This window comes from Buteo buteo, chromosome 13 (assembly GCF_964188355.1).
Source record: "Buteo buteo chromosome 13, bButBut1.hap1.1, whole genome shotgun sequence".
In the NCBI taxonomy this organism is placed as follows: Eukaryota; Metazoa; Chordata; class Aves; order Accipitriformes; family Accipitridae; genus Buteo; species Buteo buteo.
In genome coordinates, this window is record NC_134183.1 from 30,364,376 (window position 1) to 30,502,088 (window position 137,713).

The window sequence follows — 137,713 nt, forward strand, 5'->3', positions numbered from 1 at the left end:
TCTAAAATAGCCTTTTATATCTCCTACATTATATTCCATTTCATTCCTTGGGAATTTTTAATTTGCATTTTTTGACTGTGGAACATGGAGAAAGCATGTCTGTGAGTTGTTCATTTAGAACTCTTCTTAAAGCATGTTAATTTAGAATCCAGTGAGATATATTAATAGCATACTCTCCAATGTCATGTTAAAATTAATGTGTCTTTCTGATGCTCTTTCATCCATGTTGTCTCATTTATGTTTCCCTGATGATTCTTTTCCTTTATTGATGAACCTAAGTGATTTTGTGCCACCATCAAATCTGCCACTGGCCAGCTCATCTCAGCACCTCTGTAGTCTGGGATGGAGTCTGTTAACCAGTGCTGTCTTTTTGACATGAAAACCCGAGTATCCTCACCCTCATTTTCTCGTAGCCAGTTTCTGCCTTGTGGCAATACTCTTCCATTGTGTTCACATAGGCCGTGCTGGGAGCACTGCTGGGTTTACATACAATTTTACAACCCAATGAAGGACTCCATAGATCAAAACAGTGCATTTTCCCCTTTATGGCAGCAAGCCAACCTGCACTGTAATACTACCTTTTAAGAGTGCTTTACTAGCGTCAAAAAGCAAAACCAGCCAGGCACCGCCACCGTGGATGGCTATACCAGCAACAGGATGTTGTATGCCACAACAGCAAGAGCCACCACCCAGACACGTAAGGAACACTTTGACCAGCACCCACACTGGGATGAATGCGGCACAGGAGCCGCACATGACGACAGCTCTAACCAGCACGCCTATCACCACCACGTTCTGAAGTGCAGCCTCAGCCAAAATGTTATTATAATGTTTGATGGCAAATTTGAACTGTCAGGTTCAACTGCAAGCTGCAGCTGTGTTTATCCCCCAAACGTAATAGTATCACCACACAAGTACTTTCCACTTAAAAGGGATACGTACAGAAATGGAATATAAAGTGAATGGTCAGAAGCCTATTACCACTAACTTCTCTCAGGAGATTACTCTGAGAGCACAGACTGATCAAGGCATTCCAGCTAGGAAGATTCACCTTCATGCTCAGCTTTAAGTATATAACTGGGCTCAGCAACTACAGCAAGCTGGCACAGCTGGGCAGCTGTGATCTATCTTCACACAAACTAGAAAGCTCTGTATTTTAGGTCAATCTTAACGCACATTTTCCACATTAAAAAAAAAAACAGAAGTAATTTTAATATAAAATGTTTTTATTGTTTCTGAAAACATTTAAAAAACAATTTTTGAGCACTTTCAATAAAAAAAATAACTGAAATGCTACTGCAATATTCAACTACTGTAGTTTCAGCAGTACAACAGACAACAAAACACTGGGGGAAAGGGGAGAAACTGGATTTCCTGCACTAAATGAAAACGTGGAACAGGGATTTTTCTTTCCTTATGGTGCAGTAAATAAAGCACAGTATAGTACAAGACTATTATATGAACCTCAGATGCACTGCACAAGAAACGCTTTCCTTCTTTTCAGTTCAGAAGTCAGTGCTTATTGCAATTATTTGCAAATTATTTACTTCATGAATTCTTATCATGATAAAATGATGCAAAAATGTTTTTCAACACCAGAACAATAAAAAATAATCCAAGAAAGGAACATATTCAACAATAACTAAGCTGAATTAGTTAACATAAAAAAGTAAATAACTTGTGAATAACTATGCTCACCTGGTTAACACTGAACCAGTTTCAATACAGCAAAAGAATAAAAAAAAATAAAAGTGGTTACAGGAATATATCTAGTACTGTACAAGATTAAGTCATTAACACTCATGCACGTTTTGTGATCATGTATTAACATGGTGAAGCAAACTAAACTTAATTTTTCCTGCTGTAATATTCTCATGTAAGAGAATAAGAAATAGAAATATCTCATTGAGATCAATGCACATTGCTACATAAGACAATTTCACCTGTCACTTTTAATGACATTTTGCCTTTTAATAATGAAACACATTAAAAAGGGTTTTTTTTTGTTTTGCCCTTTTTTTTTTTTAAAATCTGTGGGCCGTATTTGTTGCATTTATCCTAAGGAATGTGCCTGCCACAGGTTCAACAGAATTTTAGTGCAATATATGAACCCAGAAAGTTTGCTGGACTAACCAACCAAATTTAAAGTGTTTGCTGCAATACTGTACACAGGGTACAAATTCACTAGTTTGTATAGTTTAGCAAAAACTGCTATCAAAATAATTTCTCATGTTAGTAGGAAGCCAATAATGTAAACAAGGGGTCAGAACTGTCTCAAATTCTCAGTTTTGGAGTATCTGACACAGACAGGCTTCCATTTGTTAGAATCACAGAATTTTCCTTTGGGTATTTTGCATACTTTGGTGTGCAGTAGTGCTCTGTCTCAATGTATAGTAAAGAACTAATTAGCACTAAGTACAGGGACCTAACATTATTAATTATAAACACCAACACACAAACACTTCTAAAATAATACATACCAATGTACAAAGCTGTGCCTGTGCCTTGGATTTTACTTGAAACAATCCTTATCGAATTTAACACTTCTTAAATTAAACATATATTTGCGTTAAATCCACTGATTATAGAATATTTCCGCTAATTAAGTTACGTGTTAGGCCCAATTTAATGCTTGTATTTAAAAATAATTTTAAACGCACTTTTAAAAACCTTTGGTGACGGCTGCATAATTTAGAACACATCAGCTTTAAATCTACTCTTGCTTTTCTGAGAAATGTTCTTAAAAAGCTAGTGGAGTTAGGCAAAAACTTACTTCCCCCAAGCCCACCTCAGTCTCAGTGTTAGCGACCTGGAGGTGAGACCAGCATGTCATGCAAACACACGGGCTGCTGCAGCGCGTGTGCAGCTTCTCCCTGCAGCACCAGTGCTCGCGTCCTCCCCATCACTCTCCATCAGAAAGTAGGTTTCACCTATTCACAGTAGTGCTGGCACTTCACACAGGGTCGGGGCAGGGGGGGAAAAGAGGTGCTGAGCGTCACTCAGACCCAGCGAAGTCAACAAGGTAACAGGATGTTCAGCACATCTCCGGCAAAAGGCCATGGGCAGGTAGAGATCTCGAGCCCTGCCTTCAGCAACTTTCGTCTACAAGAAAAATGGTTCAAGCCTTACTGACGGACACCCGGCAAGATAACAAGCAGAAGGCTACCATGCAGTTTTTAGTCTCCTCTCCATTTCCTTAACAAAACTTAAGAGAGTCACTTGGTCTTAAACGAAGCAAACCACACTATCACACGTATACGTGCTTCAAGGAGGGATCTGAACTCCAAGTTTATTCCTGACGAAGCGGCAAAACTTCTGACGCAAACACAGTGAAATCAGGCCCCCATTAAGGTGCTATAGCTTGGCACAACTGTTTGTCCCTGCAGAAGAGGCCATAGACTGGTGATAAACTGGGGCAAGAGCAAGAGAAGCTGTGATACACCAGCATCTCAAGTGCCAATGCAGCAGCACAAGTTGAATCAGCACCACCAAAAAAATTGACCAGTACTGGCATCTCAAGTCATTAGCAAAAACTGAAGAAACAGAAGATCACCAAGACACTGAAATAAAAAAACCCAAACCACTAATCACCCCAAAAATCTAGGGGGGCTTATCGTGCCTCCCCCTTCATAAATTCATGACCACTCATTCAAAGAAGTAATGCAAGAGAGGCAAATGTTTTCTGCTCTGTTTCCTGTTTTGTAAGTGTTGTTTCACAGGAGAAATAATCAATTTCATATTAAGCTTAAGGGAAGGTATTGTAGCACCCCCAGCGCACCACTTCTTTTGTAAAAGCTTGCCTCTTTCTAGCATCAGGGCCGTGGCCAGTTAAGTACCCCTCTCTTTTGACCATTAGAGAGATGCATGCCATGCTAATAAAATAAAAGGTCTTTTTTTGGTTCAAGTGAACTAGTGAGACCGAAGTCTAAATCTCATTTTCCAGAGGGGCAGCTAAGGACTTCTAAAAAAATGATTCACCAGTCTTGTCAAATCATGTATGAAAATGGAATTCAGGCTTCTAAAACAGTAAGTACTTCTTTTAAAATAAATTTTTCCTAAAGAAAGTTCACGTCTTACTGTGTATCTGTAAAGTGCCTGGCAGTATTATGGCTCTATTTGAAATATTTTTAGATCAACCACATTTTCTAATATTTTAATCATCTTTTGTTTGAGAGAAAGTGAGCAAGCAAGACAGACAGAAAGGCTCAACCTACTGAAATACAGAGAAAAGAGCATCTTCCTACACTCTCCATTAGGCTAGGAAAGAGCAAACTTAAAAAATGACTGTTTAAAAATAGTATTTTAATGAGCTCCAGCAGCTCTTTTATTTAAAAAAAAAAAAAAAAAAAAAATCACGTTCCTTCTCTAGCGTTGATAAATAATTAAACAGTACCTATCACTTTAAAATAGGGTGTTATGCCTAGATTAAATCTCAGTGCTCAAAATCTTTTTGCATGAATTTTACCTAATATAAAAACATTGAAGTGAGAACTAAAATATCAAGTATGTCATGAATATTAATGGATAAAATAACTACATAGATTTATTTATCTTAAATAAAAAATTTAGTGCATCTTTTTTCCTTGATCATTCCTGTTAGTTTTTCCTATCTCTGCATTTACTAGAGATGTCAATGGCACCAGCGCTACAGAGATTTCCCACAGTTCACCACTGAGCAGTGCTCAAGACAGCTACACAATGATCGGGCACCTGCATGTCACCTGGTTCACTTGTACCCACTCCCCACCACCTACCTATCTGCAGGCACTCTGCATTTCAGACTTGAACGACAAAGGTCAGTAAGGATCATCTGCTAAGAAGTAACAAGCAACACAAAGTATGGAAAGCCTACTAACGAGCTAGACTGAAAACCCTCCCCAAAGCCTCAACCATAGCTGTCACTGCTGACTGGCTATCAACCACATCTTTATTTGCTACAATAAGAGAAGTTGAATGGGAAACACTATAAAATTCAAATTTTAATACTGGCTCTTTGACAGCCCATCACCTTCAGAGATTTGTTTAAAATTGGTAAGACTACCTTTTCCCTGCTGAAGAATGAGCAACAGGTACAGCAAACTTTTTTGAAAATGCCACAATACATAGCAAGTGTTTCTGCTGCGGGAGGCACTTCCATTAAGACAAATACAATACGTCTGTCTCTTAGATACAGTGTGCTACATACATATTATAAAACAAGATTAACCCAACATTTCAACAGCAGGATGATCCTTACTCTCCATCCACTCAAAACCTGATGGAGTCATTGAGTTAATGGATTCATTGCAGATTTGTTGAAACAAGGGGTCATTTTTTAATTCCTCCAGTGTAGCATCATCGTCTTGTCCCTGCTGACGACCTGGATCAAACAGTAGATTTGTGTCTAAAGTGTTCAGATCGTTAATGCTGCCTGAGAGCTCGGAAGACAACCTGATGTCGCTGGAAAAGACAGATGCAACATTATTGAGATCTGATGCCACCTGATTCACCAGCTGCTGGTTTGTTGGCAGACTGTCCTCCCCTAAAAGGTCTTTTACAGTGCTGCTAAAATCTAACTGCTGCTCTCCAATGTCTGATTGTGCTTGGTTATCTCCAGAAGAAAAACTGATCTGATCCGTGCTGCTGTTTTTTGTGAGGTAATTTGGTGTTTGGAATTCATAAACTGAAGTGCTGGAATTGATCATATTTTGTGGGTTGGCACTAGGAAAAGCGGCGGATGTCTCTAAAATCTGAGTGAGATTCATCCTGGCTGTGTAATTTGAGGGCATGTTGTTCATTCCCAAACCTCTCACTGCATCATCGCTATCAGAATCAAGTTTGTTTAACAACACATTGGTTATTTTTTTAGTGTTTGTTTGTTTCTGAAGAGACGGGAAGGCCGTCTGCATCATCACAGTCAACGGGACTGACTGGCTTCTTTGCGCTATGTTATTGGCACTGGTGTCCGCATGGATATTAGCAAATGCGTTGTGAACTTCAGGAGTCACTGGACTTCCAAAAGGTGTCAGGTTAGAGCGTGGTATATTTGAAACTGGGTAAACAGTGCTTCCACTGAGATTACGCTGGCGATGGACAGCAGGGCTCACGCTCCGGCATCTCAGACTGTTGTTGAGAGAGGAACTGGTTCCTTTGTTGTCCAAAGGAGCAGGAACAGCAAAGCCCTCTTGCTTGGTGGTGCTACTGACAGGGGCTGCCTGGTGCTGCACGGGTGAAACGGGAGTCACGCGACCAAAGTGGGTATCGTGGTGGCGTGGCTGAGACTGGTACGACTGGCCAGGAACGGCAAAAGCGTGAGGTTTCCTGAAGCGGTCTTCCACCAGCTCCTGATAGCTCGTAAGGATGCCATGGTTTGCAACGGACGAATTGCTAACGCCACTGTAGCCGTTATTCATCCACTCGAGCTTGGTTTTGTCGGGATGGGTAGCCATAGGCCGCTGCATCGGCTTCACGGGGCTACTTGATATAATGCTGGCGTCATGATAAGCCATACTGGAGCTGATGGGAGTAAACGCAAACGGGTTTCGGCACTCCACAGGACTTGGAGGGACGCTGCTACTGCAGTTCGAATGCGGTGTGCCGATGGGCGTATGCCGACTGCTTCCTAGAGCACTGTCTACGGGAGTCGTCTGAGCCAGCCTCGAACACGGGCTCTCTCGGGACATGTTCTGAGATCCGGCGATCATTTCGGAGGTGGGTGTTGGAGTCGGGGTGGGGGTGGGAGTCGGGGTGGGGGTGGGGGTGGGAGTGTGAATCGGAGTGCTGTTGTTATGGATCGAATGGTAAAAGTGCACGCTGCTTGGATGAGATGACACGGGAGCTCCTTGAGCTGCGGTCTGACTCTGAAGTGCCATTCCTAGGCAACCACCATAAGGATGAGAATTATTCATGGACATTTGCTCCTCCATGAGCACCAGCTCCTCCACAATGCTGTCCTGGGTAAGGTCATCATCAAATGAAAAGAAGTTTTCATTTGACTGAGGGACCGTATGTTCAAACTCTTTCAGCTCAGGCTGCAGAGGTAACTGATTTGAAGTCTGTGCTTGTATTTGACCCAGGGAGGAGTCCTGGATCTGGCTCTGTAACTGCTGGTTGTATGCATCCTGCTGCATACCTTCACAGTGCACTGGCTCCCATGCCGGTTCCTGTAAGTCACTAGAGCCAGAGTGCCCTGCAATAGTCATAACACTGATATCTTGCTGCTGTTCACAATTCACAGATGCAAAGTCAGAGGTTTTGGTGATATGGTGCCATGTATTTGGGTTAAAGCTGCCATCTGATTTTGAATCATTTTCTACGATAAACAGGTTTCCTTCCAATTTTACTTTTATATCTGGAGATGATGCTGATGCAAGCTGCTGTCCTAAAGTAGAATCACTGGTATTTAAATCGGTGCTCAAAGAAAGCTCTGTTGCTAAGTTTGCTGCAGCTGCAGAAGGTACAGGTACCACCTTCACAGGTACCTTGCTGGGAACTTGAGCAAGTGCTGCCGTATTGTCACTGTTAGGTAACGATCCAACCTTTGGAGACTTCTTAACACTGTTTGCTTTTTGACCCTCCACAGCATTACCAACTGAAAGCTGCTCCACCAGTGGTTTCTTTACAGGTGGTACCTGGGAATCCTGAAGTGTAGAAGGTTGTCGCTTTCTTGGACTTTTAGTGCATGTTTTGTCTTTAATCGTAGACTCACCAGTAGGAGGTGAACCAATGCTGGTGCTGGACAAGTTTTGACTGGCAACTGAGAGCTTTAGAGTGTTTTGATTATTGCCTGCTGAAGAAACTGGTGTGATTTCATTAGATTGTGTTTTATATTTGGTCCCTGTTTCTTCAGCTCCCTGATCACAGCCCTTAACTGGTTTTGCCTCCATGACATCATCAGCTGAAACCTTCAAGGTTGCAACCTCAAAATTAATTAGTTGAGCAGGAGGCAGGTCAGGGGTTGCCTTTATGGATTTAGACATGTCAGAGCTCTCTTGGCCCTGTACTGAGTTGTCATCCAGTAATGCTTCTGGTTCCATTTTGATCTTGACTGCAGGCGCAGCTACAACAGTGCTAGGCTTGGATCCTGGAGACTGAAGCGAAACGACAGATCCATTTTTGATCTGTGGACCAGTCCTCCCTTCTTCCACTGCTCCTGCACTACTGCTGACTGAAGGTGTCTGTTTGACAGGCACACTACTGCTGCTTGGGGCAAGAGATATTGCTGTCATTTTTACCACATTTAAAGAATTCACATGTGGAGCTGGCACAACAGTCTTGATTGGGCTACTGGTAAAGAGCACCGTCGTGGGAGAGCGGATGGTGAGAGCACTGGTATTTGCTGGCTTGGGTAAGATCTGCGGGTAGCGATGCCGGGCAGAGCGGTCACCAACTGGGCTGGCGGGAACATTCTGGGGAGTCTTTGGTGACTGCTTGACTGATTGCATGTGCTGAGTGACCACCTGAACATTGAGCGGCAGGACCTTGCTATCAGATGATCCCATAGGACTTGGAGATGTCACCAACTGCCTGGTCCTTGGCACCTGTAGAGAGAGAAAAAGCAAAGGTGTGGTGAGGAAGCAAGGAAGCCCCCAAAGCCCACAGATCACCTTATCCCCAAGCATTTCAAAGGTAAAGGACAGCACAGCTCAATACACCAAAGCTAGTGAATGTCAGTTTGAAACAAAACAAGCTCTCCAACTATATACAAGACAATTTCCATTTGTCTGCCTAAGGACTGGTAGACAGATATATGGCCTCAATTTTTAAGGCACAAGGCACTGGTCTACACACTAGCCCGCTCTTCTGCTAATGAAAGGGTCATTCTCATAAAATCCTTCACCACATGGAACAAAAAGACAGACATACAAAGGTTAAAAAGCAGAGGATGTGTTCAAAACACTGCTCATTATTAAGGTTTCAAAAGCAAGTTAAATACAAACTCACTATCAGGCAGAAAAATTGACTTACCTATTGAAATTGACAACAAATCTAACATCTTAAAAACAAACAACATTCCCTCCCAGCCCAGTTTTGTATGGCTGAAAGACAAGTGTGTTCCAGACTACAGACATTCATGCAAAAATAAAATTGCTGCTGTCACTAAACACACCAGGCCTATGAAAGGCTATTTAGATTCCACATTAGGGGCTCAGCGACCCACACAACTGGTGTCAGCTCTCTCTTCTGGTTAAACTTCATCTCAAGGGCAATTATTTGACATACAACCTTAATTATTGCTAGCTGAAATCCCACTGCCAATGACTTCAAAGACAAACTTGGCCTATGCTACGTGATCAGAATTCTGCTGCTTCTGTATCAATCCTGTAATTCATGTGGTATAACACAGTCATTGGGACAGAAAAGCATCAAGGGACCCAAGCCTTTGAGCGGAAACCATTTTTCTCTCCCACTGACACCACTGCTTAGTTCCTGGCAATTTACAACCCTTTCATAAGGTGGTTTCTCTGGAGAATTGCTGGAGAACTTTACCGGTATCGGGCTGGGGACAGCTGCCACAACAATGCCAATAGGTGGAGGAGACAGAATTGCAGGACTTCCATTAGATATACTGGTCACACCGTTGGTTGCAGCGCCTTCTGTTTTCTTTGCTGGAGACTCTCCTGGCAAAGGAGACTGCAGTTTCTGTTCTTGTTGCTTCTTCTGGATCTTACGCTGCAGCTGCTGCTTGGCATCAACAGGAGATGGCAGAGTTTTCACTTGCGGTTGAAAGGAATTACTTTCAGCAGTAGGTATAAAAGCCGAGGGCTGGGGGATCCCTTTTATTCCTGAATACAAAAGAAGAATGAATTATAACCACACATACCCTGTCTGCTGTAGTGCCACTTCCGTACCTAACCACACAGAATACATGGCAGGCATCTCCACAACCATTGTGGGAACACCTCCTCCATGAGGTGCTCCCATCCACTTCATAGGCAAATCTATTCAGTGTTTCAGTTTATTTCCAGATTTGTGGCAAAACCTCCATCTGTTAGACAAGCTGGGCATTAGCTGCTAAAATACTATATAGCGGCATCTTGTTTCTAGGAATCCCAAATTGCAACTTTTGTGTCAGCAAAATCTAAAAAACAATGCATTTCACTTAACTGACAGTAGAGGGCAGCAGATATGTTTTAGATGAACTTTCAAAATTCATCATCTACTGTGTGTGTTTTGTTATCAATGTCTAATTTAAATGAAATGTCTAATTTAATGTCAGATTTTAAAATGAAAAAATCTTTCCAGAAAGCTGTGGGTCTGTGTCACAGAAGAGCAGCTCTGAGCAGATGATACTACCTAATGACCAAGGCATTAAACACAATGCATCTAATATATCAGAATGGATCACAACCTGTGTGTGATCAGGGCTAGTGGTAAAAGAAGAGCAAGAGAAGTGTCCAGGGAAAAGAAGGAAAAGGTGAAAAAACTATGGAAATTAGAATGGGAGAACGTTTTTTCTGGAGACAATGCCTTTGCTGATCACAAGCCAGCAAGTGGTGCTTCCAGGGAGAACAACAGGGAGATAGTCTCATCTGTGCAGCTGGTACCAATCCTCACAAAATCATATCACGTTTATGATCTTTTGTTTATTAACAGTCAAGAGGATTAGGTCTCTCAGTGACCAACTAACCCTGTCGAACTGCCCCTCTAAAAACACCTTAACATCGTTTCATTTACACTTCGCAGGTTTCACAGTTTTTAAAATAACTCTTAATTATAACTTAATCTATACCATTTTTAGGACAAGTATTTGGTTTTAGATATGCAGTACATGCTTAGGAACTGTGGTATGGGAGCCCATCCTCTCAGCAGCAGTCTGCATGTACCATCAGAGCTTGAACACCACAACATGTCTTCATTTTCACAATTCCTTCTTCATAGAGCATTGAAATGCCCAAATATATTGAAATTGCTGGAAAACAATTCATATGTGTGGGCTGAATACTGAAGGCAAGTAACATTTACAAGAAAAAAAACTCAAGAGATTTTTCTTTGAAGGTAAAAGTTTGCTTTTTCCTCAGTTACAGGCACATACGCACTGTAATTCCTTGAGATAAAGAGGAATGGGAATATTTTATTTGCCACTCTAGAAAGAGCCTCTCCTGAAATGACTATCCAAGCCACAGCGGCATGCACTGGAAATAACTGCCCTTTTCCTTGAAGGACACCATCTTCTCTTGAAGGAAGTAAGGGGGAGAAACTACGTAAGTTGAAGAGCTGTACATACACCTAGCATTCCTTCTAGCAGTGCGGCAAGCAGAACCAATGAAGCCAAGCAACAACAGGTAAAAAAAGGAGCAAACAGGCAGCAAATCCTGCCACTGCCAACCGTCAGTTGCAAGTTGCAATAAAGGAAAGAGAGCTGGAAGGACAAGGAACATGATCCAGAAGGGGATCACTCCAGCCTACAGCCCTGACCACCAGTTTCCATTTGGAATTGCCTGTCTTAAGGCAAGAGATTTGCCTTGATCCAAACACATTTTGCTTGACAGGCCTGGGCAGAACTTCAGAGGGAAGTCTGGGACATGTTGTGCACCTCCACTTTCCTCCTCATCCTTCATTTTTGTAATTAGCTTCATCCACAGCCACAAAAAAACACTTTAAATCATTAAGTGACTGATTTTGAGCATGAAGAAGGAAACAAAGAACACAAAAGTAGATGTACAAACCACCAAATCGAATGTGAGCTTTCCCAGAGACTGAATAGAACAGGAATTCATCTGATGTAGCAAAATACAAGGTAACTCTTCTCTTCACCTCAATCCTTAACAAAGATTTGAAATTGAGTGCTGGAATCTCAGTCACACAACTGCCTCCAGAGAAGGCTAGGCTGTCCTGTACCTCTCAATACCCCTCAAGCCCTTATTTGTGTTGTAATCAATAAGAGCAGCAGCTGGCATGCTTGTACTACCTGACACTGATCAAACATCTTAGGAAAATCTGCACCTGACATATCAGAAATTCCTATCAGAAAATCTGTTCTTGAAAGAAAATTAAGACAGACAATTGTTTCCAAATTAGGGCAAGTTATCAGACAGAAACACAGCTACACCCCCAGTTTGTCTACAGACCAGCACTGTACCGGCACCAAACTCCTGATCTAGCGAAGTACATAAATTCAGCACAATTATTCACATGCCCTGTAGTGTTTTAAAAGACCAGGGTCCTCATTGGAGTAATGGGAGAATCACAAACTAAACCTGAGACCACTGCTTGTTTTCAGATCTCTTTACCTAGACTACCAGTAAGAAAAGCAATTTGCAGCAATGTGGGCTAGAATCACATAAATGCATGCTCAATGCTCAGAGTCAGTGTTTAGAGTTTGCCCTGAAAAGAACTGCTTCCTCAAGCCAAGATGTTACTACTCTTTAAAAGAAAGATCCCCTATTTCATCAATTCAGAATTAAGTTATCTCATTACCTGCTGGTGCCCCTGCCATTACTGTTAAAGCTGCCATTGACTTGGTACCAATATAGTGACTTTTTACAAGGAAACGAGCCAATTCCAAGACTGTATCAAAAGGCTGGCTCAGCACTTTCTGGGCCCATTCACAAACAAGCCGGCAGGCCGCAGAGACGACTTCCTCATCAGGACTTTGCAGCTGCCCAGACTGCTCCGCTCCATCCAACTAAAACAAAGAAACAAAGGAGGACAGGTTACTTTAATTTTTAAGGGTCATTAAGACATGAAAACAAAAATAGAGAGCAAATGATGATCGAAAACACAGAAAAAGTTGAGTATGTATGTTCACAGTTTTTCATGAAATTGGGAAAATGAGATCACATCATCAATATCATCCAAAATTAAATGTCTTAACATTAATCTACTGGTTGTTTCCAAAGGCATTATATGGAGCTGACATTTCTGGAAGAAAATCACAGAGAGAATTCTAATATCTGGACCATCAACAATTGATGCTCCCTGCATCCAGAGTCTTTTCAACTAAGCAGCCACTGTTACCCAGGAAATGCTTCTTTCACTGGGGTTCCTCTTTCCTAGCATTGACTTAAAAAAAAAAAAACAACAACACAAAAACCAGTAAAACCAAAACAGAATCAGAGTTAAAAAGATATAGCTTGTGAGTAGCAACACCTCCTGAATTAGTTCTTTTAATAGCACCGCTGTACATTCTGAACTTTACAGAAAAACATCAAACAATGATTCAGAATGGAAGTATCATAAAGAAAAATCTTAAAAACTACACAGCTCTTCACTTTGTTTTAAAAACTTCAGACAGAAAAACAACATAATAAATGTTAATTTGCAGAAATACATATAAATAGGCAAGTATATATACATCATACCCCATCTCCAGTTTTATGAAAGTCAAGGTTGGGCAGTGTTGGCATATGCACAAAAGCCTTCTTCCTCAGTCCACTGTAGCAATATGTGAACAAGAATTAAGGTCTAAATCGTCTCTGCTTATTACTTGGGGGATATGAGGAAAGGGCAGTAATTCCTTTAATACCCCTCATAAGCTTTATAAGCGAACTCAACAACAGATCTCAGAATTACTGTCATTAATATAGTCTCATTGCTAGCCAGAATCAAGAGCCTATAAATGGCTGCGTTCTTGGGCAGGTCATTGGGCTTCTCCATCTCTGCAGAGGAGCAAGTAATGCTGGGCATTATGAATTTAGTTTGATGACTTAGAAGAACCACTAAACCACACCAAGTAGTTTCAATTAGCTACTCAATATTTAAATCACTAACAGAAATTTGGACTGAACACCCTTCCTAAACCAGGCCTAAAACAAGATAGAGAAGGCATTTCCAAAAGTTAATCACTGTTAAAAAACATGTTCCCAAATCTAGGTTTTACTTTATTATGAGTTCTTTTTTGCCTCTTTTTGCTAAATTTCCTGACATTTCCTTCTCCTAAGGGACTTCCACAAACTGAAGAAGTTCCCCATGACAAAATAATGTGACTGATGAGGACATTTCTTCCTAAGAATTCACACAATTTTTGTGCCTCTCTCCCCACCTGTGGTAATTCTGTAAAAATATGGACACAAATACCCAGATTTGTTCTTACACTGATCTCATCAAATCAGTACACAAAAATATACTCCCTCCATTACTCTTACTTGTTTATAGGTCTAAATCAAATCAGCCTTTTTTCCGCTCCACAGCATTACTCTGGGAGTTCACATACAGTGTCTCTTCTCTGTGACACACAAATCTTTTTCAGGATCACTAATTTTTCACACTCTGTAAATACGTCTGTATTTCGCTTTTCTAGACCATGGAGTTTGCATTTGTTTGCATTAACCTGGATGGAGGATAATTAGAGTAAAATAAATGTAAGGAGGCTAGGTACTAAAGTAAGTGTGAGATAACATCACATTTTAATCATTCTGAATTCGGAACTTCAGAAACAGAACTGAAAGAGAACCCCTGGGTCAAGCTACAATTACTGTATATGGTTTCTTCCTTAAAACTTCTCTAGCTCTAGGCAGAACATCCCTACTAAGTTTTGGACTCCACTGCTAGATAATCCAACACTGTATTTTATGAAACAATTTAACTGACACATAACTTCATTTACTACCACATGGAAGGTTTTTTTCCTCTATGGAAGAAAAAGAATTCTGGGCTGCTCACTAGCATTTAATTCTCTCTGTAAGTGCATGTTTCAAGTGAGATCTTGGCAAAGGCCAGTATTACAGTGCGTCCATATCATTACTGCTAGTTCTTTTGAGTGGGTTTTAATTAGAGCCTACAAGCACCTTGATGCCTTTTGGCCTTCTAATGCTCTCTCTCCCTTGCTTACTGCAGTGGCTTAGCCTACCCAGCATGTCAGAACAGAGCAAGAGTCGACCCTGGAGGTTGCAGCAGGTATTACATTACTTCATAATGGTTTCTAAGGATTCTCAAGGGGAGGTGTAATTCTCAACTTGGAAAGGACAAAATTCTTGCTGATGAAAAAACTTACTTCGAAAATCATTAACAGTTTTTGGTTTTTAACGGAACACCACAAAGCGTGCTGAAGACTAGACAAACTGCAGCTCAGACTCAGAAAAGCCTGAGAAAAATTCACATCCTTGTAGCCTTTAGACTTAATTATTGCATTTCTTTCCTAGCAGAGCTTCTTGCCCCTACACTGAAGCAGCAGAACCACCAATGGTATGAGCAGACTTTTGCACAGCATTTCCCCCAAATTCTTCACAGTGGCTGCCTACTAATTGATAAACTAATCTGTCCCAAGATCTGTGTATAGGTCTGCCTGTAACAATTATGTCTAGTTACACTATGACAACATCAGGTTTTAAAGTACTTTAAGGTTTGTATTAAGTTACAATTAATGGGGTAGGTTTTGCACACCCTATGGGATGGACTATTTCTCTAACACAGGGAAGGAGATGGATTCCAACTCTGGGCACAGGGAACAAGACTGCAGTGAAGAGAGAGAGACAGTGCTCCCCACCCTAGAAGCTCTTGCTCTGAATTGTCTTTCCTGTCTCAGGAGGTCTGCACCGTGCAGTGAAGGAAGCCGTCTCCCCCCTCTGACGGCAGGACAAGGCTCGGATCGTGCCTTCCAAGTCTGAAGCCGGCTTTTGTGACAACTTCCCAGTTCCCTCCTCTTTCAAGCAATACTAATGGTTGAGGAAAGGCAGTTTTATGAAATACCTGTAGCACAGCTTAAAAAGGATATTTGGCTTTACAACTAACTTTTGAATTACTGGTGTGCACAAGTATAATATAAAAGCAAGAAATGTTCTGATAATACTGAGCTGTACTACCAATAAAATACCAGTTTCTGCACATAAGGCGAATTCCTTTATTCCAATATCTCCCTTTGCACTAAATGATAAAGCTTCTTTGATTCCTTGCTGCTGCGACAACTAAGCGTCAGAACCTAAATTCAAGTACTTGTTTCCAAAGTTATATTTTGCAACCTAACATTACCACAATTAATAATTTTTCAAGAAAGTTGGGAAAGCGTCTGCATTTTTTATTTAACATTACTTCTACATTTAGCTAGTAGTTAAGCCATAATGACAGATGTTCTCCAGACAAGTGCAGAAGAAGTTACGGAGAAGCGTTCTAGCAAAGGATATTTTGATTTGCCTCTTGTGCCTAGACGACGGGCCTTCATATTTGGAAAGACATTTTTCATGATCTTTCCAAAGTCAGCAGCACTTAACGGGTGGTAGCCAAGATTGTCACAATAGCTCCTGCAACAAAGAGAAAGAAAGCGTGAATGGAATCAAAGTTAATACAAGAGGCCAGCCTGCATGCTAGACTACATCAAAGGTTTTCAAAAGAAAACACTTATACCCATCCATATTTAGAACCACATTTAACATTAATGAAGTTATCCACAACGAATTGTATGCATTAAAAATGTATAAACAGAGCTATTAATACCACAGTTTTTGCCTTGTTCTCTACTGAGTTCAAAGACAAGTCATGTAGAGACATAACAAGTAGTGGCATTATTGAGAGCACAGTTAAGATTTACTCCACAACTTAGTTTGAAGCATATGTTTCAATTCACTTATTTTAGGACATAATAAAAGCAGCGACATTGTTCTAGCCAGAAGTACAGCTTGTGTGTGGCAAGGCCTGAAGTCCTGCAGGAATATTTGAAAAGCAGTAGGTAAGAGATTTGTCAGTGTCCAGAGAAAGATTCTGCCTACACAACCTCAATTTAATAGAGCTTAACAGAACTGAATTTAATAAAACATACCTTCCCAAGAAACCAGCTTCACCTTTATAGGTGTAACATAAACATGTACTGAGGACCTAGTCCGCTTACCACCATACCACTACTGAACTGTGAGAGCTGCTTAATTATAGACATCCTTATATTCATTAACAGTCCTAAATTAACAGAGATTTCAACTGCCTCCGCAAATGTAGATCTTCATGCGACTGAGTATACAACCTGATGATATAGGGGAATAAAGCAACAAAAGGTAATTATTTTGCTAAGTTTACTTATTCTAGTAAAATGGGCATTGTTATCTGTCTTCAGTTCTCAAAAACAGCAGAAGGAAATTTGTTTCAACATCTATTCAGTCAACATTTGAGATATTTAAAAAATATCTTGAGGCAGAGAACAAGAATCATTGATTTTGCTGCAAAATGTGAATGTTCTGGACAATCGCAAATGTGTGAAAGCAGAGGAGAAAACCAGAAAACGCTCTGGAAGGTTTACCTACATAGCAAGTGCTTAAGGCTGCACAAAGACATGAATGCCATACTGCTTTTTGCTCAAGAGCCTTGTGGTATTTCACAGATGTTAACGTGCTAAGGCCCAAAACATACCATTAAAGCATTCTCATTCAGATTTCCTACAGTCACAAGGTCAGCACCAGATAGCAATGACCTCCTTTCCCATGAAGAAGAGATGACTGTACACGATCATGTGTGGGCATCAGCAGGAGAGCACAAAAACAGTAACTTCATACACCACATTGCCTGCTACTCTAATTGGGTACGTACATGCAAACAAATCTCTGCTCATAAAGGAAGAAAGAAAGAAAGAAAAAGCAGGACTCCTGAAACAGGTGTTTCATTCCCAGCATCACCTAGTAAAAACAGTAACAATTAGCAATGGCATTTGCATCCAAGTCAGCCAGTCAAAATGCTCTGAAAACTGTAGTTCTGTAGAAAGCAGTATGTATTTTTTCAGATACTTCCACTGCATTTACTTTCTCTGTAAAAATATTAGTTATTACAGAGCAAGTATCTGCTGCTTTTATGTAGGTATCCTCCACTTGGAAAGCACCACCACAAATGTAATGATTTTGATGGTGATAAACAGCAGGATTTATGCTGTTTGGTTCTGACATTTCCCTACAGAGCTTGTGTACATCTGCTTTCCCCAGCTACCAGGTCACTCCGTCCAAACCAGGAGATGTTGCCTACAACCTGGTATACAGTCAGCTATTAGTCTAGTTTCTGTATGGGACATCAAGAAGGTTTTTATCCAATTTATATACCAACATATTTCATTTCTACGCATGTCAGTCACACAATCTGGACTCTGGATACTTCCCTTTGAAGTTAATACAAAGGAATACTTCTGCCTCGCTGCACCCTCTTAGGAATCAGACATTGCTTTATGTGTAATAGACAGATCTCTGCGTGCTTTTTTTTTTCCTTTGCATCTTGCCAGGCTCCAATGGATTTTAACTTTATTCTGAGAATTCCTAAAAGGTGGGTCTTTGTCACTTACTGATGCTGATTACAGGACTTTAAGTCTCAACTAGCACGCACAGGAGGGCGCTCTGAATTTCTCTGCCACAGTCAGCAGTATCTTTGAAACTCAACAATGTCAGCAAAACAAAATAAAAAAAATAACCCAGCAAAACAACAGGATTAGGGACCTACCAATCAATCAACTTTTAAGTTAAAATTATTCCCTCCCTAGGAGGAGAAAAATAAATAAATAAATCTGTTCCTCAGGTCTAGCACATCTGTTTCAAAACAGTTTCTTGCTAGCAGCAAAGCGTACACTTACGTGGTCCCCTCGTATCCTTACTGGCAGCTCCTGCAAGCTTGTGATTTTTGAGCTATTATTATTATCATCATGTAATTTCAGTTTTCAGACAGATCATCACATATGGCCCCTCCTCCTCCTGGCTCGGCCGAGAACCCTCCATGTCCATCTGTGGTCTCTCATTGACTTGACAACACACACCAGGATTCTCTTCCCTGAAGCTCTTCTCTCTGCTACTTGCACTCTTGGCACATTGCTGAGCCCAGGAGCTGTTTTGCTTATTTGAAGGATGGGTGGGAAACAGATGGGGGGAGGGTAGGTCTATGCAGAGACAAGAATGACAATGGACACGTGGCTGCTTATGTTCCTTTGTACAGAGCTCCCCTAGGTGATAAGGAGAAAAGGATTTTTTTTTTTTTTTGTAAGATCTTAAAATTAAATGTACTCAGGACATAAAATACACTGGGAGTGCACCTGAATTAAACCACAAAAAAAGATCAACCAAAAAGCCAATGAAGAAGTCAAGCTATGCAGCTTAGCTTACATAGCTTCCTGGGCAGAAAAAACATTATGAATAGCAAACGATGAAGAACCTATTGCATGAAACTAAACAAAGATCTTGGCTTATCCAATCAAGCAAAACAACTGGTCTCTAAAAATGGGTTAGAGTGAAGAACCTGAGGAAGAGCTAGGCTCTTATTAAGCTGATGAACAACACTGGCATAGAAATCAAAAAAAAATCAGGTAGGATGGAAACCCGGTGTCTGAAAACCATTAGAGAAATGAAATTGCAGGTCAGACTCGCAAAACCAGCAGCAGAGGTGGGAAACAACTGCTTTAGATTGAGTTTAATCAGCTTTTAAAAGGAATATATAGGTAGTTGTTTACAGCAGAGGACTGAACTTCACAACACAATAGGTCCTATCCTGTTCCTATCAGGAAGTTTTATATAAAAACACTGGTTAAGTGCTATCAAACAAGATTAGCATGTATCTTGTGTCTTTTATTTAACAGACATGGTACTCCTATACCTACTGCCCTCTTCTGTGCTACCTTCTGAATATTCTTCTTTTAACTTGTTAGTTAACACTCTCAACACTTAGCGCACATAATAGATGCATCAGGTGGCATCAAGTGGCCCAGCAGCCAGTAAAGCAAGGATTAATGACTTACAGACTAAAGGAAAGAGATACAGGATGACTGAAAGACCTCCTAATCCGTATTAAGCATAACAAGTGAATCTTCAGGGCACCAAACTTAAATATGAATGAACGACTTTCCTTGTGTCACTGCAGCAGAAGCAAGATAAGAGGACCCAAGTGTTTACTGAAGGCTCAACAAATCATTTTGTGGGCAAACAGGGATTTTTGCCTGCCTAAATACTGCAGGACTGCACTTAGAGTCAAAATCCTAATTCTCTAAACTCAGCTAAATCTACACCTGGCTGCCTCCAGAAGGGGGTTTACTAATAGGGAGAAGATACCCAAGTAAAACTGACTTACAAGAAAACATTGAAAGGATTTGATGGGAAGCAGCATCCATTCCCTGCAGGCTAGGTAACTTGTTAGGCAGCTCCCCATGAGTTCCCATAATATTTTCCAGACTCTATTCCCCCATAACTCCCAGAGGAAGCTGGCAGATGAACCGTGTGTGCCCAACAGAAACACAGCTTCTTACAGCCCAACATATTCTGTCAGTGCAGGCGGCATCACAGCACCAACAAGAGAGGTGAACTAGCTCTCACCTACCTCCCTTCTGAAATTCAGCTGCAAGCTCTCAACCTTCCCAAGTGCTACTGCCTTATATTATGATGCATTTTTCATTTATTTTACCCCTTTCAAAAAGGAGATGAATCTATTTACTTTTATCCAGTTAGAGACATGAATTCACAATTAAATAGAAGAGTAAGAAAACAGAAGAGTCACTGTGTTGAATAAGCTCAACGAGAAGAAGCTACTGAAACATGGAGGAGCTGGAAACACTATCAACACTTGCCAATGGTGAACTTGCGTGGAGTGCAAGCTTCTGTCTTTCCCTCTTCATAGAAAAAAATAGGTGACACAGATGCCCAGTAGTTTTGCAAGATTTATTTTGACCAAAATTTGCAGCAGGAATTGTGATGCTGGTATGATGCGGCACTCTTCTGAAGCCTTGTGACTCTGATTTATATGTGCAGAGTGCATAAGCTTGCTCACTGTGAGCACATGCAACATCTATCTTTGCACATAGAGGAGAGAAATGGTAACTTGTTAATATGACAGAAGTGAGTTTTGAGAGGTCTTAACACCCTTAGGTAAAAAAAATAACTTATCAAAACTAACTCTCTTATCTATTTATATGCCTGTTTCCCCACCTCCCACTCCAAGACTTCTTTTCCTTTGGTGTGCAAGAATAATTCATGAAAATATAAGAAACTGAATGTTTTAAAAACAGATGCTTTCAAAGGAGAACAGATTCCAAACATTCGATATTTTCCTGAATATTTGCTTACCACCCTTATTTTGTTAGGGAAAAAAAATACAATACACAAATACTTGATGCAGCTACATACAAAAGCCATCCAAATTTCACACTCCACAATCTGTAGATGATGATTTTTCCGGGCATCTGCAGCTTGGCACAGCATGGAAGCCAAGCAGATTTGTTGCTGAAGCAGGCCATAAATTATTTAATAAGAAATATATTTAAGAATAACGCTTCCATCTCTCTCCCGCACAGCAGCTGCCGCTGTTGCTGTGTCTGCGCAAGCGGCTGCTGCTTGGGGATTGGCCACCCCAGCACGTCTGTGCCATTGGCTGTATTTCCAGGCTGCGTCACCACTCCAGTCGATGGCAAGACTTCAGAAATAGGTGTGTGCATGTTTATCAACCCCAGGCAAGCGAATGCCATCATATTTCAGCTCAGTCAGAGTAAAAAACTTGACCAGAGAGAGTTAATTAAAAGGAGGTATTTGCAGAAGGCAACCCTGCCATAACAATTACTAAGGGCTGAATCTTGTAGGCACTTAGGAGAAGGGATTCAGCTTGCTGCAAATTACTGTAATCGTTCAGATTATGGAAATATTCATACTAGATCATAAATCTGTTATTCATCTTCAAGCAACTGGGCTGAGGATGATTATTTTTTTTCCTCCCTGTAGGGAATGTTCTGTAAATGAATTCAGATCCAACTTCCATCAGACAGCTCCCTCTCCCTTGCTACTAATCACTTTCTCTTTACATGGTAGCTTTGAGACTTGACAACACAGACTCACAGTGGCCTTGGTTACTGGTTTCATACATATTCAGATATATCGTGCCTCTGTAGAAATCAGGTTTGCTGCAGGAAGGTCCAATATTTATGCATTATCCTGGAAAGAAAGGTGTGGTGGGCTAGATCATATGTGCAACATCGCTGCATTTCCAGGAGGAACAATTCAACCCCTCATCCTTGTTAAGGCAGTCATATATGTATGTATATACAAGTAGACCAAAACGTACTGTAAGATAGTAACTGGTGCTTTTTACCTGTGCCGCTCTATCCACAAAACAAAAACAATATTCATACAGTTATTTACTTGTTAAGAAATACTTGTACCTTTCCTTCAGCATATATAATGCACAATTTAAACATCACAGTCTTATCTTCAGTGGCAGAAATAATGAATACAGTTTGCCTCACTGTAGCTAGTACATTCTCAGGTACATTAGTATCTAAGGCCTTGTTCTCCTATATGCACTTGTACATGTGTATCAGTGGAGTACCTGTACAGCCAGCGTCACAGAACTACCTATGCTTGCTACAGCCATATGTACGGATCCAGTCTGGGAGCACTCACTTGTATTCATCGTAAACCTCCTGCTTGGGAAGAGAAGTCTCAGGGTGCTCTTCCAAGGTGTTCCGTATCCACGAGAAGGCGTGCATCTGCTGGGCACGGCTGGACGACATGGCGATCTGATCGCTAGTGAAAGAAGAAGCAGTGCCAATGAAGACTTCGCTCCATAGCTCCTCCTCAGTTACAAGACTTAATCATTTTCTGCCTACACAGGTGGAGAGACACCAGAGACAACGAGGGCCAGAACCTCACACAGTTAGGCATTCCTTGAGGCGTGGGCAGCAGTTATCACCCTCTTTCATCCACAGTTTAACGAAGAGACTCCACACTCCAGTTCTTGACTGATACACAGCCGCGACTAGACAGTGATGCGTGAGAGTTCATCTACTTCCCCTCTTAAATCTATTGTTCCTTGCTGACTACCTCTAAGCTTTTGCCCACTCAGTTTACCAGCTGCCCTTTGGAAACTCCCAACTTTCCCAGCAGATGCTCAGAGTGCTTCCTGCAGGCACCTGCCTGCCTATAACCATCCTACTGGGAACATATACTAATTTTGTGATGTTGTGATCTGCAGGTTGGTTTTCTAGACCCTCCTTTAGTCAAACAAATGTCACCAGAAATACCATTAGTTCCTTCTTTCCCCCACCATCACATTTGTGGTGCTATATTATCACTTCCTACATAAAAAGCAAAGGAAAGATTACACTTAGGCTGCAAAACACTTCCTCTGTTGACTCTTGCGTTTTAGGAGGTTTATATTTACAAGCTATTCATGCACTAAAGATTCCAAAGTTAAAAAACCCCCAATCTTGAGGAAGAGAAGAGTCCTTAATGTTTAATAAAGGCTGCTTCTGCTACCAAACATGTCATGTGAATGATTCCTCAGCAGATAAGTGCCACAGGAAGTAAAGTATGTTTTCAGTATTAGCTGCTCACATTCACACACTCACACACATACCTTTTGTCTCCATTGTTGGGACCCGAAGGCAGCTGAAGGTAGAGGTAGAGTTTCTCTAGGTCTGTAAACTTCTCAACTTCTTGCTAGATAACAAAGGTGTTTTGGTTAAAACAAAACAAAACAAAAAAAGGGGGTGAGGGGAGGCAGGGGGAGAAAAAGCAAACAATAGAGTTGAGCTTGACAGCTGAAAACTGTCATCTGACAGTGCATTCCTAAATAATATAATTTTAAACAAGAAAATATTTACTTATGTGAAAGAATGTGACTGTGAACACTCTGGGACTAGAATATGATTTTCTTTTTTTTTTTTTGCACACCATCACACACCAGAAAGCACTTGTCACCATTACAAAATTCACACGCAACAAAAGCAAAATCTGTAAAAATGTCAATAACAGATCACTTCTGTAACCAGACATGTAACATGAAAACCTGTCTTCTCAGAGCACACATGAAGCACCTCTGAGAATGCAGCATCAAAAAGCAGCTATGCTATAACAACGTGGGATGTCAGACCTGATCCTGTGATCCACTATATATTAATAGTTATGCGTCACAGAGTTCAATGAAGACTATGAAAATCTATCTATATACATATGTATTTTTTTTTTCCTTTAGAAGTCAGAGTTATTGAACAGGTACTGAAGACAAGCCATTCAGTTAGCATGAATCTCAGTGATGCCAGACTCTCCCTCCAGAGGATTCCAGATGGGGATCAGACACAAGGGGGAGTTTTATCTGGTGCATGCGAACAGCAATTGCTACATACAAACTAGCTTTTGGTCATCTGAAACCAGCTAGGTGGACCTCGAAATACCAGGAAAATCAGTTGTGGTAATGTGCTCAGGTCTGCTCAGCAGCAGTGTGAGTAAAGCCATGCATCAAGGACCAAATGGGTTCTCCTTCGGGAAGACACTGCAGAAGCAATGCATGAGGTGGTACACCATCAGCACAGAGTCAAAGACTCACATGATCCCATTTTAAGTCAGAATACAGCTTTTGGGTTACAGTTAATTCTCTTTTCCTATACTCGTGTCTTACTGCCAATGTAAGCTTTTCCAAAAGCAAGGGAAAAGAAGAGAGCGGGATCAACAGCTAGTGATACCTGGCTGTTGACTTCAGCAATGAGCAGAATAGAGAGTGGACAAACTAAAAAAGAGCAGAATAGAGAGTGGACAAACTAAAAACCTAAACTTCACTTCAAACCGGGACTCCCTACCTGCCCCAGTCCTGTCCAGATACACTTTGCTTCAGCTGGCCCAAAATTAACAGCAGTACTAGAGGGGCGAGCTCCCACTCCCCCTCCGCCGGCTTTGCACCCAACGCACAGGTCCCCTCCCTGACCCCAGACTCTGGGCAAGGACCGGCAGGACATGCCGTCCAGGGAAGGGTGCTGGCAGAGCACGGGGACTTGCTAATCCCTGCTGTCTAAACCCACCACAAAACTGCTCCACAGAACTGGGCCACCAGCGATGCGACAGATGTTCTCAGAGCCAAGAGAAACACTTCCAGCAGCAGCCAGGTAGCAGACACTGGATTTGCTGCTTTTATAAACTGCAGCAAACCACAACATTTGGGGTTTTTTTTCCCCTCTGACAAACTCCTAAAATTTGCTGACACTGATTTCTGCACGGCTCTACAGCAGCTTATGCAGCAGTGGTGCTCAGACCACCAAATACCCAGAGAGGTATTTCTTAACGGGTGCATTTTGTCAAATTCTCTGTTATTCCTTTCCTGCATAAATCACAGCATTTAGACTGGTGGGTTTTCCTTTAACAAACCCTTTACTGAAAAGATCAGCATTCTGCAAAGAAAGAATTTACAGAAAATTAATAATTTATTTATGAAAAGATAGAAATTTAACAATTGCAAAAAAATTCGCACTTCTTTATTAGACCTCCTCTTCTTTGAGGAACTTAGCTGCTTTTTGTTTTAAACAGCAAATGCCAAAGCAGGACACCAAAGGACGCAGTTCGGGTGAGATTACCTTGCATGGTAAGTGCTAATCCATGCAGCAAAAACATTCCAAGCAAAACAAAAAACCCTTGATGACTCTGACACTGAGGTGGAAGACAACCTCTCACTTCCAAATCTAATGTGCCAGAGTGCAACATAAAGAGCAAGGTTTTAGAAGAAATATTAAACCTTTCACCAAAAAATACTGAAGTAGTCTCAGTGGCCACTGCAGTTGAAGCAACTTCTGCTGTGTCCTAGCAGAAGGAAGGGGCTGCACGGAAGGGCCCTGTCTGAGCCATGGAGGCTCTGCTACACAGGCCCCATCCATCTAACACCCTAATTAAAAAAAAAAAAAAACAAAACAAAAAACAAAACCCAACAATGTATGTGTAGAGAAAGAAATTTGCCTGGGATTATGTTAGCAGAGCCTTTTCCAAAGGATGCAAGCAAGCCAGTGACTCTCTCATCAGCAAAACTGCATCCCTAGAGCTGAGGCAGCTGAGGATTATGGCTTTCTCACATCCTCAGCAGAAGCAGCTGGACAGTGATATTATCTCAGTGTTTTCACTCAAAACCCACTCCTCTCCATGCCTGGCCACAGGCTGCACTTTTCTGCACAACCCCTCCAGCTTCCAGTGATGGCTGCGGGGAAGCCCTGGTGAGGCAGGACCTTATCTAAACAGGAGAGTTAACACACAGCCAGGAGTCACAGGCAGTTCACAGAGGTAATCCTACCTGGCTGATAATTAGATAAACCTAAGCTTATTAGATGAAACTGAATCTATTTAGAGAAAAACCATCTTAGAACTGAAGAAGTGGCAGTGAAGAGATGGAGTGTGACAGTCAGTGCAAGCAGATTCAGGAAACATGTTTTGCTTAATTTAAAAATTTGTTAAACATTTCTAAACCTCTCAAAACCTGGTTTACAACCTCGGTAAGTACAACGTCCTCAGCTGACATCCACCAGTTCTCAGTGCTAAAGGTCTGATGAATTCAGTAATAACTCTGTTACTGCAACTGTTCAAAGTATCAAAACTTTCAAATTTCTTAATGCAATCAGAAAATAATTTGGGAAAGTGTAGGAACATTTCAGCAGGCCTACTGACTACTGACCAAGAAAGAGATTCCTTCATCCTGAGTTTTTTCTTTGTGCTAAGTTGGATGCATATGGAAATTAATAAGAAGAAACAAACCACAAAATATACTGTAAGTTTTCTCCACCACCATGCCCCAAATAGGTCAATAGAGTGGAAAAGAATCAGAGCATCAAAAGGAAGACTGCGACGCTGGCATCATCTTGGACAATTTCCCCTCTGCGCAGCCTGTTAAAGCTTATGCTACAGTAGTTTTAAAACCCATACAGAATGTAAAATGTCTGGGGAATCCTTTTCTGCTACTTAAAAGGATCTAAGTAACAATTTTGCTTGAAGTTTCCTGACCTTGATTGACTGGTTCTATCAAAGCAGATGAAGACTGTCTAACTCTCCAAAGGCTATTTATAAACCGTATTTCTTGAAGCTGCATTAGAAAAATGCATAAGCGTGCTAAACTGCTTGCAGGACTGAAGTGTAAAGCCATCACAAAGCACCACCTCTGTTACTCTTGCTCTTCACACGTTGTATTTATTTCCTGTAATTGGAACCACATTAAATAAAGGAAGATTCAGTGAAGATGGGGAGCAAGCAGCGTTCATACTTCTTTTCACAACTTGGCTTCAATTTAGAAAAAAATATATAAAGTACTCAAAATATCTGAGTGATCTTATATTCTGAGACAGAAAAACTGAGGACAAAGAATTAGAAACCACAAGTCACAGCTAAGCAAAGACTTTCAGTAACATATAAAGGAGCAAAGATCTTTGATACTTTTGCTTTGACAGTCACCAAATATATAGTTCTCTACAGAAATGTACAAAATATGTAGCAAACAAATTAAACCAGAGGTCCATTTATATTTACGTTATCAGTGACCACATAGATCTGCTCCCAATGAATCTGTCCTTTTGCTGCCTAAGAAAGACACAGAACAAGTATCTCTTAGGAACAGATGCAACTTTCTTTTTCATTCTAACAGGCATTTTGATTGAGCAAATAAACAGCTGTGAAATAAACCATGATGGCCAAAATGTTGTGGGCTGGTTTTTTTTGTTGGTTTTTTTTTTTTTTAATAAAAATAGCAGGGTTTGACATCTGGTTCTATTCTGAGACACACTAACTAGACGCTGAAACTTTTCGCAGCACAGAGACAAAGATCAGTTCAACACAGAATGTGGTTAAGGACTTAATCTGTGTTGTAGGAAACATGAGTTTATTCATGTTCTTGCTTGAACCAGAAAACCTAAAGATTTGAACGTGAGACTCCAGAATCACAGAATATCATTTCAGGTTTCCTGACCTTGGTTCTCTCTATCTGGTTTTCTCTGACTGCTGATCTACTGTCAGGTCACAAATGTTAGTGAAGTTTCAGCCTAAAGTTGTCAAAAGGGTTTACCATGGGAAAACTCCAGGGAATGTGCTTTTTCTAGATTGTTTTAAAGAAGAAAATATTTTGTCAGACCAAACTTTAAATATGATAGAAGAATAATATACTACGGAATGATTAGAGGACTTACAACTTCTGTAATGAACACAGTGAAAAACGGCATTCAAATTTGAACTATTTCATATTTCCACAATGAAGGCAGAATTACAGGTTATTTCTGTCCTCCAGTTCTGGTGAAGAGGAGCTGAAGGCCAGGGGCAGCGCTGCAAGCTTCTTGCAAGACTACTATTTTAGAGAGCATGGACTGATCTTAGTATTTCTTTCCACTTTTTGACTATTTATAGATAACTATACTCTAATCGAAGTAAAAAAGGCTATGCCAATGGCAACATAACTTGCACCCACTGGCAGACTGGTTCTAAAACTTGTCATAGTTCAGCAGAACAAACATCTACTATTTAACAACCAGACTAAGAATAGCAAAGTAGTCAAGCAATCGTCTCCCACTTTGTGACTAGAGAAACAAGAAGCAAAGGTTAAATAATTTGCTCAAGGTCAGATAGCTTGTTGGAAATATGATCAAGACAGAAAATAGCCAATACTTGAAAAAGAACCTACTATTCTAAAAAGCTGCTAATAAATACTTTTGATATGGTTTATCTGAACAGAAGCAGAAGCATATTTCAGGTGCTAAATATTCCAAACAAGCCCTAAAAACACATGGCAGCTTTGTACTGACAGTGTCCAAGCACAGCTGCTAAAGCTTCACAGAGCTTCTGCCTGTCTCCTGTAGGGCAAAAAAAGACAAGTGACAAGCTACCACCTTCTCTGCAGCAGGACCAAGGCACACTGCTTCAACAGATTTTACACACTGCTGCTGCCCACACTGTAACTGCTCCAGCCATCAGCAGCTTTGGTTTTCATGGCCGTCGATCCAGCACACTCTCACCGGCACTGACCTCCTTTTCAGAGGACTAAGGAAAGAAACCTTAACCTTCTTGCTGAGCAATTACATGGAGCATACCATTTTAAAAATCAGGTTCAAGAGTTCACTTAGTATGTGGCAACAAATATAACAAGTGAAGTCATAAGAGAATCTACTGCTAGACATGTTTACTACAGTTAAAAAGATGTTATAATGAATTTTTAATGGCTGTTTACACCACAATTCTTGCTAATTATCTTTTTTGGATTGCACAGCATACAATGATTTTCTTATGATCTTCCAGAAACTGACAGTATGTCATAATGTAAATGTGCAGTATAACAACTAAAAGCCAGATAACTTTGGTCTCTTGTATGAGTAATTGCAGTCCCAGTGCCCTTATACTAGATGTTTTCTGTAGTCCTCTGCTGCTAGCTACCTGCCCAACAAAGGCTATTGCCACCACCTTTGTTTCTTCTTCCCATTCCTCTCTTCCTTGTTATCCTGTGTTGAACTAGGCAGTGTATGTGCTAAAGAGCTTTGTGTGCAGTTCTGCGCCCTGGGGCTGTAACTGGTGTTACCAATCACAAATGGCGACGAGCGTAGCCTGATTTTTCTCTACTGGTGTTTTTTCTTTGAAGATTGCCATCGAACTGATCAAGTTTAAATCCTTTAAGGTATCATCAACACGTCCCAATATAACTGAAAGCTAGTCCCAAATCTCCTCCTTAAGAGTAAGGAGGGAGACAAGGGACAGACATTGTGCCTTTATGCTTCATGAGACTGATCCAAAGGCCCTGAAAAGACCGTGCACTTAAAGGAAATGTTCTGACCTGCCCATAAGCTTGGAGTCGGACTTTCTGCAGGCAGCTGGCACCCCAATTACAGGACCGCTCTGACAAACCCATACATATTCCACCAAAGAGGCAACCTGCTCATCTACCTTCTGCAGGAAAAAACTGGACAGGGCTGCAAGGAAAGCTCCAAACAAGTTACATAGAGCTATATAGTCATGGCCTTTTTTTAGTTTAACATACTTCGAGATTCTGTCTTGCAGCTCACAGCTTTCCAAAGCAAGTAAAAATGCAGATGCCATTTTGCCAGAATTCAGCTTAATCTTTTTTCCTGAAACTATTCTGATCTTGGATTTTTCTTTTTTAAACTACCTGAACAGCATTAGATCTACCTTTGCTAACCTAGAGTGGCTTTTCCACTGTTGACAGGACTCCTCTGAACTCATCAGCAGGACAGAGGAGGCGGCATCTGGAACAGAAGATTAGACCATCAGGACACTGCTGCTCTGTTCCAAGTCAAGCTACGGAGACTGCTCTGCGTCCAAGAGCACTACTAAGAAAAATAACTCGTTCATCCAACGGATGAGACCTACTCAAATGAATGGGCTCATACGACCTGATAATCCCTACCTCAGTACCCTAGGCGCGCAAGTCTGCAGAATTTAATGCAAGAATAGTCCTAGTGTAATTCCATTTTCTTAAAATGCATTTTCAAGAAGCAGATGACCATTTAACCTCCTACTTACTTACTCCCTCTCTGATGCTACTTTAGGAAAACCTACCCCACTTGCCCATTTTTCACCATAGAAAAAACTGGTGTTACCAGAGTTTTACAAGTGCAATTTCGCAATTTGCCCTTTTACCACTGAAGACTCACAGGCAAAAAAAATTAATATCTTAAGACACCTGCTTTGTGTTCACAAATGTCAATGAGGGATGAAGTAGACAAAAACGACATTTTTGCATAGCTATTTTAGTTGGATGCATCCAAGAATTTTTAAGCATAGGCAAAATTGGGTCCAAAGTTTGTTTGCAATAAAACAATACAGCTTACTTTAAACCTCTTACCACAATAAATTAAGACAACATTTTAAGGAAAGAGAATTCAGTGCCATATGAATTAGCCTTTGATAATGTGACTTTAAGGAGTATTCTTACTTAGCTCAGCCATACAGTTGAACAGATTCTATTTGATAGTATCCAGATGGTTGTCTATGTCATCTTTTTATCTTACCCGCTGGTTCCTTCTGGATGAAATGCCGAAGGTAGCAAGTCAGAATAAGCAGTCCCTTCCAGTCTTAAGATTTATGAACTCAGACTCTGATTTAAACAAAGTCACAACCTGCTCACTATTAAGAACAAACAAATAAAACCTCTTTCTGAATTAGTGCTAGATATTTGCTTCCCAGAAATAATCTCTGATCACTGCCTAGAACCTGTTATTTTACTGCACAAAGGAAGATGATGTTTATGCGTTTCAAGAGCTTTCCTTCTTCAAAAAATGATATATCTCTCTGTCCTAAGTAGTACAGCAGTGCTAAGAGGACCTGTACTGTTGCACATTTCTAGAAAGGTACCTGAGATGGTGTGTAACTTTTGAGGTTAGCAAGTTTTAAAAAAAAACAAACCAAAAATCTGATAATTATGACACCTGTAAGATTTTCACAGACCAGGACATTAGTCCTGGTTTTGTGCAAACATGCAGTTCAATCTAGTTCCTTCCTTAAAATGTAGTACCAGCCATGAATTGATTTTTTTTTCAAGGAAAAAACAACAAAAGCAATAATCATTGTCATTAAAGGCCTAAAGAGCAGTGGAACTTGAAGGCACAATTAACTTCTTGCATACTCTGATCTGTGCAACACATAATCTTGCATTTAATAAAATCATGCTTACAAAAGCAGTAAGTCACCTTTCTGTGCTGTATCTATACTGACAGTTCTACAAGTGGCAATTACAGTCACTTGCTGCTGGCAACGAGAGGTCAATAATTCCATGGAAAACAAACATCATGTATTTTTTTTTTGGCAACGGGAACTGACTTTGATCACGTTTAGTGGTAGTACCTTAAAGCACTGCTAAGGAAAGGCTTCATAATAGCTGTCAGTCTCCAGAGCCATCTAATTTGGTCTTGCAGTTTATTAAATATTAAAAATCATTCTGGAGTTGTACTTACCAAAATGCAGTCCACTTTAGATTGTACAGTTTTGCTAGACGTAAGGGAAGAAAGAAAGAATAGAAATCTTGAATTAATCTAAACAGCAATGACAAAAACATTACATATTAGAATTTCTAACACTGTACTACAGGCTTAATCGCCTGCTGTGAAATATCCTACTAGTCTATGGAAGAATACTCATCCAGCTGTTTTTTTGTAGGAAGTCACCCCAAACTTAACTGTTTGTTAGACTTCTTGCTGTTTTGCTCTTATATGCAAGAACTGTATTTCTTTTTAATGAAGCATCATTGCAACTGGGAGCTATTATCCCGAGTTGCAAAGCAGCCAGGATGGATGTCACTAAAAGGTCTTCCACAATTCAGATGCCTTTTACTTGTTCATCTGTAAACACAATTAACAACCCCCTCTCCCCACACTTCGGTAAATCCCACCAATTCAAGGCATTTATTTCTAGCTTTCCAAAGAGCTGCTACAAAGCAGACAACTGGTATCCCACTGGCAACTCAGGAGTTTTCCATGTTAGTCTCACTACCTCCCAGTTGGCTTATTAAGACTACATTGGGTGGGGACTGAATTAAAGTATGCCATCAATGACCTCAGTACATGTGCCAAGGAGTGCAAACAGTATGGAACTTATTATACCGCATATAAACACACCCATAAGCAGTTTTTGTGTTTCTTAAGGGTGCTGTATTTCACATGCTTGGTCTGACTGCATTAGTTGAAGGCATTTTATCACTGCTCGAAGAGGAGCAGGAGCTTTAACATGCAAAAAACTAGTCTTTACTGCTGGCCACCTACTGAACGAGAACTAAACAAGCATTTTTGGAGTTCAGGGAATGATTCTTTTCCTATTAGGATGAAACACAATTCAGTCGCCTGTTAGCGCAACAAAACATCTCATTTCCAGTTATTTTACTTCTGTACAGGTGCTACCACATACAAAGACAGGCCGAGTAAGGCATCTCATGGATATACTAAAATCATAAGTAAGAAACAAGCAAAACAAACAGCTCCAGTGTATGGGGTGATAGGAAACAAAGCTACTGAACCAGCATCAACTGTTGTATCAGATGCTGAAAGAGGCAGGAGCTTGGTTGTCCTGCTTGTTACAACACCTCACCTTGAAACCAGAAGGTCTAAAAATCTGTTCTGCAGGTCCTGCTAACACTGATGCCCCTTCCCATACAGGAACTGCATATGCTATAGTGACATAATGTAATAAAAAATTTCAACAGGTAAGAATATACGACAAGTTCACTGAAGCAGATACATCAGCAGACATTTACTTCAGCTGACTGTGTAGGAGAAGACAATCAGATGGGTGGCCACCCAGGAACACCAAGGAGGGAGTAAAGCAGAGCTGTTGGGGATTTGTGAGAACAGGGAATGCTAAGGATGGTAAAAATCAGAGCTTTTCCTTGCCTTAGGGAAGACACTCACATCTACCATAGCAACTGAAGAAGTTAACCCAAATGTCACCTCGCTCTTCAAAAACCGCCTTACTAGAAAAGTCAAACGACACCAAGCATGGAAAACTGCTGCTGCTGCTAAGAGTTATCACTGCGTCTGACCCAAAGCTGACCAAGGCATGCTGACCAAAGTCATGCTGAGACAGACGGCTGCTCCAGCAGCACTTCTTTCACCCCGGACTCCACCTCGCCCCACTGCCTCCTGCACCTAGCTCGGACTCACAACCCCTGTGCTGCTACAGATCCACAGCCTCTCCTACAGAGCAGCGCTCATGGCAGCAGGCAACAGAGCTCAGGCATGTATGTCCATTTTTGTACCTAAACCTTTTCTATGGCTTCATGTGCTAGCTTAATCACGTTAAGAAAAGCAGCATGGAGGATAAGGGGTTGCAGGGTACAGGCAGATCAAACTTAGTCCAAATACAGCCTCTACTCTACAGACTTGCAGACGACATTGTGTGCTAGGCTTTTCAGGAGAACATGCTTCAGCCAGCACGGTTTCCAGGTTCTGCCAAGCTGCGCATAAGCATGCCCATTTGCATTAATATTTTCTTCTTGCAAAGAGAAAGAGGCAAGTTGCCAGGAGGCAGCTGGGCAGGAGATCCCTAGAGCTGTCCTTTTATCTCCAAACATCAGTCTGAGTCAGTAAATGTAAACTAAAATTTAGTTCAGGCTCTTCCAGTTGTGACCTCTACTCCTACAGCACCAATCAACAGTGTCGAAAAGCTGCAGCAGAAGAGCAATAACAAGGCCAGCAAATACAGTTTCTCTGTTTCGTTTTCGTCAACTGGTGGCACAAAAAGGATAGTCAAGTTCATGTCCTCCAATCTGCAAGCAGATGTTGTGACATTTTAAAAGGCAAAGGTCCTATGGCTTCAGCAGGGATTAAGCGTTATGTCTATTTTAACAGCAATTTTTTTCATCTCCTGCTCCATGCTCCCTACTACACTGGGAGGACATCATTAAAATTTGTTAGTGGTAAACTGAGGCTTCTTTCATCCCAACCAGAGCATAAGTTAACCAGGTTAACATGGCCTGACTCTATAAAGCCTGCGTCTAATGACATAAATGCTTCTTATTTACCCACCAGTGGAGTTGATCCATGTCGAAGTCAAGCAACAGCAACCCTGAGGACCCAGCCCTTTGACTGGGAAGGTGCTGGGACAGTGACCTTCTCATGGCCCTGAGCACTCCACAGAAAAGCTCCACCTGGTGACACCACAGGATGCATCTCCATCAAATCAGGAGAGAGCAGGACAAGTGACAAAGGTTGCAAAGGAACAGCCATCCCAGTTACAATGTTATTTGCCACTTTTGTTTAGCTCACCCCACTTCTTCCTTCATTGACAGGACAGATGTGTTTTGAAAGCTGAAATTTCATTTACAAATAAATAAGTCTGCTTTCTGTCTCTTTCAAATGCATCCCTTACCTAATTACTACTGCAATTACAGTAACTGCAACCAGCAATCTCAGGAGCAAGGCTGAATCAGGCCCTACACAGAGCTGTTTCTAACATTTGAAGGCTGCTACCCACACGCTTTGCTACACATCGAGGAACAGCTGCAGGAGAGCGGCAGGGGTGATCAATGTTCTCACTAATGAAAATAACCATCTAAATCTATTAGGGACCTGAGCCCATTGGAAAACTAAACTTAGAAACCCTACCGTAAGCCAACAGCCAGCATTGCTCCTCCTGGAGAGCTGCTCCTGGGGGCTTGCTGTGACTCACCCCCACCTAGAAGCACAGCTGACGCTGTTCTCTCTTTCGCAGCTCTTCATGCGACAGTCTCCCTGAAGTTGAACTAGTTCACTTACTTGATCTAGAACTTAATTCAGGCCACTTCAAGCAGTTTCATCCAGGACAAGAAGGTGCCTTTTTTGATTCTGGGGGTATCTGTCTCTTATGAGTGATAAAGGTGGCTGGTTTTATAGCTGCCTTGGATTTACCAGCTTGCACCAGATACTGACCCATCACAAGAACATGGGAACACAAAAGTATATATCAAAACTTTGTCAAAAAAAACAATTTAAAAAAAAAAATCAATGACGCTATCACAACCAACGATGAAACTTCTGTTTGGTGGATACCACCGTGCAGACTGTTTGAAAGTTAAGGCACACTGAGCAACTCAAGAGGGACATAGTCCTGTTCTACTGTCTACAGCAACGCTCCTCAAAAATGTCAACTCCATACCGACCACCACCAGTCTGGATCAACCTGCTCACCTCTGAAGAAGTACCATCAGCCACTCAAAAACAAGAGCCCAGCTCCTACTAAGTAGTAAAATGGCAGAGAAAAGGGGGTTTCTTAGCCTGTGGTTTACAGAAGCATAGCATGGTGGCTCCCTACAAAAGCCGCTGTTTCATGGAGACCCCCAGTCCTACGTCCTTCCAAGGAACATGCATTGGCTGCTTTGAGTCTGCAGCAGAAAGCCTTTACTGGAAAGCCTCCAGCCCATCTTAACAGCCTCAGCTTTTGACTTAACCTTTAGGCCCAAGACCTTTGAGAGAATCTTGAAGGTAACTTTCAAAGGTTGCAGTAATTTAAACTCCTAAATGCTGAAGCCACACTGACAAACTCCTCAAAGTATCTTGGGGAGGACGAGGAGAGGGGAAATCAGACTAAAGCATTTCCTCAAACTACTCTTCTATCTTATGCCAAAGTATGCACGTCTGCTTTCCCTGACCTATTTATGTATTTCTGCTCAAAACAGCCCCATTTTAACAGCCCCAACTTGGCATGGGCAGAATGACTGTGTTCTTTCCCCAGGTGTGCAGCTGGGTTTACTTTGCACTGAGGAAGAGATGGAGGGGAAAAAGCTGGGGGAGAAGGCAAGGACATGTAATTTTTTTCAAAGCAGCATAAAACCAAATGCTGCCAACCTTCCTCTGATTAAGCAATACTTTACTTTCAGGAATAGGTAGCTGAAATACGCTGAGCAATATGGGACTATTGTATTACAAGAGGTGGCAAAATTCAGTTGCTCTGAGCACACCAAGTATTTCCTTAATGCTGCAAAAAGTGAAGCCATATGACTGTAAGGGATACAAGAAGCTTTATGCCTGCGAGACCAGAAAAAGGAATGTGGTTGAGAGGGGTAAAAGAAAGCCCTCAAACTTACTAGCTACTGCCTAGTTAACTCTAAGCCTTCCCAAAGCCTGCACAGCCACTGAAACTAACCCTTATCAGCTTTCCAACTGCCGATCATTCGCTCCCTATGAAAGCTAGCAGCATATCAAATACTGGGCGAGCATGCACACACGCACAGCAAACACGGTGTATGAACATGCACCCGCTGCAGCATAACTCCTGCCCTGGGACACACTGCGCAGAGGAGGACGCTGGCGAAGGGGCTCCTGGTTGTGTCCCCGGCAGGAGTGGGACAGCAGCACCTCCAGGACACTGCAGTTCTGCTCAGGCAGGGGACCTCCCTGTCCCAAAATTCACACGAGACACGGCTCTCATCATTCAGGCACTAGCAGTGGACTCAGCCCCCAAAGATGGAGGAGGAAGATGTCAACAACAGCAACGAGTCCCATTCAGCAAAATTCAGGGGACAAGTGGAGCCACAATTTATGGTTCAAAACATCGTAATGGTTTGACTACGTGGTCAAACCCAGGAAGCCCAGAGCAATTTTTGCATTTTAAGTTTCATACCACCAGTAAAGTTGCCACAGATACTCTGTATCCCCTTCAGCCCAGGACTGCAAATATCTGCATAAACTGCAACACCCTCCTGAAAACAGCCTCTGTAGCTGTGTTTTGCCTGCTTGGTACATTCTGGACAGCCTAGGGAAAACATTATTTCTGCCAAACCCTAATGCAATTTATGAAATTTCCATCACTGCTAATAGCTGTGCCATACATCACAAAGACAGGATACAACTCATGACCTGACACCAAGAGTTCCCCACTGCAGGGCTCCCAGTTTCCAGTACTCGCACATTACATTATCACCCAATATACAGGATGCAGTACGAAAAGTTGCAACTAGAAAGGAAAACCCCAGTGCATAGTTACTTATCATCACCACTGTTAACTAGTTATCATCTCACATGGTAAACCACCTACCCTCTCAGGCAATTAACAAAGAGAGAGGGGAGATTTATAAAGTTCTAAAACAAGCTTTCTTCAGAGAAGAGGAAAAAACAAACCAAACCAAAAAAAAACATAAGTTTTTTCTCGAGAGTTCAGCACAAGACCAGCAACAACTCAGCACAGCTCTGGCGGAGGAACGGGAGCAGGGGCTGTTCAGGGCCACAGGAAACCCTCCCAACTGCTCACTCACAGCCCATGTGTATGACCCTAACGCTGTATGGCGACACGCTGCTGCCCCAGTATTTTCACTCAGGTATCTGAAAACAAGCCTTCTGTATGAGAAGGAAACCCAAGACAGCAGTTAGAGCTGTCTGCCAAGGAAGAATTATTTTGGCCACGTGGCCTTTTAAAAATTACTCAGGTCTGAAAAGCCTCTATTCCCCACTGCATCAGTCCCCCCCATACAATCTCCGGAGGTTGTTTGTCAAGCTATTTAACAACAGGGTTTATGGCTAGTCTTGAAAGGCTCCGTCTATGGGGAGCAATATCACATGAGCACTATTTGCCAGGCCTGCATCTCCCAGGCACAGAAGGTATCTGGGTATTGACAGCACCCAGCTTTTTCCTGTGCAGTGTCCTGCTGCCTCTTTGCCTCCTGCAAAAACCCAGTTAGCTCCCAAGGAAAGCAAGTTAGACTCCACTACTAAATACAAACAGTGACAGTTTGGGCGAAGTCATCTTTCTGAAAGCCATGTTAAAATACAGAGGGTCATCCTTTTGGAAAGATTTTGATTATCTCTTCCACAACTCTGATGACATCAGGTGACATTTAAAAAAACAAAAACAAAAAAACCCCAAACAAAAAAAAAACCAACCAAAACCACTATTTACTCTGCACACTGTGAGGAACCACTCAATAAAAGGATTACCAACCCTATTACAGTAAGTGGTACTATCAGAAAGGTACTATTATCACACCCTCACAACAAGCACTGGGTCCCAGCAGTGCCTGCAGAATTCAGCCCTTAATTCTTCAACTCACTGAATTAATGCTTCTCTTTCTTGGACTAACAGCTCTAAATTTATCTTTATATAACCTTCCATTCAAAAGCACAAAGAAATGTTAAGCTAGAGCCAAGGATCGTCTAAGTAGAAAATTACAAAACAGCCGCCTATGTGTGCTGCTACTCAATTAACATCTTAACATATGCCATGTTACATTGTCTGGCTTGGCTCACGTTGATAAAGAAGTAAAATGGCTGTAAAAGCATTTCAATTAAATATTTAGAAAGCAGAGCTGCAAAAGGTTGAAACATGTTCGAATTAGTGAAATGACAACTATATATACTGCTCAGCTAATGGAGTAAGAGCTTTTGCTAGCACAGGTTACTGAGAAAGGAAAGCACGCCCAAGCTGGGCATGTCCGCAAGTCAACCCTGGCATCCCCAGAGCTCAGGACTCCCCTCCCATCCGCACCTCTCACCCTCTGGCACGCAGGAGCCAAAAATCAGGTGGCTTCGGATGCCACCTAGGGGCTCTCTCCCTGCCTGCACTTCTCTCTCCCCTGGGGATAATTCCATGTCACGCCTAAGAGAAAAGGCACTCGAACCTAGCACAAACACAAGCAAATAGAAGCAAAACACTCAACACAAGACAAACTAAATCTTCCAGTATTCAAACGCAGATATATTCTTACCCCAGATAAAAGCTACAGGGGCCACAACTGCATCTTGGAAGCACATGAAGTATTGTTTTTTCCCTAAAGCATAAAAATAGCCACACAGTTGTGCCCACTGGAAATGTAGAAAAGTGTCCAACTCTCAGGCCTCAAAAAGTAAACAAAGCAATTATTCACCCATTTGTAAATATTGGCTTTTTCAGCTTGAAGGCAGACTCCTCCTGAATCCAAGTCAAACCACTCTTCTCAGCAAAATAAGGAAGCAACAAGCACAGCAAGCCGATAAAACAGCACAACAAGGGCGAGCTGCAACCATTTCATCTTCCCTGTAACCTAATCTACCTCCTTCCACTTGCCAAAGAGAATAAGCCAGACCGGTTTTCCATCAGACACAAGAAGGAACAATGCTGCATCACACTGCTGAAAAAAGTAGGAGATCAGCATGCCACAACATTTTAAGTTAGTGTAGGTTAAAATTGGTCAAATGCTTGACTTCAACACTTGTTACTAAAATAAATGCAATTAAAATATTTCGTATAGGATAAAAATTTAATCCCTTCACCATTTCTGACACTCATGATTCTATGAGTATTAAATAATGCCAACTATATAAACAGCTGAACAAAGGAAGAAGATAAGGCTGCTAATGAAACACCCAAGTCTCAAATGTAGCCCATTGTAATGAACTGCCAAGAAATAATTAGCCAGCAGACATCAGAATACCTACATCTGAATTTTAGGTCTATAAGCATCTCTTTTAGCTATCTGAAGAAATCTAGCTGTATTCAACGCTAAAGGCTTGTGCCACAATTCTTAAAATAACTGGGAAGAACTTGCAACAACCACACACTGCCAGGTGCTCTATTCCAGCAACAAGACAGTCATTTAAGTTCCTGGGGTTTTTTTACATTTATTTAAATACAGTATTTTGCCACAAGTTACTTTAATGAACTCGTAGAAGAGACAAAGAAAATCCTTTTACACAGCTCTCAGCCTGGTTCTTTCAGCACTGCTCTGAATTAAAATCAGTGCGTATTGTTATATTCAGGCAGGACTCTCTATTCCAAGGATGCAATGCCCTCTGTACATTATGTGGGAAGATAACATGGCTTCAGAGGAGCTGCATCCTATATTTATTACTGACAATCTACATGGGGCACTGCAGGGAGTTGTTCTAAGATCAGTCTGCAAGGATCAATTGCCTAGAAAGGCTAAATACAAAAAGCAGAGGGTGATCTCAAAGTGACATGAAGAAAGACTGCTTGAGTAGGAACCTAATATAAAACATGTCCCACTAAAAGCAGAAAGAATAGATACAGTTGCCAGATAGGCAGGTTTGTGGCTAAATGGCAAATCATCCATTCCAATGGCTCACATATTTCACAATGAAAACTTCTGTTTTTAAAACTAATTATGAAAAAACAAATCAATCTTTGGTTGCTTCTGAATTCAGTCTACAGATAGCTAAAAGATCTGCTGGTGGTATTTTCAGCTATGGTCAGCAGGAGCCTAATCACAATATTATTACTTAAGGCTAGTATTTGTAAGGGGTCTGAACTGGAGATCCTATAAAGCACGATGAGATTTTTCTCAAGCCTTTGTCCCACACGGCTCTAAGAAAAGATGCCTAGTGAAACTAAAGGGCTGACACTCCTCAGCAGCACTTTAAGGAAAAAAAAATAAAAAAAAAAAAAGGGGGGGGGAAGCACACCTACAAAACACACATGTACAAAAACGTTTCACTTCCATGCCTGCAGAGCCAACAAGATAGCAGGAGGAAGGCAGCACCTTGCCATGTATCACAACCTGCCACAGGGCACAGACCTGGTCCTCTGCTGCCTTTCCCTTGAGAAATGGTGGCTACAGGCGGCTGATGGCGAAGCAAAACAATACTCATACTCACGAGAAAACAGCAATGGTTCTACACTCTGCTTATGTTTAATACTCGCCAATAAATGTACAAATCTGTATAGAGCTATGTTTATTGTACATAGTTACACAAAGCTCAGCTGAATCCCGTATAAAAGCTTCCAGTGTTAGCAGCTCTACTGCAGTGCTTCCCTACCATACACGTTTCCCACGGCTGGTGCAGGTGCCCGGATGGCAGATTTAAGCCTGCTGATAAAAGGCACATTTCTTCTTTATTTTGCATTATTTCCTTCGATGTTTCCATAACCCACAGCTATCCTACTTACTTTTTGTTAACCGACAGGTTTGCTACTGGTTGTACCTCTTCACTACCCTATACGTTTAGTACCCAGGGAGGTATCATCTGGTCAGCAGTGCCATAACCCAGTCCTATCCAAGCTCTTTTGTGGCTTTACCCTAAGTGAGCACCAGCCTGCAGAGCAGACCAGACCCTCCTGCACTGCCAAGCCCAGTGCTGAGCCCCACACACCACTCGAGTCCCACCAAGACAAGCCAGGACTCAGACACCCCACACGGCCGTCCCCTCTCCAAAACCTGCAAGGTCAACAGCTGAGGTGTCCCATTGTCAGCCCAGAAAGGAGCCCCAGCCTTCACACTATGCTACCATCTCAACGCTACCTGGGGCCTGACACACATTAGGAAGCAGAGAAGCGTTTCAAGGGCTGCAGTGGGGCTGGTAAGCCCTTCACAGACACCGCACTGGGGAGGATCAGCTTAACCCACAGGGCCTCCCTGACACATGCTTTGTCCCTCCTCCATGCTGCAGACATCCACCTCTCCCCTCCACATTGAACAGCTCACCCATACGCATCAGCCTGTCTTTCTGCAAACCAATCCAGCTTTTATCTAGCTCCCTTCTCCCGATGCTGTTTGCAAGGTCCTGTTACCTCCAGTTCTGCCCCGATCTCTGGACATCTGCATTCCTCCTCCTCCTCGCTCCCTTTCCTCTCATGGGTGTGCACCACATAGCTCCTCTGCACCCTTTTTTCCACTTGAGGAACCTGTACCCAACTGCTGACCTTGGTAACTCCCAAGGAATGCAATCCTTGCAACCTCTTAGGTTTCCCTGTGCTGAGTAATGCCCCGAGTATCTACAAGGACTCTCCAAGCATCTGCCTACTAAAAGGGTCACTTCTTTCACGCTAGATGGGCATGGCTTCACTGCCACGGGAAAGGCAACTTCTCTCCCTGACCTGTGCCACACCGCTCACTGGCACATCCCATAACCCTACTCCCATCCTTAACTTTTTTGTAGAGGTGAAAATGTAAAAGGTGAACGTATGCAGGATGAACACGGCACTGCTGCCTGATGGTGACAGCCATACAACCTCCCATTTCAAAAAATTCCTCCTTCTTGTTCAGCTGCCCCAGATTCTTTCAGGCCTCCATCCTTCAGCCTTGCACCTGCACCCTGGGGCATTCCTCACTCACCTCTACGTACCAGCTTCGACCCACTCCAGACAAAGAAACTGTCTGGTCTCTGCAAATAAAAAGCTGCACGTAGCCAGAAGTCTCTTGCCTACCTCAAAGGTCAGTTCACTGAACACTAAAGCAGTATAACCCATCAGTTTTCCATCCTCTGTTTCTGGGGATAAAAAAAATTAATCCTAATTAATCTTTTTTAAATGGTTTTAATCCCTGAACTAGGATCTTCAGAAAAGTTACAAACACGTGCTACTCCAGTTCTCAAGGATTTAGTTTGGAAAGCTCGAGTTCCCCTAGCCTGCAACCCAGGTGAAGAGCTTGTCTAAACTTGTAAGCTACACTTGCTTAAAATTAAAGCTGCACAAAATTTAATTAAGTTAAAGCCGTCTATTTCAGTCTGCGCCTACAAAGCTGAGTTTGAACACAACTGCATTCACTCCTAGGTGGCAGCTTAACAGTGTCAAACGAGCATCTTACATGAGCCTGCACTGCAGGACTGGTTGCTCCAACCCAAGATTATGTTTACCAGCTCTCAGGCTGAGGCATCCATCAGGCCTGTACAGCTTCACAGCAGCCAGAACAGACACCACCACTGCCAGCATTGCATAAACTACAACCACAGGGCAGACAAGCATCATTCACTCACTCACCTTCCCTCCACCCACTGCCTCCCTCACTGCTAGGCCACCTCTGCGGCCGTGATGAATGAACAAGGAAGTCTATCAGATCATTTCTCTCCTCTAAAACCTAATTTATGAATGGAAATTATGAACAGTAGGCATCTGACCAGTACTTAATACCCTACAACTTTAGGGCTCAGTACTCCGTCTCCTCTGAACAGAGGACGATGTATGCGGCCAGTTCATTGCAGGCAAACTGTGCTACACCTGGCTCTGCCACCCCATCCTTCTGCAGGCAGCTGGGGGGGTGGGACCCAAAAAAATGAGAACTTACCCACTGTCTACTCAAGTAACATACCTGCTTTGCAGGCACAGCATTGTCCATAAGCACTTTCATATCTATTTTAGAAGTTTTCATATTGTCATGGTTTTCTTTTAAAAACATAGCAGAGGGCATGCGACCTGTCCTAGTACAAAGTACTGAAGCCACAGCCACGCAGTCACCGAGTTTAGCACGCTATTAAGACAATTTGTAGAACACCTGCATGGATTCATTATTCATAACATGTCCATTTCAAACATCCTAGGGAACTGCAAAGTTACAACACAACTTACTTAGTAAAATGGTCAGAAACAGAAAAGGCTGCCCTTCATTATATCTAGAACAGATTTCAGAAAAGCTGCATTAAACTTCTGACTTGCCAAAAATCGTAGCACCAGAGAATTATATTTAAAAGAATTATATATTAAGAAAGCTACTAAAGCAATACTCACTGACATAACTGCACTGTTGAAATTCACCTGTAGGCTGCAGCACATAACTGCCTAACATCTTTCAGCATCTTAACAATTTACTGAACTATGCTTGTATAAAAGTCTCACACTAATGTTACTACCCCCAATTACTTGCCTGATGGGTCCTTCCAGAAGGAGATTGTGTCTAAGAGCACTACAGAATTGACCGGTCTAGATGTTCATTCCTGTGAACCACATCATGCATAAACATGCCAGTGGGAGAACGGATGTCTGCATTAAGGGAATGAAAATGTCTTTTCCTGATCATTAACACAGTTTGATTTCAATTTTCAAGGTGAACTATATGCTGCTTTGCCACTCCCTTACTGAGCAGCTAAACTAATCAAGCCAACTCTGCAGCTCACCTTTCTGAGTTTGACAAATTTAGTTAAGAACCATGTCTTCCAGAAGAATACAATGTACTCAAGCTATCTCCTGATCCTACATTGGGCCTAATTTGCCACAAAGCTACTGGTATTTAATGTATTCAGTGGTAACTAAGAACTTTACTGAAGAGACAAGAATCACTGTGAAGTGACAAATAACAATTATTAGGTCCTGCACTGCAAACACCCATTATAAATCTTTTCACCCTGAACATCTGGAGCTATTGGTTGACAACATCCCAGTACATACATATGTGTCTAAGTGTTCACAGAGAGAGGGCTTCCACCCACTGAAACACTGTACACACAATCTAAATTTTGTTTTTCAATTAAGCTACAATTTTCACCAACTTGAATGTACAAACCGTGATGGTACATGAACCTCATGTTCTTAATACCTCCAAGAGAAGTAAGCTTCTAGCAAGAAAAAGATGCAGTCCATGGGGATATGTGCAATGAAATCTAAATGGGGACTGCTTAAACTTACTGGTACTAAACAAAACAAAAATATTACCTTGTTTTTCATTTTTATTCTCAGCCTGAGAGATCAAGAGTATTACCACCTTTTTAGCCATTATTAACCAGGAAAACTGACTATTCATCGTGTACATTCAGGCATATATATACACAGGGTAATCAGACACCTAGCTTCTACTCAGAAGTAATCAATAAGAGATCGTCGTCTGAGTATCTTCACGGATCAGAGACTTAATTATACAGGTAACCAAATCTTCAGGGACAGCATTTTAGCACTTTTTGCATGACAGAATTTACAACATTAATTTTCAACTGAAATTTCACTGTAAACTGCATTTAGATAAACTTTTGTCCGATGTAATTAAACACACACAAAGCAGCATTTTGAAATTGCTGTAAAAAGAAAATGTCTTAGGTGCTTATGTCTCCAGCACATTTGTTGATTACTTCAGATTTTTTTTTTATTTGACTCAGTAAGCTATCTCTAATTGTTAAATACAACTGATGGTTTCTGTTCAAAATATCCCTTTCCGTATTTTTAAAACTAGATCTGTCAATCTCACTTCATTCACTTGTTGAATGGAAGAGGCAAATACACTTTTCTCTCAGCTGCCAATTCATTTCTCAATTTTTTACGAGTTAATCATTGAACTATGCTACTGAAATCAAGCATAATAAGGGTAATTCTGCAGAGCAGGCTCCTGGAGCCAAAAGCTGGCTTTAGCTTTTCAGCAAACTGTGGCTCCAGGTGTGCAGCTTGAGATTACTGCCAGTGAGTAATTTGACTGTCTTTTAAATATCAACTAATTTATTTAGTTTACATGACCACTAATAGCAACTGTAGGCCCTAACACAGCTCATCATTTATAATCCTAACAAGCTTAATTAAAAAAAAAAAATAAAAATCAAACCGTAAAGAAAATAGGCAAACTTTTAATGTACCCTTAATGAAAGAAACAGCATACTTTGGTGCTTGGATAAAAGGTTCCTGCGGCACACTCTCTGACTCCTGTAAGATTATTTCAAAATGATTTTTGGCCTTTGCTTCAGACAGTCCCATCACAGCAGAAAGAGCTGCAGCTTTCATGCAAGGGCTGAGCACCCGCCAGCCGGCCTCGCAAGTGCCTCACCCGCAGCTACCAACTTTCCTATAATCAGCACAAGGATCACGGAGCAATCATTTAGCTTTTGTTGAGAAACACCACGAGAAGCACAAGGCATCTGAATACAGTGTGGGAGATGGCAGTGGTAGGCGGACGATGCTGTGTAGGTACCAACAAGCACAGCTCCCTTCGGCAGGGCACCTGTCCTGCAAGGGTGCTCCCTCCAGGGACAGGCATCGTCTTCCAGAGGAATTACTGCCTGCGCACCGCCAGCACAGACAACAAACCAGTCCTGCCAGAGGATGTCCAGCCCTGAAATAGAAGCCTTGAGTCCCAATTTCAGATTGCCTCCGGACACAGCACTCACACAGCACCCAGAACCACCTTGCCCAGTTGTTCCCCCATCTTAATAAGCATCCAAGCCTCTCGAGTACTTTTCTCCACTGAATTAGCAGTGAAACTAGCATGTGGTTCTGGAGGAAGGAGTAGTCACTATTTTTCAAAGCAGATTAAAAAAGGACTTAAAAATTCCCCACAAAAAATATTAAATAAACATTAAAACTTTTCAATTTACAGGCCTTCAAACAGTTACTGCTTGTGATACTGAGCAACCGCCTTTTAAGTCTGTATTTTAGTATGGCAACAGTTCTGAACAGGAAGGGAGAAATCACACAGGAGTATTTCACTGAAGTCACAAAGACTACTCCAAGTATCTTCAGGTGATTTCTAAACAAAGGCAAGAAGGCGGGGAGGAAAATGCAGCAGAACAAATTGCCCATCCTACTATCCAGCACACCTTGCTCACGAGCTAATTCTTGTTTGTCTGAGGGACTTGAGGCAGCCACTTCCAGGCAACCTTGTAGCAAGAAAAAGTTCCAACGGCCTGTATTGCTGACAGCTTTAAAAATAATTTATTTCACTGCTTTATAGGCAACCAAAGTAATGAACTGTCCAGTGCAATCTAACTTCTTCACTGGCAGGAGTCCCAACAATCTTATAATGGCACTTAGGAATCTTTGACTAAGAAATACGGATCGCCTCCCTGCCTGTGAGACCATCCATCAAAAAGGACAGCCATGTATCATGGACCTTGACATTTAACCACAAATTTCCTCTCAGGGGGAGATATGAATGTGCCTCATTTAATAAATGAGCTCTTCCCAGGAACAAGATTTTCTTCCCAAACTTGAAGTACCTGACAATCAGTAAGCGATACCATCTCCAGGGAAAAGCCGAGCAGGACCTGCCGCTCCAGAGGAGCGCAGGTATGCCCCAAGAAACCCACGTCCATAGACACACCTGCAGACACATCCGCTACCTGCGCAACCACCACACGCCGCGTGTTCATAGGTTATCGTTAGAAAAAGGTAACGGCTCAAGTAGCCTGAGCGGTAGATAAAGACTCGACCACTCACTGGCAGCAGTACTGATCAGGTCCAAAGAGAGCCTGGCGGGTCTGCCACCCACGGGAGGCCCCTCCGCCGGGACCCACGGGAGGCCCCTCCGCCGGGACCCACGGAGACCATCCCCATCCCCAGTCCCACCTGCAGCAACACCCGGCCTCCCCACCCTTTGACTGGTACCATGTCACTGCAGCAACCACAAGCAATTAAGAACAAGCAACAGGGAAAATATTCGGCAAGTTCCGAATGTTTTTTTCCACTGTCTTAATGATTAAACGTTCAACAACAGAAAACACTTGGCAGCTTACTGAAAGCCTGTTGATGGCACAGCAGCCGATAACAAGCACCCTACTTGATGACAGATAATCCTTTTTCCATTAAATCAAGAAAGCATTAATATTGACATAGTGGCTAACTCCATCTAGAACCAAGCAAACCAAACCCTCAAAATTCCCAAAGATCTGAGGGAACACAACAAAACACCCCAGCACTTTCATAGGTTTTAGATGTATTTAGGGATTCTTCTCACTGGCTTGAAAGTACCAATTTCTGCTGGCCTTCCAGTTGGGCTCCTTCTGGGTGACAGAGCACAGCATTTTCATCTATTCAATTTACCTTTTGAATAACCTGCTAATAACTTTTCAAACATACAGTCCAGCATTCTACCTGGACTGCTCCAGAGGCAAGCTAGAAAGCTACCTCCACTCCTCATCTCCACAGTTTAAAAATAAGGAGTTCCTTATTTATACACGAGGCTTTGTAATATTAGATATTAGAAAGGCTTGAACCAAAAATCCAAATTTGGATCCTGATCTGAATTTTGCAGCTCTGGCCCTTCTCCAAATACTTCTGTTTGGCAAGCAGCAGAGTGGAGTAACAAGAGAAGGCAACATACACAAGTTAAGGGATCTGTATAAAAACATTAAGCTCAACCCCTGCTCTCAAAACTACACACACACACACATACACACACACACACAAAACCTAACAAAACCACCCCAAGCCCCAATTATATAAAAGATTAATCAGTGCTTCTGTATAAATCTGATCACCCAAACCTGAGCAGTACTGTCATTCCACCCAGTTACAGTATTTTTTCTGATTTATACGGCACCTGGAAAATTTTAGGGCATGTTTCTAAGTGTTCCTTTCAGACAGAGATTTGGATTCCTACTCACCAATGGCATAGACACATGCAAGTCAAACAGAACTGCCCCAGACAGCAACCCACCCAGCTACAGAGGCCTGCGATGACAATTCTGCAATTCTGTGCTTATTAAGAACTCATTAGAAATGCTGCTCTGAATCACAATGTCACACCATCCAACTTGCTTCAACGAAGGGAACTCCTGCGGTGGAAAGTAAAATGTTTATGAAACAAGGAATTGCATATGTTCAATGCTGTGAAGTCAACAATTTAATGCACTTCTATGCATTTTAAATGAACAGCAGTAAAACTTAGCCAAATATTTTATTACTTGAATATTGTTTTTTTCCCCCATATACTTTATTAGATCCTATTGTTTCAAGGAACAAAGACAAACAAAACCCACAAGCAAGAGTGAAAAATCCACTCTTCCTAAAAGCAGATTTACAAAGATCTTTTTTCTGCAAAGCTGTTCCATCCAACTCAGAGCCAGGATATTCAATAAAACCTCAACTCCATTCTCAAAAGGTTACATAAAGGTCAGCATTCATTTTATTCAGGTTTATTTTCTAACCTTGTAAAAATGCCTGCAGACCAAATTGGCTTCCACACCTGCTGACCTAGAAACTCCACCACTGTGGTGGCCGTGCTCCGTTTTGGAAAGTTGCTTCTCCTCCCACACCAATCTGGCACTGACTGCTACGTGACACTGACCTACCCGCTCCTGGCCGTCAGCGGCCTGGAGGAAGGCTTTCCCAATAGCAAGGGGATGCATTTCAGCAGAGAACAGTAAATTTTTTTAAGCCACTTTGGTGAGAAGGAATTCTTCCAGGAAGCTTCTCCCCAAAAAAGGAGGGTTTCCTGCATACATGAATGTGCCATAATAGATAAAGGATGTACCTAGACCTCGTTCAAGGGAATGTAAGATCTCCAAAACAACCCACAGAGGGGATGGAGCAGCCATCCTCCAGGAAAAGAAGTCAAGTTGAAAAAGTGACAAATGGTGTAGGGATTTATTTCGCCCAATTCAAGAGATCTGCACCACAGAAGGTTACACCCTGGCACACAGTTTAAAAATTTGTTTACAGTCAAAGAGAAATAGGCACATAAAGCGATCAGATGGATTGTTTTATGGAAACGTCTTCCCTAGGAGATGGCCCTCACCTCAGAAGTGCATTTTTCTCCACAGTGGCTTCGAGGGAGCTACCTTGACCAACTCATACAGAAACAGACAGGGTCAAACAAAACAAATTCCACTTTCTGTTCCTATCCATTTGGGGAACCAGAGTGTGAAGGAGAATGACATGCCGCTAAGTGCTTTGCCCAAGGAAGACTGACGTTCCCTGAAATCATCAAGAACTACTCTAAAATATGGTTTGCAGCTCAATTTTTTTCCTATATATTTGACTGCTTATACACCATATTGGGAAATACAGTCAGGACAGGCCAGTCTCACCATCACCTCTGAACAACGCACCTGTGAACAACAGAACCATAGTAGAGTCACTGAAAATTGGGTTAGTGACAAGAAATTTTTGCAGTTTTACACAGCCTCTCTTAGCTGAGGGGCTCAAAGTACTTTTTCAAAGGAGGTAAATACACTTCTGATGTTACACAGACTTAGTGAAATGAGTGCAGCCTGTACACCTGTCAATGATAATTACTAGCTCTTGCTCACAATAATTAGTAATCTTTTACTGAAGAATTTTTAAGTTTTGTTTCCCACCTCCAACAATGAATTAACCAGGACAGAGGAGGGAGTGGTGGCTTGTGCATTTTGGGCTGGGGGCACAGAATAACCACAAAGAGTCTGTAATCAGTTACAGGAAATCTTAAGTTCTCCACTCAGTCTTGACAGACCTTTTAACAAAATACAGAGGGTTGTGGGTTTTTTCCCCTCTTATTCCTTGTCTCCCTCTCCCAAGCTACAGAAAGAGAAAACATAGATGGATTGGCCTACAGATTAATCCAACCTGACTCAAGAAATCCGTGTTTTAAAGAATACATAAAGCGTGTTACAGGAATTTCAACTGCAGAAGAAAACTACCAAAAAGGTGTTCGCACCTGCATTTGCAAAGAGCCTGACAGAGACATACCTTGAGCTTCCCTCTTCATTGCCAGGTATTTTATTAAAAATATCAAGACAACCAATCATTTTTTTTGCTGACCTAACCATACAAATAAGTAGCAATTCCTATTATGAAAAATCTCAACGACATTTCCCCAAATTGCAGAATGTTTGCTCTGCCAACAGCTAAGTGACAATCCACACTTGCTGACAATGCCTAATGAGGAGTGATGGATGCAATTGCAGGAGGGAGCAGGAATGATGTAAGTCGTAAGAAAGAACAGAGCCTTCCAAAGATTAGAAGATATTGGTGTTACGATCAGCTAATCTGGTCTTCTAGCAAGATACCAAGAGCCCAAAACTAACAAGGGCACAATTCACATCCTACTGCCCCTTCAACATGAAACAAACTGGGCCTTAGGACATATAATTTTGGCACTGCCTGGCCTAGCTCATGTGGTTTTCCAATACAACTTCTAGCTATAACAGTGATTTGAGGACAAAAATTACAGATGTGAAACCCACACCCACGTCCAACTGAAATGGCTACAAAAGCAATGCTTTGTGTTTGCCACTCCACACCGCCTGGTCCTCAGCTTGGTTTACACACAAGATATCAGGGAGGGGGAGGAGAGAAATTAATCTCTCAAGCAGAATTATTATATTCAAATCCCAACAGATGCCATTAGGACAAAAAGACCTGAGATGCAGACAAGGTGAAAGAAGCTGGGGCCAACCCATGCACAGATGCAAGCACCAAATTACTATTTACAACAGTAAACAAGTACTCATTGAAGAATCATCACCAGTTATTCGCAACAGTGAACAAGAAAACAAACCAGTCCGTTCCTTCAATGTTTGCTGCTACGGACTGGATTTTAGATTAATACAGTGAGCAGAGAGGGATTAAATTGCCTAAAATGGTTGGTCTTTTTCTTTCACGCCAGCAAGAGCAGACTCTCAGCCAACACCTTCCTGCCTTGGCCATCTATCTCCACATCTCAATCCTTGTGCCACACTGCTTTCACATCAGTACATCGCGGGCTGTCTTCAGCTATAGGATATTCTTTGGCAACTTAATGTAATATTGAGTAGACTCTGTCTTCACCATCATATGTTTGGGTACAGAAACATCATATACAAATAACACACATTTGGTAATACAGGACCCTCACCCGAAGAAAATAATTGAAACCCCATTAGTCTACATGCTCAGACAGCTGACTAAGGAGGTTTTCCCGCCTCAGGCTCTAACGTCTGGACAAAAAGCTATTAATAAATATGAAAGCTTTAATGAATCTAAAGGGAAATAAAAACAGGCAGATTAAGGCCCAGTGTCCAGCGAAGACCAGGGCAATTCACAAACCCGCCCAACCTGACACTAATCAGCCAGGCTGGGCTCCCAAAGACGTGTTCTCCCCGTCTAGACTTCTAATCCGTCAATGGGAAAAGACATCTAGTATTATTTCTGCCCATTTCATCGACACCGTAAGAACACACCCAACTACCTCAGCAACTCACATACGCAACACAAAACAAAAACGGACACCACTTTGCTGGATGTGTTCAAGTGGGGCAGACAGGAAAAAAATGCGGTTAGACAGTGATGAACTTTAATTATTGTAACCAAACAGCCGTTAAATACCTGTATGTGATGTTCTAATGCAAATAAATACTTCCTGGTTTGTCTTTAAGCACAGTTAAGTAACTCTTTTATCTTGCCCTCCTCGGTCCAAACTAGAGGTCACTTTATATGCAAAAAAACACCACCACCACAAAAAACCAAACTGGACTCCTAATAAGCACATTTTTAAGTCTTCAGTACATACACTGACTGTGCCTGCAATTTTAACCAGCAGGACTTAACCTATTGTTTCATTTTAAGGGACTCCACATGTTCACAATTACTTGAGCTACTTTTGTCAAACTACATTTTAATTTAATAAACAGAATAAATTAAGTATGAGTTGAGATAATGAATAACTCATTGTCCCGCTCGAGGCCTACATCACACACTATATTTATATTTGTCTGTACAGTGGAAGGACAAGCACAGACTTGTTTGTGATCCTCAAGTCCAGTATTTCAGTAGCTGCTATATTTTGCTATACTACTATTTTCATTGACAACACAATTTGAAGAGTGAAACTTTTTTTTTTCTTTAAACAACAAACACAAACAACTAGAAACGTCCATCCACTATGCATAAACGTGTAGGAGAAAAGAGGCGGGGAGGAAAACAATACAGAAGAGTACTAATCTAGATGTGCTAAACCCTTTGGGAAGCAAAGGCGGAATTTAACACATCAACCTGCCAGCACACACAACTGGCACGGCAGAGGAAGAGGGGAGGAAGAGGAGGGAAGGCAGAAAAGAGGAAGCTCTCTTCTGCACATTACACCTAGTTCTGTTAACAACAGAGCACTGCCATTTTCACAAGCAGCCTTCCACAATCTCTCCCACTGTTTATCCATCACCAGCACACACAGCACGCACTGAACAGAATAGCAGATCCGGGACTGCAACTAGAGAAGAAGACTTTCCAGTGTTTACTCCGAGTGCAGTGTGCACGACTTCCCTGGCCACGCTCCTCAACCTTGCTGCTCAAAAACCACCACCGTATCTACATGAAGATGCAAATTAACATTAAACTCCAGCCTCAAATGAGGACTGCTTGATCGCAATACAGAAACACAGAATTTCTATAGTCCCAGACAAAAGATTTGAAAATATCAAAGAAAAGGTTTTCTTATAAGAAACAGCCTTATCTACAAATACTGCACTTCCACAGTATAACCCGCAGGAAATGGATACTGCCTGGAAGCAGCAGGGAAGTCCCAGCCCCGGGCAGGAAGCAGGTAGCCAGGAGGAACGTCTGTGAAAGTACCAGGAGACAGGGCTGCAAGGTGCTGGCAAAACCTCCACTGGTCACAGGCCCTTGGCACCAGGCGAGCCACTTACACTGGGCAAAACGCTGCATTCCGCTGTACCAAACCTGGGCTCAGGCTATTCATCAAGTTTACCTGAATTAAATAAGCAGCCTTCATTTAAAAGGCTAACGTATGCGCTCTTTTTCCTTGAAAAGAAAACCCGTAATAAAAGCAGAGGTTTTACTTAGTAGCCATTTTGTCTTCAACTTGGACATGATACCTAAACCTGAATGCAATGTAAACATGCTCTCTGAGGCTCTTTTCCAAACAGCACGTTCATGGAAAGAGAAGAAAATACAGAAAGGCCATCACTAAATACCACAATAAATTAGGAGGGTGTGAAGATTTTGTGATCTAAATAGACAGGAAATTCTCCATTTCGTATTCCTTCTCTAGGTCACATTGCAGAGAAAACCAAAACAAAAGGTAGCAAGTGTGGCTTAAGGACAATGAATTATTATTTACTGTTTAAATTAAAAAAACAACCAACAAGAAATGCAATTTCAGTATGCCATACAATAAAAGAATCTGAAGATAAAATTATATTTAGATTCTCTTTCTTTTCCAGCTACATGAATTCAAGCCATAAAACCTAACTATAGTATGAAGTAATAGGCAAGCTAGATCAGTATGTTTTTATTAGGATGAGCACATGTATATAGATGTATATACGGTGTGTACATATAAAGGAAAACATTATGTATGAGTAACCTGTATTTACAACTCCCAACTTTCACAATAGTTTATCAACTTCCTCAGCGAAAAGCAGCTTTTAAAAACATACACAAAATACAAACGTTGCAGGTGACAGCCTCTTGCAGATTTGGGGGGGGGGGAATTAATTGCAGGGCAAGCTAAACTCAATTGCTCTCTTTCCCCCAGATGAACACAAAATAAATATTCTTAGGTAAAATGTTGGTTTACTAAGAATTTTGTTTTAATTTTCAGAAAAAAAAAAAACCAAACAACAAACCAAACCAAAACAACTGGATTCCTGTGCAGGAACTGTGCAAACCATCATCACAACTTTCAGCCAAAACTGCATTTCAACTGCCAGACTGGAAACTCGGAAGAACAGAGGTTTACGGGGAGGCTGGAAAAATGCACCCTTACTGCAACGCTCTGCATTCCCTGCTGCATCAACATTCTGTGCTGGGCGTCTCGTGTGAACGTTAAAAAAAAAAAAAAAAAAAAAAAACAGACGTAAAAAGAGAGGGCCGTGTAAGATGCCGACTGATAGGAACGCCTTCAGCAGGTGAGATGGTACCCATCCGTCCGAGCGGAGCCGCTCCGTAATTGCCGTGACCGCTGAACACAAGCGGGCAGCACCATTAACCCACCCCCGGCGCACGGCAGGCTGCCTCGATCCTGGAAAATAACAAGCACCCGGGCACGGCAAACAGCCGCGAGCCTCCCGACCGCCTCACCGGCGCACCTGCCCACGGCCACGCGTGTTTTCCGCACGTCTGGGGACGCAGCCCCGCGGCGCGGGGGGCGCGCGCAGCTCCGCGCTTCCCCGCACAAAGGGGCCGCGCCCCCCCCGCTCTCCCCCCTCCCCCCCGCACCGCCTCCGCGGCCGCGCAGCGCCCCCACCCCACCCCACTCCCCCCCGCGCACCCCAGCGCCGGCCTGGGGCGCAGCCGACCCGGGCGGCGCGGCGCGGCGGAGCCCGGCCCTTACCAGATGGAGCTGCGGATCTTGTGCTGCAGCGCGCTGGCCTCGCCGCCCTGCAGCCCCGGCACCAGGGCCGGCAGGGCCCCGCCGGGCGCGGGGGTGCCGGCGAGCCGCCGCAGCGGCTGCCCCTCCGGCTGCTGCTGCTCCTCGGCCATGGGGGCGCGGCGGGCGGGGGACGCGGAGCGGCGCTGGCCGCACTAGGCCTCTGCCGCAGCCCTCGAGTGAGTTGCCTTCCCCTGTTGCCCGGGGGACATCACGGGCGGAAAGCCGAGCCGCGTCCCGCCGCTACGCCGCAGGATGGCGAGCCCGGCTCGCGGCACGGCGCATGGCGGCCCGGCCTCCGCCGCCGCCGCCCCCGCGCAGGGTCGCTCCGCGCTCCCCCGCCTCGCAGCACCTGGCCCGGCTCGCCGCCGCCGCCGCTCCTCGCCCCGCGGCCGCCGTGCCCGCCCGTGCGCCGAGTGCGCAGGCTCGGCGCTGCCCGAGCAGACGGGCCGCCCCGCACCGCCGCCGCCGCCGCCGCCGCTCGGGGAGGGGGCCGGGGGCGCGGCCGGCGGCGGCGAGCCGGAGCGGGGGGGCGGCCCCTCCGATCGCCCGGGGCCGGAGCCCGCGGGACCCCGCCGCGGGGCGGTGGGCTCGTCCCAGAGCGGTCCGGCTCTGCGGGGGCTGCCCCCCCCTCCTCCGCCTCCCCCCCCCCGCGCGCCGGCGGCGAAAATAACACGTGTGTGTGTACGTTTTTTGTAGATAGAGAGATATATATAATCCACGTAGATGTGCACGATTTATATAGGGTGCACCGAGCGCATGCTGCGCACTGGAGACACGTGAACCCCGCTCCTGCGGCGGCGGCATTACATCAGCTCGCTGCACCACAGCCGCCCGGCGCCTCTCGGGGTACACCCTGCATCTTCCCCTGCCTCCCCACGCGGGCAGCGCTCCCGAAATGCTCGCTTGTTTAAAAAAAAAATAAATAAAAAAAAAATTAAATTCCTCACATGTCCCCGAGGAAGCCAGCCATCGACACGGGGCCGGTGGTAGGCCAGGCCCTCCCTCACCCTCAGCCTTCTCGTGTGTCCCCTGGACGTTAAATGGGGCCATGGTGCCATTAGTGCCACGGGCCTTTACCCAGAGCTTTGACAGCTCAAGCTGCCCCTCTGTTGCCTCTCTCTTCCCAATCCCTCCAATTCTGGTAGTGTTCTGACAGGAATTCACCATTTTCCGCGCTCAGCACGCAGCGGGGGGGTGGACGCACAGGTACCCTGTCTGAAGGTGGTACGCAAGGATAAAGGAAGGACTTCCTAGCCTGCGCTGGTCACAGAAAACATGGGCCTAAAGACAACAAATAATGTAAATACACACATCGAGACATGGCATGGCTAAATTTAGGAGATGAATATTTGTAAATTACTATGCCACCAACCAAAGCGAGACTTTTCAAAAATAAATCTTTGCTTACGTTTCCCCTGCTATGGCAATGATGGTGACTTTCTTCTTATAAAACCCCTCATCAGAACCACAAAAACTAAGCTCTCTTGTTCCTGCCTCTTATTAAAAGCTCTTTTTTTTTTTTTTTAACTTTAATTGGAAATTTCTGAAGGGCATCCAAAAAAAAAGAGAAAAATTCAAGTAAAAATTGTGATCAGAAGTAAACAGAGAAGTAATCAATTTAAAATCCCTAACCGCGATAGTTTTTGCATAACCTGGCACAGGAAGCAAAGGTGAATGTCCTTGGTGATATTTTCTAGTTTTGTGGCAATTTCCACTTAATACCAATTGTATCAACACAGCCAGGGTTGCCTCTGTTGAGATCTTTGGTTGAATCCTGTGAAATCTGACTGGCCAGAGCTTAACCCACAGGGATCCCAGCCCTAAAAACGTTCCAGACAATGCATATCTATCAGTCCCAGATTGAAATCAATGGGCCGGCACAACAGAATAAAGTTCAACAGATGTGCATCATGTTTGCAGGATCATAGACTATTACAATAAATTGGAAAAATACACCATTTCAGTGTTGCTTGAGTCTAAACCAGCAGTTGGAAGACAAATTTATTATTCAGTTCCTCGTGAATTTAGTTCCCAGCCATGTCAAATTGTAATCACACTTACTTACAGATGTATGGGCATCATATGACCAAAAAAATAGTCACATCTCTTCTGCAAAAGCTGCCACGCCGGGCACAGGCTGGCACCCCAAGGCTGCCACCACCGCTCTGTAATCACACCGGGTGTTTTAGAGCAGAATGTGATTAAATTGGCACAGAGATTAAGTAAGTGGGCTAGACTCCCAGGTTACATTTTTGTGGTGGAAGCGGTCAGTGGGCCTCAAAAACTACGTCTGTATTCCCATATCTCACCATCGATTCATCTTTTTAAAAAAAAACAACACTTTTTTTCCTGTGCTTTTTTGGTGTGAAACCTTTGAACTGTTAGCCAGTTTCTATTACTGGGTTTGAGTAGTAGGCCCAAAGTAAGATCGCAGAGAGGCCCAAAATAGCATTGTGGTCCCATTTTGTGCAAAGAAGAGATTTCCTCCTCAGGCCTAGCAGTAAAGAAGAATTTAATGTTTTTTTCCCAGCATGATACCTGAAAGCAATGGGGCTGTGTTGCGTACAGGTGGAACAGAGGCCCATGCTCTGCTCTCCAAGAGCCTTTTTCATATTAAGAGTAATTCTCCCTCGGTGCTTTCCTCGCATTCCCTCAGCGGGACTGAGCGCAGGGTTTAGCGCAGGTTTGTTACATGCCTGTTTTAACACCGAGTGAGGAATTTTTCCCGTTATGCAGTACGCAGGCCCATAAATGGAGGCCATTTTAGCTGGCTCTTACACAACCAGCTGAACTTGCCTTGTGTTTCATATGGTCTCTGCACCTGTGCAAAATGGGTGAAAGAAAAATGGCGGCATCTTATACACAGTTTACATGATTATATACAACTAAAGCAAAGAACAAATAGATCCAGAATAATTGTGTAAACAAAGAGCTTGTGTTGATAGAATTAACTTGAAGACACTGAAGGGAATTATTTAATGGCTAAGAGGTGAACCTGAACTCGGATGGACTGACTGGAGACCTCCAGGGAATATCCACTGAGGACCACTGCAACCATCTGCTGGAGTTCCTGTACCTAATGGCTCTGAACACCTTTGTCTGATGCAGAGACTGAGCTCCTGGTCAGCACTGTATAAAAAACACAAAAAAAGTAATACGAAGGAGTTAATTTTAAGTCCCATTACTGTAAACAAAGGCATGTGTGAAAGTTTAAGCATGTCAGAAACCTGACCAGTATTTGCAGGACCAGGATCTTTCTTCTTCTTTCCCATTTTCCAAATGTCTTTTTATTGAAAAGCACAACAGCTGAGCTCAGAGCCAGTAGGCTGGGGGCTTCCTGTCCTCCTTTCCCTTTCTGCAGTGAGATCTTGCTCATCTAGAAACTGATGTTGCTGTATTATAGCTAAAATTCCTGTCTTTTCTAAGTCAAAAGCGCTGGAAGCCTGCTGTGCCGGACAGATACATTCATTAGAGGATCGTCTTCAAAAGAGAATGAAAGAGCTGTTTTGGGGAAAGAAAGAGCCAGCTGTCTGCACAAAGACAGTCTCCACGGTGTGGTCCTGTGACAGGTGGGAGCTAACTCCATTTTGCCAGGTTAATTCCAAAAGCTATGTTTATTTTTCCTCCTTTTCTAGAGCTTAGGATCTACTGCAAGCCCTCTCTGTGGGGAAAAGTTGTGCTTAAATACTGTCTAACCTGTTTTCCAGGATTTTCTGTACTGTACTTTAGTGTGGCTTTGTTTTGTTTTTTCTTCCCTGTTATGAATTGTCTCTGACAGTCAGGGAATATATAGCTTCTCATGCTTTCAAGGAGGAATGCCTTGCGTCCCTTTCTCCAACTCGCAGCCAGCACTGAGGGGAAGGCACTTTTCCCGCTCTCCTGTCAATAGGGAGGATCTGCCACCTCCTGTCTAGCACAGGGCCAGAGACCTGCACACTCAGAGACTCACCCGAGGTATGAGGCAAATAAATAATGAAATCTCACTATCTTTATCCTCAAGACAAACATAAAACATATTCTGTGAGGATAATTGACTTCAAAGGCTTGCTAAAAAAAAAGACACTTTCCAAAAGCTTTAAATGCTGGTTCAGTGAACTCCATTTTGATGCCTTTTTGCAACTCTCCTTCCCTAGGGATGTCTGTCTCCGTGTATCCTGAGCTATGCCAAAGACATCTCCCTGTGATTCTCATTGTTTTGTTATCTCCATTCATGTGTAGCACCTGTAAAATGAAAGGGCAATAACTAGTAATTCACCTAGCCAATTTTAATGAATACTTCAGCTTTTATAGTTTCAATTATTAAAAAAAAAATAGCCTAGGAAACCTTCAAACTCATGTCATACCAAGTGACAGGAGAAACCAGGCTGTGTTCAAATCTGGCAGTCAAAAGGTGGCTATTTTAATTGTGATGAAAGCCTGCTTGACAAGAAGTTTGCCAAGCTTTGCTGGGTCTTGCAGCATCTGTTTGGAGTGGGTGCAAGTGTTGTATGGTAGGCAATATTGCAACCTGGCAAATAATGGGAAACATTAAAAAAAAAATGCTAGGGAAGTCTGAGGTAGGCCCCATGATCATGAGTCCTTCTCCAGCAAAGAAAGAGTATTAGCTACCACTCTGACTAGTTATGGAAACCATTTTCTTGGTAACCACAGCTCCAGTTCTCTGCCATCCACTTAGTCATTTATATCTCTGAAAGGCAGTTTTAAGGTGCTAATGACATGGGTATGCAGCCCTTACTCTGTGCAGATGTGGACGATCATCAGGTGCAAGACAGCAATGGCCCAGGCTCACACAAGCCTGGCTGTATCTTGCCATTGGTCAGTCAGACAAGAAGTATGGCGTTTTGTTGGGTTACGACAGAGATCATTTGCATTCTGTAAGTCACGATTAAATTCCCAAGGTCCATCCAGGTTCTTTGATGATACAGATAGTTTGAAACTTTTCGTTTCTGTAGACTGCCTCCTGTATACAGTACAATAAATCTTTGTCTCAATGTAATGTCAAATGGGCTCAGCTGTTGAGCTTGAAAAAGTTATGAGTATGGTGTTCCTATATTCTGCATGCTTGTCTTCAAGCTGGAAGAAATCAATAAGGAAGAAAAAGGCGCCAACTACCACAGTCTAAGAAAACTACTTAGAAGGGGATAGTGGGTCATGAAAGTGGTGATTCAGATTATCCTGTACAAGGCTGATGAGCAGGAAGGAATGGCCGTTACTGAAAGAAATACCAAAGTTTGATACTGAATGAGGTTTTAAACAGAGACATCCTTCCATTTTCAGTGTTGTTTAATACTTGATGCTCCTGCAGGTAGAAGTTAGGGGAAAAATATTTTCAGTCAGACCCCTACACAGATGCCTGATCTTGTCAGTTGTCTCTTGTGCTGACCCAGAGGCTCAGTTTTAGGGAGATTCTGACAGAATCAAGGCCAAGGAGAGAGAAATACATGCAAGTTTCATGTAACAAAGCAATCAACACTTCAGTCTTTTCTTGATTTTTTTGCCTTTTGAAATCCACTAGTAAACTGGAAAGGCACAACCATACTAAACATTTCCTACCTGCAGAATGGCTTGAGTGCAAGGAGGGGGCCGCCTGCACAAAATCACGACCCAGATAAGCCTCACATGGTAATGCAATGGCTCCAAGTATCTGATAGCAGAGGATGGGAGAGCACTAAATCCCCAAATGCAGAGCCACATGGCACAGGAACCATGAATTTCAGCTACATTGGTCCAAGCTCTGGATCCTCAGAAAACCTATGGATGTCCTTAATCTTACTGCTGCCCGAAGGAATCCTGGAGGATTTCCAAGCCCTACGGCCTCCTGAGAAATTTGTTTGCATTTTCTCCTGTATGCAAATTGGCAAGGCAGTGATCCAGTGATACACAAGTGCTTGCAATTACAGCATTGCACTTTGATTCCCCATCTTGCAAGCAGGCATTGTCGTGAAAGATCAAACACCAGCCTGAGGTCACATTAAGGATTTTTGTTGTCAGAGAAGTTGCCCCCCAGAAATGGAGGGGAAAGGAAAATGCTACCTGCACCTTATGCCTGTATAGCGAACAGGTAAAGCCACACAACAGTACGATGCCATAGCCTCCCATTTTGTCTGTCTTCTTTCAGCTTTCTGTCCCTGACAAGACAGTAGTAAGGTGTCCTGTCAAAGATCAAAGCAATTGCATCTCATCACTACTGGTTTATGTCCATCTGGTTTTAACACTTCAGTTCTTCTTGGTCAAAACTCCATCCCTCCCCCTGCTCATCTTCTGGCCGGCAGCTCCACCACCTCTGAGCACCACGTCAGGACCCTCTTGTCCACGAAGGCTTTTGCCTCAAGGGCTGCTTCATGGACTCTTCGCAACCTTTCTGCCAGCAGCTACTGCACCGCCAGCATCATTGGTGGCTGCTGAAGGCAGCGCTGCCCATGCCTGGGAGCGGTGCTATCCGTGCCTCGTCAGGACGCAGCAGGAAACGTCTGGCCTCCACTCCGTCACCATCTGCTAGAACCAGGCCTCCTCTGGCGGGGGTCCAACACAAAGTAAATAGAGTTTCACAGCCAGATTTCAAACAACAAAATAACTGAGAAATATGGCTCACTGCTCCTGGTTTTCAAAATTCAAAACGTGGAAAGCCCTAAAAGCAAAAATCCTTTATGGATCCCAAGACCTTTTGGTTGCCAAATGGGTCCATTGCAGCTAACGCGAGGGAGAAAGTGCAGTGATGTAGCAATTTTAGTTGGCTACACTTAATTAGTTCAATTTACGCATTTGCTAATTTTTAAGATGATTTCGTTCTCAAGATCAGTGATGGAGAAAAATTAAAATGTCAAACTGGAGACTGCACCTTGCAACATTTGTATGGGAAATTGTACAGAGATAAAAGAATTCTGAATCTTGCTACTGTACAATATTTTTCATGGTATAGGAGAGAGAGAGAAGGACTCAATGAAGTGTGAATGATTTTTTAAAAGAACAGATTGCCATGTGTTTTAAAATAGGTCAAGTTTTTGGCCTAGTTTCCTTTAGAGTGTCCCTTAAAGCAATGGGGTTTGAATATCCATGATAGTGCCATTGCTTTTTTGTTTTTAGCCACATCTATGTGTGGCTCTAGTTGTAGGGCAGAAATACTCCAGCATAAAACTACAATGGCAAAGACCACGTGTCTCAAGCAGTATTTCTGAACAAGTTAAACTGAACAGTAAAATCTCAGCAGTTGCTGCATTTCATTCTTACGTGTAATGTTATTCTGAAAAGTGACTAAGAAAAAACAAACTATAAAAAAAGGTGATGGCCAGTGAAGCCAACACCTGCAGACCAAGTCCTGTCAAACTTGACTTATTAACTCCCCAAATGTCAGGAGGGTTAGCACCATTGTTTGCTTTCCATCTTTAAATTGATTAAATCAATTTATTAACTTGATTTAAGTAGAAAATAGAATTACAATAATGACACTTAGACTGAAGATAGACAAGGTGGTACTTATAAGAACAAACCAAGGCCACCTGTGTTGAATGGAGATAAAATACAACAGTCAGCTGTCAAAGCAAAAAGAAGCTGTATGTGTACATTTAGATTCTAAAAAAGAATGTTCAAGATATTTAAAGAGGGAGGAAATTCTGCAAGCAATATTAATTGATACAGAATAAATACCATCTGTCTTCTATGTATGGAGCAGTCTGGTACATATATTTATGGAAGCATCTTTGCTCTATGAACATAACTTAGGTATAATACACATGTATTTATGATGTTACACAGGCTTAATTATTCAACATAATACACATACCAGTAATTGTGGTTGGACTTAGTGCAGCTATGTGGAGTGAGGCAGGACATGAGGAGGATTTCCTCCATCCCAGAGCCCTGGAAAAAGGCTAGGTACAAATCGAGAGTGGTTGTGCTTGGGGAATACAAGGACGGGACTTGTCACTCTACCTACTCTCCCCTGAGGCAGAGGCGGGAGCTCAGGACATCCTTATTAAGATGCAGGTTCTTCTCCCCACTAAGCTGATCCATAAGGGATAGTGCCCTTCAGGCACAACCCATTTAAAATGTACCTTGTTGTGGTGAAACTCTCGATTGACCTAAAGCGCAGCTAGTAATAAACATTAGTTGGCTCACAGTGTTGTACAGCAATAAACATACTGAAGAGCTTGTCAGTGCATGCTCTGGGAAAGAAGTACGATCTGGAACAACAGGGTCTATGCATACACTTGGAATACAAATCTTTTGCAGGCTGTGGACTTCATTATGAAAACTGTTCATGATTCCAGTTAAGCCATGAGTGAAGGCAATGCAAAGGCTTGTCCGGTATTCATCCCACTATAATGTGGAAAGATAAATCAGTCTTTAATAATGGAGACAGTTTTAAGAATACCTTTGTTTTAATGACTAACATTATTTTGCACTGAGATTTGTAGTTGTAACCACCGTCATGGACTGGAACCTTCATTTTGTACCTGTTCCTACTCTTCATCCTTTGCTGAAGAACCAGCACGAGCTGTTACACACGTGGCTTTGTGTGTACAGTTTATGACATAAAAAGGCTCAAGAAGGGGAAAGAGGATCTTTCTTTTTGCAGAATATCACAAAGTGCAGGAGAAGTCATCTAGAGAGCTCCCAAGGATACTGATTTGTGAACAACTTTTTTCACACATTACTCCCACTACTTCTTGCAAGACAAGAATATTATGCATACAGATCCGGTTTGAGTTTTCACCCTGGCAGTTCCTCCCAATATTGCTCATATATTAAAATCACTTTCACTTCATAATCGATCATAAACTCTTCCAACGTTATCTTTGTCTGCTACTCTCTAAATAATTAACAAAGATGCCAGGCAGATTTGGACTGCATTTGATAAATAGCAGGAAAATGTTAGTATCTCTGCAATGATCCCACTTCCAATAGCTGGCAAAGACTTATCCTGCAAAGAATCCCACTGAAATGTCTTCCTCAGCATGAATATGTGGTTGCAGAATTACTCAATAAGGACTGGTGGACTACATCTCATTCATTTATAATCTGAATCAAGTTGGGAAAAAAAGTCATATTATCTATTTGTATTGAATAGGTTTATAAGCTTCACAGGGAGTTTTCCTCACCAGCACAGAACTCAGTGGAGCATGGACATTATTTCTTCTTATCAGGGTGAAATGTAAGAAATGGAAGACTGATTTATGATACTATACGTAAGTTGAGATTCTTAATGCCTTCATCTACCTTTGTAAGAAAGTTTGCACTGTGTGGTCCCAAAGCCAGCAGCACATCCAGATTTCAGGTGCAAACCAGAAGCTCAGAGTGGAATACCTGTTATATGGAACATACAGGATAATTACATTGCATGCTAAAGTAAGGCAACTGGCTCAGCTGCCTGAAGGACAGGATTTTATTCTGTGGGGCTGAAGTGGGGTTGGAGCCAAGAACATTGAAAAGAAAATGTTGTTCATAATCCATCTGGCTGAAATCTTATACTTATCCTATCTAGGCACTGGATCTAGCTCAGAGCCAAAATTAGGCTATCAGGAAAGGTACCACTGAGGTGGAGATGAAGCCAGAGAGCTGTTGAGGGAACCCACTCCATGGGCAGATAACATGTGAACGGGGGTGGGAGAGAAAGGTTGGGTAGTGGTTCCCATGTCAGATGAGTGTGGCAGTGAATGAGTCAGCAATGGTGGTTATAGCCTTCTCAGTACCCACAGGGATCTTTGCGGTCTTAACCAACGTGTTTAGATTGGATGCTCAACCTAGCAAAAAACCCGACAGAGAAATCAGTTTAGATAGGAGAAGAATGGCATCCTTTGTCAAGATGCTTTATCAATGTCTTAATTAGTTGAACAGTTACAATATCACTACTCTTACAAATCAATACCACATACAACCAAGAAACAGCTGTTCCCATACTATCAGGCTTCTAACATTTCTCTAACAATTCAAAAGAAAAATGGACTAAGATATAAACTTCAGTACGAGAGCACACTTCATGTCCTCTGCTATTTTTAAGTGAACCTAAACGTTGATTGATGTATTTAAATAGCTTTTTAATAAATATTAGGTGTGAAATTATGGACATTTAGATAAAAGCTGCCATTTTACAACTGATATCATCTGGGGATAGGAGGAAAGTGTGGAGATTATAGTTGATAAAATCCTGGACTTTACTGTTTGGGATGGTGCTCAGAGTTTTTCAGCAGTTTTCATCTGAATAACATCTAGTGGAGCAGCTCAGTTTACAAACCAGTGCACTTTGCAGCTGGATGTTTTATACTGCCATCAGAAGAGTAAAATAAATAAATCAGTAGGTCACCTTCCTAACTTGATTTTCCTGAGGCAGATTATTTTCTTTCCTTCACGAAGCAAGGAAGAGATCTCTTTCAACGTCAGGAAGAAAGGAAGTAGGGGCAGCTTTCTCTCTGGTCTTCATTTTTGCTTTAACCCCTAAAATGAGTTGATCGCATCTTGTTCACTGAAATTTCCCATATTGGGGACGATGGGGCATTTGTTTGTTTCTTTCAGTTTTTAAAAAGTCTTCTCCCCAGATTTTAGCAGATCCCAAGCTCAAAAATCCGACTGTCTAACTCCAGTTTAAGAATATTGCTGTTTACAAAATGTTGTAGGGGCCAATTAGCCAAGTGTGACATCAACCCAGGAGCAAGCCTTTTCTCAGATATAGGCTGTGTTCTGACCCCGTTCAGGAGGTAGGAGAAGTAATGTTTAGTCCTTTTATTAACACAGCAGGCACCCAACTTAAAGCTGTGCCTATTTAGGCTTCTAAAAACAGTTTGCACTGAACATGCCCTCTGGCTTCCTGGCAGGGCTACTCCCATACCAGTAACTTGATATACTCGCTCATGGTCACCATAACACCAGCCAAGCACACGGAAATAAGAGCATCTTTAGAAAATACCTCAATGGGTTAAAAAAACAGCAGGGCACAGCTACCAAAGCCATGTCTGAGATTCTTCCCTCTGCAGAGAGGGGGCTCAGTACCTTCTGGCTGTTCGGTACTCAAAGAGGAAAAGGATGATTGTGCAGATAGCAACTTCTTGCACAGAAAATCTATTTTCAGAATTGCAGCAATTGACTAGTTTGAGTTGCTTTATTCCTCCAGCACTGAGGTAGGAGAGGGGGCAGAATGGTATCAGCTCTGCTAATGGCACACAGAATGATTAAATGCTACAGGCCCAGATTCTGCCCTTACTTACTGGTGCAGCTTATAGCAGATGATGCAGTTGCACAACCATGTTAGAGGACAAACATTGTCACGGCAGAGATACAGAGCTTTATTACTAGTAATTTAACTGTCAAAAAGGAAACAATATACTGCATAAATGCCTGGTAGGTGGTTAGAAAAGATTATGTTTTTAACCTTATCCACAGTGTATTTAATCTCAAATTACAGATGCAGACATAGAACACACTGATGTTACTTTTAAACATACCAGACTTGCCTCACTGTAAGATATTTTTGGGTTTTTTTCCTGAATTTTTCTAATTTTGAAGGATTTCTTGAATAGAAAATTCTACAATCACAGCACACAGTTGCAAAAAAATACTACTCTGCTTTTCAAATTTCCTCCCTTCCTTTCTAAAAGCATAGACAAATTAACAAAGAATAACCATAGCTTAGTCATAAAAACAATCTGTCAATATTTACATGGTGCTCCTCAATGGAGCTCCATTTCTTGGTCTTTCTCTGCTGGCTTGATGCTTCAACTAAGCCCAGTATGCATCATCAAGCCCTGGATCTAATAACATGTGAAGATGATATTTTGAGATGCATTTGCATTAGCAAGTGAAAATCCAAAGGGAGTGAGGAAGTGTCCTCAGCATGATTCAGAATAATTGTTGAATGAGAGGTCAGGATATAATAGGATGGGAAAAAAAGGCAAAGAAAAAAAAGCAGGCAACTAGACTCCAACTAGGGAATTGAGCAGCTATGTGCAGTGATGAGAACGCCTGTGGGTGCATTTGCAGCTTCCTCAGACACTGACTGTAAAACTTTAAATTGATTTATACTTCTGTTCAAATAAAGATGCAGCTAAGACATAGTTATGTCAGGTCCATTTTAAACTCTTCTGCTACTCTGTAGGTTTTTGATACCACTTTTTTGGGGTCTAAGGAAATCCTTTTGAGAAAGAAGAGAATTGGGGCTTGAAAACTCCCAGCTACAACAGCTGGTGCCCTAAGCACCGTCTGGAAGAAAGAGCAGTTTAAGAGCTATCAGATTGCTTTTCCCTCTCACTGGCATTACAGCTTCATAGTTCTGACTTAACTGGGGATCAGACTTCGATATTGATAGATATTTCAGCATAAATATAATTTCTCACACCAGAACTGGAGGCTTTTAGTGCAATAGGAGCAGGCCCACTGCTTTAGCAGGGACACCAGTGCGAGGTGTGTGAATGCTCTGACTCCGTTTCTTTTTCATTGCAAGTACATAAGCGCTGCTGTTTCTGAAACCCAGTTACTACAGTATTGCAAATAACTCAGAGCAAGTATGAAACCAAAAGTACTGCCACATAGGCGCAGCATACTTCTTTCAGAAGGTTTCTACCCAGAAGTGTGATTGTTAGCTATGCAAGTCTCTCTCATGCTTTTTGCTTTTTTTTTTCTTTTTTTCCCCATCATTCTGGAAAACCTGCAGTTTGGGGACTAAGCAAATAAATTTTATACCTGGAACAGCTTTATCACAACTGATTAAATGAGCATCCTTTCTGTTTCTTCACATTGAAAATCTCTGGAAAGATTTTTACAGATATTGGGGCTGGTGATATTGCACAGTCAGAGAAGGTATCTGGAACACAGCATGATGGAAGTGCTTTCAGGGGCAGCATACCTGAATTCACCTAGTGAACTGGTGTCTGAATCCTCCAGTTCAGGGAGCAAAAATACGACACAAGGCATCCCATATCCCACAAATGGTTCCAAGTAGTTTGTTTTCCAAACATTTCCAAGTGGCTTGCTTATTTTGAATTTCTCAGACACTTATGGGTGACACAATCTTAGCATCAAATTATTTACTGCCAAGTGTGCACAAGCCTCTTCCCAGAAGATCTGGCCTGGGGGTGAATAATGTACTTTGTGCATTTGCAACACAATTACTAGTCAGAGCACAGTGCATGCACTGCCCTGCTCTGCAGTTTGCCTTAATTCAGACACTCGCACTCAAGCTACTCGGGTAAAAGAAGCAGTTTTACAATTTTCCCCATAGTACACTTCCCTCCTAAAAATCTCCCACATAAGCATTCTTACTCCTGCAGCTCCACCAATGCTAGCAAGTGTGGGAGGGCTGGCATTTTTGGCACAATAATATTTGGACCCTCTCTACAGTGTCTGCTCTGCTCCCTTGAATACATTTGCAATTAATCAGAGGAACTTATGACGAAGGGTGGTCTGCTGTGAAAGGTACCCAGTCCACTTGGACTTAATATCCCCTCATTTCATGTGGATAACGATGCTCTCTCTCCCCCTGGACTCCCTCTTTTCCTCAAAACTGCTGAACGAGGAAGACTAGAAGTTGAGTCTGAGGAAACGGGAAACAATAAAAGCTCTGATCTACTTGTGAAAAGTACTGTAAGAGAGCCAAGCTCTATATTATTATATTGTCTAATATACTGTAGTAAAGCATTATTAAAATTGAAGCAGTTGAGTTCATTTGCAAATAGGTGATGTGTGGAGATGAACATTCTTCAGATTATCCTCATTACTACTTTCATATATGTTACATTGATTTTCATATAAACATCATATAATCTTATGTGGTATGTAGTCAAATAGCTGGAAGCCATTAAAACCATGCTCCAGCTGTGCAATCACTGTCCTCACAAAGATACATTTTTACGTGGGGTTAATGCCAAGAAGAATCCACAGCTTCAATTGTAAGAACATCAAAACGTGTTTTTTATTGCAGAAAAAAGCATTTGCAGCAATTTAAAATATCCAGTCAACACCACACTGCTAAATCTAGATAATAGAAATCCTGGAGAAATTTGAGCTAAATCTGTCTGGATTATAGCGGTGGGATTATCTGAATGCTAAATTACTGTATATGTTTTACTCACAAACATGAGCACAGACAGTATAGGAAGATGGATGACTATGCAGATCGCAATAAAACCCATCCCCAAGAGACTTTTTCATACACTAGGTAAACACTCCTCTCAATTTATCAAGCATTCTAGATTGAATTAATGCTGTCATTTACTTCGCTGTTGCTGTGTAGAGGAATATGGTTTAACTTGAATAGCTTCTTCAGTATCAGAAAAATAAATGTTTTCTCTGTGCATCCTTCACAACACACAGTGTGCAGGAATATTAATTGGCTGCTGTGTTCGTATAACTGAATTAAAGAAAATACAACTGTAGTTTAGTGTGTAATCAGAAAACTAAATTATACGCAATATTGAAAGAAAAGATTAACCCTGGCTGTCTTGTTAAACCTTCCCTTCCCCTCCCCCGTTGTTTACACACCAGTGTTTCTGGCTTTCTAAGGACATACAGTGAATGAACCTGGATTGACCTGACACATAGCATCTCCCAAGCTTTCCCCTTGAATGATTCACAGATGTGTGAGCTGTGACCAAAAAACACAAAGAGGAAAAATGCAGGGTAGTGTAGAGGCTGAGTGAATTTGAAAGAGGTGCTACTGTCCGAGTGTGCCACGCCTGAGTCTCTCCTTCACTACAAGCGCACAGCTACTGACTAAAAATACACATTCCTTCAGCTGCCAGTTTAGCTCAGTTTGACAATTCCAAGTGAAATTACCTTCAGTTATGTTCATGCAGGAATTATTCTTATTATTCTGCTCATACGTATGAGTTTTTATTGCTCTTTGATGCTTTTTTGCTATCTTGGGTGGCAATGCTGCATGTCCATGCACCATGCAGTTACGTGGTAGGTGAAGCAATCAGGAGGGCTTTCCCGGGAAAGAAGGCTAGACAGTAATTGGTGCTTCCTGTGAACAGCTACCAGCTGATGTAGATATGGCCACTTTCATTTCCTTCTTTCTCATTCAAATAATGTATGTAGCTCTGTAAACAGATTAAATACAATTTTGGATCCTGGGAAACTGTCAATGTAATCCTTTAGTCAAAGTATAAACAAACAAACAAAAGAATTGGCCTTAGCCAGAGAGTTCAGCTGCATCCAGATTTTAAGATACATAGTTTTCAGCAGAAAAAAAATTCAGAAAGGGCACCAAAACCTTACTTTTTTACTGAGAAAGAGGGACTATTATGAATAGATGCCATGGAAATTTGGGCATGATAGCTGTTATTCTCAAACTGTGCACATGTGCTAACAGATTCACAGTGTCAGCACTCTCTGGTGTTTGAGATAACAAAATGCGGGTTCCATTCTTCACTTTTTCTCCCTCAACCAAAGGATTAATTTCTCACTACTTCTGCCACTATTTTGCCTGCTTTTGTGATGAATGTCTGAATACGAGTTGACCTAGAACAAAAAAGCCTGGTTGTTGCATGAACTGTCTGTAGACTAGTGCTCTCATGGAGTTGAACCAGAGGTGGTAACAATGAGATATTTTAAGAGTAAAAGGTTAAAGCCACCTAGATACAAATATCACAGCACAAGTGGAAAGCTGAGTTAATGAGCTCAGGTCTACCCTGTGTCAATGACTGCAATACACACTGCAAAGAGTCTAGACCACACAGCATCAGTCCCAAAGGTGTTCTCAGCATCACGGTCTCTGCCATAAAAATAATATGCAGAATAGAAAAACTTGAAAAATAGGTAAGGCAAGTGAAGGAGTACAGGTTGGAAAGGGCTAACATGAATGCTTTTTTTTAAACCGAGCTAAACTCATGTATAAAAGTAAATTCTGAAACAACTTGGAGAGAGACAGTATGGTTTCATGCCATGTTACTAATTTAAAGGATAAATACTTTGGGGGATTGAAACATTAGGAAAAGATTTAAAGGAAAAGAAGAAATCTTATTAATCTCAAACAGTACAGCACAGCCATAGATCAAACAATAAAATAGGGCACTTCATATTACTTGCAGGAATGCTAGATATGTTTCTCCCATCTCTTATATATTCACTATGAAATTCGTTCTACTGTAGCCCAGACATAATTTAAACTATTCCCTCTGCCAGGAGAAACCGAACTTTAAAGGCAAATATTAACTCAACTAGCATGTCTGTCTGGAAAAATAAGTATGTTTTGATTAGCATGAGCAGTATTTCAGAAGATGGATCAATTTCCATTCAAAAGGAGATGAAACAAATTTAGAAATCTGATGCAGCAATGTAGTTAGATAACAGCTCACATGCTTAGCACTATATATAAGCTTAACCACTTTCCTGAAACAGAGTTCCAACATTAGGATAAATCTCCAACAAAACTCAAATCTTTGTCAGACGAGATCTACAAAAATATGCAAGTTAGGAAAAATATGTTTTCAGTTTTACACAAGTAGTGCTTTCTTCAGCGTAGCCCCCTCAGATCAACAACTGCCTTTGTTACATAGGTAGCTTTGTAAACCTCCACTGACACTGCTCTATAAAACACTGAATGCTCAGACACACGAGTGGTTCGCACTTATCTAATAGTTGTTCAATGTGGCCCAGAAAAGAGGTAGTTTATTTTCATTTCCTATTGGACAGCTGACCACATAAGGAAAAACACAATTATATATGGCATGGAATAACATTATGCACAGCTTTATGGTTAACATCTACACAGCTGGAAAAGCTGCATGGAAAATAAACCATGACCTTAGTGGAGGTGGATTCTCTACTACAGGCCAGCACTTAGTCGTGGTGCCAGGGTAGCACAGGGAAAGGATGCATGACTGCTGTTCATGCTGTACTGACTTCAAAGATAAAAAGGAAAAAAGAACTTATTTTTCACTGCCATTACTTGCTTTTTTCCCCTCTTTCACAAACAATATCTTACAAAGATTTTTCCAGTCCTTAATTTCCCATTGTGTGCTGGTTAAGTGATTTCTTCTCTTCCTCTTTCTATGTGCTTGATTTGAAAGACAGTCATCAGGCAAACCTCCACTAACTGCTCATTGCTCTTTCACAACTGATGTGCTAGACTCTTAACAGCTCTCTCTTTGCTGTCCCAGTTTGACTTGGAGACCCTTTTCTTTAGATCATTCACCAAGGCTAAATGAGCTCTGACAACTATTTCTGGGATCTGTTTTCCTTCTCCTCAGTTTGTGTGATCTCTAGCATCATCTCCCAAATCAGCCAGAGAAAGTTCCTTCTCTGATTTCCTCTGCACATGGGACAGACGCTATTTTACTGTGCCTCAGGCCAAGTGAATGGAGCAGAACACCACACGCGAGTTACTCGGGCCTACAGCAAATTTGTTATACAGCAAGAGAACAGAAAACAGGAATGCTGCGAGTGATCCCCTAAGAGTTGGTACTGTCTCAGAAACCCAGAGTCCTCTGCTAAGATTTAGCTTATTAGAAAATACTAAGACGATTTTATTGTATTCAGTATCTCCTTAATGTGCTTTCAGATTGAAACTACTCCTCTTCTAATTGAACTAATTAATCTTCTAACATTTAAAATGAGGAGAAAGATTAATTAATAGACGTCAGCAACTTTACATGACCAGCATCACACATTACTTTTAACAAGATGGTCCCTAAGAAAAGAGTCTCAATATGTTTGTTGTCACTGAATGCATTAAAATTCATGTTAGAGATAATTACTTCCTCTATAAATAATGCCTTTACAGTGAGTACAGCAGCTTTTCATGTTGCAGGTTATCAGCTGTGTGGGTTTTTTAGTGCACTTTTGGACTTGTAAGTTTGCACTATCACCTACAATATAGCTGTTAGTTCAGCCTGGTTAAGAAATGATGGGCAGGTGATCCTCACGGAAGTGAAGTCACCATTCTGGAGGTATGACATAAGTTTATGACAATCTCAGTCTAGAATTATATTATTTTAAGTTTTAATTCTACTTAAGTACCTTTTAAGGCTCCATATACAATGAAAAGAAGCACTACAGAATCATGTTTATAATCACAGCTGTTTAATATGCTGATTTTGCATTTAAAAATTATTAAATGTAACTTTGCATTTAATGCTTAAGTGTAAATTTTTTCATTTACTGATACCAGCAATAATTTTTCAATTAACATTTTCACTATTCAAGCTATCTGTTTACAGCGAGAATCCAACTTTTCTTTGATAGCAAACTTTTGCTTTCATCTCTGCATTCTACTTTCTGCTTCCTATGCAGTGGCACAATCTTGCAAAATCTGAGTTCCCAGCACTGGAGAAAAATGTCCAAATCTAAGTAAACAAAATAGCTCTTCCAGTGGATCTTTTTCTTTTGATCAGGTTTTAGTGAAAAGAATCCACAACCAAGTCTTTGAATTTAAACACCTTTGGAGTGCTCTTTTTACTCAGGACAGCCAAAGGCATAAAAGCTGAGTCATTCAAAATTAACATCAGCCAGTATTTCTTCTCTCCTACCTTGTTAACCAAAGGTTCAGAGCATTTGAACACAGACATTCATTTAATAATGCTAATAAATTAGTTGACAATAAATTTTAAAGGAATGCACAGCCTTTTACCTGCCACTACATTGCTTGTACATCTGTCCTATAACAATGAATATACACCACCTAAATTAAAGTAGGGATTCAACTTTGGGAAAGAGTACAGTAAGGAATGATGGGACAGAAGCAAGGGCATTTTTCCACTTTGTTTGGATATGCAACTAATACCTTTTGTATTTATGTATTAGTTTTTGTCAGGGATTAGAAATGTTAGGTGTTTTGGTTTGTTGTTTTTTTTTTTTCAGAAGGCCTTCTCAGTTATCTGTTAACTGTTACCTGCTGAGGCATGAGTCCTGGGAAAACCTTAGCTGGGAAAAAAACTGTTGTGAGCACACAACAGAAACCTTTAAATCTTTATCAGATGGACCTAGCCTGGGAATTTAGCTCAGTATGCAGTCCAGGGTTATTTTTGCCATAGGTAGTTTCTTCAAAAGACAGATGTTCTGCTGTGCCTGATTGTCCCACAGTAGTTATGTCCAAATTCTACCTATACATTCCCTCCCACAAAGCAATTCCCATTAGAGAAGCCCTGCTTTAGTTTACGCTAACTCGCCCATTACTACTAAGGCTGATTGCTGTGATGATACCCTGGCAAAGTTTATGAACACACTCAAGATATGTAACTTTCAAAAGACTCAGTCCAATTTGAGTTCATGTATAGAAAACAAAAGCTCCTGTGCTTTTCCTGGTGGCTCTCCTCACATCAGAGATGTTCCCTAATGCTGTACTTGGATCTCAAATCTGAGGGACTCCTTAGAGTGCTGTGGGGCATCTGCAGCAAGAGCTGACTTCAATGGCAATTGTGGGGGCTCAGCATGCCTAAAAATTAGGCCTTGTATTTTTAAAAGCTATCAAACATTTTGTTGTTAAACTAACATCTTTTTTTGTGTGTGGCAGAACAACAAAAAGAAAGCCCCTATGAATTTCTGCTGGCTCTGCAATAAAAACAATTGCTGTCGGCATTTGTTTATGAAAACAGGCAAAAGATAACAAACTAATGTTCTTGCCCCAGCCGACACCGAGCTACACATCTTTTACCACAGTTAGCAAAAAAGTTTGTACCTCCCCTAAGCTGAAATAATTTTCCAATGCAGTTTAACTAGTTAGTTTAACACTTGTTTAACACTAACAAGTCAAGTGTGTTCACACTGGTGGTTTACACAAGGGCCATGTAGGTTGACTTTTAATCCATTTTATTACACTGGAAAAAGTTTTCAAAGTAGGCATTAGCAGGGAAGCCAAGGGCTGAACTGACAATATAGACTGAATTAGCATTTATTTTACCAAGCAACACAGAAAAGAGCAAATGCCAAAACATGTGTTATTCTAGTTTAAGGCTAACATTGAATGCTAACATTGACACATTTAAAATGTTAGAACTTGTTTGTACTTGTTACATAATAGTAATTTGCTTGGTGATGCCGCCCTATATTCACTGAATATTTTAGAACCATTATGTCTTAGCCTGCACTAAATGAAAAATTAATAAAAATATGCAAGTTGATAGTAAAGGCCAAATATGTTGTGATAGCGTCAACACAGCAAAGTAGTTTTGAAAGACCTCATCTGCATTCACCCTTGATACGCGCACATGTGGCAAGCCCCGTGAAAGCAACAGTATAAAAAAAGTGTTTTCTAAATGAATTTTACGCTGTGTAGCAGAACATAATCTTCCAAGTGAAAAGGAATTGGATACAAGTGATGACACACCTATGCAAATAAAATATTCATGAAAAGAGCAGAAGAGTATTTGGCTCTTTCAGGCTCTGGGGCTTTTGCTACTAAATACAGGATTGGATTTCTTACTGACAACCACGTGGACAGTAACAATAAACGCAGGCCAGTAATGAAGGCTGTGATGAACAGGAATAGCATGGATAGATTTGCACTTGCTCCTGTTATAACTGCAGGGCTCTGCATCTAGGTGACAAGATTGTTTCTTTTTCAGTGACGATTTCTTAAAAGCAGCTTGTTACCTCTCTTAAATTTAAGTGAGATGACGTTGTTTTCTTTAGACAGAGATCTAACATGTAAAGTGAAGGTCTGTAGGAGTCCCAGTGACCAAATATAGGGAAAAATAGTTAGCCCAATCTTATGTCTAGTTTGCAATAAGTAAAATGAAACTTGGGGTTGCTGATTTGTTTCAACTTATGTAGCCTTTGTTTGAAATAGGATGAGGAAATCTTCTCATTTAGGAAAACTGTATACTTCCAGAATGGACCAATGAACATTTGACAAAACTATCTGGTAGTAGGGTATAAGGGACTTATTTTGGTCTACTGATGACATGCAAAATTCTTTTGTTTTTTTCTAACGTAACTTCACACATGACAGTATTTCAGGTAGGAAATGGTATAAGATTTCTAGTTTCAGTAAAATGAATTATTACTTCGTAGCTTTGGGAACAAGCTAGGAAAACAGCATTCGTATATGTTGCAGCAGCCCTTTAAGGGTACCCTCCATTAGAAAATGTTGTGTCTTACACAGTAGGAGGAATTTCCATCATCAGTGAAGGATATTTCCCTTTTACTTTGACATTGCCATGTTCTGAAATCCTCTGAACCACTGTACTGGAGGACCATGGGCTTTTTTATTCATTTTCCACATGGCAGACTGTTGCATTGATAGACTAACTTCTCTGCTTTTTCCAAAAATACCAGCTACTACTACATCGAAAAATCATACAATTGTCATAACAACCCAGTAATATTACAGTGGCCACTTTGAAGAGTGGTCTGAAGAGTATTTGCCAAACCTTTTGATCCCTAGTAATCAGAACAGAAGTGCCCAAAATCCAGAGATTAAAGGATTAGGCCTCAAGAAAGACTTGTGGTATTTCAAGAAAATGTGACTGATGCTCACCACTTATTTTTTACAGTGCTGATGAGATTTAGTGTTTAAGGTCCTTTCCTGTTCAGACATAAAAGCTGCTGTAATCAGAGTATTACTAGGGAAAACTACTCTGGTTGGGGATTCAATATGTTTAAATTGTTGAGCCATGGTTATTGTTTGGATTAGGTTAGGAAGGATGATACTGAAATAAGTAAGCCCCAATAGTGCAGCAAAGCAGAGGAGAACAAAGAGAAAGGTTTGTATTTTTAAATAGCAATCTGGATAGCCTAAGTATGCTGGTTATAACTATATATATATAAAAAAAAACTTAGACTAGCCTAGAAACTAGTTATTGTATATGTCTACACAGCTACTAGAAACAGAATAAACATTTCCATTGCACTGAAATCCATATGAAAGCAAATCTGGAGACACTGGAGATGGAAGAGAGTTATTAGGTCAGCTTGACCATCCCCCAGCCCTGTTGTCCCTCAAAATCTGTGTGCTTGGTTCCCACATACGTCCCCAACTTCGGCCACACAAAACTTGACACAAGCAACTAACATCCATCAGGGTCATTCTGCTAGAAAACAAAAGATATCAGGCTATACTGATGGTAAACCAGCCTAGGATATTTGTCAGTAAGGTCTAAAGATTTTTTGTGGACTTTATATATCCAAACAGCTAGCAGCTTTTTCATAAGAAATACATGGCTATTAATAATACTTGGTCGTCTTTGTATTTTAGGGAGCCATTAGAGATGCAAGAGAAAATATCAGCACAAAAATATGTTCTGATATACAATCTTGCCATTTCAAACACCATTGGATTATTATTACTGATTAGAGGGAAAAATCCAACAGCTGTCTGGGGTATTCCCTCAATGTCTGGATTATTGATTTAATAGCTACACATTGTCTAGATCCTATCACTCCACTAATATTTGAAAATGCTGTACATGAGTTTACATTATTTTTTTTCCTATTATTGCACAAAAATTATCTATTTTAGTCTGATTTTTAGGTGAATTCAAGATTAGCTGTTTCTTCAACTCCACACAATAGGAATATGAAATAACAATTGTATCTTTTAAAGTAAAAACTAAGATGAGTATTTAGAGCTAAAAAAAAAAAATAAAAATCCAAGTTTTCAGAAAGCTGCTAAGTATTAAATTTCACCTACAGTTTATTCCAAAATTCTGCTCTTCCCTCCCTCCACTCCAGGAAACTGGAACTGGAAAAAACAAAGCAGAAATTTAAGGCAGGGAAACTACTGAAATGTGAAGGGGCTGTAATCATTACAGTTGCTTAGGTTATGGTGATACGCTTTGGATCCAAGTTTGACATCCTCTCTGGTACATTTAGAATAAACAAGTAAACAAACAAACAACTGCCTGCTAGCTTTAAATTCTTTGCCTTCATCTGCGAGTGCTGCAGTCAGCCTGCCTCTGGTTTACGTCCTTATGACTGGGTTCAGCCTGCACAGGCTGTTGTTTTTGTTCGGCGTGAGGCTCCCTGGGCATGACCTGCTTGTGAAGCATGCCGATAAGAGGCACGGTGTGAACGGCAGCTTATGTCATGTGCACCACAAGATATGGCAGCACTGCTGCAATGGAGGCAGCCCCGGTGGTAACACAGCTCTCCTCTGAGTGTGCCTTGGATTGCTTTGGATTCTCCTGCCTAAAAAACATGGGTGCTGATTGAGAAAAAGTACCAGCGTTCAGACCTGACAGCGTAATGTAGCATGGTAGACGCTCCCTCTGTGACCACTTAACCCAGAGCAGGGTCATCCAAGCAGTATAGACTGTCCTGGTCAAATAAACTAGCATACAAGGAAGAATGACACACTTTGTGTTACATTGCCTCAGTGAAGCACCCCTCTTTTCTAGGATGGAGGTTCAGCAGGCAGCAGCAAGTCCTGTAAAAGACTTTTCCTTCTACAGGTGGAATCAACATAGGTAGTATTTTACTACAGGCCTCTCTCATATATAAAGTTTAATTGAATTTAGCTCTACCACGTACCTAAGACAATATATAACCCTTAACATGATTCTTGGTTTAAAAATGGTAAGCATTTTTGCATATATATGATGCTATTTATTTGTTTAGCATGGTCCTTATAAAAAAAAAAAAGAAAAAAGAAAAAATACTTGAGCAAGGGTATCAGCTGTTGTCTGTTTGGCCTGATACATTTGCAATGGTTTTTATGGAAGAAAATGTTGTCCTAAACCACTATTGTTCCTCTGTTTCTGACAAGTAATGTGATATACAGTGAAATCCTGTCCCTTCCTACAATGTTCGCTGTTATTAGTATTCTAGGTCTCTACTAAATGTCACAACTTATGTGATAAGCATGGAAAATTCTGTATAATGAATCTTTAAGCCAATAAGACGATATTATGAACAAAAAATGTGTCTAAAAGTGTAAAGATAATAGCTTAATATAAAAATATAATGCTTTTATATTTTTATTGGGGAATGAAAAAGAGATCACAAAATTTCTGCCTGCAGAAGGAAGAGGGCCACGGGTAACAATTATATAACCCATGTTCTTTGGTCTAATCAAAGGTAAACACTGTATATTGATCCTCAGTGGTCTTATGCAATAAACTATTCTAACATCATACCAGCTATGCACACCTTTCTGTCCTGAACCACTTCTACCAGCTACACTGATTGAGCTCTTTGTTCTGTGATCCACCTCCTCCTTCACTGGAAGAGCAACAATGGCAATGCAGTGAACCACTTAATTTGGAATCTAGCATTTTTGTTAGGGCCATTTAATTCTGAGATCTTATAATCCTCAAAAAACCCAAAGAAAAACCTGAAACACTTGGAAAATACAGAATGATGATGTACTACTCTAATCATGGCGTTCCCAAGGAATAGGTCCCAAGTACAGCTCATTATCATCACAAACATTGATCTGTTTGAAACCCGCATCTAATCTGATGTATGTTTCTTTTCAAAATGACAAAAACATTTTGATTTTACAGTCATGATGTTTGAGTCAACTTCTAAAAAATGATGAAATGGAAAATGGGAATCTGCTAATAAATAATTTTGGCTAAACCTTATATCATACAAGTGCTACGCTTTCAAATGCCTTTTTTTTTTTTTTTCCAGATAAATACTGAGGTAAATTTTTCTAGCTCCTTATGTATCTCGCTATTGGTTGTTGTCTCTAATATAAGCCTATTCTCTACCCAGTTACCAGCTATGTATTAGAGAATTAACCACAACTGTTAAGGTCATATCAGGTCAACTTTAAAGTGATAAAACCTTAATGGAGTAAGGGATCAAGAACATAACAAAATCTCTTATTTCCATTTTCTACATCTCTGGAGAAATACTTTAAAGTTTACTAAGAAATACTTATCTAAACATACTAATCTTTTCATATTATTTCAAATATAGGTAGTTGAATTCTAAATCCAGTGATACAATATTTCAATAAAATAAGTCATATTAAATAAATCATGTTGTGGATCTTAGAAATATTGTCCAAATCTGCAATCCTAATATATATATATATATATATATGTTGTTATTCCCAGAGGGCTCTAAACAAAAAGAACCTTGTGTTGCTATGTTTGTTAACATATTTAATAATTTATGATATAATAAATTACCCCTCTTTTGTTTATTAAGACTTAGCTAAAATCTGGCTAGAAAACCAGTGGCTCTAATCTCTCTAATCTCAACCACTGATTTTGTTGCCTCAGTATCTAACCAGCAGAGATCCTCTAGCTAGTACTTTTGGCATTTTTAAGGTGTTATGATCTTATAGAACAAGAACTTTAAAAACAGTAAAAATATTACTAAGATGATATTTTAGTTCTGCAAAAAGAACTAGTACTTTTCGGGGGAAAAAAAAAGTTGCTGTTTGGAAAGAGCATGTTTGTCCTTGTAGCTTTCATCCTGCCAACCTTGTTTCCCTTCTCTAGCTCCTCTGTTTCTCTTAAAATCCCCCAGAACCTCACTAAACCTCACTAGAAAGGTTTCTAGAACCTCACTTTGGTTATGATGCTTTTACCTCCCGTAGAATCTACAACTTATTTCTTAACAAAATCTGTCTTTCCCCTTGTGGAGGTTTGGTTTCTGCTATTCACCTCGCTCTTTGTTTCTCCAGATCAAGAGCATAACTGATGGAGTTAAATTCTGCATATCTTTTTTTGAAGGCCACCATTAACGTCTTGCTATTCTCATTAGTAAAAAAATTTAAAAAATTATTGTAATGGACTGACTTCTTGGCTAACATTTTTTTCAGAATCTCCGTAACTTTTTTCATAGGCTTGCTCTTTTCCCCCTGTGTCAATACCTTTGTATCAACATTACTGTTAAGCACTTTCATTTTCTGTATTGATATTTCTATTTTTTGCCTTCCACTAATCACATTTGTCCTGTCTTTCATTTCACCTCCATTTATCCCGTTACACTGCATGTCTCAGTGCTCACAGTTAATCTCCTCCAAGCATTTCTTCTGTTTTGCAACTAATACTTCTGCAGAAATCCTTCAACTATGCACAGACCTTCTACTTCCAGTCAGCTAAGCCCTTCTGATTTCCCCTGTGCAAATCTCTTCGTTAAAATCATATACAGTCCATGTATTTCAGGGAATACAACTATATTATTCTTGCTATATAGATACACAGCTACCTGTATGGGCACAGGATAGCAAGGCCATTGTCGCATGGAGGGGCGGCATCCATTAGAAACTTAGGAAACTGGAGTGAATGAGCAGGTGAGTGGGAAAGCGACGGATGAGAGAGGGAAGAGGCTCGTGGGTGACTGGGAAGGAGAAATGCAGCAAAATCAAACTGTGCAGGGGTGAGGGCCAAAAATAATGGAGAGATTCAAACGGACGTCAGAGGACAAGGCTAAAAACAGACAAGAGTCACTGAAAACTGGGAACAGAAAACGCAGAGACAACAGCACAAAAGAGCAGTAAACGGGGGTACAGTTGCCATCATGCTGCAAACGCACAAGTTTAATACACTGAAATTAAAGGACGGCGGGAGAACAATACGCAGCAAGGCCAAAAGGCTCGAACAGAAGGGCTGTAATGAGTATTTATTACAATAGTAAGCGTAAAGCCACCTCAGACCGTATCACTTCCCCCGAACCCATGGCGGCCCAGCACCACACCAGCAGCCCGCTGATCCCGGGCCTCTGGTCGGGGGTCCCGTCCCCATGCCCTCGGCCTGCAATCGCTGTCACGGGGGTCCTGACACGGTGTCAGCCTGGCACCGAACTGTGCACGGGAGAAGCGGACGAAGCGTTTCAGCTTCTCACCGCCTGGCAGCAAGGGAGGAAACGTGGCTGCCCCGTCCCCGCCCGCCGTACCCAGCAGCGCCAGGAGGAGGCTTGGCCAGGGCTACCGGGCACGGCGGGGAGGAAAGCAAGCCGTCAGGGCGGCCGTCCCTCGGCCTCACGGCGGAGGAGGGGACGGCGGCAGACCCGCCACCCCCGCGGCGGCGGCCGGTTGCCCGGGCGAAGGTGACGCCGGGCAGCAGCCTCCGCGCCAACAAAATGGCGGCGGGCGGCGGCGGCAGCGGGGTCCGGCGTGGCGGGGGCCTGCCCGGGGTAAGGCGGCGGCCTGCCCGGGGTAAGGCGGCGGCTCGGGCACGGGGAGACGAGCGGGGGCAGCGGGAAGGGGCGCGGGGCAGGGTGGCGGGGCTGCGGCCAGCCCGCGCACTAACCCGTCCTCGCCGCAGGTGCGGAGACCGCCCGGCGGGCCCCTGCCGCCCGCCGCCGCGGCGACCGGCGTGCTGAGCCGCGACTTGCTGGCCAAGGAGGAGGAGTACAAGTAAGGAGGCGGCCGGGGGCGGTGGCCAGGCCCTGTCACCTCAGCCTTATCCCTCTCGCGGCTGGCTGTCCTAGCGGAGTTACAGTTAATCCCCTGTATCCGAGTCCCTCAGCGAGTTTCCCCCAACGCCTGCGGAGGAGAGTAGCAAGAGCAACGTTCTAACTTTCTGCCGCCGCGGTACAGCCTTCCTCTGCCCTCTTACACAGGCCGCACGCTGCTCTAGGCCTCACTTCGATCCCACAGCATTGGACGGCAGGTTTTTCTGCATTTAAATCGCCGACGTTACTTTTAAATTATGAATATATAAGTGCTTAAGCCTGTTAGAAAAAGCTTAAAAGCTGTAAGGGTTGTGACAAAGGCAGCAGGAGCACATGTAAAAGCACTGGCTCTGTTACCTGTCAGTTCTCAGCCCCTGTGAATGGCGAGGACGTACAAGGAGCCATTAGTCACAATGCATGAAAAGCTGTAAAGTGAAGCATGCAAGAACACAAGCTTATTTTAACCTGTACATAGCTGTAGTGACACATTTTAATTTTGCGATCAAGTAATGCAATAGTATGTGACTCCTTCCCCAACCCCTGCTGCTAGGTATACACCTAAGGTACGGACTGTGCTAAAAATGGAAAGTGTCGAGGAAATAAAGATACAGAATGTGTATCAAGCAGTGACATGGCCAAAAACAAGGACACCCTTTATGTCTCAGAATTATAGTCTAAACCTTCCTGTTTAATGGGCATAGGCATTTTTTTACTATTAATTTGACAAAAACTCAGGAAATTGTTGCAGTGTGACTTTGTTAATACTCTGCACTATACTTCAGTGTTCCTTTGTAGGAGTGACTAAAATTTCACTTAGTTCAGGCAGAGATACCGTTATGCTTACATTTATTTCTTTTAAATCTTTCAAAACCTTGGTGACAAGCATTCTTACTCTTTCAGGCGACTGAATGCAGAATTAGAAGCAAAAACAGAAAAACTGGTGCGTCAGGCTGAAGAAGTAATTGTGAGTAGGTTATGCAGACTGTTACATAATTTAGCCTCAGTTTACATGCACACAGGGTCTCGTTTCAAAAGAAATTATTTAGACCATGACAACTAAAAGTATTTTGGTTTCAAATGCAATCTAAGCTTTTAATTTTGTTTTTTCAAAATTGTAAACTTCTACTAAAAACACTTCAAAAGATGGGTTTTATATAATTTCATCAGGTGGGTAGATGTTCACACAGATGTGTAGAGCATTTGTGCAGATATATACATAAAACCACATCAAAACTTGATTAGTTAAAAAATTATCTGTAGGTGGTTTTATGTCTTAAATACTAAGAAAAAAAATTAGTGTATGAAGACCAGATACTGTTGCAATAACATGCTAGGGAAATAGGATCTACATTGTTCAAGCTGAAAGAAATACAAAGAATAAGCAACAAACAGAAAATATGTAGTTAGTAAGAAGGAAGCTTCCTTAAAAAGAAAATTTTCCTGTTTATTGTCAGTATTCTCTTTTAATATTGATGTGGCTGTGTACCAGATAGAGTCAAGTTTTTATATGAAAATTGGACAAATTAAAAAGGGAACGGGGGAGATATAGTTTATACCCAAAACAGTTTGGAGAAGGTGTTCCGCATATTAGATATATGCATTGTAAATACACTCACTCAAATAAGGCTTAAAAAGCAAATTATTAAGTCTTCTGGAAAGCTATACTTATATGTACTTTTCCGACTGTTGAAACTTCCATTTTTATTTCCTGTGAAAACATACTCTTCTCTTGAGCTGTGACATGCTGAGGCTAACTGCTTGACATTTGAACAGAAGCAGATGAAGCGGCCAAAATAGCATCTAGTCTCTTTCCTTTAAAAAACAGCAACAACAAAACAACTTTTTTTTTCTTTCCTCTCTCTAAATACAGCAGAAGATCAAATATTCTTAGGACACTTAATATACCACATGGCACTGCCAGATTGCACAGATATACGTTTAACAGCCTAAGTTAAAAAAAACCCAACAAACAAAAAAAACCCCAAAACCAAACAAGACACCAAACAGGACAACTGCATTTTGTTCTGGATTATGCTTCCTAACTGTAATTTAGGAGCATAGAAGCTGTCTGAACATTCAGACTGAATTATTCTCCAAAGTCTCTCACATACAACATATCAGTGTCCAATTATGGTCATATTGGATGAATAAAGATTTATCTTTAAGGCTTGTTGCACAATATGGAAAATTGAAAAATTGTTCCACCTGCTGTGCATTTGCTACTCCTATATTTTAGACAAAAAAAGAGGGAGGGTAACAGCATCTCAGATGGTGTTCAGCTGGGCAAAAGTTTTACAGGCAAAAGGCAATTACTTGTTGCAAAGCAGAAATAAATGTTGGGGGATAGCAATGGCATTTTAATTTTTAGCCATCTTTTCCTGTGTTTGAGAAGTTCTTTTCCACAGTAGACTATAGTTTCTGTTCTTTTCCCGTAGTAGATGGTAGTTGTAGTGATCTGTGATTTACAAATATGTAATTTATCTTTAATGGATTATATTCTCCCAAAATTGACTTACCTTTTTTTTTTTAAAAAAATAAAATAAATAAAGGCAGGCCAACAGGAGATACTATCTAGACCAGTTTCAGTACAGACTAAGTCATGTGAAGACAACAGACAGAGGTATGTGCTTTACAAATGCTGCATATAATTAATGGGGAATCTTTCATGCTGATCCTGCACACCCTGATTTACCCCTAGTCACGCTCCTGTTTTATCTATCTTTGCAGCGTAGTGGATTGGGGGAGTCTAAACTTTTTCCTATTATTTGAAACAACTGATACTAAGTAAGTGTTATTCCTTGTTATTTCAAGGAAGTCTTAAATTTGCTGAAATGTTCTATCTAGCATGCTAAGTAGTGCTGACATCTGTAAAAAAGCAAGGTAAGGTAACAGGTTTCTTTGCAGCACAAAACAGTAGACACTCAGCAGCAGATGTTTTTTAACCAGTTCAGCTGACAAAGCAAAGAAATAGATACTGGTTCACATTTAACTTGGCCTAAATGTTCTTGGGACAGGAAGTGCTTGCTAAAAAAAAAACCCAAACCAAAAAAACCCAAACAAAAACCCAAACACAAAAACCTAAGACAGACAAACATTCAGCTGCCACCGTCTGGAACTTGGATATCATTACACTTCTGAGGCCAACATACCTTTGGCCTGTATGAACATAGGTACAAGTGTAAGTTTTGGCCTGTATGTTCAAACCAGTTAACCCTGGAGTGGATACATAGCAATATTTACTTAGTTGTTCAGGGGCATTATTATTTATTTCATTGTTCAAGGGTTTGTATATTAATAGTACAGGAAGTGGGTAAATTTAGGACTGACTAATACACAGTTTATCAAGGATCTGATCTGGTAGGTTCCTAAATTTATGATGCCACTAAGCTGGGTAACAAAGATACAGGGCCAGATTACAAGGTCTTCAAATGTTAAGCTGCAGTTGGGAAACTCTTTTGAAATAGTATATATGCAAAAGTCTGCCAGAGATAGTAAAATAACTACTTTTGTGCAGAGTAAAAGTGGAAACAAAAAGGGTTTTTTGGTACACAAAAAGGTGTGACAGCAAGTCTGTGATAGAAGCCTGGCTATACTGGCAAAAGTTTGCTCCTATAGTTACAAATATTCCTGAACTATTTTAAAGCCATATGTGTCAGTTGTAGAGGGGAAAAAAACAAACGAAGAAACTCCATATGTTATCAGTATAATCATGCTTTGCAGACAAATTCTGGATCTTGCTTTAGTTTTATGTTCTGTTAGATGGATTTTGAACAGTAGACAGAATTTTAAGAACTTCAAACTGGAGTTGAGTTATAGGGCTGTTTTATGAAGTAATGGGATCAGAGGATTCAGCCCCACAAAAGGATTTCACAGCTTTGATGGTATACATTTGACATAAATGGGAGTACTGGAATAATTAAAAAAAACACTGGCAAGTAACATGTCAGAGTAGCAGCTGATCTACCAATTACCTACATAAATTAAAACACCTTAAAACAACCGCAGTCTGTGATCTGATAAACATTTATGTGAGAGAAGAATTGAAATACCATGCTGTAGTGAAAAAAATTAGAAATGTATGCTAGGAATTAGGCACACGGATCATCCATGAGTGAACATTGAGGCCATTCAATTAGATTAGTTCCAAGTATTTAATATTTAATTAAATTTTTTTTCCTTTCAGAATTGTGCAAGCAGATAGGCCATAAATGTAAAGGAAGCACTTCAGATATTTTTGAAATATATATTTGAAATTTCCATTGATTCCTCTAAGGAGAATGAACACTAAAGCAACTGGAAACAGGGGAGAAATTGAAGCAAAGAAAGAAGTAGTATCGGGGCGGGGGGGGGGGGGAAGACAGGTTAAAAGAAAAAAAAAGTAAGCAAAGTAAAAAAAAAAGGCAAAATATTTAAGTAGTATTTAAGTAACTCTCCAAGTCGGTGTATATACTAAAAGAAGTTGTTCTGGAGTTTTTTAGCATAATTTTTTGCAGAGACACTTGAATTATATAGAGACAAAGCAGCTCCAGTGACATCACATTGAAATCAGCTTTTGTTTACACTTTCACTCTACAGAACATTGCCAGGCTCATGGCAATGGGAACTGTATGCGCATGGGCAAGCATGCTATAGGCTCTGAATAGGATTAGCAAACACAAAGGGTTTGCTCATGCACATGCATCTCGTGTTTACATGCAGAGATGGAATTGTTAAACATTAGCTTCTGTTTTAGTGTTGCCACAATACTCTAGCTACTTATTTGTATACCTTTTCAGTATTTACATATTTATTTCACTTACCAAACAACTGTAGAACTGTATTATGAGGTTTTAAAAATGGGTTGTCAGGTATGGGGAAGAGGAAAGAAACCATTAAGGTTAAAACAAGTTTGAGGAATTTAGTGAACAATGAGGGTTTTTTTGTTCTGTTTTGCTTTGTTGTTTTTTGTTTGTTTTTTTTTTTTTAATAAGTCTCTGAGACAACAGATATAGTAGGAACAAATTAGTCTATTGATGGAAAGAACATTATTGTTTTCTTGAGTGTAGAGAGCGTTGTATTTTCATATTTTTCAGAATAACATGTAACTGCTATTTCTGTGGCAGCAAATCCTCACCTTCTGCATGCTCCTAAAGCTAGCCAATGGGAAGGAAGCATGAGGAAAATAGGGTAAATAGACAAAACCTAATCATCCTATACTCTTGAAGTCTGTTGCCAGCCACACAGAGATGATTTCTCCAGGGTTGTTTTTTTTTTTTTTAATTTATTAATAAAATATGGAGCTTTGTGCAGATAATTTTCGTTGATGAATGGATGTCTGTGAAATTTTTAAAGGCAAGATCTAAACATTTGCTTAAATGAGCTGGGCAAAAAAATTGAGGTGACAATGTGCCTGAAATTTAAATTTGATTCCAAAGCTTTAATAAGCCAGCATTTTAATTGAAATAAAAAATTATAAAGGGTAGTAAAAAAGTAGCTTTTCAGTGCAATAACACAGATCCACATAACTCATTCTGAAAGCAGAAAAGTTACATATATGACAAGAAGCTTGACCTGAACAGTACACAGCATGCTAAAACTTCCTTCTTGTTTCTAGCAGATTTTAAAAATAATCATTTAACCTGAAGTTCAGTTACTAAGCAGCATGGTTTCAGCCAAATAAGCAGATAGGAAGGCTGCTTATTCTATTCCTGTTTTTTTCATCTGTAAAATGGATACAATATTTGTAATACCTATTTCAGAGAAAATTCTGTGAGGCTTAATTCATACATTGCTCCCACCTCATATTCACTTGATAGTCCCTGTCAATTGACTTGACAACAGTCAGTCTGAGCATACAATTGCACTCCCGTGTAGGATGTAGAGGGCACTGGTTTGTATCTTCATTTTCTTTGTATTAATTCAGGAATTTGTATGTCAGGTAGGTGTATTAACCACTGAGCTGTTGGTGATCTTTGTTAATGGATTGTCAGTCTCTCTTGTTGAAGCTGATAACATGCTGCATACTGGCTAAGTACTCCCTGGTACAGGGAATCAGTGATCTTAACAAGCCAGTAGTTGCAGCAATTACCTGAATTGCAACAGACAAGATTCAGATTCTGGTACATAAGTAAACTGTTGTACTAGATACCCTAGACTCACCAGGTGGTTTAGATAGCAAATGAGGTAGAATGGAAAGACAGAGAATGAGACTAAATTTGTGATTGAACTTAGTATATGTTCCCACCTTAGCTCTATCGCTTATTCTAGACATTATTAAAATGTTATTCTCCCAATTCTGACAGGTGGGTTGAATTTTTATTGTAAAATGTTTATTTTGTTATACATGTTCAGTGAATTTTTATTTTTTTTATTTTTTTTCCTGCAGAGATCCACTCTGTCCTGAAGTTTCATCTCTTAAACACTCACATGCCGAGGTATCAAAGCTATCCTGGTTAATTTCTCTTCTAGTATAATTTCTACACAGTACTTCTGTTTTTGAGGCTGTGCTACACTGGGGACTTAAATGGGTGGGACACCAAAAGGAAATGATGTTCAAAGCAGTGCTACAGGGACAGTGTTACCAGGGTTTCTCAGTGCCACTGGTGGTTAAGTGGACTTACATCACATTTCATTTTTATGTTCTATCTTTCCTCTTCTGTAAAGTATTGGCAGAAGTATTCAGTGTTTTGAACATGAAATTAAGAATTCCAAGTGCAAAATATTAGAACATAATTAATTTCTTCCTTTCTCCCCTTCCCTCCCCCACCAGTAAAATACTAAAGGCAGTAGTACTGCCTTCTAGATGTAATAATAAACAAGTAGTCAAAAAACTGAATACAGGAAGAGAAATATAATAGGAAAAGGAGACTGAAATTAGGAACAAACTCAATAGTCTGTAACTACAATTACATTGAATCTTTTACGAGGTGAGCTAAAACTTCCAAAATACTGTCTTCAGTTATTTATCAGAATACAGTAGAAAAATACCTAATTTTTGAAGAATACTTATTTGGGTGAAGGTAGCAAAAATATTCTTAGATCTTCCTTCTACAGGGAATTTATAAGATTAAAGTAATGCATAAAAATAGCATGTTTTTGAAGGTACAATAAGCATTTTTCAAAGAAATGCACTCTGTTGACAGTCCAATAGTTAATAACTTGATAATAACCGGGGGCCTTGCTTATGCATGAATTTATTATGAGTATGTGTGCAAAAACTCCCACAAGCAGATGACTATTGGATGTATTATAATTTGGACATATGGACATAAAAGTTGCAAGATAAAGATGAGTGCAAATAAAACTGAAAGATTGTGCTTTTGAAAGTTTGAAAAGTATACTTTGAAAACTATCCTTGAGTCTGAATATATGAAAAAAACCAACCCACAACAAACACTAGAAAAAAGTAATTCCTAACTAATTAAAAAAAAAATAATCACTGGTTTCTGAAAAAAATTTGTAGCTAGCAAACAAGAAGAAACGTGCTTCCACGCCCATGGCTCAGAGCAGACCATACTCTGGAAGTAAGGGAAAAAGAACAACTTCAAGGTATGTTACACACGTCTCTTTTTGTTCATAATAAAATATTTTAGTTGCCATTTTTGTCTATCAGGTTATTTTTATTCATGTATGCTTCTACATTTATATATATTTGTATAAATAAGCATATCAAACTTCTGGTCCTCCTCAGTTAGCTCCACCATGTAGCTATCTCTGTGCACTTGCATAGAGCACCAGAAAATATTTGTGAACATATGTGATTAATACTACAACAATGAAACTGTTGCTTTCTGCTCAAGCACTCTCAAAGCTGACAGCTAAACTCTTTTAACGCCTTCAGTGAAAGTATGCCTAATGAGCATACATGTGGGAAATATATTACCTGAGGCAACCTGAGAGAACACACTTAGGTGGTGCAGACTGAGTTGTGATCAGACTTGGGATGCGAAACATGAGGCTCTTGAGGGTCTCCTGTATTTTGGTGAATCTTGGGCTCACAGGACAAGAGTCAGTAATAGTACCACAGCTTTCAGGGGTTTCAAGCTGAAAAGCTTCAGCTCTGTAGATAGCACATTCAAGGTTGTAAAAGTAAGAAATTGAGATCTGGACAAAAGAAGAGAGTAGGGAAATGCACAAAATCCTGCGAGCAAATTAAAATTACCACCAGATATGGACAAATACCAAAATAGGATGAAAATTGTCTGCAAGGTGGCAGAACATGGATCTGACACAGGCCGAGGTTGTCTTTCAGGACTTGGAAGTCACTTGTGGACCCTTTGGACCTCCCTTCCACAGTTCAGGGGAGGCTGTTATGCTGACACCACATCATGAGATTTAGAAGTGGAATTGTGCAGATAACAGGACTTGCAGGGTGAACCCGAAGTAGCGGGAGAAAGTTAGCAGCTAGGAATTTGGAGGCTGCATTGGGATGAGAATGTATGGGAATAAGAATTTAGGAGCTTCAGATCCTGTGGGAACTAACGTAATCTTTTTGTAAAAGAAAGCTGAGGAGATACCCTGTGTAGCGGATACATCACATACCTTGTGTTTTGGTTTTATGAAAACTTTCGTATGCAACTTCTAGGATCAGTGAAGTTTCCTAGGCCAGGCGTAATGATACAGAAATTGCGGTAAGGTGGGAGTATAGCTAGAGAGGAGAGAGTTCTAGAAGTTAACGTGTGTGTGAAAAATAGCACAATTTAAAGCAGAGGATAGTAGCTAAAGCCAAGAGAACATTCCTGCGTTTCTTTTACTCTGGTTTAGTTATGAAGTTGTTGGATGAGAAGAGCATGCCAAAATATTTTCAGCACAAAATGGTACTGTTTCTCTGCCTCCTACATTATAATATGTAAAATCCTGTCATTGTTTATGTGGAATACGGTCAAGGTATCTTACATAAAGAAAATGAGAAATTGCTATCAATGCACCTTTCATATTAGTGCAAGCAATGAAGTTGCATTAAGTAAATAACTCTGTATACTCTTAAAAATAGAAAATATGCTATATTTTTCTAAATTTTTTTATTATAAATTTAAAATCTAGTGTTTGGGGTTTTTTAGTTCAAAAATAAGAAACGTGGAAGTACAAAGTGCCGATGATGTTGCCATACTGGAGGATTGCATGGATTTTTCTTTAGCAAAAACAATAAGCAAGATTGAAGAAAAACTAGAGAGAAGAGGCTTACCAGATTGTCTAGATGATGATATTATTCCAAGCATTGGAAATGAAATTGGAGCAGGTAGGTTTCCTCCCATCATTAAGTACTTTTATTCTTACTTCCTGACTGTTAGAAATGGGTTCTCCTGGGGAAAAAAGGAAGAGTTTCTGTAGGAATTACAGGAAAAGTTCTAAAGCCCTTAAGTTAAAGGAAAAGAAGGTTTTTCTTCTTTATGTAGTCTTAGAGGAAGATCAGGTCACATATGAATAGTCATGGGAAAAAGTGAATTTTTATCTTGATTTCCACCGTTGTAGGAAGATGTTTGGATGGTTACATGTATTGAATATGTGCATAACATTTGATTGATTTCACTGGGGGGATAGAAATACATGATGCTAAGCTTGTTATTTCCAAAAAGATGTGCTTCAGTCCTTTGCGCAGATCCTGCCTTTAGAGGACAAAGCCTTTCCTCAGATCAATGCTGTGGATCTTAGTAAGTGACTTAAATGAGGTAATGTTTCGACTACAGTACCTGAATGAGAGTCCTCCAGATACTTTCCCACTCCAAATGGTGTATTTATGTTTGTCCTAGAAATAGAGTAGGAAAGCTGATTGCACAATTTGCCAGTGAAGCTAAAGACATGATACACATCTGTCTTTTTGGCTCTGGTGTGATAAAAGTGAGTTTGTGTAGTTTCTTACAACGCTAATGCAAGCACGAAGTCAGAGATTCACTGCAGTAGTACAGAATGCACAAAACCTCTTCTTCTAATATAACAACTTGATGTCAACAACCATGCCAACACAGAAGTAGCTTGATTTCTAACCTCATGTAATTCTGTGCACATCTTCTGTTAATAAGTCTCCCAAAAACAGATCCTCAGATATCCTCTTTATAGTTCTTGTTCCTGAAGTAAAAAGCAATTGTTTTGAACTGCATTGGAAGCTTACACCAAATAAACTCAAGGTAACTCAAGAAGAGTTTTTACTGGTGTCTAGTAATCAGGTCTTGTGGACTAAGGGCATGTATTGTGAGTATTGAGACTTGTTTCTGTAACTTTAATGATGAAATGAAAGTACTCTGGATTGTTTTTTGCTTTTTAAATTTGATACTGACTATGTAGAACACTCTGAGTGCCTCCTTAATATGCTAAATAAGTTATTGCAGAGCATGCTAGCAGTGTCAAACTCACAGAACAGTTAACAGTTTTCAGAAGGAAGTAGATGTGGATACTAAATAAGCCCTGTTACAGAGTGGGCTGGCTGATCCCTTAGTGAGAATCTCCTAGTAACGGATTCTTTAAGCTTATGTGCCTGTGCTAGACTTTTTAGGCCAATGTGCTGATAAGGTTTTATAGCATTGTCCTTTCCCTGAGCTTCTCACAGTGCTCTTCCTGGCCTTAGGTTCCGTATCTTTATTTCACAATCACAAGTTATCACAGTGGAACCATTTTTCTGCCAACACAGTAGCTTAAACATTATTTTTATCAGGGGCTGTTTTTGCGGGTTATAACTCAACTCTGCAGTAACAAGCAATGACAGAAGCACACAAACATGTAGAAGGCTGAAGATGAAGCTCTATTTTTATCTAACATACCCCCACACATATGAACAAAATACCCGAATGTGTTTTTGTACTTCATGTTAATCTTCAGGTTATTGCAAGAACTCAAGACACCTCTTCTTTCTTGGATGGTATTAGAGTCTCCTAGATGTTCTTCTCTTGTTTACTATTCCCTCAACTGTTGGTTATTTTATAACCTAAGACCATCCTATTAAGTGATACCCTTCCTCCTTATCAGCTTCATCAGGTGATTAAAATTGACCAATTAGGAAGCTAATTGTTTAATTATCTTTACTTCTTGTAAGAATTCATACTAATTCTGGATCATAGCCACCTCCCAAGGCTGATCTGGTTCTAGTTGTGGTCTTGGATTTTCAGTAAGGTTTACTACTAAGTGCTCTTAATGACACACAGCTGTCTAAGACAGAAGAGAAGTTGTCTGTGGACTAATAGCTGAGTAAAAAAGGAAACAAAATGGTAAAAAGAAACAACAGTTTTTGCAGGTAGTGGTATAGCCGTAGGGTCATCTGTCATGGAGTTTACACTTACAGAAAAATAATCTGGAAAAAAGGAACAATAGCTGGTAAAGAAATTTGTATATGAAACAACAATTCTAGGATAGTTAAAACTGACTGAAGTGTTGTAGAAGAATCTCATAGTACTGAGTGAGGTGATAGAATGGAAGTTTATATTCAGCATTAAAGAGTGCAAAGTAATGCTGATAGAAGAAAGAACTCCAATTACACCTACTTCTGAGCTGGACTTTGTTTAGTTACTACTAATTAAGATGTCTCCAAAAGCATAAACTTAGTGCTTGTTCACAGTGGAAAAGGCAAATTGATTGTTAGAAATCCTTCAGAAGATAACAGAAAACAAAATACTGTACTGTTATCATTATGCTATTATGTAATTGATGCTACCCCATCTTGAGTATGACATACAGTTCTGCACACCCCATCTCAAAACCAGGATGTAGAACTAGGAAGGATACAGATAAAGAGTATATAGTAGCAATTAGAAGCATGGAACAACTTGAATTTGAATCTTCAATTTGAAAACAAAACAATTGAAGGCAATATGAAAGATTCTGTAATGAAAACAATAATGGTAAAGGGAAAGCTGTCCTTTTGTAATACAAACACTAGTAAATGCCACATTAAATTGGATTTAAAGCAAACTATACAAAGTGTTTTTCTTTCACATAATGCATAATTAAATTAGCCAACTCATTGCCACAGGATATTGTGAATGCCAAACTACAATATGTTTTACGAAGAAAATCAAACAACTTAATAGTATAGAAGTACATGAAAGAGTATTAAACTTGATGGCTTCAATATGGTCTCTATCTCAGGATGGCCACTAGTTAACAGAAGCTAGCAAGGATGTAACAGGAGGAAAAAAGTCTGTATCTTATTTTTTCATGGTGTTTTCCTAAATCCTACTTATTATTGGCCTGGAAGGTGGGTGAAATTAAAAGAATTCCTGTTAAAGCAAATGAACGCATGTACCCATCCATCCCTTCACGTTCAGCTCTAGATACTCCTCCTCCACTTTATTCTTTTCCCCTTGTACCTACTGTGAGTAATGGTTATTCCTATGTTGCTCAACTTGATCCTCATACTGTTGCCATGCTTTGTGCCTGTGGAAGTTCCGGGGGTTCCTTGTGAATGATCTGGGAAAAACGTGGGGAATAGGGAGTAAAAGAACATATTGTTCACAAACAGCTTCTTTTGTCATGACAGTAGTACATTTCTTAGGTGTCCAAGAGCAAGAAAGTACTTCACTTGAAAAAAACGTATGATTAAATTGATTTAGTTTTAAACTATCAATTGAATAATGTTAGCAGTGTACTTCAAAAAAGCATAGACTACTGTATGGGAGGGGCATTTACCTATTAGGAGAGTTTTGCAGTCTACATTTAACTCCTTGTTGTGAGCAGTTTAAAACTACTTGGCTGTAACTACACAAATTTCAGCTACAGATTGATTGCAATGTAGACATACCCTACAATGTAGTTTTCTTGACTTCAGTCTCAAGGAATGCTGTAATGTATAGCATAGTACAACAAAAGTTTCCAGTAAGTTTCCATTTTGAGGGTTACAAGTCTTTTACATTTTAAAGATGTCGAGTTTTATTTGCCTGTTTCTTTTTAATAATTATAAACAATGTAGTGTGTTTTAAAAAAAAGAAGATGAAAGTGAGTTCTTAAATCAGTCTTTCTTCTTTTCTGCATTGGATAATGAGTACTTGTGGATATTAAATGTAATTTTTTATGTTCACAGAAGCTCAAATCAGATTTCTTAAGGCAAAGTTACGTGTTATGCAGGAAGAGCTGAATAGTGTAGTGTGTGAATGCAGGAAAAAGGTAAGAGCTGAGTTTTCTTATCTGTGGAAGCGGAGTAGGTTCCCCTTTAACAAATAATCACAACAGAGTTCCCTCAACCCTTCCTTTCCATGTATTAAGAGCTAAGGTTCTATTTTTTTAAATTTCCTAAGATTTTAGAGTCAAGGATAGTAATTTCTGTTTAAATGTGATCTTGGGCTAAAAGCTTGTGAAATATACTTAATGAAAAAGCATTTGAGGCAGGAAAGAACAACTGGGAATGAAGATGTGCCCCAGCTGTAGGGACACTGTGCTGCTGCAGAGTGCAGTAGCCATCACTGCTGGGAAGGAGAGCGTTACCAGAGCCTGAGAAAAAGGAGGAGGATACAGTAGCAGTCAAATACAGATTTTGATATACAGAGAGAAGATGAGTGGTGCCCAGAGCTGGGTGATGGGAAAAGCAGGATGTTTAGGGTAGAATAAGAAATAAAAAAGCTTGAGAAATTTAGTCAGGTGCTTGGTGGAACAAAGTGTGGAAACAGCTGATCTCTGATCTGTGATTCACTATAAGTGGAATATTGTAATCAAAACAGAAATCAGGCTTTCTCCATTCTGAAGATTACACTTGATGTGGAGGACTGTATTTGGAATTACGTATTTGGGCAGATCAGACTGAAGTTAAGGCATTCTGAAGCCACACTGGTATTTTACTGTTGGAGTGTAGTACAAGTGAGTTCTATGATCTGCACTGTCTGGCAATATGTTTACAGTTCTCTTGAACTGTAAAACCTTAAATAGTTTGTGTCTGTCTGCCAGAGGGGTCACCTCTTTTTCATGCATTTGTAATCAAGCAAGGTTTTTGAACTAACTTTCCATTTTACACAATTAGATTATTCTTAGTTGTGGTCTCTTAATTTCAGAATGCTTTTTTCCACCTATTCCCCAGGCCTAAATATGATAATGACATTCAGAAAACCTGGCAAACCACCTATATGTTTTCTCTCAAGCTTTTAATTTAGAGTTAAGGAGCAGGATGATATTAAATAGTTTTTTTTTGAGATAGGTACCTGGAAAAAATCTTTAGAAGGAATTAGATTTTGATATTTTATATCTGTACTTTATACTTTTTTTCATTTTTATCAATGCAAATGCTTCTGCATTTCAATACTTCTATGCTGTGGTCAGAAGAAATTTGTTACATTAGATTTTAAAGACATTTTAATTTTCAAATCAAATATTATTTTGTCGATAGCTATTGAACTTCATCATTCCATGCCAGAACTCCACTACAGAATTTAGTTGCTGTAGCAGATGACAGGAGACAGTCTTGTACCTATTCTTGTCTTGCTCCCATAGCACTCTGTATGTAAATGTATCATTTTGGGTACTGGTTTCTCTGGTGTGAAAATAACTTTATTACATTCAGAAAGTCACAAAAATTTCATATTGGCAAAGCCTTGAGATAGATTCTGAGTTTTGTTCCAATTCACAGTCCTATTATTATAAGGAAGCAGTAAATCTGTTTTAAACATAAAGAAGTGGGAGTTTCTGAGGTGTGTGCAGTCACATGAAACTTAGGGTAAAGCACATATATTTTCCAGGTGAGAAGCATGTATTCCTAAGGGCTGAGAGGGCAGGAAAGAAAGCCTTGTTTTCATAGAAACACCATTTCTGTATGTGTCTTGATTTCTTTTTCTTAAAGAAATGAAGGACATAGTGTATCTCTGAAATAACCTACATTAGTATTCACTTATAATGTTTAAAAGGTTATAAAAGAAAAATGCCTTGAAATGATAATGCTTAATGTGGGATGTAATTGCCAGTAGGGCATGAATGTAATAGAGGATTCACTTGATGTTAAGAGAATCTTCAGTTTGAATACTTGATGTATCCTGGATCATTAGCTTGCTTTTAAGTCAAAACCAGATAATCTCCTAAAACATAATGGATTGATTTATCAGTAATTATATTCTCTTCTTTTTCTCAGAATTTTTCCTAATGTGTGCATTTAGCTATTCTCACAAAAATGTCACAAAATGTGTGCCACTGTTAGTCATATTATTCTACAACATTTTGATAGTTAGTTCTCAAAACCTTTGAACTATGAGAAATAAAATGTTTTACATAGTGTTACAAGACAGTTCCAAGTAAAAGACTGCAGAAAATGAAATGAGAAAAGTGTTACTGTTTTTTGAAGTATTGTCCTGGTTAAATTAGTGTTTTGTTTTCTTAGTTTGTCTTAGTTGTTTACTTTCTTAAAATTGTTGTGAAAACCATCATGAAGGATCTAAACATTTAAAAATAACATAATTTTTAAAAATCGTTATCTCCATATCTACAATATGTATATTTTTACTGCCTTTTATTTACAAAACATTACTATTGCATTATCCTACCGCTTCCTTGCAGTAATTTAGTTGGGTTTTTTTTTGCTAATTACTGTCAAACAGGATGATGAAAATCAGAATTTAAAAACTCGGCTTAAAAGTACTGAAGAAGAAAACACCAGACTGCAACGAACAATCAATATGCAACATTCTCAGACTGAAAAGTACAAAATGTTGTCACAAGAAGCAAACAAAAAAAGTGAAGGGCTACAACAAGAGGTCATTGCACTAGAAAAGGTATTGCAGAAATTAGTCTCGCTTATCTCATGAAAGGGAAGAAAACTCATCAAATCACCCTCTGTACCCTAGTTTGATAGATTCGTATCCAGTGATCCCATTAGCATTTCAATCTGTGATAATAGTTTTAGAAATTGTATTTTTAAATGATCTAATCACTTTTTTAAAGGAAGAAATAATGTATTTTGCTTTTCTTCTGCTTCTACAATCATATATTTCTGTATTTTAAAATTAAATTATTGTGTAAAAGACCCACAAGAGACAAAGCAACCTTTTCAGAAACTGCTGTCAAATTCACAGAGGAATCTTGAAAAATACAGGGAAATTTTATTTTTCTGGTTTTAATTATAATTGTTAAAAATTAATTCTGGTAATAAGAGTGTTATTGTAAACTGTAGAACTTGGTGAACATTATAAAAAAAACCACCTGCATCTTATAGTAGTATCTTCTGCAGGTAGAGGGAAGGATGTGTCTTTGTTGTTGAAAATGGACTGTTGGAAAACCAGCCGCTCCAATTTGGATGAATCAAAATTAACCTGGCTCCTGCTGTAGGCCACATATGCAAAATTGTGTATGTGCCTAGTTGTAGCAGATGGCCTGCATACACAGCTTTGTTTGTTTGGAACTTAGATTCTAAGAGCAGCATGTGTTTTTCTTTAATTACTCAGAGCTAGAGAGGTTGACTTCAAAATCATGTAATAAATATAGTATTGTGTAGTACATGTAATATAACCAGGAGAATGTTTCACTTAAAAATTTTGGGAAAACAGAACACAACTCAGCCTAACAAAGTCTTGTCATACTTCCATTAGATCATACTATGCATTTGTACAGGCATGCTTTCATCTTAAATTTCTGTAGTTCTGGCATTTTAAAACTAAAATATTCTAAGTTTGTGTGTTCTTTTTGTGCAGATACTTGGAGGTTTTAAGTTCCCTTAAATAAGTAGCCTGATTATTGATTCTGTCAGGAAAAATATTCAATAGTAGTATGCATACTACTAATTGGCTCACAGTAAATACAGCTAAGAGATTTACAAAGTCCATTCTCTTAATAGAATAGATAGATTATATCCAAACCATCCTGGACATGTTTGTTTAACCTGTACTTAAAGCCTTCTGTGATGGCAGTTTCCATAATTTCCTTAGTCTGTGCTGGTTTGTGCTGGATAAACAGAAAGTTTATCCCACTATTTAGGAGATGTCTGTTGTGATGAAGTTTATTCACTTCTGTCATACAGCTACCATATCCAAAATATGGTTGGTTTCCTCGTTTGTCTTTGCTCAGGATTTAACATCCTCAGTTGCTTCAATTATTTGTAATGGGCTGTGTATTCTAGAATTTCTCAGGGTTACTGATCAGACATGATCATGATAGATAGTGGTAGTTCTTTAAAGTACTAAGAAGGCAAAAAAGGCAAGTGTATGTAACGAATGGTTCTCTGCTAATTCAGAAGTTATTTTACATTTTTTTTCTGATAGAAAAAATTATCTAACTGCCAAAAACATGCATTTAAAAATAATTTTGCAGTAACTACTTAAATCTCTTATGGACTTAGCAATCTAAAAATTGTTTTATTTTTTAGGTATGAAGTATTATTCAACACTATATAATAAATGTAGATTAATTCTAGACATATGTTTAAAAACAATTTTCTGTGAACACAGGCCTGAATTTGTACTGCTGTGCCGCAAAACTCTCAAGGCTCATACTTTCAGTCAAGTGAAAGTTTTCTGTATAGTTGAAATAGCACAAATGTAACCTTGAATGATATTTGCACTTCTGTTGCTTTTGTTGTGATTTCTGTTGCAACATAAATGATAGAAGACTTAAGTTGCGATACGTGCTTTCCCAAGCTTCCTTAGATTATCAACAATATATGCAATTTCATTAATCCCCGAGCTACCTTTTTTGTATGTGCCTAGGCTAAGATTCTGATGTAGTTTTTACAATTTACCTGAAACATGGTAATTGAAACATGGTAATTTGTTATTTTTACATTTCCTTCTTTTGGTGTTTGGTCTCTCTGAACATTTCTGCTGGAACACCCACCACAGGCAACAGCTGAATTCTGATGCTCCCCGAAACTTCCATCCTCTTCTTTTCAGCATTCCTCTTTTTTTTTCCATCTAGTTGGTCCAATAAATGATATCACCTCTCCCGTCTTTTTTCACCACCTGTCTACAAGAACATTCCTTCCTCTGTGTTCTCTCTCACTTGTTAATTCAATCTAGTGATAATGTTAGATAAAGGTCAGGGAAACACTGAAGTAGTGCTCTTACTCCTTTTAAGGCTTTGTGCAGGGATTTTGTAATTTGCCTTGAAGAAGGGCTTGATGTTAAGCAAACATTATCTCTCAAATGTTTTTGGGGGTGGACAGGTGTTGCTGAGCTTTCTAAAGATAGAAGTGCTGTGTGTGCTTGCTACTGGGAGGAAAGAAAGCTTGCTAGGAGCGTTAGTCATGGACGAGCTCTCTGGTATCACACCCCCCTATTGATATTCAAATGCCTCAGCCATGCCGGAACAGTGGGGAAAATGCAGAGATTGAAATGCGATGCAGTTTTAGAACACAGTAGTTTTTTTCTCCTTCTTAGAGAAACATATGAGAAAATTAATCCAGCTTTTACTTAAAGTATTGAAGAATTGGCAGAAACCTTGCCTACTTACAAAATAAAATACTTATTTCAGGCATTTTTAAGATGAAAAACTTGGAGTCAAATATGTTTAACAATATACCTTCACTGGATGATTTGCAAGCAAGTCCTTGATAAGGTATTACATATGACAGTAAATGTCAAAGAGCCCTAAAAGTTTTATTAGAATTCTTTCATTAAATTATATGATTAGCTGATACGTAATTTGCATTGCATGGAGACTGTTTTTTTGGTCATTAAATGCTTGAAAGGCTATATTCTAAAGCTTTTCATATTAATGCAGAATAAAATACCTAGCACAGAAGATTTAGTTGACTCTATTCACAGCTCCATCATCTTGATACAGGACAAAGAGGTTTGCGTGCTGTGCTGCTTGTTTTCTTTGGAAACAGGGTTGTTTCCAGCAAAGGAATTTGCATTCCCTGATGATGCACCTTCACGTGTTCCAGGGAGGGGTGCTGCTGCCCTACTAGCCAGGCTTTTACCCATCTTTTTTTAATCAGTCAGATGGACAGGCTAGTGATAAAACTGTTGAAGCAACATCTGTTTTTGTGAACTCTTGGAGGAGACACATTCACCAACAGTTTTGGAGGATTAGTGAGATGCATCTTACTCTCCTGTTTTCTTCATCCATTTTGGCGAAGATTCAAAGCTTCCCAGAAATACCTATTCCAGCCATAACTTTACCAGAACGTCTTTGCTGCATAGACTTGTCAATTAGTATGTATTTCTTGAAGAAATTATATGGAAAACATAAGTAACCACCACAAGAGCTGGTGTGGAATTGAGAAACTACAACAATTACTCAGAAATAAGGCAGTCTGAGGGCAAAAGGTTAACGACAAGCCCCCTGTCTACCCTTATTTGGTTAAAAGAATCTTTCTGTGCCCATTACTAAAAATTTTTTTTAAAAGTCTATTTCTTTTTCACAAATGACAAGATGTGCTCTTTCTGCCAGAATTGTTTATTTCTTCTACTTTGTCTTTTATCTATATTCCCTGATCTTTAATCTCATTATTCTGTTCCTCAACTTGGTCTCTTTTTCTCATTTCCCCACTTACAGGACTATGAAATACTATCATCAGAGAAAAGAGGGAACTGTTTTGATTGTTGCCATAAACACTTGATGAACTACTTTCTGCTAGATGAAATAGTTACTACCCTCAGCCATCTTCAGTAGGCTGGTTTAACTTTTTTGTTGGTAATTGCATGTAGTAATCTGTGGGGAAGAGAGGTAAAAGGAACAGGTGGGGAGAAGCAGCCAGGAATACTAGCTGCCATTCCAAAACCTGCCACAGAGTGGACATACCAACATTTTTTTCTCTTTTTCTGACTGAGCATACAAGGTTTTCCAGTCAATTCTGTAGTCTTACATGATTAGCTCCACAATTATTCTAACAGAAGTTTAAAACAGATGCATTCTCTAGATTTCAAAGGAGAAGGGGATGTTTTAACAGTGGAATTAATGGTCTTTGAGACAAATTCTATCTGCAGGCCAAAGTCCACAGACTCTTAAGTTTTCAAGGGTGAGCCTTGCTGTCAATGTGTTGTCTGTATGGGATTCATTAAAATACCGTTATTCATAATGTTTGTTTTTATCCTTTGCTGCTTAAATAGGAATTGGAGAATCTAAAGCGTGTACAAAAGCAGGCTGCAGTCAGTCAGAGTGCAACAGAGGTTCGCTTAAACAGGGCCCTGGAAGAAGCAGAAAGGTATAAAGTGGAGCTGAATAAACTGAAGCAAAGTAACAAGGTACAGTGGCTTAGGAAACCAAGTTCCAGTCTGTAATCACACAGTAATGCTAGAATGAGACAAAAGGCTTGGGCAGCTTTGTAAGCATTGTGTCTCTTACAGACAGTCCCAAAATTAACTTAGAGCAAGTCACCAAAGGGCTTGGTAAGTTTTCTTGGACAATGCTACTGCAACCTATGCAGGAAGAACAAATTTACAGAATAAAGTTATAGCCTTTCCGATTATCCCCATTTATGTGAAAATTAGATGTCTTTAGAAAAAAGGGAGAAGTACACATACACACCTAATATATACACAGGCAAACCAAAATTCTTTTCTAAGTTTTGACATGGGAATATTTTGATTAATCCCATTTCTTTTAAGAAATGTCACGTGTGGCTACCGTTTTCATTTTGTTATGTAATGCCAAGTTTCATTGGTTAAAGCACCACTTTAATATAAATATAAATAATACATTTCTCCTTTTCTTCCCATGGTAGGATGTAGCTAACCAAGAACTCAAAACAATTGAAGAATTAAAAACAGAAAACAAGAAGCTGCAGAAACAAAAAGGAGAGCTAATGACAGGTTTTAAAAAGCAGTTAAAGTTAATTGATATTTTAAAGAGACAAAAGGTAAGGACCAGAGTACTGTTATATTTGAGTTAACCTCTATCTAAATGTATCTGTTGTCAGGTAAGGTAACCATGTAAACAAGAGCCCCAAGACAGGGAAGTTGCAATGCAAGGGACCAGCCTCACTTTTATTAGTGCATATTGCTAACATTCTGCTTTATAGCAAAGGCTGGTCTTCTTTTGAATTGACCCCATTCCTAACTTGGAACATACCCTGTCACAGTGAAAGATTACTACCGACAAGCTTTAGGACCAAGAGTATCCATGTGTTCAAATACTGTTCAGGTAATAACAGCAACTTCCTTTGGTGCTGTGTCAGTAAAATCCATTTTAGCGTGCTTTTTTTAGATCCCCCCCCCCCAGCACATTACTTGTTTTATCAGCAGTTCTAACAGCCTGCTCTCCCAGGAGTGAGCCATTACATTTTAGACCTACATTTTCCCTGGGTTCTCAAAGTGTGTCCTTCTCTATCAACATTGTTTCTTTTTATTGATATTCTGAGATGTTCTGTACATGTACAATTCTGCCCAGGTGCAGATCTCATGTGTCAGACGAAAAAAGAATGGGAAAAAAGAAAAGAGAGAGTACTTACCCTAGGTGTGAATTTACTAGACTGAAAGAGGGGAGTTGTATCTCCATCCTTTTGTAATTCCTGGAAGATCATGCATACTTTGAATCACAGACAATGTAGTAACGCCTACATGGCTGCATGGGTGTTCCCATCCACACTACACTTGCTGCTAGCCTTATTTTAAAAGATTTGATTCTACATTCATTTCGTATCTCCCTCCATTCCTCTCCCTCAGGACATAAAAGGGAGGCCAGGGACTACTGCATTTCAGGTTCTTCAGCAGCTGAAACTGAATGGAGGGTTGGGAGTAGACTACTTGCTGACAATTCATGGTGAACAATTAGTGATGCAACTTTCATAGAAAGGTGTTGTAATGAAAAGTGGATTAACACTTCAGATAGACAGAATATAGCTAAAAATGTATTTAACTATCATATTTGATAAAGCTATACTGATGTCGCAAAAAGGAGGGGTGTTTTGCTTGGAAAGAAAAACCTCGAATGCTGCAGAGTGGGTAAATACCTTATATTTCTCAAAATGTATTTTCAGCATAGACCTGTCAACTGAGCTTTGATGGTACAAATTGAAAGAACCTGTGAGTTTACATGAAAGGCAAAGTGAGAGGAGTGTATACTAAGAGAGGTTGCCCAAATCAAACAATTGTCCACGTATTGATACATTTAGGTCTTACTAGTTCCATCACACCTTTCGCTTACCAAATACTTGGTTGGGATTGTGTGCTATCATTTGTATCAGTTTTCCTTCTGAGGCCACATGAGACACATGCAGAGCTATGGGCTTCATAATTATCTAGACAGGATCTTAACATCATAGAGTAGCTCACCTCCAATTGCTTACTCTGCTGAATCTAATGTGATTCATTTCGGGATGGAGTTAATGCGCTGCTTTTTTGCACTCTCAAACCAAAGTTGCAAGAGCTAAAGCAAGCAATGTATGGTGACTTGTTGAGCAGAAGCACCTTAGGAGGGCCAGCCTTTGAGATAAGAAAATAGAATGTTTTATTTACCCTTTGAGCGCTGCAGGGATCACCAGACATTTTGTAAACACTCTTGAAAATGTTGAACACCCCCCCCCACCCCCCCGCCCGAGGAAGAATAGTTCTGTATGAAGTGGCAACTTCATGTAACAAAACAGACGTACTTATCCTAAGAATGGGGAACTGCAATATGGAATTACGCCCTTGAATCTGGAATACCTCTCCAACACAGGACAAAGGTGGATAGGTAACTGGAATGAGAGGAACTGGGGCTGGTCATGCATTTCCAGTGGAAAAGAATTTTTCTGGCAGCAATAGGATGCAGAGGAGATCTTAGGGATTCAACTAACAGAAATAGTGCTAGCTTAGCCTTTGTCTGGCCCTTCTAGCTCAAGTTTATTTTGAGAATGAAAAAAATACAGCACTCACTCAAAATCTACTCTATACATGAGATAGCTCATTGTCCTCTGGAACATGAATTCACTGAAATTGGTGTCAAAGGGTAGTATTTCTGTTTGACTGTGAACCAAAGGCATAGTCATAGCCTCAGATAAAGTTCACAAAACTTCACTAAATATATTAAAAAAAAATATGAATACTGTATCAGAACTGCAGATAGTAGAGGAAGCCACTTTTACCCTTTCTTACAAAAAACATTATTTACTCATAGAAGCTGGATGCTGTTAGCTGTCCTTTTAGAACAGACTACGATTGGAAGAGCCCAAAAGAGAATGGCACCAACTCTGCCTTTTACTGCCTCTGGCAGAAGGCATAGGGGAAGGGCAGTTAAAGCTCACGTGGACTCAGCAGACATAGTTGCCTAAAGAACTTCAAGTCTGTTTCACACAAGCCTTTCATTGAATGAATGAGGAAAACCTGATTTGGGCTATTTGTGTAGTATTTGTGTGACAGATTCAGATGCCCATAGCAGGGACAGCTATCCTGAAGGTGAGGACATGCTGCCACATGAAGAATGATAGAGAGGAAAAAAGTCCCCAAAAGGTACTAAATATCAAGTAGTAGGATGAGTTGCAGCTGGCAGCAAGTAGTTGCTGGTGTTCAGTGGGTCTTTTCAGACCATTCTCTGCTTGTCTTGAGAGAATTTAATAGAAAATTTTGAAAAGGATTAAGGGAAGTTAGTCTGAGCTTTACAGACCTGGAAGGTGTTACGCTGCCTGTGGGTACTGCAATACACTTTGTTGTCATTTTGAACTGTCAATATGTCTAGATATAAAAAAACCCCCACAATAGACTCCTTGTAGACATGAATTGTTTCCTGGTCTTCAAAACAGCCATTTAATTAAAATTTGCAGTAAAAACTATTTAGCTGGGACACTTTTCTTTCCACTTTGAATAATGATAGGTAAAGAGATGATACTCTAGTGTGGTGAGGAGGACATGTGGCACAGCTGTGACGTCAGCTGGAACCCAGGGAGCTTTCAGGGCTTTCCAGCTGCTGTGCCTTTTTGAGTGGTAGTTCTGCACAAATACACTGACCGCTTATTTTCTCATCAAACATTGATGATCTTGATGACATATTTCCAAGCAGTTGCATTATTTGAACAGAAATTAGCCTTATTGCAAGTTTCAAAGTTCTGTTTGTTCCTTTCAGTGTGCCATTTAAAGTAATATTCTATATCCTGTGTAGTGGAAATACAAACTCAGACTACTGTATGATTTTTAAACATATACATATGTAAGTCTGTGTGTATGTGCCATAATGGACCACAGATGTATGGTGCGATACATGGCAACACAACTACCACTGGTCAGGTCCAAGCATTTCTCATTACCACATAGTACAGTTACTGTTTATGTTGATTGTTAATTTTTAATGGTGTTATATTATTTTGTTAAAATCCTCATTTAACATTAAATCATGCATATTACAAGTGCTAGCATGCTGAATCTTAATCATGTATTTGATTTATAATAGCTTTAAAGTTAAGCTGTATATTGATCAGCTTGAAAGAATGTATACCAGGTTTTTTATATGTGTTCTTTAGAGGTCACAAGAGTTGTCAGATTTTCAGTAATTTCCAGCCTCATTAAAACTAAGATATTTTTAATGCAATATAAGGAACTAAGAAAAGCTATTGGTCCTGTTTTACTGGAGCTGAAGTTGCAATGTTTTAGCATAAAATTTACCACATTATCCCTACACTATTTATTTTTGCAGAAAAATATGAATAGCAGCTTCAGCTTAAACATGTGAACATCCATCAAAGCCATAGTACAAAAAACTAGAATGATAGATTTGAAACTCCTTTCAGCTATTCCAGTTATACAGGATTTTGTATTGGTCATTCACACTATTTTACCTTCTGCTCCTAATTTTTCTTTTTTTCTTTTAAAGATGCACATTGAAGCTGCTAAGATGCTTTCTTTTACTGAAGAGGAATTCATGAAAGCTCTTGAGTGGGGAAATTATTGATTCCATCAAAAAACAACTTCTGTTTGAAGTACAAGTCAGACAGTACCTTATTTTGGCTCTGTATATGAATGCTTGTTAATAGTTAGTAACTGTACATCCCAGTGAATTGATTTTGTTGATTTTGCTTATGTTTAAATTGTTTAACTTCTATAAGCCTGATCACTTGTGTTGTAATATCATATGAAATACAAATTTCTGCTGAAGTTTCAGGCCAAACTGTCCATTCTGTAATGAGCAGAGAAGCAGAGACCATGCAAGGAATATTCCAACAAGTGAACTTTGCTATCAGTTTGCTCTGTTTCAGCATTTAAAACTATACCTTATCTAAGGTAATATTCAGTCCAAAGAAGTCAGGGTTTAGTCTCAGAAAATTCCTTGTTGCAGCAGAAATAAAATAACCAGTGATCCAGTTGAGAAGAAAATGTCATGTCCTTTTTAAAACACGTGGTTGGAAAATTGGCCTTGTCTGTTCTCTGTAACAGATCTCCCCTCAAAGCTAGTTGGTCCAGCATCTAATTTAAGCACCACCAGCTCTTTTATAGAAATGATCATAACTTGTTTTAGCTATTACATCTTACACCCTGGCTGGCAAAAACATACATGAGACTTGCCCCTCACTATCCAGACAGACTCCATAATCTGATACAGTTGTATTCTGTAAAATTACTACTTTAGTCAAGGTGAAAATATTAAAACTTTCCCTGGCCATCAGTTGCTGCTTTGGGATGGCTCCATATTCACATGTGCTCTACAAGCATTACATCCTTAAAGATTTCATTATGTCATCATTATAATCAAGAACTAGATAAAAGTTTGAGTGTAGATGAGCTGAGCATATCATGTGTACATTAATGAACAGGAGCAATAAAAGCCTGTGCTGCTTGACTGAACCTCTGTCAAACCTCAGCTATTTCAATGGATTCCTCTCTCAGAGTAATTGGATAGGAACATGGCACATAAATAGTAAGTTTATGCACTGAAAGAAAGGTATAAATGGTGATTCTTAACTCAAAATGGAAAAATGTCCCTGCTTAGATCCTACCAGCAAAGTAACATGAACTAACAGCAAAACAAGTAACTCAGCCCTACTCCTTTGAGATGAGACAAACTACATTTAGATAAGTATTTTAATAATGTAATGCCAGTGCAGGTACATCTTTAAATTACAACCAGAAATAGTGCATTAAGAGAATCTTATAGTCCACACTGAAATACACATGTGAATTTACGCTAGCTTAGATTTCTGCAGAGTTGCTAGAGAAATTTTTAACATTGCTACGTCACTAACTGAGAATAATTGAGAAGTCTGTAACAGTTTATTGAGGAAAAATGCAAGTACAACATAAACTTAAATAAAACTAACTGCTTAGCAGTTTAGAACTCCAGTCTTAAAATGGAGACTTTTTATGATATGAAAAAGGAGTTCCTCACTGCTCACAGCAAATGGAAATTTTCATTAGAAATCAGATGACACCTAGTGGCAAACCAGGAGATGAGATGGGGGAAATTTCAGCTCTTTTCTGAAAATGCATTACCTCTTCTCTTCTGATAAGCCAATCTAAATTCCTCTCCAAGCATGTTAACATCATCTTCGTCTTTGAGTATTCCCTACAATAAGGGGAAAGAAGCACACATCAGAAGGCAGAACAAAGTAGAGAGATTAATACGGATCTCTCAAATTTTCTATGGAAGTGAATGTAATAGCTTGTATCCACAGTATCGGTTTTACCTTTAAAACAAACAGCCCTGAAAACCATAACAAAACTTCAATAGATGAGTTTCAAATTGGTGTACTTGGTGCTAACCTAGAACCGCCTCTTTTCTTCACGCAAATGATGATGAGAACCCCGTAAAGATTCCAACATGAGCACTGTACAAAAGACAATATCCATCTGCATTCTCTTTCTAATAAAAGTGATTGTAGTCAGCACAGCACAGATGCAGGTTTAGTAAAATTGAGCAACTGCATTGAAAAGAGGCACTGGCTGGGGTGGGGCTTTATCTCCACCTCCAGTTGTGTTGAAATTAGCCCATACAGAGAAATTATTTTGGAAACCAACTGATACTGAGCAACTTAATCAGAAACTATGTTTTGTGTAAGGGAAGCAGGGGAACCCAGAAATCTAAATCTCTTAACTAATTCTAAATTAATTTTAGAGCTAAAAATGTGTATGACCCACAGAACATAGTTGCAGCATTTAGAAAAAAAATAATTACAAATTGCATTTATATTGGAGACTTTAGAATTAGGTAGCCCTTTTCTATTTAACCATTTTGAGTGAAGTAACATGATGTATGACCACATGATTCAGACACAGTGTTGAAGCAGGGAAAAGGAACAAAGTAGAACATCAATACCATGGAACAGGTATGATGAGCTGTGGACACTCTGAAATAGCCAAGACTTCCAACAACAGTAAATTCAAACCAGAAAACTGTCAAAATATTACCAATTTGAGTTATCCTTTAACTGAATCTATATTAGAAAGTAACTCCAAATTTTACAAATTCATGCACCAAATCAGCATATTAATATTTGAATAAAAATTATACTCTACTATATTTACAATGTTTTCCAGTATTACAGAAAAGAATTTCTTCAAACAGTTGGATAATTCCCACCCTACTGTAAATGCATTTTTACATCCCTAAAGCAGCTCTCTGTTCATTTGTGTACCATCAGGTTGCCTTTCCAATTATGAAGTGTAATACAAAATAAATCATAATTTCTTTGTATTACAGTAATTCCTTCCACCTTTTTAACTTTAAAAAACACAAGGATGAACAGAGCGAGCTTTGAAATGCTTCTGTAAGCACTGCAGTTTATTGCACTGCCACAGTGAGGAGGCCTTGTTTCCATGGTAACAGAAGACTCAGAAGACAGCCAATACAGTAAGAAATTGCTCCCAAAACTCCAACTGAGAAATCTGGTGGAAATGGGCTTCAAGATATGGGGGACCCCTTTCTAGCTAAAAAAGCCCTGCTTTACAATGTAGATGCCAGATTCCAAAAACTGGATCTGCAAAGTGTTGCAAGAGCTTTCAGCAAGTTCTGTGTGTACAAGGCACCAATATTGCAGCAGAGCCCAAAGGCCCTCATACAGAAAGAATTTTTCTGTAAATTGCTTCCCCAGTCAGAAAGAAAAAAGGAAAAGGTGAGCACAGGAGAGCTGGCACAATAAGGACACTCACTGACTCCAGAAATTTACAGAGTTCTGCAACTTCACTTAAACTATCCAAGAGAAAACTGATTTACAGGACAAACATTTAAAGCATTTAAAATACAGTTCACTTACTCGAGGAAGATAACCCAGTAATTTGGACGCATGCTCTTTCAAGAGTTTCTGTCTCTCTTCTTCAACAATTGCACAGATGTTTTCTTGCCTTCTCTCATCTAACTGTCTTTCTTCAAGTTCACGCTGCTACAATAAACAAGTTTTTGTAACTGTTCATTTTCAGCTCTGTGAACACTTGTTTCCACCAATATCCACCATAATATAAAGAGAAACACAAGTTTAAACAACATATATTTGGTAACTAGAAAAAAAAAACTCGGACAAAACAGGAGACTGAATGGCAAGACATGGGGCTAGTCTGTTATGTAAGTGTTTGGTCTCATACTCAAAGCTCTTTTAAAGGTATTTAAGTTCTGGTTCCTTCTTGGTTCTCAGACAAGTTATAATGTTCCTGCCCTACTGTTCTAATCCAGGCAAAGGAGAAATAGGCATGTATTCTCATGTTGATGACTAGGAACTGCAATTTACATTACACATGTGATTTATACCCTATAAAAGTATAAAACTGCAGTATAGGAGTTCATGACTTGTTTTCAGTTTATGCCTTTTCTTCCTCAGATGGTAACTCAAGAGACTTAATCTAAAATCAAGGCTGGGACTTCCCCTTCTCACACATCACTATCAGTGTTACTGATCAAGGACGCTGAACTGGACAACAGTTGTGCTGCCAATCCCTTGTTCCTGAAGAGATATTTGCAGATCCTGTCAGGTAAACAGGGGTCTGCGATGTTGCTGACTAACCTCTTGAGCCACCAAAAAAGTTAGCTCTAAAAAGACTTTTTTCTTGTCAGCAGACCAAAACAAAGGCCCACTTCCTCCCTGCACATTTCTCTGCAATTCCCCTGGTCACCTTTCCCTAGTAACAATTGTCTTGTCACTTACGGCAGCAGAAGTATTCTCATATTGAAACACTTTGGCTCAAACCAAAGGCAAATGTGAAATTCCTTACTTTATCTGCAATAAACTGTTTGTGACGGTCTTCAATAAGTTTTTCCACAGCCCTTCTGTGTTCAAGCTGTTTCATTCTTTGTTTCTGAGCATTCATCTGTTCAATGCGATCATCCTCTGCAAACTTGGCCAACATCTGTTGTCTGAAGGCTTCTTCCTCTTCTTGCATAGCTTGTTGCACTACCTTCTTTAAAGCAAATTGCTCTTCATATGTTTGCCTTAAGTCTTGGCGTTGCTTTATTCTTTTTTCAATTTCTGCCTATAAAGGAAATTTAATAAAATGCTGTATTACTGAACATACTTTGGAAAATTTTGATCATCAGCAGCCAATCTTGATTTATCTTGGAATAAATTTACTGTAGCTGTTACCTTCTAGCATAAATAACTGGAGCAAACACTCCATATCTGACAGTGCTCTCCAGTACTAACTGGTTTGGCAAATATCTCAAGATTCTCAAAATTTAAGTCCAAAACAAAAGATTATTTTTTTCCACTAGTATGAAGTGAATCAACAAGACAGTCATCCTAAACAACTCTCTAAAAATAAGAGTTATCTGTCTCAGCCTGTGTTACGTTTTGTTTGTCGCCCATTAGCAAGATAAGACAGAGTGTGGGCAGGCCTACAGGAGAAAGCAAATGGGACATGCAAAAAGCAAGCAGTTAATTCCTACTTAGCTTAAACCTGAACTTAAAAGTTACTGGTGTTCTCCTTCACGAGACAAATAAACGTATAAAGGGGACCATAAGAGTATTCAAAACATTCAGATGTCTTCCTGGTTGAAATTAAAACATAAATACATTAGGAATGGCAAAGGAAACTCAAAGGACAGAATTTTCCCTCCAAAAACTAAGCTAATATACAAACTACTTGTTTGACTAAGAACACTTAGGAAATAGTGTTGGAAATCCACACTTTGTGCCAGAACAGAATTGAAAACAATTCAAATTCATTTAATACACGTAAAACCATGTCAGAATTAAGCTTTTTGCTTTGAGACAGCTCGCTGACCAAAACGGGCTCAAGGAATCCCTCAAAGACATCCCAAAGTCACAAATAATGCTGCAGACTTAGCAAATCCAAAGCATGGAAAAAATCCAATCCAACACATACTGGTCCATGAACAACCCTGCCAGCATTGTTAGAGGAAAAGTTGTGGAAATGGGAGTTACGTGGCCTCTGAAGAGCATCCTCAGGTGCAGAAGGAATTGCACTTGGGATATACTCTCACTAAATGTTCTTTAAGCATCACAACTCCAGTGACAATGTCCAAAGACTGAAGGAGCACTGCTCCATCACAAAGACATCAGAAGAAGTGAAGGGACAGAGAAAGACTATGTAAAATACTGTACCCTGCATTCACTTCATTACTCATTTTTCTAGATCAGCAATTCAAAATGGTTTCATTTTCTCTTTAGTTTTTCATATCTGGTCTGTTTAAATTAATTAGTCTACCCATAGCTACAAGTGCTCCATAAATTATATGTTTTCCTGCATATACACTACTATTTTTATTTTATAAAAGTTTCATCCAGACCAGCTCAGCTAACCTAAATGTTCTGCAGGAATTATGGCAAACTTGCAATATTCCTCTCCACTTGCGTTTTCCTTTAACAGTTTATGCACAGGTACACATAATGTACATACGACATATAAAAAAACCCGATATCTGACAAGTACGAAAATATCCATATATGTATCTGCAGCAGAAGTCCAGGGAACATAAAATGTTCCCCCCCAGCCCCCAATGCACAGGTACTAGTTTATCTACCTGCCAGCACTTACCATCTCCTTCTTCCTTTCTGTTTCTGCTTGTTCTTCCAGATACAGCTCTTGGCGGCTTTGTTCCAGTTCTTCACGCTTCTGTTGTTCTCTTTCCAGATTCTGGGCAATCTATTACAAGAAGGGAAGATTTCTAAATAAAAGATAAGAATGTACAATAGTTTTTTTCTACAATTTCAATTTTCGATACCATGCTTTGAAGTCTTTGTTTTTTCTCCTCAGTGTCTCGAACTTTAGCCATCCGATCTTCTTCTCTTTGTCGCTGAATGTTGGCAAACTCCATAATTTTCTTATGTTCTTCTTCCATCTCTTCCTGTTTCCTTCTCCTCGAGATAGCTTGTTCTTTTTTAAATTCTTCAATATATGTCTGAGTTGCTCTTATTTTATCTAACTTCAGTTGTTTTTCCCTATAGAAGATGGAAAAAAATGATTAAATAATTATGTAACATACTGCAGAGTAACATTAAACAGACCATATGCTCATCATTAACAGTATATTCCAGAGATGAAGATTGACATGACTTTCCTTACCCATTCAGCTGGGAACTAGGTACCTAAATGAAAAATACTTTATTATTGAACTCCCCCAAAAAGGGAGTCTCATGTCTAACACCTTTCTTCAGGACAGGCTATAGACATAGCTATTCACTACTACTCCATTTTATACATACTCCATCAAAACAGAAAGAAGAAGAGAAGGAAGCCCAGTGGCACCAGAATCTTCTAAACTTTTAATTTATTTATACTAAACTCTTCCCCCACTACCACCCTGCCCTCAGAAAACTCCTATCCTATCCCTAAGACAGGCATACAACACATCTTATGAAGAGGCAGGGACATGAGGCAAGGCAGAAATCTGTGATACACAGTCATTTCCAGCATGATGGGCCCAATGGAAGCACTCCTTGAAATAAACTGGATTTCATATTTGGGGAACCAGGACACGAAATTGACTGGAATAACAAGAACATTCTGATGTTTAAACAGCAAAATCCACGCAAGTCAGTCTCTTGTTACTAAAATGTGACCAAGGAAAACTAAAATGGGCCTTAGCCTATGAAATAAATGTATACAAATTAGTTTTCTGCACAGAATTATGAGAGTTGTTTTGTTTTAAATTAATAAATAATAAAAATTCAAAGTAACTAACATTTCATCTTCCTCATAGATCTTTCTTACAATTTCATCAATCATGAGTTTCTCTTTTAGTAATTCTTCATAAGCATCCTGCTTTCTCCTCTCTTGTTCTTCAAGCTGTTTCTCCAGTTCTTGCTGGTACATTACTTTCTCCTTGTTTCGCCTCAGTTCTGCAGAACTTTCTTCTTTTATTACCCTTTCGTACTCTTCCTTCATCTTTTGGGCTATTTCACCCTCACATTTCTATAGGGGAAAAAAAGCAATACAATATTCCTTTTTACTCTGCTAAAACAACTTGTAATGAAAAAATACACAGTATAATTTACTGCATTACAAAAAAGGAATGTTTTCCACCTCAATCTATAACTACAGTGCCTTAACATGCTTAATACCTTAATTCAGTAAGTAGAACCCTTGGAAGAGAACCCTCAATAGCTAAACAACCTGAGGAGAACTAACAATACTTAAAGGAAGCTATATATTGAATGAAGACAAAGTAGAGCATTTGGCATGAGTGAAATGAGCTCACGTTGGCCTAATGACTGGAATGTGATTTAACTATGTAGAACATCTTCAATAAATGTGTTGTCTTTACAGCAGTTTGCATAAACTGAATTTCGTATAAAACATTAACATAATCGGAATCACCTGCCTGATCACCAATATTATTCTATACGTAAATAGAAGTTGACAGTTCTTTCTGAAGTTATTCAGATATATTTTTAATATTAGTAACATTTTCAACACTCTGCTTCTGAGGTAAGGACTCACTCCCATAAGCAGTTACTGTACAAAGCGTATCATAGTTTTAACTTGGAAAAGTACAACAAAAGCAGTAAAATAAAAACTATATCCATTCATACAGCTTAATTTACTACTATTTTGATTGCAATGGCAAAGTAAACCTTTTTCTTATAGCTGGTTATTACCAGCTAATTAGTCCTTCATAACACAAAACATATTTTCAATAAACACTGAATACTTAAACCTAACACTATTTTAGATAAAAAGGTCATCTTCAAAGGAAAAAACTTCAGCACAGTCCATACAAGGAGTTACAGCACTCAGGTGCAGGGATGCACTGTGAAGCTAATTACCATTTTCTCATACTGTATAGCTTCTTTTTCAGCAATCTGTGCAGCTCGCTCTTTATTCATATAAGCAGATTTTAGCTTTTTTTCTAACTCTCGAAGTTCAAGACTGGGGGGGGGAAGAAAAAAAAAAAAAGAAATTTATCCTAAAGAGGAAATTTCAATCACTATTTAAGCACAATTGAAAAATATGTATTTTTCAGGGAAAAACTCAATTTTAGATTAAAAATAATGCTCTAATAAAAAAGCAGAAAACAAAACCTGTTTTAAATTAAATCTTCATTTGTACATATACTATCAATAGTTTTGCATACTTTACATCTAAGTATATAAATACATGTGTACTTATATAAACACGTGTGCTTATAGATATGTGTAAGTGTACATATATATATAAGCATATATTCAAAACGAAAATTTTGTGGATCAGAGTTTTTCTCTTATTGACAAAGTTTGCTTAAAATTAACTTTTTACCATACCGTTACAGGTTTGTGTGGTGCGGTTGGTTTTTTTGGTAGCAGGGGAGGGGCCGCAGGGGCAGCTCCTGTGAGAAGCTGCTAGAAGCTTCCCCAGCTCCAAGTCAGACCCGCTGCTGGCCCAGGCCGAGCCCATCAGTGACGGTGGTAGCACCTCTGGGAAAAGAGATTTCAGGAGGGGAACCGGTAGTGAGCAGGGGGACTGGGATGCAAGAGGAACCCCTCTGCAGATACCTAGGTCAGTGAAGGAGGAGGGGGAGGAGGGGATGCCCCTGAGGAGGTTGGTGCCCCTGCAGCCCGTGGTGAGAGGGCAGGCTGTCCCCCCCAGACCATGGAGGGGAGCGGGGCAGCAGAGGCCCCCCAAGATGGCCGTGACTCCATGGGAAAGCCCCGCTGGAGCGGTGTGTGGCTGAAGATCGGCCCACGGAAAGGACCCACGCCAGGGAAGTTTGTGAGGAACTGCAGCCCACAGAAAGGAGTCACATTGGAGAAGTTCATGAAGGACTGTCTCCCGTGGGAGGGACCCCACAGCGGAGCAGGGGACGAGTGAGGAGTCCTCCCCCTGAGGAGGAAGGAGCGGCAGAGACAACGTGGGGAGCTGACCCCAACCCCCATTCCCTGTCCTCCTGTGCCGCTGGCGGGGAGGAGGTGGAGAGAACCGGGAGTGGAGTTGAGCCAGGAAGGAAGGAGGGGTGGGGGGAAGGTGTTCTAAGGTTTGGTTTTACTTCCCAATATCCTTGGTTTTGATCTGACTTGTAGTAAATTAAATTGATTTTGTTTTCTTCCCCAAGCTGAGCCTGTCTTTTGCCTGTGACCAAAAGCGGGGAGTGATCCCTCCCAGTCCTTAACTCGACCCACGAGCCTGCCTTTATATTTTCTCCTCATCCCACCATGGCCAGACGAGAAAGGGGAGGGGGGGAGCAAGCGAGTGGGTGCATGGTGCCTTTTTACCAGCTGGGCTTAAACCACGACACATACCTGGGTCTTAAAATAACTTTTCCTTCCAGGTCAGATTCCTTTCCGCTTCTGCTACAATTTTCACAAAGTCTGTCTTGTCTCCACATAACTTGGATCACCTCACACTGTTCAGACGTCACAACTCCTCCCTTCCCCCCCGTTTGTCTGGCATCCACCTCCAACACACTTTTCTGATAGTGTTCACTGATACCTGGAGCAACCCCTCTGATCACAGCCTTCTCCTAAGCACTTCTCAAAATATACCTTTTCCTGCATTCTTTCCAGTTACAATCTTCTCTGCTGTACAAGCCTATTCTAAAAAATAAATTGTGTACCCGATTTTAGCATACTAAAACTTCCTCTCCGTCAACTGAAAACTTCTCATGCTACAATCTTACTGCACCGACGGTTCAGTCCAAAACGTGATCAAGAAAAAATGAGCAGGAGCTACACAGCTGACTGACTACTTCCATACATAGGCTGGTCAGAGTTGGGACTGATTTACAGTAACAGTTAGTTCAGTGACATAGTGAGAGTTTTGAAGCGTTACCTGTTCTCTCTTACTTGTTGCCTCATCTTTTCATCTTTAAGTTTCTCGTGCTTCAGCCTCGCCAGCTCAGCCGCCAACCTTTCTTCTTGCTCCAGCTGCAGCGCTCTCTGTTTTCTGCTCTCTTCTGCCTAATCAGAACAAACAATTTCCGTAACAACTCTCCTCCGCGCACCTGCAGGCGCCTTTGGAGGCAAGACAAATTGCGAGGCTGTGTAGTCAGTACGTAATTTCTGAAGGTGAAAAGCTTTCTAAGGGAGAGCCGGGTGGAGCTCTCCCAACGGCGGGACCGCCTCTCGGCCCTCACCCGGATGGACACCCACACCACACCCACACCACCCACCCACCCACAGAGGCCGGCGGGGCTCCGGGCCGGCCCCTCTTACCCGCAGCGCGGCCTCCTCCAGCCGCCGCTCGCCCTCCAGCGCGGCCCGCAGCCTGGCAGCTCGCCGCCGCCCGCCACGCTCCTCCGCCTCCGCCGCGGCCGCCGCCAGCCCCGCGTCCCGCTGCAGGGACGCCTGCGGACGACAAAAAGGAGGCGGTGCCGCGGGGCCGCCGCGACCCGCCCGCCCGGCCGCCATCTCGCCCGCCCGGCCGCGGAGCGCCGCGCCGCGCCGTCATGGCAACCAGCGGGGCAGCCGGGCGGAAGGGCGGGGAGCTGCTTTAACTTCCGGAGGAAACCCGCCGCGCTGATTGGCAGAGAGGGCACCCCGCCCCCCTCCCGGCCCTACCACGTGACGGGGAGCCGCCTCAGGCGGGGCGGGCGGGGGTTCGAGGCCTCCTCGTAGGGCGCCCAGCGCTGCCCCCAAAACGTGGGGTTTTCGGTCTCCCGACATTTCCCTGCGTTCGCGTACGTGACGGAAGTGGGTGAAGGCAGTTTTCCAGAGGAGAGCGGCCGGAGGGGCAGCCCGTGCGGGGTGGCTGGCGCGCGCATTCATCCCCCCCTTGCCCTGGAGAGGCAGGAACCCCTAAAAGTTGAGCACGGGGAGTTGGAAGAAACACAATTACCAAAATACGTTAAAAAGAAAAAACACAATTCAAGAGCAGTTCTTCAATTAAGGTTAATGCACTTCACTCACCTGTAACCACAAAACCTAGGTGGCAGCATTTAATTAAGAATTTCTCTCCTTTGTAATGATCATGATGGATCCCGAAGAAGTATGGGGACACAGGGACAGGGGAGAAATCAAAAACCATACCGTGAACATCACCAAAGTACATAATTACCTACATGATTCTGGTAAGGTTGCTTGTTATATAGTACACCTTATTTACACCCACTAGGCATAAAGGAAAACCTGTCCCTTAGATTTTTCCTGAGGCAGATCTTACACAGAGCACAGCTGCTAGCTCCAGAGAGTCTCTCTGGACTAGCTTTGCTCCAAGGAAGGAAATCAACATTCTGGCATCCAATTTCACAAACTCTGCCCACCCACTTGTACCACTTTTCTCACCTTAATTTTCCTTTCTACAAAGTTATGTGAAACTGAAGACATTTAAGCTTATTCAAAGTAGTACTGAAAATTCATTAATGTCACCTACTTTATAAAATTAATTAAAATGAATAAAGCTCAAGAACACCTCAGACTTAGGTAAGAAGTAGTCTCTATGTTCCTATTGATTCTGTGCTAAATATACCTATATCTATATATTTACGGGATGAGAATGCTCATTATTTTAAATCAGTTCCTAATCTTTTACAAAATCTCCCAAATTAGTGGAATTCTTTCTGAAGGTTTGGTTAGTCTTTGCCCTTTTCATGAGAAAAATGTTTTCCCACAATGCTGGGGGGGAAGTAAACTATAGGAGACCATGTCTTTAACTCAGATGATACAAGCAGAGAGATGAGACAGAAAAAAAGATCATACACGTTCCCTACTACTTCTTTCCAAATAGCGTTACCACTACAGCGCTCTTGAAAAAAAAATCAGGTTCTTCAAAAGTAGGCAAGGAAATAAGTCAATGTCAAAAAAACCTCTCCCCCAATGATTCCAAAGTGTTGACATAGAAAGAAGGAAGTTTTAACTATACTGGCACAGCACTAACTTTCAGTGCTTAAGGTTTGGAGGTGGTGTGGGCTGAGGGGGTAAAGCTGCAAAAGATACTTTTGCTGTCCCTTCTCCTCAGTAAATAGCTGTATGGCTCACTGCAAACAAATGGAATTTTCTTTCTTACAAAAGAAAATAACAAAATCAGGTCCCCTCACTTCTGGAAATTACTGCAAATAACCTTCAGATGTAAAATTCCATCTTTGCTCACATGATGTCCTCATTTGTAACAGCAACATTCTAAAATGAGAACAGAAGTATACCTTGATTCACTCTGCAGGCCAGCAAGGCATTTAGACAGAAAAGTGGGAGTGAAAAATGCTTGAAGAAAAAAACACACGTATATCAGAGACCAACAAGTCAGTTCACAAAGTTCTTTTTAAAATTAAGAGGGGGCTTGTGTTTGCACATAACCACTATTTGTGAGCAGTGTATCTTTCACAGAAGGGACAGAACACAGTATTAATATTCAGTAAAATCCCAAAGGGAAAATATATTGAGGTTTCCAGTCCCCAGTGCCTCACTGTTCTTTTATTTCCCATACATTTCAGATTTGCTGCAGTGTGTTTAAAATGTAAAGAAGAAAAATGCAAAAAGAGAATTTTTATCCTCGATACCTTATGGCAGTTTGTGCTCTGAAACTCTTACCTTTAGTGCCCTGATAGTTTTCCCCAACATAAATTAAGCCACAGGGACACTTCAGTAAAAATACTGTGTGTGCAGATTTCCAAAAGAAGAAAAGTAACCTTTCCGCATGTACCATCAACCCATGTAGAGATTAGGGAGGGGAAAATACTCCAGAAATTCCACAGAAACAGCCTGTATACCCTTGTCCTGCTCCTTTCGTTAAATTGAATACTTAAAGATGGAAAACAATAATTTCCCCCCATTCAGATAAAACTGCTGGTCTCAACTCTTCTTGAGAGCACCCTCAAGATTGTCAGGCTCCTGTCCTGAAGCTTGGCGGTATTAATTTTTTCCCTTCTATCCAGCCAGAACTTCCCTTTTTCACTTTGCAGCCACTGGCCTCTCAGACTCCCTCTGTGCTTCTCGGCAAAGAGCCTGGCTTAGTCTTCTTGGTGCCCTCCCCACAGCGACTGGCGGCTGCTGTTCGGTTCCTCCCCCCCGGGGAATTGACTGCACCTCCTTGTTTGGGTTATCTCTCTGCAAAATTGCTGGGGGTGCAGGCACATGGGTACCGCACCTGCACCTGGGCAAGCGTTTCTGTCCTGTGCCGTCGTAGCGCGTCCTGTTCTCCTCGTCGAGGTCGTCTCGGTTGGATGACCCACCTCCACCTCAGCGGGGAGCGTCTGCTTTTGCTATTTCTCCCAGCTGTGCAGTCACAGCAAGTTGCTGGTCCATGTAGTGGCCTCCCTCGTACATTCTTATTTGAACGTGGTTATCAAACACTGTGTTGAGAAGAGGCGTACCTTTTCTTTGTATCAAAAAGCACACCTCCTTGATGGCACCGATTAATTTCTCAGTTAAAGACCTAAGAATGTAATGCTTGCAGAACAGAGTTCAGTCCAGGCAGAGACGGTCAGTTCATCTGAAGGAACACAATGAACATGTACTGTTTTTGCAATCAGCTCAGACTCCTTAAAAGTCAATGTGTTTATATTTAACTTTTATTTCCATAATATAATTTAGGAAGTTTTTAGAATAACAGCGAGTGAAATATCTAATTTACTATAGTTTCTAAAGGAATGAGTTCCAGCTGCATAATTGCTATTAAACTTTTGTTGCACACAGCATTTCTGCTTGCAAGCAGCCTGGTTACAGCTTACTGGTTAGTGACCTGCTTCTCATTCCTTTTTCCTAACAGTATTAAACACTGCCAGGGCCTGAAAAGCTTCAACTAACCAGCACCCAACTGTACAAATGTACACTCAAATTCAGCATTTTCTCAGCAATTTCTCATCGTTAACATAGCATATTAAGAAATGATTCAGTTCTCAGCCTCAATATCACCACCTACTGATCAGCTCAGGACAGAAGAAATGAAGACTGCTGAGGAATGAAAAATTTTGCTAATGATAAAAATGAAGAAATGGAGCATTAAAGGGAAAAAGAAATCTCCCTCTATTTTAGCAATTTAAATTGAAGGCGATGCAAAAGCATACAGCGGAAAAGGTCATTAAATGAAAATGGTGAAGCCATTTTGCAGGTTTACCTTTTTTCTAGGGGTTTTTACCAGATGATCGTAACATGACACGGTGACAAATACATTCCAGCTGAAATAAAATATGTAGGTCATGCTGAGCTGGCAACATTATAAACCACTACTGGGGATAACATAGCTTCTCTGTGAGGTAATTTACCTTCTTGGGATGAAAAGATAAATGTGAATTAACAGGGAAGAGTCTGAAATGTCTGAGCTATGTCTGAGCTGTGCTACTGATCTACTAGAGACCTAGATAAGTCACAGAGAAACTAATGCTTGCTTTGCTTGAGTTTAGTGATGGATGGGATGGCAGATTTAGCAGTTAAGGGGCTATCACTGTCAAGAAAATCTTAGCACTAATTTTTTTTTTTTTAAATTATCATGCAGTAGTAAGGAAAATATGTCCCATGGTAAAAGTGTTCTTTTACTTATGATATTGTGGACTGTAAAAAAAAAATTACAAGGAACAAAAATACTCAGTGCTTCAAATATGTTCAACAAAAATACACCTGTTTCTGATGAGAAAAATGTGGTTTTAATAAATATTTACCTGTAGTATTGAGTTTTCAAAGAATAAAGAGAATAAATGTAGAATCTCAAGCCAGAAAGGATGTCTGTGCAAAGGACACAAGAACAGAAATTGGTCTTATAGGAGCGCCATGGTCTATACTTTGTTTCTGGGCTTCCATCTCTCCTCTGTCCTACTGGTCAAGAGTAAAACCTGTAAGCTGTGTGTCTAAAGGCTGACGTGAATAAAACTACCAGAATGCATTTATAGCCACACCATGGTATAGCATGTATTTCTGGGTAAACTCTTAGCATTTCCTATTAGTATTTTTACTGATTTATTCAAGCTTATAAAGCACCCACCTATTCTTCTAAGGAGATACATTAAATACTGAATACATAAATTCCAAAGAGCCCATGAGAATTTTACTGCAGAGTGACATTACACTCCAATACTTCTTACAGTGGGTCTTTTTTCTGGTTCGACATGAAATAATTGTTATTCTGGTTAAAAGGGCAGGCTATCAGCAAAACATATTTCTTAGGTAGTTTGTAGAGAAGATCTTTAAAAACAAAAACTGTAGTGCAACTACAGTAGATTATTCTTCCGTGCAGGCAGAAAGATAGACAGTCAGTTCCAGGCTTACATGTTGACAAAAATCCTTTTTTCATCCCACAATCTCTTAGCTCCACATAATTGTTGTCATTTCTTTGTTTCCATATTAGCAACGCCAGAAAACATAAGTGCTTCTTGAAACACGCAGCCCAAACTCTTTTGATGCTGTAAAACAAAAATAAGTAATTAGGACACTATTTCATAACTCATATTCAAGTCTCTCCAGCCACCATTCAGCCTTTCAGGATTTGTTCATGCCTTAGGCCCTCTGACTGTTTCTTTCATATTCTCTTTGGGTGCTTCTGTTTGTCTGCAGCTTCTGTCCTGTTCCTATTACTCCAACCAATAATAAGTTTTTGCCTTTCTGCATCCCTCCCATTGATCAACGTTATTTACATTGTTAAGTACTTTTTTAAGTCTCCTATGTAATCTATAGTTTCTTATTATTGCCCTGCTTTAATCTATATTGCAGTTCAATTGCTTCTTATAGGTAACCTGAAAAAAGGCAGCAATTACACCATCAACATCAACAGAGTTTTGTACAACACCCATTCAGTGGACTTGGAAAATGACCTTTTATAGCAAACAGCAAAGTCTGAGCTTTCTTGCCAACTGGCTGCCTGGCTAGTAGATGTGTTTGGATTATGGAACAGGGCATTTGTTCTGTGCATTTGGCACAACTTTGCTAGCATTCAATGTCTAAAAAACAATTGGAGAACCATGTCCACACAGTGGTTCACAACACTTTTTACTGTTGATAAAACAGCAATTTTGTGCTCCAGAAAAAATTCACCAGGGAAGTGGTGAATTCCCTCTGTTCCCAGTCTCTACACCTTCAGCATGATTCGATTGCTGGAAACCAACAAGCCAGGTCTGTCGAAAGGGCACGTTGATGTGGGGCAGCGAATAGCTGGGGGTCACAGCACTGCCAACGGCTGCAGAGAAAGCTCGAGAGGCCGTCTTCAGCGTCTTCTTCAGCGGCTGCAGAGAAAGCTCGAGAGGCCGTCTTCAGCGTCTTCAGCGGCTGCAGCTCAGTGCCGTGCTCCCTGCCTCGCGCCCTGCTGCCCTCCACACTGGGGATCTGCGGCTCAAAAGTGGGGCTCACCCAGCTCCGAAAGCTGCGTTTTGTCTGCTGCTTCGCAGTCGGACTCTGAGCAACACCCGAATGGTAACTCCTATACGCAGGAACCTTTGGCAACTTTTCCCCTCACCATGGTGCGCTCCAGTTCGTGCTGTCGCTCCGCGCACGCTCCAGCAGCACCAAGGGCAACCAAAGCTGCACGCTGTTTCCGCTGAGCGGATGACAAGCAGGCGGTTCCCTCACCTGACCCCCGTCAAATCGTCGTAATTATATTACCGTATACTCCTTTCCTAACTCTGACCTCCTCCTTCCAAAACCTAGAAGTGCCTGCCCTACGGGTTGTGAACGTGGAGCCCACGCCACGCTGCAGACAGCTGCCCGCTCAGGGGCAGGACCACCGCGGTCTCGCCCAAATGGCTGTGCTGTGCATCACCCCCCGTGTCTGCTACAAAATGTGCTCATTCCTTCTTGGTACTGACACGATCAGACAGCTGGTTCAGAGGCACCAGCTAATTTTGGTCTCCGACCAACTGCAGGAAAGCAGGGCCCTTTGCTGTGTCTCTGTAGAGAAGGAGGTGTAGTGATACCATAACTACCGTTTTGCTTGGAAGGAGAAGAGAGGATGAGGGGAAAAAGTCCTGTCGTTTCACTGAGAAAATTTCAGGTTATCATATAGAACTGCAAAAACTAAAGAGGGCAAGACTATAAAAGGAGTTCCAGCAGTAAGCAACATTCGCTTCCCATTTGATATCTTAAGACAAGCTGCTTACTTGAAATCAGAAAAAATGTATGCACATCTGCTGTAAAAAGTAACTATAGTTTGTTAGTGTGTATGCCTCGCACAATAAGCAAACTTAGTTTTGAAATAAACACTTGCACTGAAGTTATATTGCTATAATTTATAAATCAAACTTTATCTAATGTCCTACAATTGGACACTACCTGCAGAGTACTGTTTAACTACTCCGAACATTTACACACTTATCTTTTAAATATCGATAATGCCATTTTTCATTTACGCGACATGAAGTCCCACAGGGAATAATTATGATAATAAACCTTAATGATTCTTGCAAATAAATGATCAAACAAAATTGCTACTGTTGATTTATATTAATGGATGCCTTCAGGAGGAGATTTGTCAAGATGTGCTGCTTCTTGAATCCCAATTCATCTTATTTAGCAGAAGAATGTACATAGTTTGTAAAACAGATTAAGTGTTTAAAATACAATGTGTTCATGGAGTTTCTGCAGTTCAACGTTCAAACACTATTGTCTTTCCTTATGGCAAATGTGCATTAAATGGTTTCTTTGTATACAGCTTTATTCCATCCTTTTTCCCTGCTTTTGTCTCTTGTGGCTAAAATAGTCCTCCACTTGCAACCGTTTAAGATAACCTTCTGTTAGTCATGTAAGAATCAGTGATCATTTTCTGTCCTAATAGATGAACACTCCTGCCAAACAACTTTCGCTGCAACGAGCCTAGAAACATTTTTGGTGCTTTAATAACGGCACATCACCTGAAGCTAGTGCTGTACAGCATTTTATAGGATAGGTTAAGATAAGCACTTACTATTTTTCTTCTACTGTCGGATATGCTGGAAATTCCTAGTCCCCATCCATCTATACTTTTGCAATTTAAGAAAGTTCATTTGGAAAACATTTACATCAGCTTCCCTTTTAGATAGTACATAGGTTTGAAAGTAATATCAATGTGTTTCTTTTAGTCCTGATTATACAGGGCAGGACATATTTCACAAGTGTGGCAGGAGAGCAAGCTAAGGAAATAGCAGTAGAGGGAAGTTTATGTATTTAAACTTTACTGCAGCTAGAAGAAGAGAATAAGCACATGCTTTATCTCTTCAGCGAAACACACACATACAAGTGCAAGGTGGTGGGTAAGGTTAGAACCAGGCAGAGGAAGCAAAAATGCAGCTCTGCAATAGTCCATGCCCAGTGGTGAGAGTCATACAAGTAGGCTTAATTGTCTGCTTGAACAACTTTGTTAAATTGACTGACTCCATCAGGATAAGAGCAGAATGAAGGCACACGATATTTTTGCCCTTGAGGGAATAATATGTGTAAGTAATCAGTAATTTTCTGAAACTTCTACCCATCAAGAGTTTTTTTTTTTCTTTTTTTCCTCCAGCTTGTCCAAAAGTTCAGTTTCAAAGAAGAGATAAACAGGCTAGTATGCAAAGATTTTCTTTGTCTCATACTGTAACATGTCATTATACATCCAGCTGAAACATGGCACTAATTTACTCCACGCACAAGGAAACCAATAACCGGAGCGCACAGATGAAAGTCTGTAGTAATACTCTAGAATGAACTGCTGGTTTGCACTACTTCAAATAGGAACATTCCTCAAAAGCCTGTCAGGTAAGTCTTTTCCTTTTTAAACTGGGGTCTAATCTTGCACACCCTGAAAGTAATGGAAATTCCAAACATCGAAGAGCTGCCTTATTCATACTAATTTTCTTACAGTTTGTGGAATAATAATGCTCAGATTTGTCACTTCCACTTTAAACACTGGTACAAAAGTCTTTCTTCTGCAACGCAGAGTACCACTGCTGCACGTGATGGTGGCGTTTGCCAGGCCTACATTTCTGTTCAACAATGAGAAACTTACAGTCTCGTTCTGTTCATCCCTTGCACATGGGTTCTTTAGCAGCTCTCCAAGCAGCTAGCGTGGGGGAACATTTTCAAATATGTAATTACTTTTTGTATGTGACAGCAGCAAAGAGACTTCGAGCAATTATTTGGATTGTACACATATGGGGGATTACGTGTACCTGAATTTTGGCTTTGTGTGTAATTTGCTGCATAGCATTCAGAAAACTGTTTTATCTTACTGCATTTTTGCTTGCCTGCAATAACGGTTGTCATACTTGCAGAGGAGCAGCATCATATGGATTAATATGTTTATACCAGCTCGGCGGCTGAATACGTACATCAGTGCGTATTAATAACCATCACTGTGCTACCAGGACTCACACTTCGCCAGGAGCATGACTGCCATTCTCATCATCCTCTCTGGTCATTGCAAGTCGTAAAGCAGTACTGGTCTCATACTCTGATACAGGCTTTCTAGGAACAGCTGATGGCCCATTTTCCCAGGAGGTCTCTAGGGCAGTTTGGGCTCTCAGGTAAACCCAGAGCGGACAGAAGCACCACGCTCCCAGCCACAGTGAGCTGTGCTGCAACTCGGGAGCCTTAGTCGCACCTGCAGCTCTCTGTGCCTCAGTTTTTCTAAAAATAAAATGGGAGTCATGCTTATATTTGCTTAGTCCTTTATTAAAGCTAAAATTGAACTTGCTGTTTATTACTTTTTTGTTACTTTGATTTCTTTTCCTGGAAGATGCTCTACCAGAAATTGTGAAATTTTCTTCCTTTAATCGATTTAAATTAGTTTCTCTCAGCATAACATTTTTCTCTCCTCTCCCTGGGCAATAGCCACGCTTCAGAGAAGTGAGTCTTCCGACAGCATTCCCTCCCGATTTGGTACAAATGCCACCAGTGAGGACCTGCCACCCTCCTTGATGCCAACAGAGCAGAGATGTTTCTGTTAGACTGGCTCCAGCAAGGATGGAAATCCGAGCTTTTACATGTTAGCTCCTGCAAGCAACAGAAAAAAAAGGAGCAAGAGCTCGTCTGCCTACATTTTTTGCATAGGCTTTCCATTTCACGTAGGCATCCCTGCAAGACCTCATACCTCCACAGAATGGTGAATAAGCGCAAGACAAAGGAAATAATGGAGACTTTTGCTTCTAACGCAAATGGCTGCTCAGGACAGTAATAGCTGTGGAGAAAAGCACTGAATCATTTTTCCCTTCATCTCCACTCAGTAATGCATAGAAAGTGAATATGTAAATACACTGAAGGAAAAAACCTATTAAAAAAAGCAGCAACCATAGGAGGTCAACACTGGTTTTGAGGGTCTATCAGGACAAGAGAGCCAAACTCTGCTAAATGTCCACTAACTTCAGAAACTGAGCTCGTCCCTGTCTCCCTAGCGCTTTCGGAACTAGAAGATACAAATAGAAGTAACCCAAGCTCCTCTCTTCCCTCCCCATGTTGTCGTGCATGATGAAACCTGCAGCAGTGAGAAGGCAGCACAAGATGGTGAACCAGAGGGATTTGGGTGTGTACTACCTCATACCAAGCCACACTTTGTACGGGATTTTTTGTCCCTCTTTTTACCATAATGTGTCTAGGGGGTCAAGGACAGTACAGCAATGACTTACAATGCCACAGCTAGGGGGACAGGACATGTCTAAGAACAAGAAATTCCCTCCCTTTGCTACAAGTTTGCTGGTCATTATGTTGGTCCCACATAACATAGCTTCAGCTGCTAAACTGCATTGCAAGAACACTAAATGCTTTTTTCAGTATTGCTCTTCCATGCTAGGAACTGCTGTAGTTACAGAAAGGTATTACAAAACCTGCACAGAGAAAGGCTGTATCTACTAATTCCCAAGTGGGGAAATGAGAAAGTTCAGCAACTTCCAGACCGTGACACAGTGTCCATTCTGGTGGTGCGTGTTAATGCTGACAGCTTTCCCCTTATACATATACTAGAACTAATCCATACCTTTCTAACTCAGAGCAATTTTCTGTCCTGAGGAAAAAGTGTCTTCTCATTCTAAATCCGCTTTAACGATTATGCCTACCCCATTCCACTGAGAGTGTTCACAGGGAAGAGACGTTAATCTATTTAGCTTCACGAAGGGTGTCTCTCTGACACATGCTCTTCTAATAAGCCATTTATCAGGATGAAGGGCGATCCCGAGAGAGTGCAGACAGCAGGACAGCCTTAGCCTGAGTGACAGTCTGTGCAGCAGAGATTGACTGTAATGAAGCACAGAATAAACGAGACGACTAAGAGAGTGCAAGAATCAGTGAAAGTTTTGAGTTCACCTGAGCAGCTTACTATGCAGCACAGATCTCTCATCGACTTATAAATGTTATGTATTTTTTTGGTTGCAAAGGATCACCTAAAACACACAGAAATCTCGCACACAAGAGAACGCTTTCTGCTTTATTGTCACCCATGAGAAGGTACCAGCTTTTAACACAGAAACACTCACAAATTGTAGGTGGACAGGACACTGGCAATTATCTGGTATGACCCTCTGCTCAGAGTTGGGCCAGTTTCCAGCATGTTGCGCTGGGTCTCAGTGCTCTGGGATTCTCTAATTCCTTTTCCGTTGATAACCTTCTGTAGATATTCATCATGAAATTTCTTTCTCTGCAACTGAAATCTCACAACAGTGTGGATATATCGTTTGGGATGACTCTTGGCAAAGTTCAAACTGCAGCATCTCCACTTGAGTCTGAAGTCAGGTTACTGCCAATGGACAGAAGCAGGTATTACTGCCAGTTATATACGTCTACCTTAGGATGAGTTCATGTCAGCATCATTCTCCACTGTCTACTAGTGGAAAAAAGATCAACTCTAACACAGACATCTGTGGACAATGACTTTTGTCCACAAACATCAGGCATGTAGTCCTGAGGTGTACCCTAGTCTTGTTCTTCATTCTGACAAGTGTGAGACTCACTCTCGATGTCTCTGCAACATCTTCATTGTACTCATCTTTTGTTGGAGTCTGATAGAAATTGATAAACGGAGACTAAGGCTATGAAAGGAGAGAAGTTCTTAGTCAGTGATAACAAGCTATGAATGTAGAAAGGAACCTCACGACTACAAAACCTCACTGCTAGAAAAGCCTGACTACAGTGTAGTCATCTACCACCCCACCAGCAAGTAAGACTCATTAAATCTTCTTGTCCCTGGATGATCTAATGAATTTAAATACACCATTCTGGTCAAGAAAAGAAATCAGTCACTCTTCTTTCTGCAGATGCTAGTATTGAAGTGTACACAGCAAAATGACACACTGAGTCAGTGTTCCCTCTGAGGGATGTGGTGGACAGACATTCCTATTACTGGAGTTATCATACTTTCAGGTTTTGCTAAGTTGTGCTATGTGCAGCAGTAAGCATTCTTGCAAAAGCACAGGCTAACTACGGGATCACAAGCACAATCAAGAACATCAAGCTCAAGAAAGCCTCAGCAGCAGGCAAGCTGTACTTCCATATCCTAGGATAAAAGAATAATTAGGTAACAAAAAAGCATACCATATTTTTACCATCGATACAACAACTATAAATTTGGGTTGGGCTTCTGCATGCAGCTGTAGTAGAAATGAAAAGTAACTATAAGGGTTGGAATTAAAGGGCCAAAGGTGGACACTTAAAATAGCAGCATGTTATGTCTAGCTCCCTAAGTAGCTAACATCAAAAGTTAATGCAGACTAGAACAGATTTTACTCAAATTAAGTATTTTACGTCTTGTCTTTCCATTACTGTTTTTCCTCACAAGACTACTAGACCAATTACTAAATTACAAAAGTTATATACAGTGTATAAAAGCAAATATGATACTCAGACTCAACAGGCCAGCAGGCCTTTCTGCCAGCTGAGTGGGCAACACTGCTTGTATGGAAAGACTATTTGCAGGGAGGTAGATAACACTGACTCATCTAGATTAAGTGATTCTTTTGCTCTCTGCTCATTGAGGAAGGGAGTTAAATAAGACACATGAAAGCCTGACTTCCTACTAGAATTTAATTTGTCCAGCATTGCAGCATGCATCTTCTGCAGATTAGATTTTTAATGACTACCCCTCAGCTAATCTCCTAGTTTCAATTGGTGTGCAACATCTGATCTGTTGGGACCACAGTACAGTGGACACTCATCAACAAGACTTCAAATGAGCCGAGTGAGGTGTCGCGAGGAACATAGTTGTGGCAGCAGAGAACTTTGTATGTTTTAACAGCTCAGACTGTTCAGTCACTGTTCCTCACCTTTACTAGCCATTGTACCAAAGCTATTTTTGATTTCACTGAAGTGGAGATACAAGGCTGGCATCCTGAATTGCCTGCACTGTTGATCAACGAAGGCAGACAAGACTGGTTCACTAGGGGTCTCAATCAGACATCAAGTTAAAGAAGCCATTAACACATTTGCAGACCAAAGGCCCTGGAAATTAATAATCCCTGAAGCAATACAATACCCGCTCGATATCTGGCTAACCCCTCCCAGGAAAAAAGTTAGCAAAGCCATGATTCTAGCTAATGTAAATCAGAAGAGACGGGCTGGAGGAGCCTGTGACTAGTAGGAAAATACCAGAAGCTATATAAACTAGCAGCTTGCTCTTCACTTGCTCTTAGTTACAGCACTAGAAGGGTGAACTAGGTTCAGTAATAAGCACGCAACAAAGTTCAGTCATCGACTTAATTTCTGATAAGTACAAAAAAAAAAAAAAAGGAGACGCTCCTTAACAAACAGGTATTTGCCTAGTTTACAGAAATTCTCCACGGTACTATGAAAGTAGTGGTCGTTTCGCTATGATTATTAGAACCTAGGCTACGACACGTGCAGTAGGATGGCCTGGAAGTTACTCCTTCACTGGCTGCCCAGGCTACTCAAGAGCTGAAAGTGGAGGCGTGCGACAGGGACCCTGGCAGGCACGCTCTGCTCCTGCTACAAAGCACTCCAGCACAAGGAACCTAGAGTAAGAGTCAACTAACTACCTGTTACCTCAGTAATCCTTCTTCTAAATCCAGTCTCCTACCTTTGAAAGCTTGATTCAGTCAACTTATAAAATTAAGGAAAACCTTCTGCATAGAAAGGTTACAGACCACCAGCCACATACATACATTATCTGTCATAGCCGGTTCCTAGATTATAACAATAGTATATAGTTGCCTTTTGATTGGCATAAGGACTTATTATACATCACTGTTCACATAACTAGTCTTCACTGAAAACTTAGGGTGAGCAGGGACTTTCTTGCTGTCCTGACAAGAAGGCCACAGTTGATAAAAATATCATATATAAAGATAGCAAAACTAGTAGAGACACCATATGCACAGCAGCGTACCACAGTCTTTTGTCTATATTAATTTTTATGCTTTAATAGCTCATAATCCTAGGACAATAAAAATGAGTTCTTCTGCTACCCACAGTATCTGATGCCCTCCCAGTACCACCCTTCCAACTGATATTGCAGAAACAAAAGAGAAATACTGGAAAAATAACAAAACAGAGCATAGTAAAAATAAAATAAGTTTGCAACAGAGATGTAGCTTATTTAGCACATTCTTTACAAAGAGCAGTAATGCAAAAAAACAATGATGGGCAGAGATGGTTATCCAGTGGTCTGTAAACAGCACAATTACCTGCGTTAGCTGTGCCAACTGAGGCTTATGGATGAGCCCATAATCAACAAAGCAGTGCTCCTCTATTTTCAACCTTCTTGAGGAAAACAATAGAAAATGAGAATCCATTATAATTCTAAAAATTACTATGAGACATTTTGCATAAGCCAGATATTCTCCTCATGGGGAAGATTAATGATATTTGAAAATCAGAAATCCATAAGCTATGCAATGTAACGGTACAGCCTACTTGATTGCCAGACCCTTTAGGTTATAACATATTATGCAGCAGTTCTTCTAGAAGCTCTTCACAAAAAAGTTGCTGACAGAGGTACAATGCTTCTTTCATAGAGTTCACTATGAATGGAGTCACCATAACTTGTTAAAACAGATACTAGCTCTTCATCTGCTTAAAAGACTATTTTGAGAGGGGAAACATGTTATCTTACCTTCACACACCTCCTTAGAGTACCAAAACTTTGGTCAAATAGCTATGTGGCTTTCTGCAAAATGCAGCAGTGTTCAACATTCAGAAAGAAAACAAACATTACAGGATCCAAACTACATTGGAATTTGGATCTCATGATTCAGAGATGCTGGGTTTTTAAAGTTTGTTTAACTTAACTTCAGTATTTGAATCTGCATTTAGATATGATTCCCAAAACTTTTACAAATAATGGACAGTTCAGAACAGGATTTCACATTTGCTCTGGTAACAAAGAATTAGTTAAAAATTTTCTTTCTACTCACCTGGTAAAGAAGGATTCCAATATTCTCCTCTTCTCCCATACATTACTCTATCCAGATAATTTTAAAATTGCTAAATAATTACAACTTTGTAGAAGACATAATGGTTAATTTACACTTTTGCAAACCATTAGAATAGTTACTTCAAAACAGAACATTACGTTGTTTGTGAGAGAGGTGGAAAAACCAGCTTTACCTTTCCATGGCAAAGGTGGGAAACCACTGCACTTTTAAAGTCAAGCCTGGTAACTGGTATTTTGAAGGTTATTCATACAAACTGTAGATGAAAGACCATTTTCAACCATTTGCAGTGCAGGGTATATATCCAAAATACACATGCAGAAATAGGTAAAGAAACTGAGTGTTTACATTACAGCTGAAGGGTAATTTACACACAAAAATATCTTTATTGTAAAGCTGTGTTTAAAATTCAGCATGTTTAAAATATAATAGAACTTTGGTAAAATAACATATCCTTCCAAGTCTCAATCATCTAAGTGAGCAAGAACTTTTCGGGTCCAAGAGACACTCTTTTCCTAGAGACTGCCTCCTTTGCAATGAAATCTAAACTACAGTTAAAAACATTTTTCTTAGCTAACTACAAGCCAACACAATAGCATTTAGCTAAACCTGCAAACAAAGCAAAACAATACTTCCATGGATTATTTATGCTTTTCTAGTAGTTTAAAGTTTAAATCAATTTATTGCAGACTGAGGCGAGCAGCTGGACTGAGGATCTAAGGTGAATAAAGCACTGCTCTGCTTTCTTAAATGAGTCAAACCTGCGTAGTGACTGGAGGACGCCACACATCTCAAAGCTCCGTGAAGGTTATGTGAAAACTGGCTACAGCTTTCAGCACTAACTCATCACCTGCCATGGGGAAATCTGCTAAGTACAGAGTGCAGCGTATGGTTAAGTCTATGTACTTTTCAGAACGTCCCTAAAGAAAGGAGGCAGTTATGATGATACTTGAAAGAGAAAGGACCTGACTGTAATTAGGGAATAAGCGTGCATTAGAGATTTCTAAAATTTAATTTGGATACCATATTACATCTCAGTCCTCTTTCCTTAGCAAACAACAAGAAAAACTTCTGACCTAAAACAAGCTTCTATAAAAGCAGGTATAGCAGCTATTACTCAGCCTTTTTATTGTACTATTACCCTGAAAACACCACTCAGATATGTGGTGTTGTACTTGTCCTACAAATATATGACATAATCCCTACCCAAAAGAATTTACAATTTATATATTATAAAGTCTAATTATCGTGTAAGTGTAAACCAGAAACCCTCCTACAAGTAGCAAAGTTTTGAAAAATCAAGATAATTGCAACCACAGGACATTCTGATTTATGAGTCTATTTTTAGAAGGGTAGAGCCTGATGTGCTGTAAGCTTTTTTTATATTTGCATAAGTGCTCTGTGATTCCTCCCCTGAAATTTGTGCATATGCTCAGTCCATGTGAAATGCTACCGCTGGCAATTGTCATAAGAATTAAATCCCTCTCAAGCTGTTTACAGCTCAGCACTTGTCATACTGCTCCCCTGAGCTTCATGGCTGGTTTTTTCTTTCTCTGGCTCTGTGAAAGATTTAATTTCTTTTTGTTTATGTGTGTACCTAGACTTGCAGGTGCAGAAAAGAAAAAAATGTTGTATCCAGATGAAGCTGCACTAGCATACATACAGCTGAAATTAAGGAGAAAAACTGTAGCAGGTAAAACCAACTTTGTCATACAGTATTTAGTATGTAATAAATCTATCATGGTTCATTGACAGAAAGACTGTTGAATTCAGTTTTAGGAAGACCACAATATTTTACAGTTTCTGTCTCTGCACTTTTGCAAAGAGCTTTTTAAAGTCTAAAGGTGTTCCAATTATTCCTATTTTCAATTTCACTAATATGTTCTTGTAGTGGTTATGGACTCCATCATCAATAAAGTTACTGCATACCAAGCTGTCTTACCTCATTACTGAATTTTTTGTCCCTCAGGAAGTTTTATCCAGATTTTCACCCATACTTTGAAAAATGTATTGTTAAAAAAAATTACCCTCTTGCTTCTGTAGTAATAGGAGAAATCATTCCCTGGTTTGCCTATAAAGACTCTAGCTCTAATATCTCAAATCACATCTAGTTAAGGTCTACTTCACTTTAACAGCACGTGCAGACAGCCTTTCCACAATCAGAACAGCTGCTAATTTCTTGGTTCAAGTTCACCACATGCTTTGAGAAGCTTTCCTTAGACATGCGTGTTCCTGGTCAAGTAAGTTTACTTGCGCAACTATGTGCAGAATAATGTGGGTTTTTTTGCTAACTTTTTAGATCGGCATCTGATGCGGAACCCACTTGACTTTTAAAGAACACTCTTGTGAAGCCTAAACGGATTAATCTGCTTTTCTTTTAGCTCTTTTCAGCTTCAGCAACTTCCTCTAGAACTTCCACTGAGCACGGTGTGGAAGAGTCGGAGCAGTGGCTCTGTGACATGACCTCAACAATCACAGCGCTCTGCCTGCTGTCGCAGGGAGGAAGACTCTTTTATATATCTTTGTTGGTTTTTCTCTGGATTTCCAGTTATGACCAAAATAAATTAAAACCCCCTTTCTTTCTCCAGTGAGGTTCAGTGCATTAGAGAGGCACCATGAAATTGGTGACTATTAGATCTATAAATACGTAAAGCTATTTCTTCTTTCTAAACGCTTCGATTTTATGTCTCAGCATTACTAACTTTACTGTGCACAACTGAAATATACACTGTCAAACTGATGGCAGAGCAGTAAAGATATGTTAGTGTAAAAAAGGAGGAGAGGAAGTCCATTTCCTATGCAAGGCAAAAGAACACCAAGATAGTTAAACTGAAGCTGCTTTTACAGCATCCCCAAAATGCAAAGTGTTGCGCAAATAAAAAAGACAGCGCTGACTTAATATGGTCTCCAGCAAGCATAAAGGTTTCCTACTCTGTGCATGTTCTTTTCAGCGGATTAAATAAAAGACAAGAGACCTTAGTGGATAATATGCGCGAGATTCAGAAAGCGCTTTTCACCTTCCCTGAAGAACATACAGCAGTGAAATATATTTAGCTTGACGGACAGGAATTATTACTTCATGTTTAACTGAGTGAAGTTTATCAATTATTACCTTTACCTAATTGGTGTACGTTATACTCAAGAATATCAGTTTACAGTCAGGTCAAATCTCTTTGTACTGTGAAGCAACGGATAAGAGACAGTTTGGTCAGATGCTGCACAGAATCTCATATTTCTTGATAGAGACCTCTACTCTCATTAACTAAAAGAGGGAGTATTTTGCCTGTACATGTTCTGTACTCCAGTCACACTAAAGTTCCCTTTTCCCGCTGCTTCTTATTGATCTTTTATCGCAATAAAGCATCTTGACAATCCAACGACACTCTTTGCCGCTCTGTATTTTTCTGGAGATTACGTTCAGCAGAATTCTTACCAGCTTTAGCATCCCCTATAAGGAAGAGACTGTGGCTCTTACTGCAGGGAATCAAATGCTCAGGGTGGATATATTTTACCCAGTCTAATTAGGGATAAGCAAGAGCCTGATCTTTAAAATATTTTTTCATAGTTCACCCCCCCCACTTGCCTCATTTTATGCAGGGTAACATACAAATGATATAAAAGAGATGTGATCAAGAAAAGTACAAGTGATTATAATCTCTGTCAAACAATGCATTTTACTTTGATGGAAAGAATCAATGCATTTGTAAGGACTGTAAGGACTGACAGAACTAAAGACTACATTAATATAAAGCACATATATGAAAAGTCAACAGCTACATTTTTATTACTGCCAAACTACAAGTGGCAATTGAGGGGTAATGGGATGTTAAAAGCCTCCAAGATACCACTGCTAAACAGCAGGTCCCTAGTGCTGTTAAATCACTCTGTGAAATCTCACAGTCATGAAGATGTCCACTTTCATGCGGAATCCTCTTTTGGTTTCAACAGTGAATAAGCTTTCCCATATACGATAGGGTCTATAGAACAACTGTACTAGGAAGGTCCAGCATTAGCCTGGTGGAGGTGCACAAGTCTGGGAGCAGTTTGAGAAGTCCAGCCGTGGAACAATGCTTCCCAAAGCGCACAGGGAGGCCCACTTTCCTAGTGCATACCTCACCTACTTTCATGGACAGTAGAGATGAAATCCCATTTCCCTCCGTTGAGTAGCTCACCTAGTCAGAAGCATGTCTGGATTAGGAAAATGGTCTAATTCAAGTATAATGGCAATTTTACAACTGTTTAGACAACTTTGTGCTCAAGAGAGCTTAAGGATTGTTACTGAACTCTACCCTCCTTTTAACATGATTAAAAAAAGACCCCTTTTGTTCTTTATTTCTCTGTTCATCTGCATCTGGGAAAATAAAACCTAGTTAAGTTTTCATTATAGTTGCAAATAAACAAGCATGCATTTGTACAAGACAAAATAATGGCAATGCAGTAACAGTCCGATGTAGTTAAGAGCTCACCTGATTTCCTATACTGCCACAACTTACCATCTATCAAGTTCAGTTTTTATAAAGGTTTCTTTTCAGGCTGAATTCTTAATTACTTGCTGTACTAGGATTCATCTATCAGTCCCTCCATTCTTTCCCAACTTTACTTAGTAGTAAGATTTTATATGTAAATAGTTAAAGTACAAGCGATGACCATCTTCCTCGGTAAGCAGACTAGTTTTCCTCTAACATCCTACACAGTAACATTTTCATTTTCAGAATTTATATTGAAAATGACGCTTTTGTAATTGCAGTAGGGTACTGCTATTGCAACAAGCTTGCTTGGATGAAAAAATATGTTGAATTTGGAGAGATCTAAAAATATATATTACATGCATTTTTTATAATTTTTAAAAGTTTTATTATATTATTTAAGCTTTTACACTGGAGGATGTACAGGTCATACTCAAGAAAGGTTTCTGCTTTCAGTGGCAGGAGTTAATTGAAATATACAAAACTAATAACATCTCTGGACATCCAGCCATAATGAGCAGTTTCCAAAGAAAGTGATCCAATAGCTTCATTACTTGCAGCTGCTTGGTATACTGAAAGCTCACTGTGTTTATTCCTCTTATGGAAATGCTTTCCTGGCAACAAAGTAGGAATTTGTTTACAATTCCATACAGACTACTGCAAAAGTTATATTTCTTAGGCTGTGTTTTCCCTTTCAGCAGCCACTGAATGGTCTAAACTGGCGATGCTGTCCTCTGCTGCCAGTGGTGTTTTTTCAGCATGATGAGGTCCACGATTTAGCTCAGCATGAACAGGCAAAAATGGCTGAAGTGATACTTAGCAGCTACAGAGGTAAGGGCTGCTTTGATCACTGGAAATGTTCTTATAGACTCAGACCCTTTAAAGCTTTGTTTTAGCAAATTGGTGAGATTAAACTGGAGTCCACTTATAAAACTCAGCTACCTTCATCTGAAAAGTAATGGCTAAGTAAAAGAAATTATTTA

The 137,713-nt window shown here is 40.4% G+C and overlaps 3 protein-coding genes and 1 long non-coding RNA gene across 9 annotated transcripts; 1 reads left to right on the top strand and 3 right to left on the bottom strand.

Annotated features, from left to right (window-relative positions):
* Window positions 1-1,240: 1,240 nt before the first annotated feature.
* RFX7 (regulatory factor X7) lies at window positions 1,241-56,229 on the bottom strand. Its single transcript, XM_075045339.1, has 9 exons — window positions 54,691-56,229; window positions 31,535-31,568; window positions 23,203-23,285; window positions 22,248-22,370; window positions 16,037-16,157; window positions 13,284-13,364; window positions 12,400-12,607; window positions 9,469-9,764; window positions 1,241-8,519 (listed from the first exon to the last, which is right to left on the bottom strand). The coding sequence occupies exons 1-9, from the start codon at window positions 54,837-54,839 to the stop codon at window positions 5,202-5,204; spliced, it is 4,413 nt and encodes a 1,470-aa protein (XP_074901440.1). The 5' UTR covers window positions 54,840-56,229; the 3' UTR covers window positions 1,241-5,201.
* A 284-nt stretch (window positions 56,230-56,513) lies between these two features.
* On the bottom strand, window positions 56,514-94,926 carry LOC142039112 (uncharacterized). Of its 2 annotated transcripts, XR_012652814.1 has the most exons (5): window positions 94,228-94,926; window positions 91,112-91,229; window positions 90,469-90,574; window positions 57,725-57,858; window positions 56,514-57,550 (listed from the first exon to the last, which is right to left on the bottom strand). It is a non-coding gene; the product is annotated as an uncharacterized LOC142039112 (long non-coding RNA). The 2 variants fall into 2 exon arrangements; XR_012652813.1 differs by lacking the exons at window positions 56,514-57,550; window positions 57,725-57,858 and adding an exon at window positions 88,312-90,030.
* Window positions 81,168-110,069, top strand: TEX9 (testis expressed 9). Of its 5 annotated transcripts, none has more exons than XM_075045340.1 (12): window positions 81,168-81,687; window positions 81,819-81,910; window positions 82,849-82,912; window positions 84,498-84,568; window positions 88,313-88,361; window positions 89,390-89,475; window positions 90,987-91,165; window positions 94,934-95,016; window positions 97,425-97,598; window positions 101,871-102,005; window positions 102,485-102,619; window positions 106,543-110,069. In XM_075045340.1, exons 1-12 carry the CDS (start codon window positions 81,295-81,297, stop codon window positions 106,618-106,620), a joined length of 1,539 nt encoding a protein of 512 aa, XP_074901441.1. In that variant the 5' UTR covers window positions 81,168-81,294; the 3' UTR covers window positions 106,621-110,069. The 5 variants fall into 5 exon arrangements, with proteins under 5 accessions (XP_074901441.1, XP_074901442.1, XP_074901443.1 ...); XM_075045341.1 differs by having other exon boundaries at window positions 82,849-82,888; XM_075045342.1 differs by having other exon boundaries at window positions 81,169-81,600.
* MNS1 (meiosis specific nuclear structural 1) lies at window positions 107,915-117,488 on the bottom strand. The gene is made up of 9 exons (XM_075045346.1): window positions 117,239-117,488; window positions 116,856-116,983; window positions 114,878-114,980; window positions 113,794-114,023; window positions 112,834-113,050; window positions 112,647-112,754; window positions 110,865-111,122; window positions 109,916-110,041; window positions 107,915-108,228 (listed from the first exon to the last, which is right to left on the bottom strand). The coding sequence occupies exons 1-9, from the start codon at window positions 117,431-117,433 to the stop codon at window positions 108,130-108,132; spliced, it is 1,464 nt and encodes a 487-aa protein (XP_074901447.1). The 5' UTR covers window positions 117,434-117,488; the 3' UTR covers window positions 107,915-108,129.
* Window positions 117,489-137,713: the final 20,225 nt, after the last annotated feature.

Excerpts from the sequence above, each read along its gene's own strand:
- RFX7 (XM_075045339.1), bottom strand. The coding sequence starts at position 54,839 with ATGGCCGAGGAGCAGCAGCAGCCGGAGGGGCAGCCGCTGCGGCGGCTC. Across the intron at positions 9,765-12,399 it reads AATGGCAGGGGCACCAGCAG|GAATAAAAGGGATCCCCCAG; the intron begins GTAATGAGATAA and ends TTTTGTATTCAG. Across the intron at positions 8,520-9,468 it reads CTGTCCCCAGCCCGATACCG|GTGCCAAGGACCAGGCAGTT; the intron begins GTAAAGTTCTCC and ends CTCTCTCTACAG.
- TEX9 (XM_075045340.1), top strand. The coding sequence starts at position 81,295 with ATGCCCTCGGCCTGCAATCGCTGTCACGGGGGTCCTGACACGGTGTCA. Across the intron at positions 81,688-81,818 it reads GTGGCGGGGGCCTGCCCGGG|GTGCGGAGACCGCCCGGCGG; the intron begins GTAAGGCGGCGG and ends TCCTCGCCGCAG. Across the intron at positions 91,166-94,933 it reads TGGAAATGAAATTGGAGCAG|AAGCTCAAATCAGATTTCTT; the intron begins GTAGGTTTCCTC and ends TTATGTTCACAG.
- MNS1 (XM_075045346.1), bottom strand. The coding sequence starts at position 117,433 with ATGGCGGCCGGGCGGGCGGGTCGCGGCGGCCCCGCGGCACCGCCTCCT. Across the intron at positions 114,981-116,855 it reads CAACAAGTAAGAGAGAACAG|TCTTGAACTTCGAGAGTTAG; the intron begins GTAACGCTTCAA and ends TCCCCCCCCCAG. Across the intron at positions 111,123-112,646 it reads CAGAAAGGAAGAAGGAGATG|GCAGAAATTGAAAAAAGAAT; the intron begins GTAAGTGCTGGC and ends TTTCCTTTATAG.